The following is a 144,179-nucleotide window of genomic DNA, read 5'->3' as shown; positions in this document are numbered from 1 at the left end:
GAGAAGTCAAATTAAAGCAAAACATAATTAGATTGTAGCAAGTCTTAACTCAAATTATTCCTTGAATAATTGAAAACACTCACAAATGAGGGAACTATTGAAGGGGCAGTCATGAAAGGTTGTTGTATTGGTGACTGTGCTACAGCTGGCTTTAAATCCACTTTATTGCAGAATCACAAATCACCTCTTGCTCAGGTTAGTGAATTTGCTTTCAGTGATAAGAGTGGAACAGTTTGACCTGTGTTTAATTAACATAACCCCAGTATAATCGACCAATGTTGCCTGCAGTGGAGCCCTAGTGGATAAAGTCTATAAGTACTCCTGGTCATTCAGCCTCTAACTAACTGTTAATCAGATATTGCAGTTTTATAACACTACCTAATCCCTACCCTACTTCCACTATCAACATAACTATGGAATCTGGTGCTAAGGATATAATTTCTACATCTAAAAATTCTCCGGAACTTCTATCTAGAAGCTTTTTTCTGAGAGCCAAGTCCTTCTCACTTCTCTTGAAGATGTAGGCCTGATTGATTTCTTCTTAACTTCAGTTGGAGAATTACAGGAGGGTTACCAATATGCTGGTGCAATGTATGAACAATTAAATGCTAATGTGGTGACCCAGGCGGTACATGGAACCAGTGATATATGACAGCATTGTGCATTTCGATAGCTTTTGCTTTAAGCTGAAATGAGCTGTAATTTGCAGTTCCTTGGTATTAACATTGTGGTTATAATAGAGGCTCTTGTGTTCACAGACAAGGCTGACTTGTTGGTCCCTTCTACTGCTTGTGGAGAGTCTGGGGTGTCAATGCATGTGTGATTGGTAGAGGGTTGGTAGAGAAGCAATATGTGTGTGAGTAAATGTTGCTATACTGAGTATCAGCTGCCTGCAACTTGTGGTTCAATGTTTGCTCTCTGTTTGGCCTCTAACATTTTTACCTTGTAAGTCTACTCTTGGATCTTGTAGATCATTTTAACTTTAAGTTGGAACTTATTCCATTGAAGTGGCAAAGACACTAGACACATTTGCAGGCACTTCTTCACTACCTCTTAAAGGGAAACTCAATCAAAATTAAACTGTCATGATTCAGATAGAACATGCCATTTTAAACAACTTTCCAATTTACTTCCATTAACTAAATGTGCACGGTCTTTTTATATTTAAACTTTTAGAGTTATTAGCTCCTACTGAGCATGTGCAAGAATAAGTGTGTATGCATTTGTGAATGGCTGATAGCTGTCACATGGTACGTGTATGCATTTGTGATTGGCTGATGGCTGTCACATGGTACAGGGGGAGTGGAAAAAGACATAACTTTTAAAATTGTCAGAAAAAAAATCTACTACTCATGTGAAGTTCAGACTAAGTTCTATTGCATTGTCTTGTTATCTTGCATTTGTTGATTATGCAAATCTACTGTGTTGACTGGTCCTTTAAGCATCACTCAAAAAAACTGGTGTGAGACAAAAACTTAATTCCAATAGTAAACAGCTTGGTTTACTTTTTGTGTAAAAAACCCCAAAATATTCCTAAAGGGGCATGAAACCCCTTATTTGTCATGATTCAGACATACCAAGCAATTTTAAGATTTTTTTCCAATTTACCTCTGTTATTAAATTTATGTAGTATTCTTGGTATCCTTTGTTGAAAAGCGGGTAGGTAGTTCTAGAAGCGTCCACATTTCTGGAGCATTATATGGCAGTGGGTTTGCAGGAATGGTTTTAGCAATGTTATATACTGCTGCCATCTAGTGTTCACAATCATTTTTGCAAAACTGCTCTCATGAGATGAAAGTAATTTTAATAATATAAGTAAATTGAAAACTTTAAAAAATTGTATGCTCTATATTAATCATGAAACAAATCTAACATGTTGCTGGCATATTGCACAATGCTACATTACTCTTTGCATTATTATATAACTAGTCCTAAAGCCCGTTGACATTATTATATAACTAGTCCTAAAGCCCGTTAACCCGATCGAAAACAAGAACTGCTGGTGCAATGATAAATGCCGACAGCATATGCTGTCCGTTCGCACCATAGTAAATAGGCCCCAATATCTTTTATGGACATAATCACTGAATATCGCCAATGATAAACAAAATAAGGCTGCTCAATACAGGTAATTTATTCTCTATTATGTTATTGTTCTTCACTGTATGTGCAGAGACACAGTAAAATAAAAGTTAGTTACAATGTACAAATAAACAGATGTCAACATGTGCATAAACGTATTTCAATTTTAAATAGAAGCATTTTTGCGGTATACTTCTGTTAGCAAAAATGCTTCTAGTAAAAGTTATCGTTGTTGCACATATGCTACTTGTGAGTCAGGATCAGGATTCCAATAACTTGTCTGTCCAGTGAAGATGCTTTATGTCTACAGGTCACTGTTGACTCTCTTAGACGGTGTGGTGTTTGAAAGCTTGTGCACTGGGTACTCACATCATATGCGAGTATGACACTAAAAACCGTCATAACTTTAAATAGAAGCATTTTTGCTATTAGATATATATTGTAAAAAATGCTTCCAATTGAAATGCATTCATGCACATTTCAATAGTTACTGTTTATTTCTTTAAAGGGACATTACATTAAATGCACTTCAGGTATCCAAAGGTGAGTTGCTGTGCATGTGTAAACATGTCAGAACTGGAATGCAGTGAAAGCTAGATTTCAACATGGTGGCACCCATGACTCGAGTTAGGCAGAGGATAACCTCAATGCTATGCTTATAAAATGTATTTATTGTTAAATGTCCCTTTAAATGTAAAGTAAGAGGCACAAAACAAATCAAAGGTGTAAAACACAGAACAATTATATTTATTTAGAATTACAATGAGAGGTAAGTGTGTTTAATACCCTAGCATAATATTGCATATAATAAAAAAAAATCTTCAAGTAATAATGTTATCTGAAAATTATATGACTTCAGACCACCTATTTGAGAGGGATAGTCCCTGATTCTGAGCTCGTATCTTGCTGACCATCTGAGATAGTCTCTATTACAGAATTTCCCTTAGCCCCTCCCATGTAACACCCAGACATGCCACAAACCATCAGACACACCCACTGACCACCCAGACACATCCACACTCCCGCCCACTAACCACCAATGAACCCACCCCTCCCAACACAGCCCCACACACAAAATGATGACAGGCCCCTATCAACCTCCTGAGTCCCTGATACCCAGCCACATGGGAGGTATGTGACTTATCAGGATATAAAAGAGTGCTAGAATATACCTGCATAAAACCTAAGCAATTTTTTTGTAGATAAAAAAAGATTATTTATGTTCCTTGAATCTTAATTGACTTGATTTTTCAAAAGCTCTGCTCAATACATGATACTGAAATATAAATAATAACTAGTATATAAATACTTTTTGTGCCAATCATGCTTTATTTAGGTTTAGATAAGAAATGTCTTGCTGGATTATGCAATTACAAATCTTTTATATTGTCAGGCATTATTTATTAAATAATTCTATTAGGAGGTAATATGTACAATTATTTTTAATAAAGTGTTTGTAGCAAATGAATTAACTGATTTGATACAAAAATATGCATTTTGTGTTGAACAATAAAAACGATTTCTGTGCAAACTTTGTGGCCTGAGTATGGGGGTGGTGTTTAAGTCCAAAAATGTGCTTCTGTAATGTTAGTAAGCTGCGGTGAGCAGAGAAAGTAGAATCAGCACTTTAAAATTCTAAAACCTCTCTGTCGCCTATGATGAAGGTATATGGAGATAGCCTCAGGATTGTGCATGTGTCTTAAGCATATGTCTAAAATTGTACCAGACATTGTTGCAGTGCTACCATATAGTGCTCAAAAAAGTTTTGCACATATGCTCTGTCCTGACCCTACTTAGGTATGCTGTCATGGAAAGGAACTACAAAGGATACTACGATAGCAGCCTTAATTTTTTTATTTGTTTTTTAATAAAAAAATATACCCTTTATTGTTATTTTGGATAAAAAGGGACAGTCTAGTCCAAAATAGACTTTCATTATTTAGATAGGGCATGTAATGTTAAACAATTTTCCAATTTACTTTTATCACCAATTTTGCTTTGTTCTCTTGGTATTCTTAGTTGAAAGCTAAACCTAAGAGGTTCATATGCAAATTTCTTAGACATTGAAGGTTGCCTCTTTTCTAAATGCATTTTGACAGTTTTTCACCACTAGAGGGTGTTAGTTCATGTGTTTCATATAGATAACACTGTGCTCATGCATGTGGAGTTCCTAGGAGCAAGCACTGATTGGCTAAAGTGTAAGTCTGTCAAAAGAACTGAAATATGGGGGCAGTTTGCAGAGGCTTTGATACAAGGTAATCACAGAGGTAAAAAGTATATTAATATAACAGTGTTGTTTATGCAAAACTAGGGAATTGGTAATAAAGGTATTATCTATCTTTTAAAACAATAAAAATTCTGGTGTAGACTGTCTCTTTAATTTCCCTTTAAAGACTTTTATAGAAATTGTTTGGGCTTACACTTATTTCAATTTTTGATCTGAGTAAACCTTTCTATGTAGCGCCTAGCTAAGAATATAAACTGGCTCTGGAACTGAAATATCTCTTGCTATATCTGTAAATTGGCAATTTGTAAAAAAAAATCATAATTTTTGCTATTTCCTCTTCTCTATTCCAATGTTTCATCTCACTCTTTCCACTACAAATTCTCTCATCAGATCTATGAAAATATATTTATGGACATGACAGATAAAATTATAATGTCTCAGCATTTTTTTGGCTACATTAATACCTCAGGTTATGTTATGCTAATCATCTAAAAGAACAAAAATTATTTATTTAGCAGTTTCCTTATGATAGAAATTCAGATATATGAAGTACCACTTTCTTCATCTTTTTATTGCTCTTGGTCATTTATTCACCACAAACATCTTTATTGATCTAAAAATCCTGAGGAAGCAGCAATAAGATAGAAACATTGTGACGTCATGTTGGACTGTTATGCTGAGTAAAACTTCAGTGTGCTGGTGTTATTTTGAGGCAAGTGCTTCCTATAAATATCATTGCTCAGAGAACTACCTGACATTTTAGGGCTGAGCTTCCATTTTGAATGAAACTCTACTAAAATAATTTTAAAATATCTACGCTTAGAAAACCTATATGTGTAAAAATAGAGACAGCATCCTTGGTGGCCATATAAAAAAAAACACAAGAAAACCTTTTCAGCTTTGAAATAGCAAGACATGGACTGCAAGACCATTTACTTTTCAGGGACAATAGACTATGAATTCCACATGCTGGGCCTAGGTGTAGGTGAAAAATCAAAACCCACCATTTTAATTATATCTTGCGAGACTGCAAGAGCACAATAGCTGCTGGTGCAACCCCGCCCCCTGCAGACTCGTGGCCAATCGGCCGCCAGCAGAGAGGTGTCAATAAACCCGATCATACTCGATCGGGTTGAATTGTGGCGATTCCTGTCTGCCTCATCAGAGCAGGCGGACAGGGTTATGGAGCAGTGGTCTTTGGACCGCTGCTTCATAACTGCTGTTTCTGGCGAGTCTGAAGACTCGCTAGAAACACGGGCCCACAAGCTCCGTGCCTAATCTGTTTGAATGCAGAGTGTATAGCTTTTATGGTTTAAAAGTGTGATTTGAGCTATATTTTTAACTTTTCATTAAACCTGGAAACAAACGTCAAGTGAGCATGTGCAAAAACTGTAACACTGAAAAAAGCCTTGTAACAGCAAATATATGATGCTAGGTAAAAATGTGTTTTAAGCTTAATAAAAAAGAAGACGGGTTTGAAAAGTGTTTTCTGACGAATCAGAATACTGCTGACTTATTGTCTCATTGTAAAGTACTTTTGAACTTAAAGCAATGTAAACCCAGTGGAGAACTACAAAATAGCAGGACTTCCTTAGCTTTGGAATTTGAAACTCCCTTGCAAAAAGTCATACCAGACCACAATGTCTTTTTACTTAAAGGGACACTGAACTCAAATTTTTTCTTTTATGATTCAGATAGAGCAGGCCCTTTTAAGCAACTTTCTAATTTACTCCTATTATCAATTTTTCTTCGTTCTCTTGCTATCTTTATTTGTAAAAGAAGGCATCTAAGCTAAGGAGCCAGACGATTTTTGGTTCAGAGCCTGGACAGCAATTTTTTTATTGGTGGGTGAGTTTATCCACCAATCAGCAAGAACAACCAAGGTTGTTCCCCAAAAATGGTCCGGCATCTAAACTTACATTCTTGCTTTTCAAATAAAGATACCAAGAGAATGAATAAAATTTGATAATAGGAGTAAATTAGAAAGTTGCTTAAAATTGCATGCTCTATTTGAATCACAAAAAAGAAAAAAATTGGGTTCAGTGTCCCTTTAAACTTGATTATAAAGCTTTAAATAAAATAAATGAGTGTCTTTACAAGATTTTACACTCATTATCAAATTTTTTTACAAAAAAACATTAATTTATAAATGAATTAAATTAAAATAAATCCATCTTGCAGGAAGCTTGTTAGTCTTAATGCTTATCCTCTGATCGCATTCTAATATATCTAATTACACAAAGAAACAGTCCTTTACGGGAAAAGATGTGACTGAATCTTTGAAAAGTACTAGTTGTAAAATATTCACAACATCAATGCTGACCTTTATATGCAGTGAACGGAACTCAAAGTTTGGAAGAAGCAAGAAATTCTGCAATGAGGGTGTTTAAAAATGCATGTATTCAAGTTCATAGCAAATATGATGTCTAGAAATCTGCAGACTGAATTTAATCAATCTTTATAATTCTTTCAATTGTATTACACAGTTAAAGCTGTTTTACAATACACAATATAAATTCCAAAATGAAATAACCAATAATGTTAGAGCTTACCTTAATATGTTGTGTAGAATAATTAAATGCTTTTTTGAGCATCAGCATTGTATCCGTGTGGACTATATGCAGAATATGAGGCCCATTTATCAAGCTCCGTCTAAAGACCGCTGGTCCATAACCCTGTCCGCCTGCTCTGAGCAGGTGAACAGGAATCGCCACAATTTAACCCGATAGAGTACAATCAGGTTGATTGACACCTCCATGCTGGCGGCTGATTGGCCGCGAGTCTGCAGGGGGCAGCATTGCACCAGCAGCTCTTGTGAGCTGCTGGTGCAATGCTAAATACGGAGAGCGTATTGCTCTCCGCATTGAGCGAGGTCTTGAGGACCTGATCCGCACTGTCGGATTAGGTCCGCAAGACCTATGATAAATAGGCCTCTGAATGTCAATTGTAATTCATTATTAGCTTTTCATGTTCAACAATTATTACATTGTTTTTAAATGATTAATCCTATGTAAATTATATCATTGATAAATATTTGGATATTGATTACCTACTGCTTTGTATATTAACTGAAAACTTAAAGGGATATGAAACCCAACATTTTTCTTTCATGGTTCCGATAGAGCATATGATTTTAAACAACTTCCAAATTTACTTCTATTATCAATTTTCTTTGTTCTCTTGGTATATTTTGTTGAAAAGCAGGGCCATATGCTTAGGAGCCAGCCCATTTCTGGAACACTATATGACAGCAGTTTTTCAGGACTGCTATCCATTTGCAAGAACGCTAGATGTCAGCACTATTGTCTGTCATGTAGTGTTCCAGATATCTATCTAGGTATCTCTTCAACACAGAATATCATGGGAACAAAGCGAATTTAAAAATAGAGATATCTGTATGCTTGGTCTGAATCACAAAAGAACATTTCTGGGTTTCATATCCCTTTAAGGTATTGTCATCTGAGATAGTCACTTACAATTTTTATTTAATATTTCCTTTCAAATTCTTATGTATAATATGGTACAAGTTAACTTTTTCCCCAAAGTTTAATTTTTACTATCTTAAAAGTAGTAAGTTAGACAAAGCTTCTTTATTAATTTTGCATTATGTGTGGCATCATTATCAAATAATATACTTGACAAGTGACAATCTATTAGCACATCATCAATTAAAAGCAAGAACAATTTCTTAATTAATTATTAAGGCCACTTGAGTCAGAAAATAAGTCATTCTTATTTTATAGCATCTATTTCAGTTTTTTTTTTTTATTCTAGCCCTAACGACCCACTAGCAGGTCAGATTTAGAATGTCTAAACAGCACATGTGATATAATAAACTAATCACTAACTGTGCCTAATTAGCCTATTATCAGACCTGTTCTCCAAGGTTATCTTTACAATCTGGCCTGTAAGTGTGTCCTGAGAACTCAATTAACATATTTTGTATGTATATAGACTGAAAAGTTCCACTAGTCTAGTAACCCCTGACAAGTAAAAAATGTTCTTATATTTAACACTAGGCTAGTTATTTTTATGCTAACTAGTAACATTTTTCCAGCCTCTGTATATATACCATCAGCAGTGGTGGCTCTTTGCAACTGGGGCAGTTTGTACAACCCAGGTTTGGTTACCAGAGGGGTAAATCATTACGTAACATGTTAATGAGACCAGATTTTAAACCAAGCTACAGTCCAACAACATGGCTTGGCAACCCCAAACATGGCTGCTAAAGATGCAGTGGATGCACTACGTGCAATGGACTATCCCAAGGACAATATTTTTTCCCATCCATGGAAGAATCAGAGATATAATGTCAAATATAGATTAACATGTACCCCATGATTCATTGTATATATGTTACACTGCAGCAGTGGAAGATATTACATTGGAAAAACCAATGATGAACTGAGAACGTGAATGGCAAATCACTGATGTACCATTAGATCAGCTATAGATTCGGGGCATGCTGACCAACCAGGGGCAAAACACTTCTTAGTGCCAGACACTCAGTAGCTGAACTTATTTATATGATCATATAAACAGGGACAGATTACTTTTACAAAATTAGTCGAGGTGGATTCACACATTAGAGTCTCTGGTCCCAACATATGATTATTATTTTTCACCTAAATTACAAGTTTTGTGCTAAACCCGGTGTGTAAACGCTTAAAATTTAGCAGTACCAAACTTTGCATAGTGCTGCCATTACAAGTTACAAAAAAACCTTGTGTTGTGCGATATGGTACGTTAAGCACCATACCGCACAAAAGCCAAGTCCTGACTTGATGTGCTCATGCAAGTATTCCCTCATAGACATCAATGGAGAAACACCTGCGATTGCGGAATGGCGATGGATATAACGCATTCCCCATTGATGTCTATGGGGACAAGAAGGTTATGTAAAAACCTAACACCCTAACATAAACTCCTAGTCTAAGTACCTCTTATCCGCCACCCTCCAACATCGCCAACACTAAATAAAGCTATTAACCCCTAAACCACCACCCCCAACATCGCCAACACTACAATAAACCTATTAACCCCTAATGCGCTGCCCACCCGCATCTCCAACACTACAATAAACCCATTAACCCCTAATCCTCCATCCCCAGCATCACAAATACTCAACTATTAACCCCTAAACCACCAAACACCCACATCGCGACTACCTAAATAAACCTATTAACCCCTAGCCCCCACATCACGACAAACAAAATTAAACTATTAACCCCTAAACCTAACACCTGCTAACTCTAAATTAAACTTACAATATAACTACCTTCAAATAAATAAAAACTTACCTGTGAAATAAAAAAAACTAAGCTTAAACTATAAATAAACCTAACATAACTATTTAAAAAAAAAAAAAAAAAAATATATATATATATATCTATCTATCTATCTATATATATATATATATATATATATATATATATATATATATATATATATATATATATATATATATATATATATATATACCAAAAATAAAAATAAATAAATTACTAAATAAAAAAATCCTAACACTACGGAAAAAAAAACAAAAAAAAAATAACATTACAAAAAACCTTAAACCTAAAATTATGAAAAAAAATTAAAAATCTAAGATTACAAAAAATAATAAATTAAATTATCCAAAATAAAAAAATGAAACCTTATCCCTATAAAAACAAAAAAGCCACCCCAAAATAAAAAAACCCTAACAATAAACTACCAATAGCCCTTAAAAGGGCCTTTTGTAGGCCATTGCCCTAAAGAAATCAGCTTTTTTGCAAAAAGGGTCATTTGTATGGGCACTGCCCTTAAAAGGGCAATCAGTTATTTTGCTGCCCATTAAAAAAAGCCCTAATCTAAAAAAAACCCCACTTACCCCAAAACAATTAATCACCGTTCCTGAAATTCGGACATCTATCTTCTTCCAGGTGGAGCCATCTTCATCCATCGCGGGGACATCTTCTATCTTCTTTCTATAGGTGTGGAACGGTCTTCCGGCAGCGGCAGTCTTCAGTGACGTGAAGGTCCTCTTCATGCGATCGTCTGCCGCACACTGAAGAATTAATGCAAGGGACACTTGTACTCTGGCCCAATGTATTTTAAACACACACTATGCACCCACTATACACACAAACACATACACACAAGTATACACACTTCTTTACATACACACTACATGTGCATCATGAGTGCACACATATATACAGTTTTTACCATAAAAATACTTTGGAAATTCAGTGTCAAGAAACTTATGTTTAGTTTCCCAATCCAAGTTTAAAAGCACGTAAAATCTGAAATTTACCTCCAACACCCCAAATAATTTATTAATTTATTAATAAATATATATTTAACCAATATGTTAAAATTGCACAAAGACAAATTATCTGCTGCTGTTTATTTGTAAAACAGTATCTATCTATCTATCTATCTATCTATCTATCTATCTATCTATCTATCTATCTATCTATCTATCTATCTATCATCTATCTTCTGTCTGAAATTGGGTTGTTCACATTTCATACAATAATTCACAATTTGATCTCATTATCACAAATATTACTTTTCAACTGATTACAAAGTATATGAGTCAGTTAATTCTACTTGTTAGTTATGGTGCACTTTTTTTTATCTCATTTTGGCTTATAGAGTTTTCTAAATTTTTATGAAGAAATTATATATATATATATATATATATATATATATATATATATATATATATAGAAAGCAAAAAGATGCACTCTCAGGACTTTTCACAAAAAACCAATTTAATGAAATTAAATTGTGAAAAGTCATGAGAGTGCATCTTTTTGCTTTCTATTTCATGGTATATCATTGCACCCAGGCGAGTTGGCTACTGGTGGGCTGAACTGGAAATTGCTTACTATATATATATATATATATATATATATATGTATATACATTCGATAGTTATCATTTTTTGTATTATAATCACCATAAACTTAACCTGTCTAAAACACCTCCATGATTAATGAAGACTTAGACAAATACATTAAGCTACCATGTCTAGATTGTTCCAAAATGAAAAAATACAATACACAAGGTACTTACTTACAATCACAGCAGTGCCCACTAACAAGAGTTTAGGCCCTCAAATTTATAGATAAGCTATCTCCCCATCTACTATTGCTTGTCAGCACTTTGGATGAGGGTGCTGAGTTCACCCTACGGATGCAGGAAGCCAGTGTGGTTGTGATACCTAAATTGGACAATCCCCTTTATCAGGTGGGCTTTGTCCCATGATGGGAAGCAAGAGATAATACCTTGCTAGAAACTGTAACCTCCCCATGATACTGGTTTTCGTCAATGCAGATAAAGCATTTGTTAGGATATATTGTTTTTCTACAGCATACACTGAGGCATTTTAGACTTGGGGATTTATTGATTCAGAGAATCTTTAATTTATACAATCTACCCACAGAAAAGATGAAAGTTAACGGCCAGCTTTCATCCTCACTTCCTATATCTAATGGAACCCGACAGGTATGTCCCTTGTTCGCCTTGTTTTTTGAACTTGCTATTGAGATGTTAGCCTCTCACTTGTGCCTAAACTAAAATATATAAGGTATAGCTTTGGAGATAACCATTTTAAGGTTTCATTATATGCAGGCGACATACTGCTTACCCTCTCCTGATCTGTTACCTAGCTACATAGTGCAGGCCTAACCTTTGACACCTTCAGTACTTTGTCACAGTTTAAGGTCAACAAAAGTAAGAATGGGATTTTAAATAAAGCTTTGACTTTTCTCATCAAAATACAAAGGACTATTGACTCTTTTGTGTGCGGGCAGGTTATGTGTCGCCAGGGCCGCATTGTATAGATCATTAGATGAAATAGGCTTTGGAGTACCTCATATCCATATTCATAAGGTTGTAAAATATATAACAACAACAATTATGAATAACAATCAATTATCAGTGGCTGGCTATATTTTATACAGTGCACTTCTGTTGTCTATAACGTCACTAGTGTACTTCCCAGTGTTACATATATTGCAGTACGGTGTACCCCTCATCTAATTGAAACCATATTTATTATTGCAGTGGGGCACCAACTCCCAAAAAATCATTGTAGCTAATAATATATAATTATATTATTCTGTCATAAAACTTTAGGGCCAGATTACAAATGGTGTCCTAATGATAGCGCAGGCTTGATAAGCAATATAGCTGTACCTTGCTATCATTAGTGAGCGACTTGATTTTACAAATCCATTATAAAGCATGTTAACTATAAAATGGTTAGCTCGGCCACCTTTGCTTGAGCACAGATATCTCAACTGTGCTAACTTGTTCTGGTATTGTGCTGGTACAAGTTGAAAGTTAAAGTTTGTGCTCGAGGGAAAGCTGAAACTGTGCTACAATATTTAGCATGACTTCAGACCAAAAGTAAACGGTAAGGGTTAGGAAAAAGTTGCACAAAACACATCAAAAACATTAAAATAAAGTATTAGACACATAAAGTATATACACTTTTTAATAAAAATATATATATATCATATAATTATTATTAAAAATGTTATAAAAGGGATATGGTAAATGGAAAAGTGTTTGACTGGGAAGGGATTCAATGTATATATATATATATATGTCTAAATATGCGTATGTGTGTATGTATACATACAATATCTAAATGTCTATATATGTGTACTTATCTGCACATACAAACATATATACACATATAAAACACATATACACACACATTATATATATATATATATATATATATATATATATATATATATTTATATATATATATATATATATATATATATACACACACATATAAACAAAATAATCAGCACAACAGAGTCGGGTACTCACTTGTAAGTATACAGCATGATTAAAAGCAAAAATGGAAGAGTTGCATTTTGAAAACTATATATATATATATATATATATATATATATATATATATATATATATATATATATATATATATATATATATATATATATATATATATATATATATTGGGTTCAAAATTATCCCAAAATTAATGCTACCAGTACTAATTACTAGTGCACTACAAGTCCTGGAATCAATGTATGCTAAATTTAATACATTTTTACACTTTTTTTGAGTGAGTATAATAAAATGAATATCTTTATCCGAACTGCTAACGTAAAAATTAAAATAAAAGGATCACATAGATTTATTTATTATTTAGTGCTTTGTTAATTTGATCTGTTGCATTATTCTGTTAATCAAAATTAAACACAAAAGAACCAACATAAGTTAACATATAAATAGAGAACCTATACAAATTAAGCCTAAAACTGCTAACAATAGATTACCTAAACTATCCAAATAAACATTCCTACATATGTGCTATTGGCAATAGACATGTGCATGTCGAAAAAATTTGGTTCGGTTCAGTTTGGATCGATTCAGGTTTTTTCGAATTTCGGTTTGGATCGATTCGAAGTCGGAAAATTTTGAATCAATTCGTTTCGGATTCATTCGGATTCGAATAAATTTGGTTCAATTCGGTTCGATTTGGTTCGGTTCAGAAATTCGGAATTTCGGTAAGTATTAGGTGGAATGTGCTGTGTATTAGACTAGTATTATGTACTGTATATTAGGTGTAACCCATAGCAGAGTGATAAAACCTAATATTCTGTACAATACTAGTGTAATCCATGGCCATCCGAATCTACCGAATAAATCAGAATAAATCCAAACTAATTCGGATTTATTCGGTAGATTCGGCACTATTTTAATTCGGAAATTCGAATCGATCCGAATCCCGAATTTACCGAATTCGACCGAATTTCCGAAACGAATCGCACATTTCTAATTGGCAAAACTTTTAGCAAACTATTACAGTATATGAGTAGAACTGTGCACAGAAAGTGTTAACTTGGAGCACATTGCCATTAATGAGATACCTTATTCTTTGTTGCTGATAAAAAGGTGGTGGGAGTGGAAATCCCCCTACAGGGCCCATAGCACATACACACATAGAGCAAGGAAGAAGGGGAGTGAACTAATGCAAAACTTTCTGCCTTACAGGAAGCTCACTCCCCACCATTGTACAATGCATGCTGGGAATTAAAGTCCAGAACTACAGTGACACAATACTAAGATGTAAATAGTTAACTGCAAAATCCAAAATTCTATGTCATTTCTAGAATACTGTGCTTCTTCCTCTAAAAAGAGCTACATTCAGGGGAATTCAAAGAAAATAAAAAATAATCAACTTTCAATTTTATTTCCCTCTCTCTAGTTTGAACTCCAGGTGCAAAGTAAAATTAAAGGGCTTGCCCGGACCTGTGGATGCCTGTATTGTCATCAATATGAAAGTACAGATTTCAAACTTAGGCATTTTATTTTAAAATGTAAATGCCAACTAATATACCACTGGGCAAAGTAAGCATGAGCAGAATCAGCCAATAAGCATAAGCAGAAGCTACCTAACAACCAATAATCAATAACAGGAAGTATATTTTAACCTATGAGCATTTACTAGAAGTGCCTCAGCCATTGGACATTAGTAGGAAATACACAACTAGTATAGCAGTATTATTTAAAATTTTAATACATTTTTTTTTACATTATTTTCATGCAAAACAAGTTTAGCTGCTTTTTCTTCATACAAAATTTTGAGCACAGATTCTCTTTAAATAATTCAACCAAGCTATTATTAAGCTATTCTGTTTTTCCTATAAAGATATCTAAAATATTATATAGTTTCCTTATATTTCCGAAGAGATCCAGGGAAGATTTTTATTTAACATTTTGGATACTCAGGTTTAGTTCAGACTATGAGGACTTATGGCTCTTAGAGGAGGCAAATACTAAACATTAGGATATGATTAAAATACTTTTTTTTCCTCAACAAAGTTCCATAAGGAATAAATACTACAAACTCAGTAAAAGACCATTAATACAGATAGATTACTGTTGGCTCTGAAAAGAGATGGGTTATAAATATGATGCATTTCAAAAATATGTGCTTCTGCAAATCTCTTTTGCTGCACCTGCAACAAATAAAAAACTCAAGAGTTCCTGAAGAAACCTTATTTAGCAGACTTATTTTTAGCCTCCCCCTAGAAAGGCTAAACAAAATATGTAACCTAGGTTTGTAATGTGCTGTAACTTGACTAAACCAGTTTTTCTGTTTGCAGCATTTGAAGGTTAAATAATTTGCTTTTTGGCTTATCTAGGGAGGGCGGGAAAAGCACAATTTACAAAAAAATCAAGAATTGATAATGTCCTTTTAAGTCTATTTTCTTATTTTCCTAAGCCAATCTATTTGCTATGATTATTTTAAGATCATGAAAAACATAGTAAAGAGTAAATAATTATAAAATCTTTTTAAACCCTAAAAGTGAACTGTGAGAAAAACACAAAATTAAACTGAAATAGCCATTTTGCCTCTATCATACATCCTCTTTAGCACCTAAAACATCTAGTGCAAAATTTGTAAATATTAGACAATATATACATTATATAGCTGAGTCAGAGGGTAAAAGATTAAAGGGCCATGACACCCACTTGAAACACTTGAAAAGTGATGCAGCATAGCTGTGAAAAGCTGACTAGAAAATATAACCTGAACATCTCTATGTAAAAAAGAAATATATTTTACCCCAAAATGTCCTAAGTATTCACACCCCATTGTAAAGGACTTTTAAGCAGGAAATCAGTATGTCTGTCCCAGGGCAGTCAAGGGAGTGAGCTTTGTGCACACTCAACTTATTTCCCTATTCAGTTTAAGGAAGTGTACTATGAAATTTCATAAGAGTTACGTGAAATCTCATGAGATCACAGTAAAAGAGTTCTTGACCTCAGCACTGTTGATGCTGATTGGCTGCAGTTAATTTCTTTATTTTTTTTACCTGCAGCTGGACAGCAGCTGAAGTACAACTTTTTACACAGAACTTACTTTGCTGAGCTGAGGATATTGTGAGGTAAAATATCTTCCTTTTTTACATAGAGATTCTACAGGTGATATTTTCCTGTTAGCTTTTTACAGTTATACTGCATCAGTTTCAAGTGATTTAGCATATGAGTATTATGTCCCTTTAAAGTGTAGAAAGACAGAACCTTTGAACTGTTAAAAAGATATTCAGTGCAGAAGATAAATTGTGTGAGCTGTATTTACAGGTTAATTGCTAGGGCATCTAAAATGACATGAATCTTGATGGGATTGCAGGCATTACAATTCTAAAATACATAAAAGTGTGAAAGATATGAGCAAAAATAAATGGAGTAAAAACTTGGGAGATTGTTTTCAGGATAATAGGATGATAACAGTCAAATATTGTTTCATAAAGTAATATCCTAAAAAAGGCAGACTAGGACAGAAGCATTCCAGGTCCCTGCTCTGTACAAAGGTTAAAACAGTAACAGTACTGACAATAGAAGCAAAAGATGGGATTATCAAATGTAAATTGAAGGTGCATGGAACTTATTAAAATAAAGCACATTTTGAACAACTTTACATTTTACGCAAATTTGCTTAATTCTCTTGGAATCCTTTGTTGAAGGAGCAGGAATGCACTATTGGCAGCTATCTGAACACATTATGTGAGCCAATGACAACACATAGGTGTGTAGCCATCAATCACCAATCCGCAACCAGTGGGGCATTTCTGCTTCTGAGAATACCTAGTTATGCTTTCCAACAAAGGTTACAAGAGTACAAAATAACAAGAGTATTGCATTGAGCAATGATACTTTTTTATTGGACTAACTATATAACTATAACGATATATAACTATATAGTTAGTCCAATAAAAAAGCATCATTGCTCAATGCAATACTCTTGTTATTTTGTTATCTAAATCACTAGACTAACACTGCTACTCCAATCAATATATATATATATATATATATATATATATATATATATATATATATATATATATATATATATATATAAATATATCTTTACAATGGAAAATACATATTCTATTTCCTTTGAGTCTTCTGTTTAGCATTTCACCACTTACACTATAACAAAAATAAGTGATTTCTATATATATTTTAGAATAATGCTTCTCAATTACTGAAAACTATACTTTTGAATTGCTTCTTGTATTGTCAGATTTCAACAGAAATTCTATATTTATTATTCAGTATAGCAATGCAGTTTAAATATGCATGTTAGAGTTGAAAACACATTTATAAATATACAAATGGACAAGTGCATTAAGCATGAGCCAAAGGTCCTTAAATATCCTGTGCACCTGTCAGGCTCACTCAGACACCTGTGGACCTCAATCTCCATTATAAACAGCAGAACAAATATGGAAACTGTTGGCTAGCATATACATGTTCATTTAGGCTTCTCATGTTCATTTCCTGCTGCGCGCATGCTGTATAGTGACACATTTATGCATAGTATTAAATGATATATACTATGATACATAGAAGAAAATGCACAGTAAATGTTAGCTGAACTATTCTGCACTCTTGGGATTCTAATCAAAATGCTACATAAATAGAATTATAAATAATGTCAATAAAGGGAACCCGACATGTATCTTTCAGGATTCAGATATATCATCATTTATTAAACAACTTTCCAGTATATTTCTATTATTATGACATTTGCTTCATTTTCTGTGTTGAAGGAGCAACAATACACTACTGAGAACTAACTGAACTCACTGGGTTAGCCAACAAGAAGAGACATATATGTGCAGCCACCAATCAGTAGCTAGCTCCCAACAGTCAATTGCTACTCCTGAGCCTACCTAGGTATGCTTTTCAACATAGAATAACAAGAGAGTGAAGCAAATTAGGTCATAGAAATAAATGATTACAACACACCCTGCTACTTTTACTGTTCCTGTACCTGCAGCTCTCTTTAAAGCTATTATGCTATTTGAACCCATTACTGGAGGTAGTTTGCAAAGCTTCTTTTACTGGGCGCCACCATCTTGTAGTGTGCACATTGTTGTTTCCTGTGACAGAAGTAGGACAGTTTCACACATGAGAACCTTGCACTTTGGCTTAGTTTGAACAATAGAAAGAGCAGCTAAAGTGAAGTGGACAATAAGGGGCCGATTTACCATTGCCTGAATGGTGCCTTAAGACCGCTGCTCCTTAACTCGTACGCTTCCTCTAAGGCGGCGGACAACAATCCGTCTGATCAAATATGATTGGGTTGATTGACACCCCCTGCTAGCAGCCGATTGGCCGCAAATCTGCAGGGGGCAGCATTGCACAAGCAGTTCACCAGAACTGCTTGTGCAATGTTAAACGCTGACACCGTATGCTGTCGGCATTCAGCGATGTCGGGGGGACATGATTTGCTACAGCGATTCATGTCCGTCAGATAATAAATCGGCCCTAAGGCTTTTCAAGACGATAACAATAAATGATCTGTAAATGTTCTGTGGAGCGATGAAGCAAAACTGGAACTTTTCGGCCCGATGGATCAGCGGTATGTCTGGAGGAAGAAGAATGAAGCATATGTTGAAAAGAACATTCTGCCTACAGTTAAAGGGAACAAAAAATTGATAGTCGCACCACCAAGTTACCAAATTAAAGTGCTTTTATTGAGCCAAATACAAAAAAAAAATCAGCAACGTTTTTATATTTGGCTCAATAAAAGCACTTTAATTTGGTAACTTGGTGGTGCGACTATCAATTTTTTGTTACCTTTACTGGGGGTATGGTGCAGTGCCCCTTAGTTTGCACACTACATATATCCCAGGTGCTGGATCTTTGGAACTTTTTACAGTTAACCCCTTAACCCCTTAATGACCGAGGACGTGCAGGGTACGTCCTCTAAAAAAAGGCAGTTAACGCCTGAGGACGTACCCTGCACGTCCTCAGTCTGGAAAGCAGCTGGAAGCGATCCTGCTCGCTTCCAGCTGCTTTCCGGTTATTGCAGTGATGCCTCGACATCGAGGCATCCTGCAATAACACTTTCTGGCCATCCGATGCAGAGAGAGCCACTCTGTGGCCCTCTCTGCACCGGACATCGATGGCCGGTATCGTTGGTGGGTGGGAGCCGACTTGGGAGGCGGGTGGGCGGCCATCGGTGAGATCTGGAAGGAGGAGGGGGGCGGGATCGGGGGCGGAGCCTTCGGGGGCGCGCACGGGCGCGCGCGCGTGCACGGTGGGTGGCGGGCGGGCGCGTGCACGGGGCGGGAGCGGGTGGGAACCGCTACACTACAGAAAAAAAGTAAAGAGTAAAGTGTATAAAAAAATGAAATAAACATTTTTTAAAAAAAGCATTTAAGCGATCTGGAAGGGGTGGGGGGTTGGTATTGGGGGGGGGGAAGCTACACTACAGAAAAAGGAATTTTTTTTAATAAAAAAAACATATTTTCACTAAAATGGGTACTGGCAGACAGCTGCCAGTACCCAAGATGGCGCACATTAAGTCAGAGGGGGAGGGTTAGAGAGCTGTTGGGTGGGGGATCAGTGAGGTTGGGGGCTAAGGGGGATCCTACACAGAAGCATATGTAAATATGCTAAAACAAAATGCACAAAAATGCACAAATTTTCCTTTTATTTTAGTACTGGCAGAGTTTCTGCCAGTACTTAAGATGGCGGGGACATTTGTGGGGTAGGGGAGGGAAGAGAGATGTTTGGGAGGGATCAGGGGGTCTGATGTTTCAGGTGGGAGGCTGATCTCTACACTAAAGCTAAAATTAACCCTGCAAGCTCCCTACAAGCTACCTAATTAACCCCTTCACTGCTAGCCATAATACACGTGTGATGCACAGCGCCATTTAGCAGCATTCTAATTACCAAAAAGCAACGCCAAAGTCATATATGTCTGCTATTTCTGAACAAAGGGGATCCCAGAGAAGCATTTACAACCATTTGTGCCATAATTGCACAAGCTGTTTGTAAATGATTTCAGTGACAAACCTAAAATTGTGAAAAATGTAATGTTTTTTTTAATTTGATCGCATTTGGCGGTGAAATGGTGGCATGAAATATACCAAAATGGGCCTAGATCAATACTTGGGGTTGTCTACTACACTACACTAAAGCTAAAAATACCCCAAAAAGCTCCTTACATGCTCCCTAATTAACCCCTTCACTGCTGGGCATAATACACGTGTGGTGCGCAGTGGCATTTAGCGGCCTTCTAATTACCAAAAAGCAATGCAAAAGCCATATATGTCTGCTATTTCTGAACAAAGGGGATCCCAGAGAAGAATTTACAACCATTTATGCCATAATTGCACCAGCAGTTTGTAAATAATTTCAGTGAGAAACTGAAAGTTTGTGAAAAAATTTGTGAAAAAGTGAACAATTTTTTGTATTTGATCGCATTTGGCGGTGAAATGGTGGCATGAAATATACCAAAATGGGCCTAGATCAATACTTTGGGATGTCTTCTAAAAAAAAATATATATATGTCAATGGATATTCAGGGATTCCTGAAAGATATCAGTGTCCCAATGTAACTAGCGCTAATTTTGAAAAAAAAATGTTTTGAAAATAGCAAAGTGCTACTTGTATTTATGGCCCTATAAGTTACAAAAAAAGCAAAGAAGATGTAAACATTGGGTATTTCTAAACTCAGGACAAAATTTAGAAACTATTTAGCATGGGTGTTTTTTGGTGGTTGTAGATATGTAACAGATTTTGGGGTTCAAAGTTAGAAAAAGTGTTTTTTTTTCCATTTTTCCTCATATTTTATAATTTTTTTTATAGTAAATGATAAGATATGATGAAAATAATGGTATTTTTAGAAAGTCCATTTAATGGCGAGAAAAACGGTATATAATATGTGTGGGTACAGTAAATGAGTAAGAGGAAAATTTCAGCTAAACACAAACACTGCAGAAATGTGAAAATAGCCTTGGTCCCAAACGGACAGAAAATGGAAAAGTGCTCTGGTCACTAAGGGGTTAATGACCACAGCACTTTTCCATTTTCTGTCCGTTTGGGACCAAGGCTATTTTTACATTTTTGCGGTGTTTGTGTTTAGCTGTAATTTTCTTCTTACTCATTTACTGTACCCACACATATTATATACCGTTTTTCTCGCCACTAAATGGACTTTCTAAAGATACCATTATTTTCATCATATCTTATAATTTACTATAAAAAAAAATATAAAATATGAGGAAAAATTGAAAAAAACACACTTTTTCTAACTTTGACCCCCAAAATCTGTTACATATCTACAACCACCAAAAAACACCCATGCTAAATAGTTTCAAAATTTTGTCCTGAGTTTAGAAATACCCAATGTTTACATGTTCTTTGCTTTTTGTGCAAGTTATAGGGCCATAAATACAAGTAGCACTTTGCTATTTCCAAACCACTTTTTTCCAAAATTAGCGCTAGTTACATTAGAACACTAATATCTTTCAGGAATCCCTGAATATCCCTTGACATGTATATATTTTTTTTTAGTAGACATCCCAAAGTATTGATCTAGGACAATTTTGGTATATTTCATACCACCATTTCACCGCCAAATGCGATCAAATACAAAAAATCGTTCACTTTTTTACAAATTTTTTCACAAACTTTTGGTTTCTCACTGAAATTATTTACAAACAACTTGTGCAATTATGGCATACATGGTTGTAAATTCTTCTCTGGGATCCCCTTTGTTCAGAAATAGCAGACATATATGGCTTTGGCGTTGCTTTTTGGTAATTAGAAGGCCGCTAAATGCCACTGCGCACCACAAGTGTATTATGCCCAGCAGTTAAGGGGTTAATTAGGGAGCTTTTAGGGAGCTTGTAGGGTTAATTTTAGCTTTAGTGTAGTATAGTAGACAACCCCAAGTATTGATCTAGGCACATTTTGGTATATTTCATGCCACCATTTCACCGCCAAATGCGATCAAATTGAAAAAAAAGTTAAATTTTTCACAATTTTAGGTTTCTCACTGAAATAATTTACAAACAGCTTGTGCAATTATGGCACAAATGGTTGTAAATACTTGTCTGGGATCCCCTTTGTTCAGAAATAGCAGACATATATGACTTTGGCGTTGCTTTCTGGTAATTAGAAGGCCGCTAAATCCTGCTGCGCCTCACACGTGTATTATGGCTAGCAGTGAAGGGGTTAATTAGGGAGTTTGTAGGGAGCTTGCAGGGTTAATTTTAGCTTTAGTGTAGAGATCAGCCTCCCACCTGACACATCCCACCCCCTGATCCCTCCCAAACAGCTCCCTTCCCTCCCCCACCCCACAATTGTCCCCGCCATCTTAAGTACTGGCAGAAAGTCTGCCAGTACTAAAATAAAAGGGTTTTTTTAAAAAAATAAAAATTTTTTTTTAGCATATTTACATATGCTAGGGTGTAGGATCCCCCCCTTAGCCCCCAACCTCCCTGATCCCCCCCAAAACCGCTCTCTAACCCTCCCCTCTGCCTCATTGGGGGCCATCTTGGGTACTGGCAGCTGTCTGCCAGTACCCAGTTTGCAAAAAAAAGTGCTTTTTTTATTTTTTTGGGGCTTTTTTCTGTAGTGTAGCTTCCCCCCCCCCACACAGACAATCCCCCACCACCTTGCTGATCTTTTTTTTTTTTCCAGATTTCGATATTTATACATTTTTTATTAAATCATTTTCTGTAGTGTAGCGGTTCCCACCCGCTCCCTCCCCGTGCACGCGCCCGCCCCCGCCCTCCCGTGCACGCGCGCGCGTCCGTGCGCGCCCCTGCTCGTCCCCGCCCACGATCCCGCCCCCCCTGCACATAACCAGGGCCATCGATGGCCGCCACCCCGCCTCCCGGTCCGGCTCCCACCCACCAACGCAGGTAGCCACCGATCTCCGGTGCAGAGAGGGCCACAGAGTGGCTCTCTCTGCACCGGATGGCTACCAAAGGTTATTGCAGGATGCCTCCATATCGAGGCATCACTGCAATAACCGGAAAGCAGCTGGAAGCGAGCAGGATCGCTTCCAGCTGCTTTCCAAACCGAGGACGTGCAGGGTACGTTCTCAGGCATTAACTGCCTTTTTTTTGAGGACGTACCCTGCACGTCCTCGGTCGTTAAGGGGTTAAAGGGACACTGAACCCAAATTTTTTTCTTTCGTGATTCAGATAGGGCGTGCCATTTTAAGCAACTTTCTAATTTACTCCTATTATCAATTTTTCTTCGTTCTCTTGCCATCTTTTGTCCCTGTTTGTAGACTGCATAGATTGTATTCCTGGACTTCTGGTATACAGCTATATATACAAAATGTGATTGTGCCTACAATTCATTTTAATGAAGCAGAAGCAAGTGGTATTTGATAGTTAAAGTTATAATGAATACTGGAGTTCACTGGATAAAGGGAGGTGACATATTTGAAAACAAAAAGGATTGTAAAGAACTCTGACTTAACAGCCAGGAACTATATGTGCCTCATTATTTCTGATAATTTTACTACAGAAATAGATGTGCAAAACTTCACAAACATATCATGAGGTGTTATTGTGCAGGAATTGAAGTCTGTTTATCAGAAATGTCGTTAACAAGAGAACAAAAAAAAAAAAGGAAACATTTACAATTGCTTTTTGTAATATAACATTTTTTCCCTCTGGTTTAACACAGTTATAACACAGTTTTCCAAAAGCAGTACTAGATAAATTAAAACAAATCCACTAAAAACCTCTAGGCTTTTGGGCTATTTTAAACTTGATTTGTAGCATTCATATATTAAGTAAGTACTGCTTTTATACAATGAACAAAACCTGCAAAACAAATGTGGATGCATTTGGAAGTATATAGTTTAAACATTTATTCTCTATTAAAATTATATGTATACCTTCAGCGCACTCTAGTTTAAGGCAGACAGCCAAAATGGATTTATTTTTTTAATGCTTTATAAATAAGGTCACATTTACAACAAACTAAGTAACACTACTGAATTAATTATTTAACTAAAGCCATAAAATTGGAAAAAAGCATTTACAATACTAGAGAGGAGAAATAGTGCAAAGTACAGGGCACATGTATAGTTAATGTACTGATACAAGACAATTACATGCCATAGAGATAAAAAAAGAAGACGCAAGTATTGAGTGTTGCGATCAAAGTTTGAAAAAGTATTTTCTCATAGTAATCCAACAGCTCAAGTCATTTGGAAAAAGAAATGTGACTTTTTATTTGGCTTCACAGGTGCCTCTGATCAATTGCTAATTATCCTTTAACCATATCGACCTGCTTCCACTGTGTGTGTCATATAGATTAATGAATAACATTATAGGCAACACAATATTGCACACACAGTGGAATTATTTCATGTTTTATTCATTTCACAGAAATATATAAATTAAGAAAAAAAAAAAAAAAAAAAAGATTTAATAAAAAGCTAGAAAGAAAGAAGCAATATATTTATGTATAAAACAAGGTTAGAATTAATGCTGTAACCTGCTTTGTGTGTGAGTGGCCAGCAAAACAATTTATTTATAAAAAAGATTATTGATATTAGAGTAAATATATTGTTACTACCATTGCAATGTTTATATTGCATCCTTCTTTGTCTATTAAACCTACTCTGTGTTACCAATATTTTTAATAATGTGCCAGATTTTTCAGTAACTTAATTTGCAGGAAGTGTGTGTGCCACTGGTAGGGTTGCCACCACAGCCATGTTTTCTGGACACTTATGAGTTACACATGTTGCAGGGTGTGCAGGGAGGAACATGAATAATGCTGTCCAGGATCACTATTTTTGTGCTGTTCAGGGGTGCAATTCATGTTCCCCTCTGCACACCCTGCAGCATGTGTTATTCATAAGTGTCCAGAAAACATGGCTGAGGTGGCAATCCTAGCCACTGGACATGACATAGACCCATGTTGATGCATCAGGAAATAAATTACTAGCTTGCAAATAGGGTTCAGACTTCAGAGGCAATGATTCTGAATTGAGGTTCAGAGAAAGAATCAGTAGTTAAAGGGAAATTAAACCCCAAATTTTTCTTTCATGATTCAGTCAGAGAATGTACTTTTAAACAACTTTCTAATTTACTGCTACTATGACATTTTCTTAATTCTCTTGGTATCTTTTTTTGAAAAGCTGAGACGTATGCTTAGGAGCCGGCCCATTTCTGGAGCACTATATGGCAGTAGTTTTGCAAGAATGTTATCTATTGGCAAGAGCACAAGATGGCAGCACTATTTCCTGTCATGTAGTACTCCAGATGCCTACCTAGGTATCTCTTCAACACAGAATATTATGGGAACAAAGCAAATTTGATAAAAGAAGAAAATTGGAAACTTTTTTTGAAATTGTATGCTCTTTCTGAGTTACAAAAGAAAAATGTTGGGTTTTGTATCCCTTTAAAATTAAGCAGCATTGAAATAACACAGCATAATGTCAGGTAATTTAGATTGATAGTCAAGAATGAGGCCCAAGGTCATAGGAAAATAGGAGAGTATTAATAATAATTTGCTCAAAGCACGTGGTTTTGCAGTTGTTATCAGTTAAAGCCATTTAAGAAAAGATATGTTGCAGGGTTAGTCTTGAGAAGTGAGCAGGGTACATTTCAAGTACTTAGAAGAAGAAAATCTGTTTTTTAGAGCAAAATAACATGAAAAGGGGCAGAAAATAATGATAGTATATTACATAGTTGTTTAAACATAACTAAACATTTTATTTAAAAAAGATCAAGACATTTAGGGTTCCTTTAAAGGGACAGTCAACACGAGAATTTTTGTTGTTTAAAAAGATAGATAATCCCTTTATTACCCATTCCCCTGTTTTGTATAAACAACACAGTTATATTAATACACTTTTTACCTCTGTGATTACTTTGTATCTAAGCCTCTGCAAACTGCTCCCTTATTTCAGTTCTTTTGACAGACTTGCTTTTTAGCCAATCAGTGCTCACTCCAGGGTTTACATGCATGAGCTCAATGTTATCTATATGAAACACGTGAACTAATGCCCTCTAATGGTCAAAATGCATTCAGATTAGAGGCAATCTTCAAGGTCTATGACATTAGCATATGAACCTCATAGAATTAGATTTCAACTAAGAATACAAAGAGAACAAAGCAAATTTGGTGATAAAAGTAAATTGGAAAGTTGTTTAAAATTACATTCCCCATTTAAATCATGAAAGTTTTTTTTGGACTTGACTGTCCCTTTAAGGAAGGGAAGATTGAACTGTAGAGCTAATTTATTGGAACAGGCGTTATATTTATATATAATACGTTATTTGTGGCTTTTTTTGTGAATATTACTTTTTAAAAATATACAGAAAATGCAATCATCTACATTTAAAATGTAATATGACAAATTCCAGATTGTGTGACCTATTAAAATGAGATTAAACACTTCTTGCTTTTGTGTTTGATGTCTTTTTAACTCCTGAATCGCTGACAGAAGAATAGGAAGATGGGAGTGGCTAGATGTAGTTTTTTATTATTTGACACTGAAATAAAGTTAACTGTTCAATTCACTGCTGTTACAATTCCACAAACATACAGGGGTTAAGCACAATCCTTTAAAAACATTTATCTAATGAGTTTTCTAAAACAAAATCTCCTTTAAAGTCTATGAGGATTTTTGTAGTATTTTAATTTTGTAAAGGATTGTGATTGACCCAATACTCATATGTAGATGTAAATAGCTAATAAAAGTTATTTCATAGATAGTACCTTCAATGTATATTAGAGCATTTAATATGTTTTCATTCTAGGGTCAATATGGTGCATCACAATCTGTAAAGGGATACAAATACTTCGCAAACATTTCCCACCACACTGATGTTTTTTAGAGCAGAGATTTATGATGGGCTATTGGGCTTTTCTGAGCATTTGCAGAGTTGGATGTCAAGAATTTAGGACAAATTAGGCTTGAGATGTGAAATAGAGTGGAGATGTATTTATAAACTGTGTCTGTACTGAAGGAGTTTGTTAATGAACAGTTTCTACTTCAAATATTTCTACTAATATAGACATACGTAGTGCACATAAATGGTTAAAGCTATGCAAAATAAATCATAGTGCTGATTGGCATCCAATCCCCTTTCGTAGAACACAATGTATAGATCAATATTCAATTAATAAAATTTCTAGTATAGCCTCACTTTCACATTCAAAGAGTGTAAATTTACAATCTAGGACAATGAGATCTAAATGCATGTGAGACAGAAACACAGTATGGTTAGGATGACCATATTGCCGCTTTAAAAAGGGACACATATGAAAAATGCATATGTCAGGGTTTTTATACAAAACATTAATTTTAACAGTCCGGAAAACAGCACTGACATATGTATTTTTCATATGTGTCCATTTTTAATGCGGTAATATGGTCACCCTAAATATGGTGTACTATGTAACAGTAATTGAATCCTGCTTTAAAATAAAGCTGCTCATAAAAGTGTAGGATCAGCACAGCTATAGTAAGTTGCAAGCTGTATCCCCTGGGTCAACCACTACAGCAGATACCTACAAGTCTCCTTGGTCTTATCCCACAGCCCTGTGTGCTAAAGTTAAAGGGACATTCCTGTTATTATTTAATATATGCATCAGAAATTAATTCAGTATCTCTGCTTTCAAAATAAATGTTTTAGAACATCTAAATCAATCATTCAGTAAGCATAATTTGTCTTGTTTTGCAGTCCATGACACACAGTAAAAAGATTATTGAGTCTGTTTATTTGATCTCCTTTGATGCAGACTATATGCAACAAAGTATGTATATGAAAAATAACAAGTCAGTAGAGTTATTACAAATGTATGCTTATGGGAGGAATAAGCATCATTTAATGAAAGAAAAGATGCTTTTCGAGTGGTATCAAATTTTCATCCTCAGCATTTCTTTTTTTTTTTTAAATATTTATTTAATGAACACCAAATATTACAACACATCATAGTCATTACCCAGCAGATACAACAAAACATAGACAACCAATTTTCCAGCCCTCGTTGGCATAAGACTATTGATACAAGTAACCTAGATTCATCTCCACGGTGTACTTTTTTTGTTTACCAATTCACGTAAATCTACGTGATACAGAAAAAAGAAACCAAGAAAGAAGAAGGGGGAGAAAAAAAAAAAAGGGGAGAATCCCGGTTTAAACTATATTATCTTGTCTACTGTCAATCCACGAGGTAGGGAATAACCCTATTAGGACTAGTTCTACAAAACTAACAGATGAGAGGAACGGGAAGAGGATCTGTTTTTGTATGGGAAGGGAATAGGACTTAATGAACGGGGACCATGCTAAGAGAAAACTTCTGACCCTCCTGTCTGAAGCATCCTGCAATTGAGAGGATTCAAAAACTATCTGTTCTTGTATAACTTTCATGGCCTCATTAAACCCCAGAACTCTACTCGATATCCAATATTTTATTATAAGATGCCTAACTGCCAAAATAATAGTATTAACAATACATATCCAATGGTTGTCTCTAGTATCTAACAATGGGATTAAAAATACAATATCTTGCAGTTTTAGAGAGACGGAAATCTTAAGATGTATATTAAACCAATAAGTGATCTTTGACCAGAGTTGATTAATTTTGGGGCAGAACCAAAACATGTGCAAAAGATCAGCTCTAGCATGAGAACATTTGGGATAGCTACTTGATCTTGTAGGGTAAAATTTGGCACTTTTCAGCGCATGTAAATAAAAATTGTTAATAAACTTCATATGAGATTCTTTCCAGCCCACAGAAACTTTGCATTTCTTTAACATAGAAATCTCTGTTCAATGGTCTCATAATCTGTATCGGTTACCAGAAGGGACTAGAAGTTCAAATCTTATCTACGTATACTTGACTTTGTTTTGACAACATAATGTCGTAAATCAATGAAATTGATGTGTCCCGCCTAGCAAACTTCTGTATAATAACTCTGACCTCAGACCAAGCGACTGATAAAGGGAAAATCCAGCCTTGGGCAGAAATAAAATTCAGAATCTGGAAATACGCAAACAGATTAGACCTCGGAAGATCAAACAAATGAAAAAAAGATTCCACGTCTAACACTTGGTAATTACCATCAAAAAGCTGCTTTATCAGATTTAAGCCCCTTTCGGCCCAAAGTTTAAAAACTTTCTGGGAAATTCCAGGGATGAATTGCGGGTTACCCCTAATAGGTAAAAAATCTGAATATGTAGGATCTATGCCTAACATAATGCAGAACTTATGCCAGGCCAATACTATATTCTTAAATTATATAAGAGAAAAAACATTAGACGGCAACTGTCGTGGCTTGCAATGAAGAATTGCTTTTAAAGCAAAGGGATGTATTAAAAATTTCTCTTCCTCAACAGAGGAAACCATATTAGAATCTGCAATACAATCAAGAGCACATTTTATCAATGTAGCTATATTATATAGCTTGATGTCAGGCAGTGACAGACCCCCGGTGGAGAACTTCTGCATCAATCTTGTCAAAGCAATACGGGGTTAATAGAAATTTAGAGATATATCCATATAATTTCCTAATATCATTATTCATTATAAATACAGGTACATTTTGAAGTGGATAAAGAAGACGGGGAAAAAGAATAGTTTTAATTAAATTAACCCTCGCAGTAATAGCTAAAGGAAATGAGGCCCATAATTGTAGATCTAGTTTAATCTTTTGCAACAGTGTAGTGTAATTTGCCGAATACCACAGCTTGGGGTTTTTATGTAATACTAATCCAAGATATTTGATGGCATTAACCATTTTAAATGGAGTTTTAATTATTGAAGAGGCAGATTTACCTACAGACATTAGTTCACTTTTTTCGAGATTAACTTTATAGCCTGAAAATGAGCTAAACTCTTCAAGAAGTAGCAATAATGTTGGGATTGATTGATGAATATTCTCCATGAAGACCAAAATGTAATCAGAATATAACAATACTTTTAGCCTTTGGGATCCAAGAGGTATACCTGACAGACTGTGCCTTAACCTAATTGCAAAGGGTTCCAGAGCGACGTTGAACAATAATGGTGATAACGGGCAACCTTGTCTGGTGCCCTGTTGCAAGGCTATAGGTGGAGAACACGCTCCATTTATCAATAGATATGAGGTGGGTTTAACATAAATTCTATTAACAAACTGAACAAAATTCCCCTTAAACCCAAACTTATCAAGAGACCGAAATAAATGTTCCCAAATAATAGAGTCAAATGCTTTGACTGCATCTAAAGTAAGCACTGCCCTATCCGGTATACCCAGCCTCTTATCATTCTGGCTAGTATTCCATGAGTAGTCTAAAAAGGTGGTAACTTTATGAAAATTCTTTATTGGATTCCTGGAGGTCATGAACCCTGACTGATCAGGATGTATAAGATCCTGTAAACACCGAGATAATCTGGCCAATATAATTACCGCTAATATCTTGTAATCAGTGTTTAACACTGAAATTAGTCTGTAGGAGGCTGGATCCTCCGGGTCTTTACCTTTTTTAAGGATAAGGGAAATATTTGCTGCTGAAAAATAAGATGAAATTGGGTTGTCTATAGTGTAATAAATATTGAATACATTTTCTAATATACCAAGCAACTCTTCTTTAAAACATTTGTAGAATTCCGCCGGAAACCCATCAGGGCCTGCTGCTTTGTTCAATTTCAATTGACCAATCGCCTTACTAATCTCTGTACTTGTAATAGGATCATTCAGTAAAGTCAGTGAGTGCTTAATTCTGTGACAGTCACTCTGTTCCTATTATTTGTTGTAATCATATTTATTACCAGTGATACCTATCACCCATTAGTAGATGCAGTACCATATAGACTGCAGTCAATGTTTTGTAATATACCAAGTCTGGTGGAATCTTTATTTACATTGGCCAGCTTCGTCTATGTTACGTGTTAGAACTAAAGAACATATGGTAAAACCGCTATATATGATCCAACCCTTTGAGGGCTTCTATCATCGTAATTCTAATATAATTTGGGCCACAGCTCACTAGTAAACTAGGCTCACCGGCACTTGGGTTTACAAAGTACCCCTGGATTTGTATATCCTGTTTATAAATAAAAGTGCCATGAAATAGCATTAGTAATCTGAATACTAAACTCACTCCCGTGCAAGTTATTCCCTTTGATACCAATATATATAAACATTAACAAGTATTGTGAAACTAATGTGTGTATGTGAGGTGCATTGGTCACAAGTATAACACAAGTTCCTCAATCAACGTCGATAAAACCTAATACCTGTATGTACCACACTAATAGAGTGTTACATAACAAACTTAGCAATTGAGATTTAATAATTCATATCGTTCTCACAGTAACACGACAATCTACAATTACTATATTAATGTGTCAGTAGGCTTTAAGATATATTTCAATATTAGAACTGGTGATTACTTTATGTACAATTTGGTACATCATTATTGGTAATTTAATTTTTTAGTATTACTAAGTATCCACTTATGTTACTATACATCGCGGTGGATACTAGTGGTGTACTGTTTTATTAAAGTGCACTGTCTGCTATACTTTAGGAGCACCCCAGTTTATAATACCACTACTGCTTATATTGTGGGAGTTAACTGTTTTCCATACTCTCCATTTCACTGAATATTGCAGTAGTAAGCCTCTCAACTTAGAAGGCTATACTTTATCAGCCTTTCTGACATAAATAAAGTTTATCTGTTACAGAACCTTACCCAATACCTCTGGTTTTGCAAAAAGTGTTAGAATTGTTCATTTGTGTTACAATGTATCAGGTGGAAACTAGTGGGGTAGTGTTCCACTAGGTGCACAGTTAGTTACCCCAAGAGCTTTTCCGTTTAGAATAATAGTACCACCGCCTATATTGTGGGAGCGTATTACCATACTCCTGTCTTTTACTATCTATTGCTGTAGTTAACTATACAATTCCGTTGATTTAGCACACTTCATGGTGACCACACTTATTACTGACATACAGTTACTGAGCGTATATTTCAGGTATCAAGAGTGACACGACACTGTGTTTTTATTGTTTCATTATATATTTTATATTTAGTATCAATAAAAGTTAAGTTTTAACCCCGCCTTCTCACTCTCCTATCCTGATATACACGTTAAGACTATAAATGTTGTTGAGTGCTTTTTAAGTACACACTTTCCAGTTATCCACTGGTAATTTCTGTGTTATTTGTCTCTCCCTGTGTACAGCACCAGCCTGCCAACAATAATATATGATTTAGTCCATTATAAAGTAGTACTGGACTGACCTATAATCCTGGATATAGGCAACAACATATGTAGTGCCATCGTTTTTTGTCTCTTTTTGCGTCTGCATATAATGTATATATAAATACAATTTTATTGAAGAACAACACTATTTGAAATATTTATATTAAGAAAAAATTAAAAATTTGTCTTTAATGGATATGGTATATGTATGTGTATATATATATACTGTATATATATATATATATATACGTATATATATATATATACATATGTATATATAAATATATATATATATATGTGTGTGTGTAAAAGCTTAATAATTTATAATGTATTACAAGTGTTCAGTTATATTTTTATTGTAGACATAACACTTTACTTCAGGTCTCAAGTCTATCTAACTGTTTTAGAGCATAACTTTCAACTTGTAATATGAGCTATGTTTAGGTGCGCTATCCATTGAAAGTCTAAGGCAAGATAAAGAGATGTTGGCTGCACAAAACATTCTGTAGTAATTCTGTTTTACCATAAACTTCTAATATCAGATTACGTGCTTATCTAAGTGCTATTCTGCAATATTGATAGCGTACCCTACTCTATCAATAGCACTCAACTTGTGATCTAGGACAATATGGCGTTATGGTGGTTTAGGTGTTCATGACTGGGGTAGCAATTGGTGAAAAATGTATTTCTTTATTTTGGCGTAGCAGTTTATATAAATATATGTATATATATATATATATATATATATATATATATATATATATATATATATATATAAAGATACTGTATATATATATATATATATATATATATATATATATATATATATGAGTGTGTTTGAATTAAGGATTTTTTTCAGTTAAGATGGGTAAATTCATGGCACAGCACTTCTGAAAGAATCTGAGTTTGATTCAGATAACCTGGATGCATAAAAATGCAAATAACTAATTTAAAGATATGCGGCTAGATTACAGTTGTGTGTTAAGCTGAAAAAGCAGCGTTAACAGGTCCTAACGCTGCTTTTTTACTACCGCTGCTATTATGAGTCTTGCAGGTTTAGGGGCATAGGACACTTCTTTGGCCTTACCGCAAAACGACTTACGTAAACTTCGTAAACCCTTTTTTCTATGGGACTTCCATATCACTGGTATTATGAGTCTGTCCTGGGAGGCCAAAAAGTGAGCGGTACACCCTCTACCTCCAAGATCCGTAACGCATTCTAAAGTCAGTAGTTATGAGTTTTACACTACAACGCTGTTGCATAAAACTCATAACTAAAGTGCTAAAAAGTACACTAACACCCATAAACTACCTATTAACCCCTAAACCGAGGCCCTCCCACATCGCAAACATTATAATAAAATTTGTAACCCCTAATCTGCCGCTCCGGACATCGCCGCCACTAGAATAAACATATTAACCCCTAAACCACCGCACTCCCGCCTTCGCAAATGCTAGTTAAATATTATTAACCCCTAATCTGCCGCCCCTAACATCGCCACTACCTACATTATACTTATTAACCTCTAATCTGCCATCCCTAACATCGCCGCCACTATATTAAATGTATTAACCCCCTAAACCTAAATCTAACCCTAACCCTAACACCCCCTAACAAATATAATTTAAATAAATCTAAATAAAATTACTATCATTAACTACATTATTCCTATTTAAAACTAAATACTTACCTATAAAATAAACCCTAAGATAGCTACAATATAACAAATAGTTACATTGTATCTAGCTTAGGGTTTATTTTTATTTTACAGGCAAGTTTGTATTTATTTTAACTAGGTAGAATAGTTATTAAATAGTTATTAACTATTTAATAACTGCCTAGCTAAAATAAATACAAAGTTACCTGTAAAATAAAACCTAACCTAAGTTACAATAACACCTAACACTACACTACAATGAAATAAATTAACTAAATTAAAAACAATTAAATTAAATTAGTTAAATTACATAAAAAAACACAAACACTAAATTACAGAAAATAAAAAACAAATTACAGATCTTTAAACTAATTAACCTAATCTAATAGCCCTATCAAAATAAAAAAGCCCCCCCAAAATAAAAAAAACCCTAGCCTAAACAAAACAGGTCTTTTGCAGGGCATTGCCCCAAAGTAATCAGCTCTTTTACCTGTAAAAAAAAATAATACAAACAACCCACCAACAGTAAAACCCACCACCAACACAATCAACCCCCTAAATAAAATTCTAACTAAAAAAAGCTAAGCTCCCCATTGCCCTGAAAAGGGCATCTGGATGGGCATTGACCTTAAAAGGGCAGTTAGTTCTTTTGCGGCCCAAAGCCCTAACCTAAAAATAAAACACACCCAATACTCCCTTAAAAAACCTAACACTAACCCCCTGAAGATCGACTTTCTGTTCGGTAGACCGGACAGCCATCCTCAAGGAAGCGGCAGAAGTCTTCATCCAACCGGGCCGAAGTCCTCAACGAAGCTGGACGAAGTGGTCCTCCAGGTAAAAGAGCTGATTACTTTGGGGCAATGCCCCGCAAAAGGCCCTTTTAAGGGCTATTGATAGTTTAGTTTAGGGTAGGGTTTTATTTTTTTATTTTTTTATTTTTTTTTATTTTGATAGGGCTATTAGATTTGGTGTAATTAGTTTTAATATCTTGTAATTTGTTTATTATTTTCTGTAATTTAGTGTTTGTTTTTTTGTACTTTAGCTAATTATATTTAATTTAGGTCATTTATTTAATTGTAGTGTAGTGTTAGGTGTTAGTGTAACTTAGGTTAGGTTTTATTTTACAGGTACTTTTGTATTTATTTTAGCTAGGTAGTTATTAAATAGTTAATAACTATTTAGTTACTATTCTACCTAGTTAAAATAAATACAAACTTGCCTGTAAAATAAAAATACACCCTAAGATAGCTTCAATGTAACTATTAGTTATATTGTAGCTAGCTTAGGGTTTATTTTACAGGTAAGTATTTAGTTTTCAATTTGAATTATTTAGGTAACAATATTAATTTTTATTTAGATTTATTGTAATTATATTTAAGTTAGGGGGTGTTAGGGTTAGGGTTAGACTTAGGTTTAGGGGTTAATACATTTACTAATACATTTATAGTGGTGGCGACGTTGGGGGCGGCAGATTAGGGGTTAATAAATGTAGGTAGGTGGCGGCGATGTTAGGGACGGCAGATTAGGGTTTAATAATATTTAACTAATTTTTGCGAGGCAGGAGTGCAGCGGTTTAGGCGTTAATATGTTTATTATAATGGCAACGACTTTGGGGACGGCAGATTAGGGGTTAATAAATGTAGGTAGGTTGCGGCGACATTGGGGGAGATTAGTAAATATAATGTATCTGTCGACGATGTTGGGGGCAGCAGATTAGGGGTTAATAAGTATAATATAGGTGGCGGCGGTGTCCAGAGCGGCAGATTAGGGGTTAATAAGTATAATGTAGGTGTCTGCGATGTCGGGGGCGGCAGATTAGGGGGTAATAAGTGTAAGGTTAGGGGTGTTTAGACTCGGGGTTAATGTTAGGTGTAAGCATAACTTTTATTTTCCCATAGGAATCAATGGGGCTGCGTTACTGAGTTTTACGCTGCTTTTTTGCAGGTGCTAGACTTGTTCTCAGCCGGCTCTCCCCGTTGATTCCTATGGGGAAATTGTGCACTAGCACGTACAACCAGCTCACTGCTGACATAAGCAGCGCTGGTATTGAAGTGCGGTATGGAGCTCAATTTTGCTCAACGCTCACTTCTTGCCTTTTAACGCCAGGTTTGTAAAAACCCATAATACCAGCGCTGCATGTAAGTGAGCGGTGTGAAAAAACTGCTCGTTAGCACCGCATAGCTCCTAACGCAAAACTCTTAATCTGGCCGTTAGATATTTACTTACATTTTATCTAAGGATCATATACATACAGAAACCTATTGGGAAGAGATTTTTGTATCCAACTCTTATCTGAATGCTCATCTCTACTGGTGTCTCGTAAGGTGAAATGTGTATATGAATCAGAAATGGAAATTTGCTTTTGCTAAAACATAACTGGATTTGTAGTGTGATAAGTAAAGAGCATGATAGTATACTTTATGTACTTCTTAAAAATGATTTCTGCTGCCAATTTATTAAATTATTGCAGGGCATGTTGAGTTATTGTCTACTTGCTTATTTATCAAGGTTGAAGGTAGAGACTCTATCAGAATCATTTTTCCCCTATAAGACATCTACCACACTTGCAAAATTCAAATAATTGACAAGAAATCTATAATCATCTAAGATTTAAAACTCTATGTATCTTTGGTAAATATGGTGGTGTAATTGATCAGATATACCAATTTTTTAATTTTTCAGACTGCCATGGCTAAATGGCATGGCAGTCACCTACCTTATGCTTTTACGCTATGTGTTCTGTCTATTATATGCTCATTATGTTCATGTTGATGACATCTGGTGGTTTCATGTTGCAATTACAGCTTGGTTCCTCTCAAGAATAAAACAGGAAGTATTAATAAAGTTTGTTAATAGAAAGTTTATTTTCAGTTTCTCAGCAGCCATCTTAGCTTCAAGAAGCATGGAAATCAGCTCTTAATATTTGCCTCTAAACATACATATGCCTGTAAGTTATTGTTTGCCAAGAGTTCATTGTACATTTGAATTGCATTGCTATTTGCTGTAAGGATTAAATGTAAGCTCTCTGTATTAGAAACATGTATTATTTATTGTATGTATTGCAAGCACCACGTGTAACTACATATTGTAATTTCAACTTTTCTTATTGTATTGCAGTTTTACAAAATAACTATTCAGAAGTAAAATCAGTTTGGAATAAACACAAAGCTATTTCTGTCTGGTTTGTTAACTAGCTGTCTAGTTATCAGTTAATGAGGACAGTACAGTAAAAAAGCAGGCTATATCAGGGGAAGATACAGAGCTGCATTGTAAAGTAAAAAGCATGCTATATCAAGGGAAGATATAGGATCTGCATTGTAAAGTGAGAAGCAATAACAAGCAAGATACAAAGGCTGCATTTTAAAGTAAAAAGCAGTAAATAATAAGCAAACATACAAGACCTGCAATTTAAAGTGAAAGGCAGTAAAAATAATTTGCACAAGAACTGCATTTAAAATATTGCACTACTTTAACCTGATCACTATGAACCAAGATAAGAATATTAATATGACGCAGCAAACTTTAGAGACCAGATCCTATGCCTCTGCCTCTAAATATTCAATGCGCTCCAGCAGATCATCAGCCAGTTCTGCAGGACTCAGAGCCCGTGCTAAAACGCAAGCAGCCCAGGCACAAATTTCTTATGCTGAAAAAGAAGCAGACATGATAAAGCAAAAAGCATCATTAGAAGCAGAGGCAGCTAGGCGCAAAGCAGATATGGAAGCAGAGGCAGCTAGGTGCAAAGCAGAGACAGCAAGGTGTGAAGCTGAAACAGCGCAACACAAGGCAGAGTTAGAAGCTAATATGCATGTGCTAAAGATTCAAAGGGCAGCAGTTGCAGCATCTGCAGAAGCAGCAGTCTATGAAGCAGCAGCTGAACTAGATGAGGAACCACTCCAAGATTTTTCAGAAATAACTACCCATGATTCAGTACAAAGGACTCGTGAGTATGTACAGAACCATGCTCTAGACCAAGATAAAACAGAGCATGCTCCTATCCAACATATGTCCAGCATAATACCACAGTTTCCTGACTCAAATATTTACAGTCTACTCCAAGTATTCCTGACTTGCACCCTCCTTCCCAGACTGACACTGCAAATGTCTCTACACCAAGAGTGCGCTTTCAAGAAAGCAGAGGTTACGCTGATCCACAATATCCATCACATTATATGGACTCTCACATATCCCCTCTCAGAAATAACACATTAGGAACTTCAGAGACTACTGACCTAGCAAAGCACCTGATTCATCGAGAGTTAGTGAGTACAGGGCTACTAACATTTGATGATCGACCAGAGAACTACTGAGCATGGAAGACATCATTCCAAGGTCTCACCAGAGATCTTAATCTTACAGCCAGAGAGGAGCTAGAAATTTTGACTAAGTGGCTTGGACCAGAGTTATCTCAACAGGCAAAGAGACTCAGGTCAGTGCATGTTCATAACCCAATTGACGGAGTTAAAATGGTATGGCAGAGACTAGAAGAATGTTATGGCAGCCCTGAAGCTATTGAGAATGCACTGTTAAAGAAGCTAGAAAACTTCCCCAAAATCTCAAACAAAGACAACATAAAGTTAAGAGAACTTGGTGACATGTTGTTGGAGGTGAATGCAGCTAAGGCAGGAGGCTTTTTGCCAGGACTGGCATACCTAGACACAGCTCGTGGCATCAAACCAATTATTGAAAAACTGCCATATAGCCTGCAAGAAAAGTGGATTTTTCAAGGTTCCAAGTACAAAGAAGACCATCATGTCTCCTTTCCACCATTCAGTTTCTTCACCAGATTTATTGTCAACCAAGCAAAGACCAGAAATGATCCAAGCTTCATATTCTCAACATGCAGCAACCAATTTCCAGTAAATACAGAGAAGACAGGAACAAGGTACAGCAACAGACCAACGGTGTCAGTAAGAAAGACAGAGGTGTCAGCTACTAATGCAACTCCACAAATGAAAAGCCCTTCGTGGAAACCCATGGAATCAGACAGTCCATGTCCAATTCATAATAAACCACACCCACTGTCAAAGTGTCGTGGGTTCAGAAGCAAGCACATTGATGAACGTTAAGCTTACCTGAAGGAGAATTCTATCTGCTTTAGATGTTGTGCATCCACCAGACACATTGCCAAAGACTGCAAAAATAACATAAGATGCAGAGAATGCAACAGTGACCAGCATACTTCAGCTTTGCATCCAGGTCCAGCTCCCTGGGCAGTAGAGACTCCTTTACCAAAGGGAGAGCAAGGCGGGGAGCAAGAGGAAGCTACTCCACCCACTATTGTATCCAAGTGTACAGAGGTATGCGGGAAAGGGACAAGGCCCAGATCATGTTCCAAGATTTGTTTAGTGACTGTATATCCCTCTAACAAACTTGACTGTTCTGTAAAAATGTATGCAGTGTTAGATGATCAAAGTAACCATTCTTTAGCCAAATCAGAGTTTTTTGATGTGTTTAACATTAGTGGTGAAACATTTTCCTACACTCTAAGAACATGCTCAGGCATTACAGAGAAAACAGGGCGTAGGGTATCCAACTTCACTGTTCAGTCTATTGATGGGAAAACACACATACAACTCCCCACACTCATTGAATGTGACATGATACCTGATGACAGGTCAGAAATTCCAACACCTGAGATTACACAGCATTTCCCTCATCTGAAAACAGACAAGATCCCAGCACTTGACCCTAACGCACAAATACTTCTCTTGTTAGGAAGAGACATTCTGAAGGTGCACAAAGTATGTGAGCAGATAAATGGGCCTCACAACAGTCCTTATGCACAAAATTTAGACTTAGGTTGGGTCATAGTTGGGGAAGTAGGCATAGGAGGAGCTCATAGACCAGCAGATGTGAACTCTTTCAAGACAAATGTGTTGCCTAGTGGGTGCACTTCTCTGTTCAGCCCATGCACTAGCTATATACAGGTAAAAGAGACCTTTAATGCTTGTAAACAACAGTCATACACCCCCTCATTGTGTTATTTAGGAACTGCAACTCACAATGTGGGCAGTTTAGATGATAATGTGTTTGTTACTACTCCAAACGATGACAAACCTGCTATGTCTATTCAAGATGGTAAGTTCCTTGATGTAGTAGAAAAAGAGATGTTTATTGATGAAGCAAATTACTGGGACCCCTACCATTTCGCTCACCTCGACTTAGACTACCAAACAACTTAGAGCAAGCCCAGAAAAGACTACTTGCTCTACAGCATTCCTTTGTGAAAAAACCTGAAATGAAAGAACATTTTGTTAACTTTATGCAAAAGATCTTTGACCATGACCAAGCAGAACCTGCCCCACCATTGGAAGCAGGTGAGGAGTGTTGGTACCTACCAATCTTTGGTGTCTATCACCCTCAGAAGCCAGGACAGATCAGAGTAGTTTTTGACTCAAGTGCTCAGTTTGAAGGCATCTCACTCAATGACACACTCCTCAGTGGGCCTGATTTAAATAATACACTACTAGGTGTCCTTTAACATTTCCGCAAAGAGCAAGTTGCAATTACCACTAATGTACAACAAATGTTTTACTGTTTCATGGTTAGAGAAGATCACCATAACTATTTGAGATTTCTTTGGTTTCGTGACAATGACCTTAACAAAGAAATTACAGAGTTCAGGATGAAGGTACATGTCTTTGGGAACAGCCCTTCCCCAGCCATAGCCATTTATGGTCTAAGACAAATAGCAAAGCAAGGAAAGAGTGAGTATGGTGAAGATGTTGAACAGTTTATCTTGAGGAATTTCTATGTAGATGATGGACTCGCATCTGTGCCTACTGAAGCTGAAGCAGTCAGTCTCCTGCAGAGAGCTAAGGACATGCTCGCAGGATCAAATCTCTAGCTACACAAAGTGGCATCCAACAAAAGTCCAGTAATGGAAGCATTTCCTGCAGATGACAGAGCTAAAGATCTAAAGGACCTTGTTTTAGGTGTCGATCCTCTACCCCTCCAAAGGAGCTTAGGAGTAAGTTGGAACTTACAGACCGACAGTTTCACTTTTCAAGTGTCTAAAGAGGTAAAACCTTTCACACGGAGAGGTACCCTGGCTACAGTAAACAGTCTTTATGACCCACTTGGGTTTGCATCTCCAATCACTATGCAAGGTAAATCTTTAGTCAGAGAACTCTCAACAGACCAATGTGACTGGGATTCCCCACTCTCACCAGATAGAGAAGCTCAATGGAGAGCATGGACAGAAGACTTGATCCATCTTGAAGATCTCAGTATTCCTAGACCCTATGTGCCAGTGTCACTATCGTCCACAGTAAGAAAGGAGGTATGTGTTTTTTCTGATGTTTCTACTGTAGCGATAGCAGCTGTAGCTTATCTCAGAGTCATAGACATTAGCGGTCAATGTCATGTAGGCTTTATTATGGGCAAATCTAAACTAGCTCCAAGACCAGCCCATACAGTGGCACGTCTAGAATTATGTGCAGCTGTTTTGTCAGTTGAGCTAGCTGAACTTATTACTGAAGAAATGGACATTGAACTTTATGCAGTTAAATATTACACTGATAGCAAAATTGTGTTAGGTTATATTCACAATACTTGTAGGAGAGTTCATGTATATGTCTCAAACAGAATAATTCGTATTAGAAAATCTACTAACCCAGATCAGTGGCATTATATTAACACCAGTCAGAAACCAGCAGATCATGGTACTAGACCAATTCAAGCAGCTCACCTAAAACATACCAACTAGGTTATATTCACAATACTTGTAGGAGATTTCATGTATATGTCTCAAACAGAATAATTCGTATTAGAAAATCTACTAACCAAGATCAGTGGCATTATATTAACACCAGTCAGAATCCAGCAGATCATGGTACTAGACCAATTCAAGCAGCTCACCTAAAACATACCAACTGGTTCTCAGGCCCAGATTTCTTACATCAGGCAGATACAGGTGATCAATCTGAAACTAAAGTATTTGACCTCATTGAACCAGATTCTGACAGTGAGATCAGACCTGAAGTGACAACTTTAATAACTGAAGTATATGAACGCCAGTTAGACTCACATAGATTTCTCAGGTTCTCAAAGTGAGAGGTATAGCAACACTTATTCACATTGCCAAGTCATTTTCCAGCAGCTCTCAAAAGGAGTCATGTACAGGCTTGCATTGCTGCAAAGGGTTATGCCATTCATTAGATTTCTTGCAAGCTCAAACAGTGACTATGAAATGTATCCATACATGGAAATATAGAAAATGGAAAGAGAAACAAAACGTTCAAGAAGGAGATCTTGTATTGTTTAAAGACTCTCAAGTAAAGCGCAATGAATGGCCAATGGGTCTTATTATAAAAACCATTCCTAGTGGTGATGGTAAAATTCGCAAAGTAGAGGTCAAAATCATTAAACAAGGGACTGCTAAAGTATACCTCAGACCTGTGTCAGATTTGATTGTTCTTTTTCAAAGTAAAGAGTTATCTGGTTGAATTTAATAATAATTTATAGATCATGTAATAGTGGTATATGTTTATACCAGGTGGGGAGTGTTCTGTCTATTATATGCTCATTATGTTCATGTTGATGACATCTGGTGGTTTCATGTTGCAATTACAGCTTGGTTCCTATCAAGAATAAAACAGGAAGTGTTAATAAAGTTTGTTAATAGAAAGTTTACTTTCAGTTTCTCAGCAGCCATCTTAGCTTCAAGAAGCATGGAAATCAGTTCTTAATATTTGCCTCTAAACATACATATGCCTGTAAGTTATTGTTTGCCAAGAGTTCATTGTACATTTGAATTGCATTGCTATTTGCTGTAAGGATTAAATGTAAGCTCTCTGTGTTAGAAACATGTATAATTTATTGTATGTATTGCAAGCACCACGTGTAACTACATATTGTAATTTCAACTTTTCTTATTGTATTGCAGTTTTACAAAATAACTATTCAGAAGTAAAATCAGTTTGGAATAAACACAAAGCTATTTCTGTCTGGTTTGTTAACTAGCTGTCTAGTTATCAGTTAATGAGGACAGTACACTATGAGACAGTGAGCTGCTTTAGTATCTTTCTGAATTGCAAGCGATTGACTTAAACACATACAGCTAGATCAAGAAAAGGTTGACTACATGAGTGCACCCATATTTTGCTACAATATGCATCCATATGGGTCAAGCTATTCATTCATTGTCATGCTTATTCAAACAGAAGTGCAACAAAATAAACACAACCTTACAGGTTTTATTTAAGCTGGTTTCCATGATTTGGAATAGCAGTTCTCAGCATTTTTAAGCTTGATGTTGAACAGGGTTGATAATCTTGTTTGTTATATTTCTAGTTTCTCTTGCTGATATGTATTCAGTATAAAATCATCCAATGGAAGGTTGAGGCATTCTTTTGTTCCAGCCTTTGCATCATATACAGTATATCATTGATGTAAGGTTCTGAAAAATAATGTATAGTTTGTGGCAAAAATGTTTCAGATTAGAAACACAACACAAATAGTAACAACCTCAATCTTTTTTTCTGTAGGCATGGATAGAGATCACCAAATCCACTTTTTCATGCACAAGCAGCTACATTTTTTATTTGGCCACCAAGGTTCAAACAAAGATGGCATCTTGCGCTGTCTGACTTTCCCCTGATATGTTCTCCTTTAAACACTCCCTAAATACATTTTTGTTCAAGGAAGCCTAACACTCAACTCAATAAGAAATTAATTCCACTTCTCTAATAATTGCCTTTATCTAACTCTGTACTAACATCATTCTCACCTCCTGTTTCTGACCCTCCTACCCTTCTAGATTGAAAGTTCCCACTCAATTCATCCTGAATTTGCTTGATAAATGTTGTCCTGTCTCTTAAAACTATTGTATCATTGTTGTACTTTTAACTTTTGTACCCATAAACAACACTGCAGAATTTGTTGGCACTTTTTAAATAAAGTATAATATCAATAATAAAAATAATAATAACCTCAGATACTTCATAAATCCATAAAGATGACTGATGGGAAATAAAAGTTCACTCTCGGCTAGATTTAGAGTTTTGTCGGTAACGACCCACGTAGCTAACGCTGGCTTTTTTCTGGCCGCACCTTTTAAATAACTCTGGTATTGAGAGTTCACAGAATGGCTGCGTTAGGCTCCAAAAAAGGAGCGTAGAGCATATTTAACGCAACTTCAACTCTCGATACCAGAGTTGCTTACGGACGCGGCCAGCTTCAAAAACGTGCTCGTGCACGATTCCCCCATAGAAAACAATGGGGCTGTTTGAGCTGAAAAAAACCTAACACCTGCAAAAAAGCCGCGTTCAGCTCCTAACGCAGCCCCATTGTTTGCTATGGGGAAACATTTCCTACGTCTGCACCTAACACTCTAACATGTACCCCGAGTCTAAACACCCCTAACCTTACACTTATTAACCCCTAATCTGCCTCCCCCACTATTGCTGAACCCTGGGTATTTTTTTTTACCCCCTAATCTGCCGCTCCGTAAACCGCCGCTACTTACATTATCCCTATGTACCCCTAATCTGCTGCCCCTAACACCGCCGACCCCTATATTATATTTATTAACCCCTAATCTGCCCCCCACAATGTCGCCTCCACCTGCCTACACTTATTAACCCCTAATCTGCCGACCGTACCGCACCGCTATTATAATAAAGTTATTAACCCCTAATCCGTCTCACTCCCGCCTCAATAACCCTATAATAAATAGTATTAACCCCTAATCTGCCATCCCTAACATCGCCGACACCTAACTTCAAACATTAACCCCTAATCTGCCGACTGGAGCTCACCGCTATTCTAATAAATGTATTAACCCCTAAAGCTAAGTCTAACCCTAACGCTAACACCCCCCTAAGTTAAATATAATTTAAATCTAACGAAATAAATTAACTCTTATTAAATAAATTATTCCTATTTAAAGCTAAATACTTACCTGTAAAATAAATCCGAATATAGCTACAATATAAATTATAATTATATTATAGCTATTTTAGGATTTATATTTATTTTACAGGTAACTTTGTATTTATTTTAACCAGGTACAATAGCTATTAAATAGTTAATAACTATTTAATAGCTAAAATAGTTAAAATAATTACAAAATTACCTGTAAAATAAATCCTAACCTAAGTTACAATTAGACCTAACACTACACTATCAATAAATTAATTAAATAAAATACCAACAATTATCTACAATTAAACATAACACTACACTATCAATAAATTATTTAAATACACTATCTACAAATAAATACAATGAAATAAACTAACTAAAGTACAAAAAATAAAAAAGAACTAAGTTACAAAAAATAAAAAAATATTTACAAACATTAGAAAAATATTACAACAATTTTAAACTAATTACACCTACTCTAAGCCCCCTAATAAAATAACAAAGACCCCCAAAATAAAAAAATGCCCTACCCTATTCTAAATTAAAAAAGTTCAAATCTCTTTTACCTTACCAGCCCTGAACAGGGCCCTTTGCGGGGCATGTCCCAAAGAATTCAGCTCTTTTGCCTGTAAAAAAAAACATACAATACCCCCCCCCACATTACAACCCACCACCCACATACCCCTAATCTAACCCAAACCCCCCTTAAATAAACCTAACATTAAGCCCCTGAAGATCTTCCTACCTTATCTTCACCCTGCCAGGTTCACCGATCCGTCCTCGGAAGTCTTGATCCAAGCCTCGGAAGTGTTGATCCAAGCCCAAGCGGGGGGCTGAAGAGTGACGTCCATCCTCGGGCTGAAGTCTGGATCCAAGCGGCGACTGAAGAAATCCATCATCGGGCTGAAGTCGGAAGTCCATCATCGGGATGAAGTCTTCTATCAAGCCGCATCTTCAATCTTCTTTCTTCTGGAGCGGAGCGGAACCATCTTCTTCCAAGCCGACGCGGAACATCCTCTTCAACCGACGACTAGACGATGAATGACGGTTCCTTTAAATTACGTCATCCAAGATGGCGTCCCTCGAATTCCGATTGGCTGATAGGATTCTATCAGCCAATCGGAATTAAGGTAGGAATATTCTGATTGGCTGATGGAATCAGCCAATCAGAATCAAGTTCAATCTGATTGGCTGATCCAATCAGCCAATCAGATTGAGCTCGCATTCTATTGGCTGTTCCGATCTTTTTTAATTTAGAATAGGGTAGGGCATTTTTTATTTTGGGGGTCTTTGTTATTTTATTAGGGGGCTTAGAGTAGGTGTAATTAGTTTAAAATTGTTGTAATATTTTTCTAATGTTTGTAAATATTTTTTTATTTTTTGTAACTTAGTTCTTTTTTATTTTTTGTACTTTAGTTAGTTTATTTCATTGTAGTTATTTGTAGATATTTTATTTAAATAATTTATTGATAGTGTAGTGTTAGGTTTAATTGTAGATCATTGTAGGTAGTTTATTTAATTTATTTATTGATAGTGTAGTGTTAGGTTCAATTTTAGATAATTGTAGGTAGTTTATTTAATTTATTGATAGTGTAGTGTTAGGTTTAATTGTAACTTAGGTTAGGATTTATTTTACAGGTAATTTTGTAATTATTTTAACTATTTTAGCTATTGTACCTGGTTAAAATAATTACAAAGTTGCCTCTAAAGTAAATATTAATCCTAAAATAGCTACAATATAATTATTATTTATATTGTAGCTATATTAGGGTTTATTTTACAGGTAAGTATTTAGCTTTAAATAGGATTAATTTATATAATAAGAGTTAATTTATTTCGTTAGATTTAAATTATATTTAACTTAGGGGGGTGTTAGTGTTAGGGTTAGACTTAGATTTAGGGGTTAATAAATTTATTATAGTAGCGGCGAGATCCGGTCGGCAGATTAGGGGTTAATTATTGTAGGTAGGTGGAGGCGACGTTGTGGGGGGAAGATTAGGGGTTAATAAATATAATATAGGGGTCGGCGGTGTTAGGGGCAGCAGATTAGGGGTACATAGGTATAATGTAGGTAGCGGCGGTGTACGGAGCGGCAGATTAGGGGTTAAAAAAATATGCAGATGTCAGCGATAGCAGGGGCGGCAGATTAGAGGTTAATAAGTGTAAGGTTAGGGGTGTTTAGACTCGGTGTACATATTAGGGTGTTAGGTGCAGACGTAGGAAGTGTTTCCCCATAGAAAACAATGGGGCTGCGTTAGGAGCTTAACGCTGCTTTTTTGCAGGTGTTAGGTTTTTTTTTCAGCTCAAATGGCCCCATTGTTTTCTATGGGGGAATCGTGCACGAGCACGTTTTTGAAGCTGGCCGCGTCCGTAAGCACCGCTGGTATCGAGAGTTGCAGTGGCAGTAAATATGCTCTACGCTCCCTTTTTGGAGCCTAACGCAGCCATTCTGTGAACTCTAAATACCAGCGATATTTAAAAGGTGCAGGGAAAAAAAAGCTTAGTGTTAGGTTTATTTAAGGGGGGTTTGGGTTAGATTAGGGGTATGTGGGTGGTGGGTTGTAATGTTGTGGGGGGGTATTGTATGTGTTTTTTTTACAGGCAAAAGAGCTGAATTTCTTGGGGCATGCCCCGCAAAGGGCCCTGTTCAGGGCTGGTAAGGTAAAAGAGCTTTGAACTTTTTTAATTTAGAATAGGGTAGGGCATTTTTTATTTTGGGGGTCTTTGTTATTTTATTAGGGGGCTTAGAGTAGGTGTAATTAGTTTAAAATTGTTGTAATATTTTTCTAATGTTTGTAAATATTTTTTTATTTTTTGTAACTTAGTTCTTTTTTATTTTTTGTACTTTAGTTAGTTTATTTCATTGTAGTTATTTGTAGATATTTTATTTAAATAATTTATTGATAGTGTAGTGTTAGGTTTAATTGTAGATCATTGTAGGTAGTTTATTTAATTTATTTATTGATAGTGTAGTGTTAGGTTCAATTTTAGATAATTGTAGGTAGTTTATTTAATTTATTGATAGTGTAGTGTTAGGTTTAATTGTAACTTAGGTTAGGATTTATTTTACAGGTAATTTTGTAATTATTTTAACTATTTTAGCTATTGTACCTGGTTAAAATAATTACAAAGTTGCCTGTAAAGTAAATATTAATCCTAAAATAGCTACAATATAATTATTATTTATATTGTAGCTATATTAGGGTTTATTTTACAGGTAAGTATTTAGCTTTAAATAGGATTAATTTATATAATAAAAGTTAATTTATTTAGTTAGATTTAAATTATATTTAACTTAGGGGGGTTTTAGTGTTAGGGTTAGACTTAGCTTTAGGGGTTAATACATTTATTATAGTAGCGGCGAGATCCAGTCGGCAGATTAGGGGTTAATTATTGTAGGTATGTGGAGGCAACGTTGTGGGGGGAAGATTAGGGGATAATAAATATAATATAGGGGTCGGCGGTGTTAGGGGCAGCAGATTAGGGGTACATAGGTTTAATGTAGGTAGCGGCGGTGTACGGAGCGGCAGATTAGGGGTTAAAAAAATATGCAGATGTCAGCGATAGCACGGGCGGCAGATTAGAGGTTAATAAGTGTAAGGTTAGGGGTGTTTAGACTCGGGGTACATGTTAGGGTGTTAGGTGCAGACGTAGGAAGTGTTTCCCCATAGAAAACAATGGGGCTGCGTTAGGAGCTTAACGCTGCTTTTTTGCAGGTGTTAGGGTTTTTTTCAGCTCAAATGGCCCCATTGTTTTCTATGGGGGAATCGTGCACAAGCACGTTTTTGAAGCTGGCCGCGTCCGTAAGCACCGCTGGTATCGAGAGTTGCAGTGGCGGTAAATATGCTCTACGCTCCCTTTTTGGAGCCTAACACAGCCATTCTGTGAACTCTAAATACCAGCGGTATTTAAAAGGTGCAGGGGAAAAAAAGCTTAGCGTTAGGTTTATTTAAGGGGGGTTTGGGTTAGATTAGGGGTATGTGGGTGGTGGGTTGTAATGTTGGGGGGGGGGGGTATTGTATGTGTTTTTTTTACAGGCAAAAGAGCTGAATTTCTTGGGGCATGCCCCGCAAAGGGCCCTGTTCAGGGCTGGTAAGGTAAAAGAGCTTTGAACTTTTTTAATTTAGAATAGGGTAGGGCATTTTTTATTTTGGGGGTCTTTGTTATTTTATTAGGGGGCTTAGAGTAGGTGTAATTAGTTTAAAATTGTTGTAATATTTTTCTAATGTTTGTAAATATTTTTTTATTTTTTGTAACTTAGTTCTTTTTTATTTTTTGTACTTTAGTTAGTTTATTTCATTGTAGTTATTTGTAGATATTTTATTTAAATAATTTATTGATAGTGTAGTGTTAGGTTTAATTGTAGATAATTGTAGGTAGTTTATTTAATTTATTAATTGATAGTGTAGTGTTAGGTTCAATTTTAGATAATTGTAGGTAGTTTATTTAATTTATTGATAGTGTAGTGTTAGGTTTAATTGTAACTTAGGTTAGGATTTATTTTACAGGTAATTTTGTAATTATTTTAACTATTTTAGCTATTAAATAGTTATTAACTATTTAATAGCTATTGTACCTGGTTAAAATAAATACAAAGTTACCTGTAAAATAAATATAAATCCTAAAATAGCTATAATATAATTATAATTTATGTTGTAGCTATATTAGGGTTTATTTTACAGGTAAATATTTAGCTTTAAATAGGAATAATTTATTTAATAAGAATTAATTTATTTCGTTAGAATAAAATTATATTTAACTTAGGGGGGTGTTAGGGTTAGGGTTAAAATGAGCTTTAGGGGTTAAAAAATTTATTAGAGTAGCGGTGAGCTCCAATCGGCAGATTAGGGGTTAATACTTGAAGTTAGGTGTCGGCGATGTTAGGGAGGGCAGATTAGGGGTTAATACTATTTATTATAGGGTTATTGAGGTGGGATTGAGGCGGATTAGGGGTTAATAACTTTATTATAGTAGCGGTGAGATCCGCTCGGCAGATTAGGGGTTAATAAGTGTAGGCAGGTGGAGGCGACGTTGAGGGGGGCAGGTTAGGGGTTAATAAATATAATATAGGGGTCGGCGATGTTAGGGGCAGCAGATTAGGGGTATATAAGGATAACGTAAGTAGCGGCGCTTTGCGGTCAGCAGATTAGGGGTTAATTATTGTAGGTAGCTGGCGGCGACTTTGTGGGGGGCAGGTTAGGGGTTAATAAATATAATATAGGGGTCGGCGGTGTTAGGGGCAGCAGATTAGGGGTACATAAGTATAACGTAGGTGGCGGTCGGCAGATTAGGGGTTAAAAAAATGTAATCGAGTGGCGGCGATGTGGGGGACCTCGGTTTAGGGGTACATAGGTAGTTTATGGGTGTTATTGTACTTAAGAGCACAGTAGTTAAGAGCTTTATAAACCGGCGTTAGCCCAGAAAGCTCTTAACTACTGACTTTTTTCTGCGGCTGGAGTTTTGTCGTTAGATTTCTAACGCTCACTTCAGCCACGACTCTAAATACAGGAGTTAGAAAGATCCCATTGAAAAGATAGGATACGCAATTGACGTAAGGGGATCTGCGGTATGGAAAAGTCGCGGCTGAAAAGTGAGCATTAGACCCTTTCCTGACTGACTCCAAATACCGGCGGTAGACTAAAACCAGCGTTAGGAGCCTCTAACGCTGGTTTTCACGGCTACCGCCAAACTCTAAATCTAGGCCTCTGTGTTTTATAAAGCTACTAAACCCCTTTTAAAACAAAATGCATTTACTTCCAGCCCTCTTTACTGTGCTCTAAGATGTTTACCCTGTTTTACAGACATATATCTCACTGCAAATACATACTCGTAAGTTGATAGAAGCAAATTTTGACTTTAAGTGGGCTAAAAAATATATCAAATACTTGGGAGTTAACATAACAAACACACTAGAGGGACTCTATAAGGCAAACTATACTGAGATCTTTAAGACCGTAAGAAGAGATTTGGGTAGATGGAGGAGGGGGTGTTTCTCCTGTTATGGCAGATTATCGATTATAAAGATGAATATTCTACCGAGAATATTATATCTCTTCAGAGCATTACCAATCAAAGTACCGCAAAGAGAGCTAGAAGATCTCCAGATGGACCTAATTAGGTTCCTACGAGGACCCAAAACAGCTAGAATAGCCTCCCAACTATTAAAACAACACAAACAGCTAGCGGGAGTGGGGGTGCCCAATTTGTTAGACTGCTATCAGGCAGCTAGGTTGTCACAAATTACGCTGATAAGCAAAAACTGTCGAGAAATAACTTGGACTAGACTAGAGGCAGACTTAGCTGGGGTGAATGATCCAGCCACAGTTGTTTGGAACACCTCAAACACTACAAACAAAACACTATACAAACTCAAGGTGACAGAGGAGTCCAAACATATGTGGAAATACCTCACATCTTCTCTAGGCCTCATACCCAAGGGTACTAAGATAATACCACTGCACACTAACACCGACAGAGTTTCCGGTAGGAAGGCGGAGCAACAAGACTTGTGCTCCTAATCGGCGTCTTGGCCGACAGCTGCTATCTCAGCCTTCAATTTTTGCCCGTTGTACCTGTTTGGGCTAGGGCTTACAGCTTGACTTATCACCGCAAGCTAAAGGGAAACTTCGTGTTGCAGTACCTGCAGCGGTAAATCCGCATTCTTTTTTAACTGTCCCTGAACCTCCGAGGAGATTATTTTCACTTACCCTTCTTGGCTGTGGCATAGAGAGTTGCCGGACTCGCGGCCCCACGGCGGGGTTTGCGAGTGGTAGAGCGGAAGGTGAGAGGAGGTAAAGTGGGGCTCCGTGAGTGACGGGTGATTCAATCCTGCCCGTAAGCAGTCCCAGAGGGAGAACCCAGGAGAGACCGCCCCACTGCAGAGCAAGTAGTACCGGATGTAGAGGTGGGCTCTGTACCGGTGGTGAAGCGCCGCAAGGATATGAGTGTGAGTCCGCAGGGGTGCACTGCTCTGGGTTACGTGTTGGTGAGGCTGCAGTGATTTCCGGCTGAGCTGTAGCAGTTGGCGGTCTGTCGGATCAGGTATTCGGCACTGGGGTTCCACAATTCAACTTTCCTGTGGCTTGATTGCATCGCTCCTCCGGGTAGGAGTGCCCCCGGTTGGTTGTCAGTCTCCTCCAAGCGTAGCCTACATTCCTGGACACACTGTAAGTAATACAGGACTTTGACTTTTTATGCTATTTACTCCTCTTGGTCTCAAGGAGCACAGACCGGATTCTAAAGGACATAGTATTTCCCCCAGCCGGGCTTGCTAAGAATTTTAGAATTGAAGCTACTGAATTAGGAGCGAATGATATAAGGCCCCTAACATTAAAGGGCTCTCTGACTTGTTAAAGGACTCAGCTTGGGGTCTATCTAGACTGGGATTATTTCTCTTGTCTCTAGTCTCAACTTAACATTCTATACCCTATTTATCCTCCAGAGGACTTAGCAGGACAATGTACATCCACTTTCATGTGTATTTTTTTCTCTGCATGTTATTATAAGGGGTTGTTTTGGATCTTGTCCCGTAATTCTGATCTTTGCTTAGTCGCTCAAAGTAGAAAAATGCAAGCATTTGTGTAAGGGCTTTTCGCCAAAGTCACCTCACTTTCACAGATTACACAATTAATGTTTTCTTTTCTTTTTCAGGCTATTAATATGTAAAGGCTATATATTTTGGTGTTTTTTTTTCTTGTGTTAGCCTCCTTTGCATGGTATTATATACACCATATTCACGTTAGAGCACTATTGTTAGTATACACTTATAGGAGTAAGTAGGTAAGGGAGAGAGTAGGAACGAAAGGAAAGGAAAGAGAGGGAGAGGGAAGAAAGAAAGGGGTGGAGAAGGGAAGGGAAAGAAAGGGAAAGAAAAGAGGAAAGAGAGAAGGGAAAAAAAAAAAAAAAACAGAGTTAAACATATTTTGCTGTGGTTGTACCTCACGTATTGTGGTTTCACTATTTCTCCCCCATAACGGGGGCCAATTTTTTATTCACTCTGCATAGTATTTATCTATGTTATTACTTTGTTTTTTTCACTATTCATGGAAAAATTTATAACGCACGTTAATAATATTTCACCCAAAATGCCTGCTAAACCCAGGGATAAAAAAAATACCAAAGGAGGCGACACGAGTATAGATATATCCTCAGAAGGTGTATCTTCAGTAATTGATACCCAGGTGCTGATCACCCAACTAAAAGCAATTTTCTCTCCCCAGTTTGAGGGTATTAAAAGAGACCTGGGAGGTATTTCTACGGAATTAACCATACTTTCAGCTGAAGTCAAACAGTTTTCACAGAGAATTGGGGAAACAGAAAATAGAATTTCTACAGTAGAAGATAAGCTGACAGCCCAAGAGGCTACTATTCAGGCCCAGGAAGTTAAACTTAATAGTATGCAGTCGCGCCTGGAGGATCTTGAAGATCGCTCCAGGCGCAACAACATTAGGGTTATAGGTTTACCTGAAACACTAGAATTTGAGGACTTGGTTAAATTTACTTCCTCCACCCTCCCTCTTGCTATCGGGTTTCCATCTCAGCTTCTCCCCCTAGCAATCGAGAGAGCCCACAGAGTGGGTCCCAGAAGGGATTCAGCTGGTGCTCTGGGTAAACCTAGGATGTGTATTTTTAAGTTGTTGAAATTTCAGGATAAGCTTGAGATCCTGAAGTTGGCAAAGAAAGCTGGTGCACTAGAATTTGGGAACAGCAAGATCTTGCTGTTCCAGGACTTCTCGGCGGAAACTTCCGCTCGCAGAAGACTTATGGCACCGTATTGTTCACAGCTGATTTCTAAGGGGATTAAAGCTAGCCTATTCTACCCTGCTAAAATTATAGGGGAAAACAAGGGAGCCAAATTTATTTTTAACGAAGTCCGGGAGGTTAAAGATTTTCTGAGAACCTTAGAGTCCTAAATTTAAGTTCATTGTTAAGTCAGAGTTTCTCTTTTTTTTTTTTTTGTGAGAGTTTAGGTCCTGGTTTATTTTGTGATTTTATCGGTTTGGTTTATTTTGTGATTTTCATCTGCTGTTTTTATTTCTGCATTGTGTATCATGAATATTTTGATAATGTATGAGAAATATGCATATGTTAAAATGCGTCATGTAAAAATGGCTGAAACCCCATTGTGTTTCTTTTTTTGTTCTTTTCTTTTTTTTTTTCTCGCCTCCTCTCCCCCGTCCCTCCCCCACCCCTCGGATGTTACTGCCAGTTGTGTATCCCTTTTAGGGTTTAGGCGTGGTAATGAGAAGGGAGAATAACAGCAATGGGCTGTAGAATTCTTTCGTGGAATGTGGGGGGGATATCCTCTCCCGCTAAGCGCAAATTGGTTATTAAAACATTAGCTGTAGAAAAGCCAGATGTGGTTTTTCTGCAAGAGACTCATTTAGATGCAATAGAAGCGGCGAAGCTTAAAATGAGATGGGTCGGCGAGGTTTTGGCCTCATCTTCTCCATCCAAAAAGCGAGGAGTTGCGGTTCTTTTTCATAAAGATTTGGAGTATCAAGTTACGAAAGTCGAGTTTGATTCTTCTGCCCGGTATATGTTGTTACAGGTAGTGATAAAATCGGTTAAATATGTATTTTGTAATATTTATGCCCCCAATAAATTCTCAGTAAAATTTTGGGACCGGATCCGAAACATAATTTATCCCTTTATAAAGGAGAACTTAATTATCTGTGGAGACTTTAATGCCACCCTGAGTCCAGAGCTAGATCGTTTTTCAAGAAAGAACGACGCTAAATATAAGTATCACACCAACTACTTTAAAAAATTTTGTATTAAATTAACATTGACTGATATTTGGCGGTTGCAAAATCCTTTGATCAGAGCTTACACATGCGAATCTAAGTCATTCAGGACATTCTCGCGGATAGATTTTTTTCTAATCGCGGAAGCACTGACAGTTTTTCAGCTTAAAACGGGAATTGGGGAATTTTTGGTATCAGACCATGCTATAATCTCTTTATTTATTCTTGATACTTATGACGCACGTTCACACACACGGGTTTTTGGGTTCCCTCGTTTCTTATATGCCAACCCTAGTTTTTCTTCATGGATCAAATCTATCTGGCATGAGTATGTTATGTTTAACTCGAACTTTAGTCACAAGGAAGAGGTTTATTGGGAGGCGGCGAAGGCGGTGATTCGAGGTAAAATAATAGCCTACTTGAGTTTGCGTGCAAAAAAAATTAAGGAACAAGGGAGTTCCCTTGTTGCAAGATCCAGAGCCGCCTACAGGGACTTTCAGTAAGATCCCTCCCCATTAAACTGGGCAGTGTATCTTGAGGCCAGGAAGGAGAGGGAGATCTATATAAAGCAGAAATCGCTGGAGGAAGAAGCAAGAGTGAATCTCAAATATAGGAGCTTTCATGGGTGTTCGGCGAAACATCTGTCCCGCTTGACTAAGATCAGAAAAAAAAGAAATTTTATCGCTGTTATAAAAAATGGCGAGGACAGGTTTTTTAAGCCGGCAGAGATCTCCCAGGAATTTTTTAAGTATTATCAAGAACTATATTCGGCTGTTGCAGCCGACCACATTAACCAAAAGTCCTTTTGGTCGACCATAAGTATTCCTAAGATTCAAGCAGAAGAGTTGGCTGTGCTGAATCAGCCGATATCGCGTGAGGAGATTGGTACAGCTATTGATAATCTTAAGCTTAATAAGGCTGCTGGCCCTGATGGGCTCCCGGCCGAATTTTATAAATTGCTCAAGGAAGAATTGCTGCCCTCTTTAGAGGCTATATTCAATAATTATTATCTTTCTGAAAATGGGATCTCGGAAAATTTTGCTGCAGCCAATATTTCACTCATTGCGAAAAAAAACAAAAATCCAGAGAAGATGGCCTCATATAGGCCAATATCAGTGCTCAATACTGATTACAAGCTTCTGGCTGGTATTATTGCTTGTAGATTGAATCTCTGCCTACAGAATCTGATCCATCAGGATCAGACCGGATTTATGACCGCCAGAAACTCGTCGCGGAATATTCGAAGGGTCATTACGTTTTTGGACTACATGTCGAATTTGGAACCAGATCCTTGTAATGTCGGAATTCGTGATTCTGCAGTCTTAACCCTAGACACAGTCAAGGCTTTTGACTCCATTGTCTGGGAGCATTTATTTTCCTCATTACAGAAATTTGGCTTCTCTGGCAATTTTATTCTCTTTATTCATAAAATTTATTGTAAACCAATTTCGTTTCTCCTGGTGAATGGGATTCGCTCTCAGGGGATTGTTCTACATCGAGGTACTAGGCAGGGGTGTCCTTTATCTCCCCTTTTGTTTAATGTGGCTCTAGAACCCCTAGCGGTCAGATTTCGCAATGTATTGACAGGAATTTCATTGGGATCTCATCGTTTAAAAACCCTTCTTTATGCTGACGATATGCTGATTTTTGTAGATAAGCCCTTTCAATCGATTCCAATCATTCTCCAAATCCTCTCTCAGTTTAGTTCTTTTTCTGGCTACTTGGTGAATTTAGAAAAGAGTGAACTCATGTATATGGGCAATAACTCGTCTGGTCTGGAAAATTTTCCTTTTAAGGTTGTCAATACAATTAGTTATTTGGGACTCGAGTTGCATAAGAACCCGAAAGAATGGTATGTTTCGAATTTCGTTCCCCTCCTGAAAAAAATTAAAATAGACCTGCAGTTATGGGCTTCATTTCCGCTGTCAATTTCAGCAAAGGTAAACCTAATAAAAACGATTGTTTTTCCCCGTCTTCTCTATGTGCTACAGAATCTTCCTCTCTTTATTTCCAGTTCAGTTCATTAGAAAGCTATACAGTGATTTTTCTAAATTTATCTGGAAAGATAAGAGACCAAGGATTGCACTAGCTAAACTTATGCAAAGGACAGACCGTGCTGGGTTGGCGCTGCCTGATGTCAGGTTTTACAACACGGCTGCTCTGATGAAATTTGCCGTGGATTGGGTGGCGGAAACTAATAGGTTAGCAGTTAGTCAAGAGGAAGCCTTTTACATTCGGCCTTTCGCACTTGGTGCGCTGTTACATTGTAATATAAAACAGCTACCATCTAATATCAGTAAATTGATATCCTTTAAAAATGTTGTGATTGCGTGGCGGAAGTTTTGTACTTGCCTAGGTGTAGATCCCTCAGTCTCAGAATATCTACCTATTCAGGGAAACCCTAATTTTATCCCGGGTATTTATCAGAAGGTGTTCAAATCCTGGGGGGACAAGGGGCTGTTGTTTGTCAAGCAATTATTGGGGGCCGATAATCTGGTGCAGACTGCGGAGTCTCTGTTTCAAACTTATGATCTCCCCAGGTCTGATCTGTTCGCGTATTTCCAGATTCGCCATTTTATGTATGAGCAAAATTGGGAGAATAGTATGTTAGCGGAATGGTCTGTCATTAGAATGTTAATTAAGAAATTCAGTATGGGAAGTTCCTCTATCTCCTTAATATATGATATTATGCTTTCTAAACAAACTGATAAGCATCTGCACAGCATAAGTACTTGGTTGTTCCCGGCTATTAACGATATCACTGTGGAGAAGATCATTCAGAGTTGTAATATGGTCCATAAGTGCAGGGTTTCGGTGTCCTGGAAGGAATCGCATTGGAAGCTCCTGAATAATTTTTATCTGCACCCGCTTAAATTACAAAAATTTTCCGATTCTGGATTAAATAATTGTCCCAGGTGCTCAAACTCTAGGGCCGATTTATTCCATATGTTTTGGTTCTGTCCCAAAATCAACCAGTTATGGCATAAAGTGCTTCATTGGTTTAATTCGTTATTCGGGGCAAATTTTGTGCTTACACTTCAAGATGTGGTTCTACTTATAACAGAAGTACATAGAAACTCGGCAGCTATGACCTACACGTTGAATACGATTATTCTAGCAGTACGTCATCTTGTTTTATTAAATTTTAAAGCTAAGAGAGCACCGAGTCTAGAGAGGTCTTGTAAAGAAATCCAAGGCCAAATTGTATTTGAGTCATATCATCTCTCGGAAGCTTCTGAGAAGAGAACTAAGGAGTTTTTACAGGGATGGTTACCAATCATTTTGTCATATCCCCTTCAGATTCAAAAGCAGATTCTTGCCCCGGTCCGAACTACGGTCTCCTTTGCTGAATTAGTTGTATCAGGGGTATTCCCGGTATCCCGGGTAAACACGGTTGTATAATTTGGTAGCTGTCGGTAGTTCTGTTTTGGACGCATGGGCAGCGGTAAGGTATTATGTTGTTGAAGGGGTGGGGAGGGAGGGCGGGAGAGTTAGGGGGGCTCTTTTCTTTTTTTTTTTTTTTTTTTTTTACTATATCTAATCAATCACACGGAAATTTATAATGTAAAGGGCTGTTTTTGTTAGTATTGATATAGATCGAATATATGTCTGATACATCTTTGTTATGTCAATTTGGTCTAAAGAATCATATTATTTGTAGGCAGGTAGCCGTTTAGAACTATTTAGGCTGGATGAAGATTGGAATTAGTGTCTGTTAATTTCCATCATGTTAATGTATTATTTGTTTTGATGTAGACAGAGTTACTAGATATATAGCGACGTGGAGCTGTGTCTCCAGACAAGAAAAAAAAAAAAAAAAAAAAAAAAAGATAATACCACTGGGTGCTATACTTCCTGCAGAATTTCAAACACTAATATGTAAGTGGGAAAATAAGGGCCTCTACAGAGTTGCAGACTTTTTAGATAATGGTAAAATGCTCACATACACCCAACTGAAAGATAAACTTCAGCCGGACACCTTACATTGGTTCCTATATCTTCAGATATCCACCACAATATACAAATACAGACAAAACAAACCATTAAACCCATACACTACAACAGAACGCATTATTGCAACCCCAGGTAGAAATAAAAAACTAATATCACAACTGTACTTGGCAATACAAGATGCAAAAAAAAGGCTCCAAATTGCCGCTTCATGAGAATTGGGAAAGAGACTTAGGTGAAACATATGATGATGACAGATGGACACAAATACTTTCTAGGATTAGCAAGGGGCTGATATGCGCAGACCTTATAGAAAATTCTATTAAAACATCTTACAGGTGGTATCTTACACCCATATTGCAATAAACCTAATAAATGTATTAACCCCTAATCCTCCATTAACCCACATCACAATAAACCTAATAAATGTATTAACCCCTAATCCACCATTATCCCACATTGAAATAAACCTAATAAAACTATTAACCCCTAATCTGCCATTAACCCACAAAGCAATAAACCTAATACATTTATTAATCCCTAACCCGCCAAACCCACACAACCAATAATCCCAATAAATCTATTAAACCCTAATCCGACAAACCCCCACAATGCAAATAACTAATTAAATTACTAAGACCCTAAACCTAACACCCCCTAAATTAACCCCAATTACCTAAATATAAAGATACTAAGTTACAATTAAAATAAAAAAGCTAACATTACTTAAAATAAAAAAAAAATAAGAATACATTAATCTAAGATTAAAAAAAATAAAAAGTCTAACATTACATAAAATAATAAACCAAATTAAATTTTAAAAAAATTAAACCTAATACCTATGACCCCCCCAAAAATAAAAACACCTCCTAATCTAATACTAAACTAAAGGGCATTCAGTTATTTTACTGCCCATAAATCCCTAATCTAAACCCCCCAAAAAAAGCCTAAATAGGTATTCACCATTGCTGTAGTCCGGTGGAGAAGGTCCTCTTCCAAGCAGTGAAGTCTTCTTCCATTGCGGCGACGTCTTCTATATTCATCCAGGACCAAGCCGATGCAGAGTGGAGATGAGATGAGCGTGGAACAGAAGACCGGTGACCACAGAGCCATTGATTGTGGAGATCCTCTTTGCAAGATCATGGCCGCACACTGAGGATTGAATTCAAAGTACGCGTTTAAATATGGGGTACCTTGCATTCCTATTGGCTGATTTGATTCTTCAAATTTAAATCAGCCAATAGGATGAAAAGCTACTGAAGTCCTATTGGCTGTTTCGAACTAGATCTTGAATTTACTATTAAAGGGACAGTAAAGTCAAAACTAAACTTTCATGATTCAGATAGGGCATGCAATTTTAAACAACTTTCCAATTTACTTTTATCATCAAATTTGCTTTGTTTCCTTGGTGGTATTTTTGAAAAGCTAAACCTAGCTAGGCTCAAACTGATTTCTAAACAGTTGAAAACCGCCTCCTAGCTCAGAGCATTTTGAAAGTTTTTCACAGTTAGACTGTGCTAGTTCACATGTGTCATATAGATAACATTGTGCTCACTCCCTTGAAGTTATTTAGGAGTCTTCACTGATTGACTACACTGCATGTCTGTCAAAGGCACTTAGATAAGGAGGCTGTCTGCAAAGGCTTAGATACAAGGTAATCACAGAGGTAAAAAGTATATTAATATAACTGTGTTGGTTATGCAAAAACAGGGAATGGGTAATAAAGGGATTATCTATCTTTTTAAATAAGAACAATTTTGGTGTAGACTGTCCCTTTAAGTGTACGGTGGAGATCGTAGGATCCTCCACGCTCCATGGCTCCACCGTCGCCAGTCCTGCTCTGCGTCGGCTTGGTCCTGGATGAAGAAGGAAGAGATCCCCACTTAGAATAAGACTTCACCACCTGGAACAGTACCTTCTCCGCCGGACATCAGGAATGGTGAGTACCTATTTGGGGATTAGATTTAGGCTTTTTTTTTATCTTTATTTTTTTTATTTTTTTAGATTAGGGATTTATTGAGCTCTCTTAATAGAGCTGAATGCCCTTTTAAGGGCAGTGAAAGAGTTTAATGCCCATACAAATGCCCTTTTAGGGGCAATGGGTAGTTTAGGATATTTTAGTGTTAGTTTTTTTTATTTTGGGGGGTTTGGTGGGTGGGAGATTTTACTGTTAGAGGGGGGACTTAGTATTTTTTAAGGAAAAAGAGCTGTTTAACATAGGGCAATGCCCTACAAAAGGCCCTTTTAAGGGCTATTGGTAGTTTATTATTTGATTAGGGGGTGTTTTTATTTTGGGGGGGCTTTTTATTTTCATAGGGATTAGATTTAATTTTTTAATTTTTGATAATTTGGTTTATTATTTTATGTAATGTTAGACTTTTTTATTTTTTGTAATCTTAGGTTAATTTAATTTAAGGTTTTTTATTTTTAAGTAATGTTAGCTTTTTTATTTTAATTGTAACGTAGTATTTTTTAATTTAGGTAATTGGGGCTAATTTAGGGGGTGTTAGGTTAGGGGGCTTAGTAATTTAATTAGTTATTTGTGTTGTGGGGGTTTGGCGGATTAGGAGTTAATACATTTATTAGGTTTTTTTGTGATGTGGGTTTGGCGGATTAGAAGTTAAAAGATTTATGTTTTTTTGCGATGTGGGTTAATGACGGATTAGGGGTTAATAGTTTTAATATTGTACAAACAATGAAATGTACACAGCTCTTACATTTGTAACCTTGCTTACTATTGTACTGTCTTATTTTATCCTTACTAATAAAGCTGATTTAAAAACCAAAACAAAATAATAAAAAAAAAAAACAACAAAAAAACTGCTGACTTTATCAGCTTTTACTGATTTTAATTTAAACAAATCAAATAACAACTCCATCCCTTTATTTTACTACAGTATAAAAAAGCGAGTTCTTGTACAGTTGTCATATTTAGAGGTCCATTATGATCTCTTGCACACTTTAGTTGAAATAATCTTTATTGTCAGAAAGGAAGACAAGAGACATATCTAATACATCATGCTCCTAGTTCAGATAAACATATTTATATTCATTGTTACAGTCTCAGGACCTCTTATCATGTTCGATAAAGTTTTATAATTCCATATATCTGTCTCAAACAACATGAAAAAGAGTTGGAGGATGAAACAACTTCTCTCAGCAATTAGTATATCCATCCGGCTTTCCCAATGTATCTCCATCATTACTGAAATCTCTGAAAGTCCATAGAGTCCTAGGAAAAGCTCCCACCTACTGAAGTTGCCTTCAGGCGTAGGAAATGTATGAGGTCCTGTTTATTTTCCTGATGTAGGAACAAAATTATCTATAGTCTTCCTTCCCCTCCCTTTTCTAATGTGTTTTCCTTTTATTTTAATAATTATAAACATTAAACATAAACTTTTGAAACTGTAAAACAATAAACTCATAACTGTATAACCTTTCCCGTCGAGCAGAGAGAGAACCATCAAATTGTATCTAAGATGTATATAAATTCCCCATAAAAGACTTAGTGGCAATAAGTTTTGGAGAGATCCCCTATCGTGTTATAACTCTTGAAAGACTTAAATTTCCCTTATCTCACTTCTATCTCTGTTCATGATCCAGTGGACCCAAATCTTTTGGAAATGTGTTTTTGTATCCTGCAACCAAGAGGCAGATTCTGACATAGCATATATATTATCTAAACTGTCAATCACTTCTGACCATGTTGGTGAACCTGTTCTCCAGTGTTTGGCTATACATATCCTCGTGGTTGTACAAAGTATATTTATGAATATATTGGTAGCTAAGTTTAAGGATTCATCTGAAACATGCAAGAGGGCCTGCGCCGCCGTTAGCGTCATAGATTTATCTAATAAGATACTTATCAATTTAGAAAGTTTGTTCCAAATTTTTTTAATCTCCCCACATTCCCACCACATATGCATATAATTTCCAATTTCTGCACAGCCTCTGTAACAGAGTCTACTTTTCTGCAATGTATAATGTGCGTAAGATACCACCTGTAAGATGTTTTAATAGAATTTTCGATAAGGTCTGCGCATATCAGCCCCTTGCTAATCCTAGAAAGTATTTGTGTCCATCTGTCATCATCATATGTTTCACCTAAGTCTCTTTCCCAATTCTCATGAAGCGGCAATTTGGAGCCTTTTTTTTGCATCTGGGGTTGCAATAATGCGTTCTGTTGTAGTGTATGGGTTTAATGGTTTGTTTTGTCTGTATTTGTATATTGTGGTGGATATCTGAAGATATAGTACCAATGTAAGGTGTCCGGCTGAAGTTTATCTTTCAGTTGGGTGTATGTGAGCATTTTACCATTATCTAAAAAGTCTGCAACTCTGTAGAGGCCCTTATTTTCCCACTTACATATTAGTGTTTGAAATTCTGCAGGAAGTATAGCACCCAGTGGTATTATCTTAGTACCCTTGGGTATGAGGCCTAGAGAAGATGTGAGGTATTTCCACATATGTTTGGACTCCTCTGTCACCTTGAGTTTGTATAGTGTTTTGTTTGTAGTGTTTGAGGTGTTCCAAACAACTGTGGCTGGATCATTCACCCCAGCTAAGTCTGCCTCTAGTCTAGTCCAAGTTATTTCTCGACAGTTTTTGCTTATCAGCGTAATTTGTGACAACCTAGCTGCCTGATAGTAGTCTAACAAATTGGGCACCCCCACTCCCCCTAGCTGTTTGTGTTGTTTTAATAGTTGGGAGGCTATTCTAGCTGTTTTGGGTCCTCGTAGGAACCTAATTAGGTCCATCTGGAGATCTTCTAGCTCTCTTTGCGGTACTTTGATTGGTAATGCTCTGAAGAGATATAATATTCTCGGTAGAATATTCATCTTTATAATCGATAATCTGCCATAACAGGAGAAACACCCCCTCCTCCATCTACCCAAATCTCTTCTTACGGTCTTAAAGATCTCAGTATAGTTTGCCTTATAGAGTCCCTCTAGTGTGTTTTTTATGTTAACTCCCAAGTATTTGATATATTTTTTAGCCCACTTAAAGTCAAAATTCGCTTCTATCAACTTACGAGTATGTATTTGCAGTGAGATATATGTCTGTAAAACAGGGTAAACATCTTAGAGCACAGTAAAGAGGGCTGAAAGTAAATGCATTTTGTTTTAAAAGGGGTTTAGTAGCTTTATAAAACACAGAGGCCTAGATTTAGAGTTTGGCGGTAGCCGTGAAAACCAGCGTTAGAGGCTCCTAACGCTGGTTTTAGTCTACCGCCGGTATTTGGAGTCAGTCAGGAAAGGGTCTAACGCTCACTTTTCAGCCGCGACTTTTCCATACCGCAGATCCCCTTACGTCAATTGCGTATCCTATCTTTTCAATGGGATCTTTCTAACTCCTGTATTTAGAGTCGTGGCTGAAGTGAGCGTTAGAAATCTAACGACAAAACTCCAGCCGCAGAAAAAAGTCAGTAGTTAAGAGCTTTCTGGGCTAACGCCGGTTTATAAAGCTCTTAACTACTGTGCTCTTAAGTACAATAACACCCATAAACTACCTATGTACCCCTAAACCGAGGTCCCCCACATCGCCGCCACTCGATTACATTTTTTTAACCCCTAATCTGCCGACCGCCACCTACGTTATACTTATGTACCCCTAATCTGCTGCCCCTAACACCGCCGGTACTTTGATTGGTAATGCTCTGAAGAGATATAATATTCTCGGTAGAATATTCATCTTTATAATCGATAATTTGCCATACCAGGAGAAACACCCCCTCCTCCATCTACCCAAATCCCTTCTTACGGTCTTAAAGATCTCAGTATAGTTTGCCTTATAGAGTCCCTCTAGTGTGTTTGTTATGTTAACTCCCAAGTATTTGATATATTTTTTAGCCCACTTAAAGTCAAAATTCGCTTCTATCAACTTACGAGTATGTAGTGGTAGTGTCAGTGGTATAGCCTCACACTTATCTGAATTTATTTTGAAGCCTGAGATTTTTGAAAATTCATCAATGACTTGATATAGATGAGGGAGTGATCTTAAAGGTTTCGTCAATGTAAGCAAAATATCATCCGCAAATAAGGTGAGTTTATATTCTTCTTTGTTCATTTTTACTCCGGTAATGTCTTTTGCTCCCCTGATGTAGGCCGCTAAAGGTTCTATGCTTAGTGCAAATAATAGAGGAGCTAGCGGGCAGCCCTGATGTGTCCCATTTAATATTTTAATTGGCCTAGACTGATGGCCCGTTGCTCTGATAGTTGCTGTTGGGTCTGAATACAGGTTTTTAATAGCCGTCATGAATTGTCCTTTGAAACCCATGAATGTTAGTGTCTCAAACATATATTCCCAGTCGACCCTATCAAACTCCTTCTCTGCGTCCAGAGATAAGAGCAGAGAAGGCGTTTTTGTCCCCACCAAGTACTCCACCAGAGACACCGTTCGTCTCACATTATCTGGGGCTTCCCATTCTTTTATGAATCCTACCTGGTCGGGATGTATCAATGAGGGTAGATATAATTTGAGTCTATTTGCTAAAATTTTTGTAAAATTTTTTAAATCTTGGTTAATCAATGAGATCGGCCTATAGTTTTGGTATTTTTTGGGATTCCTTCCTGGTTTGGGTATAACCACTATTTTGGCCTGCAATATGTCCTGTGGGATACGGGTACCCTGCATGATGTCATTGCAGAATTTGTGCAAGTGGGGGACCAGACATTTTTTAAATACTTTATAATATTCACCTGAGAACCCATCAGGACCCGCCGCCTTGCCTATTTTAAGATCTTTTATTGCTAGGGCGATTTTGTTTATTGTTATTTCTCTGTTTAAGGCTTCCATGTCTGTAGCATTAAGTTTCGGGAGTTTAGCCTTTTGCAGAAAATGGTGTCTAAGTGTTTTCGTCTGAGTAGTATGTTGAACTTTTTTCCCGTCATAAAGAGATTCATAATATTGTGCAAAGCAGTCCGTTATGTCTTGAGGGTGATATATTAGTGTCCCGTCTTCTTTTTTTAGTTGTTGTATAGTTAGATTTTTCGTCCTTTCCCTTAGTTTGTGAGCTAGAAATCTATCTGGCTTATTAGCATATATAAAGTAATGTGCCTTCAACTTATGCATAGCTCTGAGGGAGTTCTCATTTAAAATCTTAGCTAGTGTTTGTCGCTTATGTGTTAGTTTATTGAAAATATCTGAGGTTAGTGTGCTTCTATGTTGGATTTCAAGCATTTCTATTTCCTTTTGGAGTATCTCTATGTGAGCCTTAACTTTTTTTGTGTATAGAGCTTTTCCCTTTATCGATAAACCTCTTATGAATGGTTTGTCAGTAGCCCACATGATCATTGGGGTGGTTTCTGGGGTTGTGTTTATCTTCCAGTATTCTGTCAAGTTATGCATAATTTTGCCATATAATTCAGGTTTTTTCAATCAATTTGGATCATAAGTCCATGACCTTTGTCTGTCCACATTGACCAGTCCCTCTAATTGTATCTGGATAATAGAATGGTCCGACCAGACACATGCATGAATTGTGGAGCTGTGTAAACTGGGGAGTAGAATCTGACTAATAAATATATAATCTAATTTGGTATAAATTTTGTGTGCTGGGGAGTAGTAAGTATGGTCATTCGTCTGCCCATATAACGTTACCCAGGTATCTATCACATTATGAGATTCTAAGATATTCTTAATATTTTTAGAGATGGAATTATGTCTGGTTTGTTTATTAGTGAGTTTGTGGGTGTACCTACTTTGTGTGTTTTCAGATTAATATTAAAGTCTCCGGCTAATATGATTTTTGATTGTGACCATTGTGTCAGTAGGTGTGACAAGTGGTGAAAAACGTTGTGCTGTTGTTCATTGGGTGCGTATATATTGCAAAGTGTAAGCGAGGTGTCTAGCATACGTCCTCTCACTATAAGATACCTGCCCTCTTTATCTGTCAGCACTTCTTCTTTGATAAAGTTAAGTGCATCATGTATAAGTATTGACACTCCTCTCTTTTTTTTGTCAGTCGTGGAGTGGTATTGTTGCGTGAAATATCTTCTCCAATATTTGGGTATTTGATTATTTGTAAAATGGGTTTCTTGCAAGAATATAATATTAGCATTTAGGTTGTGATACTGTGTAATTGCTGTTTTTCTTTTATTATCCGTATTTAACCCCCTTACATTATGTGAGATTATTCTTATCTTGAGAGTCATGAGTTAGTTCCCCTCCCCTTCTCTACCTGTAGCTGACCAATATCTCCACTTGCAATGTTATGAAGTCCTCTGCTCTCCTGTATAACTTTTCCTGATGGAGAAACTTTCGTCTCACCTGTTCGACGGTACATAAAATAAATTAAAATAAACAAAAAACAAACAACAATAAACATTTGAATCTTATAACATTGTTTTTCCCTGTAGCATATTTGCATAGTTCTAACCATAATGTTGGGATAGTAGTTTCTTAATATATAGAGTTACTAACAACTTAAATTTATTGAAAGTGGGAATTATATATATGGTCTAAGGAGCGGGTTGTAGTGGCATACGGCAAAGATATTGCCCAGATCTTATGTGAATGTTGGACTTAATCTGCTTATACTCCATCACAAGTAACCAATGACTATATATAACATACATTTTACATCTTTATGTCCATCAATATATCCCAAGCAAAGTTAGTTTTGTAGATTGACATTTATATACTCATCTGTATCCAGTATCCTCTGCCAATATTATGAGGGACACATGTAGGGTATAGTCCAAGAGATCAGGGAGTAGCGCTCTTCTAAGGATGCGCCAAAAGAAGGCAAAGAAAAAAAAAGCCTCGGTCACTGTCTACTCCATGATTCAGGGTCTTTGTTTTTTCTTTGGAACTTTAGACCACTTCTCTGTTTGAGAGATGCTTTGTTGTTATCCGCGTGGTCTTCTTCTGGTGTCTGGCTGACTTTCCCGCATTTCTGGACATTCTAATTTGAGAAGTTGGCAGGCCTCTGAGATATCCTCTTTTACTTTCACTGTTGTTGTTTTACCATCCTGGAATATATGAAGCGCGAAGGGGAATCCCCATCGATACGCTATTTGATTCTTCCGTAGCAATTGTGTTAGGGGACGTAGTGCTGAGCGTTTCTGTAAAGTTCTGAGACATAAGTCTTGGTAGAATTGTATTACAGATCCTTTGAATTTAAAAGTTGGATTCTTCCTAGCTGCCACCATTATCTCCTCCTTTTCTTGAAAGCGGGATAATTTAGATATTATATCTCTAAGAGCTCTATGAGCTCTTTCCATTTGAAATTTTCCGTCTTCAGATGTCCCTGTGATGGCTTGAAATAGATGTTTTAAATACTCATTTAGTTCTGTTGCAGTTATTGATTCTGGAACACCCTTTAGGTGTATGTTGCACCTCCTGCTTCTATTTTCTAAGTCTTCCATCTTTTTCAAGAATATCTTCTATATCCTGTTGTTGATCTGTCAGTTGATATGTAATGTTAGTGATATCTTCTTCTATGGATTCATCCTTTTCTTCTAGTGTTTCCACTCTTGTTCCAAGCTCCAATATATCTTGTTTAATTTCTGCAAGACTGCTTATTATTGTATTTTGAAATGAATCCATTTTTTCCCACATCTTATTAAAGTTTGCATTGATATCTTTTTTGGAGACTAGGAGCCTTAAGTCCCCTTTAGTAGCAGGAATGTCACCATCATGTTGCTGAGGTTCCAATTCATGTTCTAACTCCTCATCTTGTGCTCTTGCACACTTTAATAGTACTTAGCCCTCCCAGGATTCACACAGAATCCCAAATAAAATAGAGACTACAGGGTCCCTCCTCACAAAACTGACAGCACCACATGTCCTCAGCAGAGGAGGGTGGAAAATCATCTCAACAGGAGTATTTAGGGATCATAATCTCCATTTCAAATGACATCACAAATGTAACTAGACACCAGGTAACTTAATAATAGGGATGCTGTTTATGCCCGCCCCAATAGAACTCTAAGGATCACATGTAACCCCTGTACATTTTCATTTCTACCCCCAACTTTGAGACCCCACTTGACCCAAAGAATCAGGACATGTAACGGGGGTATATGCAGGAACAAGGTTTTTCCCACTGGACTCCTGGGACTGAAATAAACAAATAGGGCTGATGAAGGTAATCCTACTAGTCCAAATGTCCGCAAGAAAGTAATAAAGAAAGGAGAGAGTCCCCACTAAACCACAAGAAACCTTGCTAGAACCCTAAGGAATGGCATGTTCTCCATTAGACCCCAGTGAGACTGATCATGAGAAGAGCACCTATTTACCCATCAGGGAACAGGCCAAACATATTTGTGAATGTTTATGTTATCATCCTACTTTTATTATTAAATTAGCTTTATTCTTTTGGCATCTTTTGTTGAAGGAGCAGCAAAACACTATTGAGAGCTAGCTGAACACATTAGGTGAACCAATGTCAAGAAGAATATATGTGCAGCCACAAATCAGCAGTTTGCTCCCTGTAGTGCATTGATTCTTATGTTATTTATGAGGGAATATACCCTTTCAGTGGCAGTATTGGTTACCTGAAGATAGAAATGGAACGCTGATAACTTGATAAAACATTTGAGCAATAACATGGTTCTTGTGGAAGCAAATTCTTTCAACCCATCTTTGAGCTGGCAATGTTTTATATGCATCCCATACAAAAATGTGTTCCCCATCGCTGAATACGGCGAGCAATACGGTGAGCAATACGCTCGCCGTATTCAGCATTGCACCAGCAGTTCACAAGAGCTGCTGGTGCAACGCCACCCCCTGCAGACTCGCGGCCAATGGGCCACCAGCAGGGGGGTGTCAATCAACCCGATCGTACTCGATTGGGTTGAATTGCGGCGATGTCTGTCCGCATGCTCAGAGCAGGCGGACAGGTTATGGAGCAGCGGTCTTTGTGACCGCTGCTTCATAACTGCTTGATGCCCCGTGTTTCTGGTGAGCCTGCAGGCTCGCTTGATACATATGCCCCCATATATGTAAGTAATCTCCCTTGCATCTACAAAAATTAGGTGAATCATTTTTGCTAAAGAGTGAGATTTTGTATAGTGTCAAGTGCCATCTATGCATTATCTTGAAATGTAATTCTCTCAAATTAATACATCTCACCCATTTACTCACTTGTGCATAGTTTTTGATCAATTCTCTTGAGTTTATCTCTCACTTTAGATCCTTTTCCCATTTAATTCTAGTGGATTTTCAATGTGTGTGATGTCCTGAAGGAAATTATTACACCTAGACGTGATGTTTTTTAGATCTTTTTTGTCTAATAACATTCCCAACTTACGGATTAATTGGGTCTTCTTATCATTTACTAGGGGTCATATTTATCAAGCTCTGTATGGAGCTTGATGCCCTGTGTTTCTAAAGACCGCTGCTCCATAACCTTTACACCTGCTCTGAGGCTGTGGACAGAAATCAACCCGATTGAATATGATCGGGTTGATTGACACCCCCTACTAGCGGCTGATTGGCCGTGAATCTGCAGGGGGTGGCATTGCACCAGCAGTTACCAAGAACTGCTAGTGCAATGATAAATGCCAACAGCGTATGCTGTCAGCATTTATCGATGTGCAGCGGATATGATCCGCAATATCGGATCATGTCCACTGGCACCATAATAAATAGGCCCCTAGGTGTCTTTCTAGAAACCATTTAATTCTTAATTATATAAATACTTCTCTAGGCAGCAGACTAGGTTCTATCTGGCTTAGGTATATTCAGAAGAGCATATATGAGAGATATAGTGTGTTTTGGCTTACTGGAACTACACAATATTTCAAAGGCAGTGTTTGTGTGGGTTACTTGGGACCTATATCTATGTGTTGAAAAGACTCTTTGTGTATTTTTATTAAATGCCATGGTGGGAATGTGTAAAAATATTATGAGAAATATGAAATTTATCTATATATTTATAATTATTAACCCCTATCATAGGAGTCACAGTCTAACACATATATATTTAGCAATATATATATATCAATAATATTTCCAAAGGCACTTTATAAATCCTTTAAAAAATGAAATATGAAGTAAGTTAGTAAACCCCAGAGTAAGAGTAACAATCTAACACAGTGTATCAAATTAATATTTGCAAAGGCTTTTTAGAGATTCTTTCAAAATTTTTAAAAGACGTTATCAACCCCTATAGTAGGAGCCACAGTCTATAATGTTACAATAAATAAATATTCCCAAATTGCCAGAAAAATAATGCAAAAATCTTGGGAGTCTTTGGTCTGCTACCCTGATGTCATGGATGATAGCTGGTCTCACTTGCACTGCAGGCAGAGAGACAGGGTTGGCCCGCAAATAGGCCTTTTTAACTGGTGATAGCAATTATCTGTTGTAGGGACTGTGATCAAACTAGCTGCTACAAAAGGCTTTGACCAAAAGAATAGCTGCTTTCACTGTACCAAAAAACTATCTGCTGCAGAGACTGACACTGAGACACACTACCTGAGAACTAAGCTCAAAATTACTGTGGGTGGGAAACACAAAGGAGTAGAGATCTCTCTTACTGCCGGCTCTTCCTTTGATAATGTCATTGGCTGCTGAAAAAAATTAGGGACAGATTTCCTAAATTTGGGATTGTACCTAAAAACTAGTGATGCCTGGTCCCCTTATTTTTAGGGAAACAGATGGAATGAGAGACAGCCAAATCATGAATCAAGAAAAATGCCATTTTGCTTCAAACACTAAAGGAGATCACTCTCACTTAGGGTTGTCACCTTGGTCATGTTTGCCTTGACAGCTAAGAATTACACATGCTGCAGAGTGTATCGAAGATTTTAAGCTGGACAGAACTCTCACTCTAAAGAAGAGCTGATACTTGACTAGAGGCTTGGAAGAAGAGCCGTCAATCTGAAATTTGTCAATAGAGTTGATCCTGATGAACTTGACAGAAGAGCTGACATGGTGAAGCTTAGTAGAAGAGATGTCATTCTTAAACATGGCATAAGAGCTGACACTCCAAAACGTAGCAATAACAGTCTGATGGTCTGAAATGTGGAAGAAGAGTTGAAACTCAGAAAAGCTTGGCAGATGAGCAGACACTTGGAACAAAAGCTGAAACTTTACAGCAGAGATCAAACTGTAAAGCTTGGCAGAAGAACTGTCATTCTTAAATATGGCAGAAAAACTGACACACTAAAATCTGGCAGAATACCTGACACTCCAAAACTTTGCAAAAGCGCTATCACTTCCTGACATTGGGCTCCATTTACTATGTCTGCAGGACATTACTGCAAGCTGACAGCATACGCTGTTCACTTGTGAAATGCTTGTGCAATATTAAAGCGAAGTTTGTGCATTGCCACCCCTTGCCAATCATCCAGATCGTATTGTATTGGGCTGATTTTTGGCGGAGAGGTTAAGGAGAAGTGGTCTTAAGACCGATGCTACTTAACTATAGTTTCAGGCTTACCTGAAATAATGGGCCTCCTAAGCAGCAATCTTTGCTTGGTAAATGAAGCCCATTGATTAAGAGTTGACACATAAACTCTGGCAGAAGAGCTGACACTCTGAAGCTTGGTTAATGAAATAACCACAAAATAAACAAAAAAGTATGGAAGAGATGCAGACAGGATCCTGGGGGCTGTTGGAACAGACAGTTTAAGATCAGGTGCATACTTGTGCTACCTGAGAACACTACCTGGAACTATTGGTTGCCCAACACTGTGCAATTTTTTGTGCTAGAATATTTAGCGCTAGATTACAACTGGAGCGATAAATATCACTTGCGTGCAAGCAATATTAGCCCTCTACTTTGTAGTACCAATGCACGATAATGTCAGAGATGACATCAGAACATCACGCAGCGAAGGGGGAAAGTAGCGCAACGATGGACAGCATTTTTAAATATATATGTATATGATTATATACATATATATTTATGTGTTAATATGTGTATAAATATAAATATATATAATCATATACAGGGAGTGCAGAAATATTAGGCAAATTAGTATTTTGACCACATCATCCTCTTTATGCATGTTGTCTTACTCCAAGCTGTATAGGCTCGAAAGCCTACTACCAATTAAGCATATTAGGTGATGTGCATCTCTGTAATGAGAAGGGGTGTGGTCTAATGACATCAACACCCTATATCAGGTGTGCATAATTATTAGGCAACTTCCTTTCCTTAGGCAAAATGGGTCAAAAGAAGGACTTGACAGGCTCAGAAAAGTCAAAAATAGTGCGATATCTTGCAGAGGGATGCAGCACTCTTAAAATTGCAAAGCTTCTGAAGCGTGATCATCGAACAATCAAGCGTTTCATTCAAAATAGTCAACAGGGTCGCAAGAAGCGTGTGGAAAAACCAAGGCGCAAAATAACTGCCCATGAACTGAGAAAAGTCAAGCGTGCAGCTGCCAAGATGCCACTTGCCACCAGCTTGGCCATATTTCAGAGCTGCAACATCACTGGAGTGCCCAAAAGCACAAGGTGTGCAATACTCAGAGAGATGGCCAAGGTAAGGAAGGCTGAAAGACGACCACCACTGAACAAGACACACAAGCTGAAACGTCAAGACTTGGCCAAGAAATATCTCAAGACTGATTTTTCTAAGGTTTTATGGACTGATGAAATGAGAGTGTGTCTTGATGGGCCAGATGGATGGGCCCGTGGCTGGATTGGTAAAGGGCAGAGAGCTCCAGTCCGACTCAGATGCCAGCAAGGTGGAGGTGGAGTACTGGTTTGGGCTGGTATCATCAAAGATGAGCTTGTGGGGCCTTTTCGGGTTGAGGATGGAGTCAAGCTCAACTCCCAGTCCTACTGTCCGTTTCTGGAAGACACCTTCTTCAAGCAGTGGTACAGGAAGAAGTCTGCATCCTTCAAGAAAAACATGATTTTCATGCAGGACAATGCTCCATCACACGCGCCCAAGTACTCCACAGCGTGGCTGGCAAGAAAGGGTATAAAAGAAGAAAATCTAATGACATGGCCTCCTTGTTCACCTGATCTGAACCCCATTGAGAACCTGTGGTCCATCATCAAATGTGAGATTTACAAGGAGGGAAAACAGTACACCTCTCTGAACAGTGTCTGGGAGGCTGTGGTTGCTGCTGCACGCAATGTTGATGGTGAACAGATCAAAACACTGACAGAATCCATGGATGGCAGGCTTTTGAGTGTCCTTGCAAAGAAAGGTGGCTATTTTGGTCACTGATTTGTTTTTGTTTTGTTTTTGAATGTCAGAAATGTATTTGTGAATGTTGAGATGTCATATTGGTTTCACTGGTAAAAATAAATAATTGAAATGGGTATATATTTGTTTTTTGTTAAGTTGCCTAATAATTGTGCACAGTAATAGTCACCTGCACACACAGATATCCCCCTAAAATAGCTAAAACTAAAAACAAACTAAAAACTACTTCCAAAAATATTCATTTTTTATATTAATGAGTTTTTTGGGTTCATTGAGAACATGGTTGTTGTTCAATAATAAAATGAATCCTCAAAAATACAACTTGCCTAATAATTCTGCACTCCCTGTACATATATATTTACATTATGGTCTATGGGAACACACAGTTCCCATAGACCACAATGTGAAGGCACTTTTCACACCCCACTCCCACCAAATTTAAAGCCCCAAAACTGCCTAGCGCAGTTTTTTTCATTAAAAAAAATGGTAGGTTTTTTAAAATAAAAACTATAATGCCCCCCATTTTGAGGGGATTTGGGGCGCTTTTAGAAAATTAACCAGAGTTTGGATCTCTGTTTAATTCTTAGAGCACTAATTGCTACCGCGAGGTCACGGTAGCAATAACCAGCCACTTGTAATAGCGTAAGCACTCCACTTGTAATCTTGCCCTTAGTGTAAATATTTTTGAGAAAAAGCAATGTTTTCAGTAAACATTAACAATTAGAAAGATATAGCCTGCCCTGGAGAAATGCCTATTTCAAAAGGGCATTTGACCCCAGAGCAGGGCAAGTTAGAGAACCAATTAGGTGGGAGGTGGGTGGGTCCTCAGGGGAGTCCTTAAAGGACGGTGAGCAGGAAGTACGCTCATCTTCTGTCCGGACCTGACGGTGAAAGAAGCTCCCTCCCTCCCTCCCTCCCTGGATTTACGGTGCCAGGCAGGGGAGGTTTATTTCGGTTCCGGAGGGGACCTGTGGAACGGAGAGACATTGGGTTACATGGCAAGCCCCGTGAGGGTTTTACAGTTAAGTTATGATTGGGTTATTTATGGGTTTTTACTTATATGTTAAGAGGTTGTTAATAAACAAGCTGTGGCCTTTTTACCCCAACAATTTGAGTGTGTGTGTCTTATTTGTAGATAACGTAGTCCCTAAATAGGGGGTCATATGAATTCATCCCGATTAACATTGTTTTCATTTATTTGTTTATATTTAAGTCTGTGGTATGATGTAAACGGTTTAATATTGGAGTTATGGGCATCTGCATAACATTTTCAAGGGTGAGAAGATAAGAAAAAATTAATACACCCAACTAAATAATATAACTGTCATCAGGCAGCAAACGAAAGCTGCCTGTTGTTCATATGAACTGCACATAAAATGGTGGCTTAGTGTAAAAGTGATAGAGGCCTTATACTTGAATAAAAAAGGCAGAAGTAAAATTGATTTTATGCTTTTGTCTGTCTTTCACCTTTGTTGTGTTTATATACAGTTATAAATATTAATGGTATCAGAATGCTTAAAATATTTAGGGCCTTCTTTTTAAATTTTTTTAATTGTAGGTTTTGCTTAATTTAAAACAAGATACAATCTTCAAAGCAAGCATGTATTTATTTTTTAGTCAATGTATTGCATAATATCTACTGAATATGATCCATACATAAAGTACAGAATTTGTGTATTTTCTCTCGATATATAACACTATATGGTCAAATGGACATCAGGCACTTAGAGTGTTAAGCTTTTTTTTATTTGGATAAAAAATTAAATATATTCTAAATAAAGATATAATACACCAAGACTGATCAAACCCAGTACTCCATTTCTGGTTTTAGGATTATCTCAGCTAGAGAAGAAACTGCATGAGTAATGCATTACTCATTAAAATGTATACCTGTATCTACTGTATTTTGCAATATATGTTTTCTTTTTCTAATAAAATAATCCCCTTAAGATAGTGCCGTTCTAATTTGTGTAGAAGATTTATATAATATATCACCTATATATCTTACAGAAAGTAAAGCTAATTTTCCTGCAGTTAATGGTTTTATTAGTCAAAGTAATAAATCATTCTAAATAATAAAGAGGTTAATAGGGTATATATCCATTTCACTTGAAGTAAAATAGTTTATTGGGTGGTTTGTTTATCAATATTAGACAATTTTTTATTTTAATAGTCAATTAAAAACAAGAACACAATTCGCCAGTTGTTGACTAGATAGTTTTACTATATTGACTTGATGCAGTTAACTCTTGCACCTTCCCACAAATGTATTTGTAATAGAATGGGAATGCAAAATTAACCTTCAATTGTATTACATTATTGGTAACACTAAAATTTATACTATCTTAACTATTGTGTTTTTAAAATGTATATGCAATATCACCCAGACAGATCTAAACAGAAGATAATATTGTATAAAATAAAACCCTATTGCATTAAACTATATTGCATTTTTAAAGAGCCTCTAACCCTATTTTAGAAACTTATGATATAGGAGCTAAGCTATAATTCCTATAATATTAATGAGATGATATAGCAAGCGGAACAGGGGTCAACATCCTATGGAGCACATGTTGGAGTGCTGCACAGAGAGGTTACATAAATTTTAATATTAAGCTCTGCACATTTCTGCCTGGCTGCAAGGCAGTGTTATAGCCAGGCCATGTGTTTCTTTTTCTTCACTATCTGTTCAAATGGCAGACAACAGCTGGATGGCCCAGTGAATATTAAAGTAAGAGGCTGACATAGGGGCCAGAAATCAGTCTGAGGCCTTATGTGAGTAAGTTGGGTGCAAGGCCTGGTGTCTAATCTGAGGACGGATTTAGCTTTAAATCTATGGCTGGTGTTAATGGTAGGGCTAGAGCACTGGGTTTTAAACCTGTCCTCAGGCCTCCATAACAGGACAGATTTTCAAGGTTACCTTGGGTGACAGCAGCTATAATAACCATGTTTATTAATCAGCTGATTATTTCATGTGTGCTCTACCTACCTCTACCAGATATCCTCAAAATCTGTTCTAATAGGGAGGCTTGAGGACAGGTTTGAAAACCAGTGGGCTAGAGTTAAGTCTATTGCTATTGATTATGTTAGTGCTAGGGCTGGTATTAATGATAGGGCTAGGTTTAAAGCTAGGGCTAGTATTTATATTAGGACTGTAGAGGGCTACAAAGCAGGTAAGAGGAAGACCCTAAAAATGTTATGGTTATCCCTATAAATGCATTGCAGCCCTTTCTGGCATCCAAAGTGATATCTAGAATTTGCACACAGGATGTACTGTTTTGCTTGCACAATTAGCATTGTTTCAGTGATATTGTGGTCATTTTAATATTATGGCGGTGTCTTAGTGACTGCCACAATATTGCTGTCTCAGCGAGAAATATTTTGGAACCCTACTATAGCAGTGTATTTTATGGTCTGTAATGATTTGCTCCATTTTTTTAGTATTGGTATTTTAAGTATTTTTAAGTAATTTTAAATCATCTAAGGTATGATTGCCAATTTCTCGTACTATATCAACCTCTGAATAAATTAAACTATTAATCTATTCACATAAGAAGGAAAAAGGCTCTTTAGGAGGTTCTAAGCCATTTGTTCTTATATTGACCATTGTAATTTCAGCACTATTTGTATCTGGATATTTTGTATGTAGGAATAGAAAAAACAAATGGTTAAGAAAATATTAGTAGTGTTCCACTTGTAATCTGGGTCTCAGTATGCCAAGATTTATTGTAATATGCACTTTTTCAAATGCATATACATTTTGTAAAGAAATTACCTTATTAAGAAGATGTGGTCATGGTGCTCAGTGTCACCCCATAAGTACTTGAGTGAAGCCTGGATGCAAAGAGATGAGTAATAACAGAAGAATAAAAAAAAAATTGCCATGGGAGGGAAGTATAGGAATTGGGGATAGGGAATTTTTAAATTGTTCTCCTATTATGCATAAAGAAAGAAAACAGGGTTGCTTTATTATATTTATCATAGGAACTATCTGCATCCTACTAGAAGTGTGTAGAGACTGAGAGAAAAAATAGACTCTAAGAAATTTCAGCTTGCGATATAAATTTAGAATTTTTTTATTTGGTAATTTTACTTTTTGTGTTTAATATAATGGTGGGTAATATGCAATGTAATATCATTTTATAAAGTATATAAATGGGGTTGTCAATAGGGTTGCTAGCTGTTATCTCCATAATTAATGGATAGCCAGTGGGTGATCTCAAATGAAGCTGCACTTCAGATCCACTGCCCAGAAACCTTTGTTAGTTGCATGCCCAAACAATCATGCCCACTGCTCTGAAGCTCCTATCAACTAATTGCCTGCATCTAAGGTCATATCAGAGCCAATGCCCTACAGGCAGTAAGTCATAAACCTTCATTAGCCCTCCAATTATTTATTTTTACATATATGTTACTAGACATTCCATTGCAATACTGAAATGTCCAATTAAATATTGGATACCTAGCAACCCTGTCGATAGTATGGCACCTGTAAGCTAAGATGTTTCTCAAGGTCCTATTTATGATGATTAATCTTCAGACTACAAAATATTTACATTTTACCAGTTACCTAAAGGTAAATCCCCAGTACCCTATCTACCATTATTAATATAAAGATACATGATCTCTTATTTTCATAGCCCACAAAATGGAAAGCAAAAACTGCATTAATTTCATAGATATTTTATTAATTTTATTTTTTCACAGCAGTATCAATATTATAGTAGCAGATAACCACAAAAAACATTTTGAGTTCCCAAACAAAGAAATAGCAGTAAGTGGTAAAAATTGTGTAGGGACATCATTTAAAGAAGATGTCTCTGGGCAATCTCGATCTTGGCTTTACATTTTCTCAAAGGATAAGAATGAGAGATCAAAGATTATAACATTTCATAACATTTTATCATGTTTCAACTGAAGGTGAGATTGAATTGCGATTAAACTATATACATGTATGGTATTTGTATTTAGAGAATGATTGTATTCTCTACAAACATGAATAAGTGATAAGTACTTTTGCAAGGGAAGTGTTTAAAGAAGCTATATTTTCATTGTTCTTTTCAAATAAAGACTTTTGAAAAATAACCCAACAAGGCATATTTTATGTTTATTATATTACTTTTGTATGAATAGAATGGGACAACATTCGTTGCACTGGGCAACATCCAAAGAAATACATAAAAATAAGTTTAGTAGATGTGTGTAGAATTTATTTAATAGAGGTTTCACAACCCATAGTCGTATTCATGTATATTTATTTAACAATTTGTAGTGTTGTTTTTGTTTTATGAAAACACATCCTCAGGGGAGAATATGGGATGTTTTAGGGGTGCAACTAATGATTGTTTTCATAATCGATTAATCAGCCGATTATTTTTTCGATTAATCGACTAATCAGATAAAAAATAATCAATATTTGTTTCCTATATTTGAAATAAAATCCACATACTGAGTGTTACAAATATAAACGTCTGTGTTTACATTAAGACAAGGGTTTGTCCTGTAAGCAGCAGAACACTTTTATAATTAAGCAAAACAAAACCACAAACTGTTTAGGAAGAGGTAGAACTAGAAAGAGGTAAACTTTCACTGTTTATAACATTGTGTTATTTTGTAAACTATTTTGCCTGCAGCAGAGAAGAGGCACTCAGATGGTGTTGAGGTGTCTGAGATGCATAATTAGGGTTTTGACAATTTAGCCAAAGTGAGCCAAAGTGAGATATTTATCTTTGTTAGCTTTTCCAATGCAAAGTCTTTTCCTCCTTGGCAAGGGGCCTCTCAATATAGTAAACCTGGACTTCATTCTAACATAAAACATATCTTGAATATCTATATGCAATGGTAAATAACCAGCTATAAAGTTAGGGGAAAATATCCAGTCTGCTCTAAAATTAACAGATATATACTTATAGAGGTTGAATCTGGTACATATTATCACAATTTATTAAAAATGTTAAAAAAAAAAAAAAAAAGTCAAAAGCACTAAGGACTTTATATCAATAACAGGACCAAGCCTTACACATTTATCTATACAATACATATAATTAGCAAAAGCAAGAGATCCGCTAATAATTGTGCAAACAGATAATAGTGCACATCAATTCAAATGACAAATCCCATCAATCTAGGGTTAGGTGTAAATAACAAGCTCGGCACTATATCTTGCAAAGCAAATTTTTACTTTTATGATTCGGATAGATCTAGGGATGGGCGAATGTTTCTAAAAATTCGAAATTTAAAATGAATTTTGATACATTTGTTCGTTCAAATCGAATTTCAAATGTTTATATAACATTCTAACATTCTATTTTCTAATTTTCGTTTTTGAATTTTTCAATAAAATTTGTAAATATTCGTTCGAATAATAGAATGTTTAGCTATGCATTCATTCAATTTCGAAATGTAATATTCAAATTCGAATGTGACATTCGAATTCGAATGTGACATTCAAATTTGAAATAGTATTTCTAGTCTACAACTGTGTTTAATAAATGTAATATTCAAATTCGAATGCTACATTCGAATTCGAATGTCACATTTGAATTTGAAATGGTATTTCAAGTCTAATACTGTGTTTTAAATGTGATATTCGATTCAAATGTGATATTCGATTTGAATGTGACATTCGAATTCGAAATAGTATTTCTAGTCTAATACTGTGTTTTATAAATGTAATATTCGAATTCGAATGTGACATTAGATTAGAATGTGATATTCGATTCAAATGTGACATTCGAAATAGTGTTTCTAGTCTACAATTGTGTTTTATAAATGTAATATTCGAATTCAAATGTGATATTCGAATGTAACATTCAAATTCAAATGTGACATTCGAATTCGAATGTGACATTCGAATTCGAATGTGACATTCGAAAACTGTAAATAACATTCGAAAATTGAATTTTTAAGAATATTCGTTCTTATCAACATTCTATTATGTAAATCGAATTTCTACAATAACCTTCGTTCTAACATTCGAATTCGGATATAAACACATTCGCCCATCCCTAGATAGAGCATGCAATTTTTAGTAACTTTCTAATTTACTCCTGTTATCATTTTTTTCCTTCTCTTGGTATCTTTATTTGAAAAAGCAGGAATAAAAACTTAGAAGCCGCCCATTTTAGGTCCAGAACCTGGGTTACGCTTGCTTATTGGTGGCTAAATGTCAGCCAGCAATAATCAGGCACTATCCAGGGTGCTGAACTTAAAATGGGCCGGCTCCTAAGCTTTTATTCCTGCTTTTTCAAATAAAGATACTAACAGAACAAAGAAAAAAATTGATAATAGGAGTAAATTAGAAAGTTGCTTAAAATCGCATGCTGTATCCGAATCATAAAGGAAAACTTTTGGGTTTAGTATCCCTTTAAAATAGCTATTGTATTTATATCTCACTATACACTTCTGTCAAAAATTGTCATATTTCCATGACTTGTTTCTTTAAATTTTGCTTATGCAGATGGTGTGAAGACCTAGATGTTGTGGCTAAGCAATAATGTAAGTCTAAAAATTCAGTGATAAATGCTGTCTTTCCAAAGCCTTATAGCTTTTTAAAGGTGTTCTTGTTTAAAAAACAAACAAACAAACAAAAAAACAACAAATAAAAACCACTAGCCCACTTTTACCTTTTTGGAAACGTTTGTCATACCTACAGCTGGAGTTAATGATTAGTGACAACATTGTACACTACTTTACCACAACTAACACAATTTTCATATAATTGATGATAAATAGAAATGGCCTTCTCTGTAGTCTTGAAAGTAAGCCTCAATTAAAACAGAAGTGAAATTCCATAGGGTAATATTGCTTTAAGAACATGAACTATGGATTGTTAGCAGTAATAATCCATACTAGATTCTCCCAAATGATTAGTAAACCCATGGTTCAATTAGGGGGTTACACTTTATATTTTTCGAGTATGAAATAAAAACAGCATAAATGTTATAACAATAACTCTGGGGTTAATATAAAACACATAGGGCCAGATTACAAATGGAGCGATAAGGGGTTTATTGGGGGTGCTGCCAGGCATCAGGTTTACTGCTGGTATTACAAGTTGAAAGTAAACGACATTGCTTAAGTGCAATCACTATTTGCACTAGAATTATTACTGTGTCCTCAGTGCTCTGGTTAACTGTTTTGCAAAACAAAAAAGTATCACAAAACACATTAAAAATACATAACAAAGTACACTTAGGGGTCAATTTATTAAGCAGTAGATGCTGCATCAAAGCTCAGAAACGCTTGTGCAATGTTAAATGCTGACAGCGCATGCTCTACCCCTTACACTCATAATAACACCATCTAATAAAAATGATTCTAAAATAAAATATTGCACACAAAAGTTATAAAGGCTCAAAGATATGAGGTCTAAGGTGTTAGAAAAAAGGCAGCCAAAGGGATTTAACATAGAGATACATATATATATACATGTCTAAAGATGGATATATAAAGATATATATATATATATATATATATATATATATATATATATATATATATATATATATATATATATATGCATTGGAGCCCTTTGCAGTTAAGTTGATGAAAACATGTAAAACCACATTTATGCCATATTCATATTTTATAAAGTGAATAAATGATCTGCACACAGGGCTGTATGTTGTATGCATTTCTAAATAGCTATTCTTATATATATCTGTATATTTCTATACCTTTATATAATCATGTATATATATATATATATATATATATATATATATGTATAGATATATACGTTGCAAGAAGAGTAAAGAGTCCAGTTCCGTAAAACATCAAAGTTTATTGGACAACATTAAAATTTCCAAATGGAGGAAACAACAGCATACAAAGTTCAGAGAAGTGTTCACCAGGTGGCTTACGCATTTCGGCTCCCAGCCGTAATCATAGCCTGGCTGAGAGCCGAGGACAGATGAGAGCAGAGGGAAACGCCGAAGGAAGACACCACAAGAGGTGAGAACGCCACAGTCTGATATTACCCGGCGTAGAAAGGCAGATCTATCCAGCTCTATTGTCGTCAAAAGGAGGGTATGAGCATAGCTCGTGGTGTATTGAGGATCGAGGTATTGTCTTCTTTTTTTCACTTGCATCTACATCTGAGGGGTGGGTCTGTCCCATTTGGTGATCACTGTGTGTGATATATTGATGCACTGGAGGTGCATGTGTGGCGGTACTGGACTTTCTCTTTTGTTAGATATATACATTACCAGAAAAACTATCAGATATATGTAGAAACATATATTTATGAATTAATAGACCATATTATGCTATGTGAAGAACATTGGAATGCAAACTATTCATATTTTCATGTCAGGTTAACGCACGTGAGAATATGCGATCAGGTTTGAGCGTGAGTAGAATGTTAGGGTTTTTTCCACTTTTTTTGCTCCTTTGACTTCTATGGGGGAATATGTGAAATCATCAGCTTATCTTACTGAGTATTATATTTCAAAGTGTCTCTCCATAACATTAAGCATATTAGTTAACTCCCCTTAACAAGAGACACAGTTTCAAAGGTAAAAATTGCCTTTTAAACAATTGCTGAGGGGCATTGTACTACTAATAAGTAGGGATGGGCGAATGTGTAAATTTTTGAATTTCGAATGTAGAACGAATGTTATTACCGAAATTCGAATTATAAATCTGAATGTTGATAAGAACAAATATTCTTAAAAATTCTATATTCAAATGTTATTTACAGTTTTCGAATGTCACTTTCGAATTTGAATGTTTATAATTATATCGAATGTCCACATTCGGAATTTCAAATTTAACATTCTATTTAACAAATACTATTCAGAAGTTCAATAGTTCATGTGGTAGGGAGGGAATCTAGTAAATTGATACATAATATATACAAATATATCATTTTGAATGTTTCTATATAGAATATTGCATAATTTGAATATTACATTTAAAGAGAGCATTAGAAATACTATTACAAACATATAAAGTCGAATTTTTCAAATTCGAATATTGCATAATTCGAATTCGAATATTACATTTAAAGAAAAAGCATTAGAAATACTACTACAATCTAAATTCGAATTTTTCGAAAAGAATATTTTCGAATGTAATAATAAAATTCGAAACCGAACATTCGAAAATCGAATGTTAGAATGTTATGTATACATTCGAAATTCAATTCGAATGAACGAATGTGTTAAAATTCGTGCCGTTTTTCGAATGTTGAGAAACATTTGCCCATCCCTACTAATGAGGCATCTTATAGAATCTTGTCTGACTAACTTCAGTGTCTATGCTGTATCAACAGGAACAGTGATATGACAATCAGTAGTTCTTATAAACACAGCCTAGACACTAAGGGCCCGATTCTCTAAAACTCTCTGGTGTGGTGAGTTTCCATTAGAAAATATTAAAAAAGATCAATGCAAATAGCCTTGATATGTTTTGTTAAAAAGGCTAAGACAAAAAAGTCCAAATATCATGACCTTATTTGCTTGAAAGGTGTTTTATGATAGACTGAAATAATGTCAAAATATTAAATATCAAAATATCAAAAGATATTTTGCACTATCCCATAACAGGGCTCTTTTATCAAGCGTTTATGTTAAAGGGACACTGAACCCAAATTTTTTCTTTTGTGATTCAGATAGAGCGTGCAATTTTAAGCAACTTTCTAATTTACTCCTATTATCATTTTTTTCTTCATTCTCTTGCTATCTTTATTTGAAACAGAAGGCATCTAAGCTTTTTTTTTTCTTCAGAACTCTGGACAGCACTTTTTTATTGGTGGATGAATTTATCTACCAATCAGCAAGAGGATAACCCAGGTTGTTCACCAAAAATGGGCCGGCATCTAAACTTACATTCTTGCATTTCAAATAAAGATACCAAGAGAATGAAGAAAATTTGATAATAGGAGTAAATTAGAAAGTTGCTTATAATGTAATGCTCTATCTGAATCAGGAAAGAAACAATTTGGGTTCAGTGTCCCTTTAACTGTTTAAGCTGGAGACCCAGTGTAATATGTGTAAAAAAAGTAATGGGCTTATGTGCTTGTTCAAAGCCAAATAAAGAGGTTAATTACAAAAAGATTATATAATGGTTGTGCTAAAAAATTCACTTTTTTTTAAGTCCATTGGGATTTCTACAGATAAGCTTTTGTTAAGCTTTTTAAAGGGTTGGGATCAACGTAAAGATGTCTTATTAAACAACAAAAATACTAAACCCATTAAATGTATTGCAAGCTACAGCAAAGCATGCAGAAATTTTAAGAACCAATGATTAGCACCAAAGTTTTTCTGCTACTTCCAGAAATTATAATTTTTTGGTGTTTTGCATAAAATGTTTGTGTCCTGCCATAAAAATAATGAATTTACATTAATTAATACTGCTTAAGAAGTAGATAGATTGACAGACAGACAGATAGATAGAAACAATGGATAGATACGAGGAGAGAAAGAGATAGATGATAGATACGATTGGTAGATGCAATGGATAGATGCGATGAGTGAAAAATAGATAGAGATGATAGATAGATAGATAGATAGATAGATAGATAGATATAAAGATAGTTAGATAAACAGACATACACAAAAGATACATACAATGAAAGACAGACAGACAGTCAGACAGTAAGACAGACAGATAGATTATAGATATGATTGGCAGATACAATGGATAGATGTGATGAGTGAAAGATAGATAGAGATGATAGACAGACAGACACAATAGACAGATACAATGAATTATAGATGGATATAATAGATAGATATGATGAACGATATATACAATAGATAGATACAATGATAGATACGATAGATATGAAGATTGATATATGATAGATTGATATATGAGATATGAAGATTGATGATGATAGATAGATAAATAGATAGATAGATAGATAGATAAATAGATAGATAGGAAGATAGATATGAAGATAGATGATGCGAAGATAGATAGATAGATATATTTAGATAGATACAATGGATGGATAGCTTAGATGGATAGATATGCAACTGATTTATATTTAAGATTTTAATAATTTATTTCAAACCAAAACATAAATCATGGGAACTATTCTGATATTAATAAAAAACATTTTTTTTAAAAAAAAAAGACATTGGGTTTTATGGCCTTTATAGGTTTAACATATTCTGGAAAATAACAAAGAAGTAATTTAAACAAACATGGTTTCATTTATTGCCTTAGCATTTACTAGTTACTGCCACATGTAGATTCATGACAAGGAGTGTTAATAATGATTAATGCATGTTTTACCTTGTAAAATGTGTATTTCATGTTTTATTGAACCGCACATACAAACATATGTTTATTTATTAGACTCAAGTGTACGGTTCTCAGTTTATTGTCACTTTTCTCTATTTTACAGGCTAATAAAAATTGTGATTGGTATTGCAATTTTGCACACACAGTTTTGTTCCAAGAAAACGAATGCCAGGCTTTTATATAATTATGCTCAAAAGTACAAAGTAATTTGAATTTAATTCTCCATATCTTCCTATATAATTAACCCTTGAATTTATACCCTGGAGCATTTGCTTTTTTTAATTGCACACAGTTACATCAGGAATGTAGCTATAATTCCCGCAAACTTAATTTTCATTCTACCTCTTGTGACTCAAGGCTTAATGTAGGCAGCCTTGGGAATCTGGATCTGCAAGTTGTGAGGATACCATGCTTGATCTTTGGTAGGTAATCTACTCTGTGCACAAGCAGGAAAAAACGTTAGTATGCCACATAAACGCTGCTCAAAGAAAACTTTTAAAGCTGGTGGGTTAACACAAGTATTACAAGTTGAAAGTAAATTTGTCGCCCACAAGCACTAACTTAAGGACTTTAGCTATCATTCAAGAGCAAACTTTTTCTCTCATTGACTTCTATGGGGTGTGTTAAAAATTATTGCGTGTGCGGTAACCCTACAACGCACTAGACCAACAGCGCTAAACCCGAAGGTAGTTATAAATACATTAAATTCCAATGTTTTTCACGTTTTTTTTTCATTTAAATATATATATATATATATATATATATGATTATTTTAAAAAAAATGTATATATATACCTATATATTTATACGAATATATACAGATATAGATATATACATAGATGTATACTGTATATTTAGGGCTAGATTACAAGTGGAGCACTAATTAACTGCACTAGAAATAAGCTTTTTGCACTTGTCGAGTTACGCTCCTATTATGAGCTGAAAGTAAACTGTTTTTGCTCTAACACTAACCCAATGAACACAAAAAGATGATAGGATTTAAGCACTCTATCCTATTGGTAGCTTAGTTTTTTTTTAGACTTAGGTTTTTTATTTTGGGGGTTGGTTGGGTGGGGGGGGTTACTTTTAGGGAGGATGTTGTAATGATTAACCCTTAAACCGCCGCCCCCCCTACATTGCTACTACTAAAAACTATTAATCCCTAAACCACCGGCCCCCCACATCGCATATCACTAAATTAAACTATTAACCCCTAAACCTAACACCCCCCTAACTTTAAATTAAATTTACAATATAACTATCTTAAAATAAATAAAAACTTACCTGTCAAATAAAAAAAACTAAGATTAAACTATAAATAAACCTAACATAACTATTTTAATAAAATAAAATAAATGAAAAATAAAAAAAATCTAAATTACCAAAATTAAAAAAATCTAACACTGCGAAAAAAATTTAAAAATCTAAACTTACAAAAAATAATAACCACTAAATTACGAAAAATAAAAGACACTAAGCTTACAAAAAATAATAAATAGAAATGATCAAAAATAAAACCAATTAACCTAATCTAATAGCCCTATAAAAATAAAAAAGCCCCCCCAAAATAAAAACACCCCCTAGCCTACAATAAACTACCAATAGCCCTTAAAAGGGCCTTTTGTAGGGCGTTGCCCTAAGTTAAACAGTTCTTTTACCTGTAAAAAAATACAAAGTCCCCCCAACAGTAAAACCCACCACCCAACCAACCCCCCAAAATAAAAAAAAACTAACCCTAAAAAAACCCTAAGCTACCCATTGCCCCTAAAGGGGCATTTGTATGGGTATTGCCCTTAAAAGGACATTAAGCTCTTTTTCATTGCCCTTAAAAGGGCATTCAGCTCTTTTTCATTGCCCTTAAAAGGGCATTCAAATCTTTTAAAAAAGCCCAAAGCCCTAATCTAAAAAAAAAAACACCCAAAAAAATGGAAACCCCCCCCTAACACTAACCCCAGAATATCTACTCATGGTTCCTGAAGTCCGGACATCCATCTCCATCCCGGCGGTGGGAAGTCTTCATCCAGGCAGCAATATCTTCATTCAGTCTCGGGGGCATCTTCTATCTTCATCCCAGCCATCCTGGAAGCCGAAGACATCCTGCGCGGAGCGTCCTCTTCATACGGTCCCCGCCGTACACTGAAGTTTAATGCAAGGTAGCCATTTCAAAATGGTGTACCTTGCATTCCTATTGGCTGATTTGATTCTTCAAATTCAAATCAGTCAATAGGATGAGAGCTTCTGAAATCCTATTGACTGTTCAAATCAGCCAATAGGATGAGAGCTACTGAAATCCTATTGTCTGTTCAAATCAGCCAATAGGATTTCAGTAGCTCTCATCCTATTGGCTGATTTGAGCAGTCAATAGGATTTCAGAAGCTCTCATCCTATTGGCTGTTTTGAACAGCCAAAAGGATTTCAGAAGCTCCCATCCTATTGGCCTATTTTGAAACGGCTACCTTGCATTCAACTTCAGTGTACGGCGGGGACCGCATGAAGAGGACGCTCCACGCCGGATGTCTTCGGCTTCCAGGATGGCTCCTCACGGCCGGGATGAAGATAGAAGACGCCCCCGGGATGGATGAAGATATCGCCGTCTGGATGATGACTTCTCGCCGCCTGGATGGAGATGGATGTCCGGACTTCAGGAACCATGAGTAGATATTCTGGGGTTAGTGTTAGGGTTTTTTTTAATTTTTTGGGGTGCTTTTTTTTTAGATTAGGTCTTTGGGCTTTTTTAAAAGAGCTGAATGCCCTTTTAAGGGCAATGCCCATACAATTCCCCATTTAGGGGCAATGGGTAACTTAATTTTTTTTATTTTGTGGGGTTGGTTGGGTGGTGGGTTTTACTGTTGGGGGGACTTTGGTAGTTTATTGTAGGCTGGGAGGGTTATTTTGAGGGGCTTTTTTTTACTTTTATAGGGCTATTAGATTAGGTGTAATTGATATTAGTTTTGATAATTTTATTTATTATTTTTTGTAATTTAGTGTTTATTATTTTTTGTAATTTTAGATTTTTTAATTTTTTTCTTAGTGTTAGGTGTTTTTAAATTTGTAATTTAGATTTTTTAATTGGTATTTTTTTTTAAATTTTATTTGAATAGTTATGTTAGGTTAATTTATAGTTTAAACTTTTTTTTAATTTCTCAGGTAAGTTTTTATTTATTTTAAGATAGTTATATTTTAATTTAAAGTTAGGAGGGTGTTAGATTTCGGGGGTTAATAGTTTAATTTAGTGTTTTGCGATATGGGGGCCCGGAGGTTTAGGGGTTAATAGATTTATTTAGTGGCGGCAATGTGGGATGCAGGAGGTTTAGGGGTTAATAACTTTATTATAGTGGAGGCGATGTGGGAGGCCAGAGGTTTAGGGGTTAATAACTTTATTATAGTGGTTGCGATGTCGGGGAGCGGCGGTTTAGGGGTAAATATGTTTATATAGTGTCGGCGATGTCGGGGGGACGGCAAATTAGGGGTTATTAGTTTTATTTAATAGTCGCAATGTGGGTGGGCGGCAGATTAATGGTTAATAACTAGTTTTAAATAATATATATATACCATAAAGTGTGACCGCACCACCCTTTCTAGTTAGTGTGCTCAGGCACGGGATAAAGTCCGGTCAAAGACTGAATAATAATACAAAATTTCAAAAATCCCAGCCACTGAGTCTTAGAGTCAAAAAGTTTTATTCTTCAACAAAAGATATGATCAAAATTGATCTTTCACAAAAAGCAATCATGAGTATCAAGGAAACATCAGGTGTAAGTTCACTCAAATCCACACATACCCCATAAATAAATTTGGTGGATGGGGTATGTGTGGATTTGAGTGAACTTACACCTGATGTTTCCTTGATACTCATGATTGCTTTTTGTGAAAGATCAATTTTGATCATATCTTTTGTTGAAGAATAAAACTTTTTGACTCTAAGACTCAGTGGCTGGGATTTTTGAAATTTTGTAGTTTTAAATAATGTTTGCAATGCGGGAGGGTGGCGGTTTAGGGGTTAATAGGTAGTTTATGGGTGTTAGTGTACTTTGTAACAGTTTAGTTATGAGTTTTGTGAAACATTTTTGTTGTGCAAAACTCATAACTACTGCTCTCAGATGGCAGTGTGGATCGTGCCGGTATATGCTGTAACGCAAGCATTTTAGCCGGACCGCACAGCCTGTAATACCAGCGCTATGAAAAACCAATGCAAAAACCGTAACTTTTTAAGTGCTGTATGGACGTTGGGTTACAGGCTAAAATGCTTGCGGTATAGCAATATCGACACGACTCGTAATATGCGTTACTGGCCATTACGCTGGCATTGCCATTTTTTCAGCGTTAAAAGCCATAATGCAAAACTCGTAATCTACCTGAGAGTGACAGAATAATGCTTTCCTCCCTTGCATCAATGCTTTCTGTGTTCTATCCAGTTATTTATCCATGAGCTAATATTTTAAGCTAATTCCCAGTTCCTTAATTTTGCACATTAATCTCTCATGTGGCACTGTATAAAACACCTTTGCAAAATCCAAGTATATCACATCAACTGATTCCCCTTTATCTATATTTTTACTTCCTTCCTCATATAATCTAATTAGACTAGTTTGACATGATCTATTTCTCATAAAATCACGCTAATATGAACTCAAGAATATACTCATCAATATAATCCCCTATAATTCCTTCAAGTATCTTCCCCACAACTGATGTCAGACTAACTAGTCTACAGCTTCCTGGATCAGCCCTGCTTCCCATTTAAAAGAGTGGCACCACATCAGCTTTATGCCAGTCCTGGGGTACTACGTCTGAGGATAATGAGTCTTGAAAAATTAAGAGTAGAGGTTTATCTATAACAGAGCAAAATTCCTGTAAATCCCTTGGGTGTATTCCTTCAGGGCCTGAAGTTTTATTTACCTTAATATTATACAGTATTTTCCTGATATCCTCTAGCGATAACCCAGTTAATGGTATGGGCTTGTATGTTCTAGTTTGTTTCAAAGTATCTCCCATGGGTTCCTCTCTATTGTATACTGAAGTAAAGAACTGGTTTAGCACCTTAGCCTTGTCCATGTCACTGTAAATCATGCTGCCCTCCACACATTTTAATGTACCTATATTGTCCTTATATTTTTTGCCATTTATATACCTAAAAAACCTTTTAGATTATATATAGGTATAGATATATCTAGATGAATATAGGAAGGTCTATTTAAAAATACTTAGAACATAGTCTTCTATATGCAGAACATTGAAATGTGAAATATTTACAGTAAATTCACAGTATAAAACTTTATTAAAAATTAATATTGCATAAATACTCTTTTACATGTTTTCATCTACTTAAAGTTATAGTAAATCCTAGCATTTTTGAAACTCTAGGATTTACCAGTGCAACAAATAAAGGGGAGTTTCAGTCATGAAGTATAAAATACTTCATGCTGAAAGTTCCTTTATTTGTCTGCAGCGTTTGCCACACTGAGCCCCTTAGGCAGCCCACAGCAGAAAGTTATTTTGCAGTGAGGGGATCTTAGCCAATAGCGTGCTAGCTTTAGTAACCTCACTGAAAAACAGCATTCTGCTGTGGGTGGCCTGAGGTGCTCAATGCAGTGAACGCTTCAGACAAATAAAGAAAATTTCAGTATGAAATATTTTCTACTTCATGACTAAAAGTCCCCTTAATTTGTTTCACTGGTAAATCCTAGTATTTCACAAATGCTAGGATTTACTATCACTTTACCTGCAAATGGCTCCAATGCACTACAGAGAGTGCAGAATTATTAGGCAAGTTGTATTTTTGAGGATTAATTTTATTATTGAACAACAACCATGTTCTCAATGAACCCAAAAAACTCATTAATATCAAAGCTGAATAGTTTTGGAAGTAGTTTTTAGTTTGTTTTTAGTTACAGCTATTTTAGGGGGATATCTGTGTGTGCAGGTGACTATTACTGTGCATAATTATTAGGCAACTTAACAAAAAACAAATATATACCCATTTCAATTATTTATTTTTACCAGTGAAACCAATATAACATTTCAACATTCACAAATATACATTTCTGACATTCAAAAACAAAACAAAAACAAATCAGTGACCAAGATGATACCAGCCCAAACCAGTACTCCACCTTCACCTTGCTGGCGTCTGAGTCGGACTGGAACCCTCTGCCCTTTACCAATCCAGCCACGGGCCCATCCATCTGGCCCATCAAGACTCACTCTCATTTCATCAGTCCATAAAACCTTAGAAAAATCAGTCTTGAGATATTTCTTGGCCCAGTCTTGACGTTTCAGCTTGTGTGTCTTGTTCAGTGGTGGTCGTCTTTCAGCCTTTCTTACCTTGGCCATGTCTCTGAGTATTGCACACCTTGTGCTTTTGGGCACTCCAGTGATGTTGCAGCTCTGAAATATGGCCAAACTGGTGGCAAGTGGCATCTTGGCAGCTGCACGCTTGACTTTTCTCAGTTCATGGGCAGTTATTTTGCGCCTTGGTTTTTCCACACGCTTCTTGCGACCCTGTTGACTATTTTGAATGAAACGCTTGATTGTTCGATGATCACGCTTCAGAAGCTTTGCAATTTTAAGAGTTCTGCATCCCTCTGCAAGATATCTCACTATTTTTGACTTTTCTGATCCTGTCAAGTCCTTCTTTTGACCCATTTTGCCAAAGGAAAGGAAGTTGCCTAATAATTATGCACACCTGATATAGGGTGTTGATGTCATTAGACCACACACCTTCTTATTACAGAGATGCACATCACCTAATATGCTTAATTGGTAGTAGGCTTTCGAGCCTATACAGCTTGGAGTAAGACAACATGCATAAAGAGGATGATGTGGTCAAAATACTCATTTGCCTAATAATTCTGCACTCCCTGTATATATGTCTATATATGTGTACCAGGGATAGGCACAGACCAAGACTGTGGCAGACATTTTCCAAAGTACAGACCTTAGTGAAGGACACCAAGGTACATTTCAAATTAAAAACATCACAAAACACTCTCTTTACTGAGAGGGTAGTGGATGCACAGTGGAAAAGCCATCCAGCAGAAGTGGTAGAGACAGTGAAGAAATGTAAAAATACATGGGATAGGCATAAGGCTATGCTAGGTATAAGATAAGGCCAGGAACATATAAAAGTATTCAGACTAGATGGGCCAAATGGTTCCTATCTGCCAACACATTCTAAGTTTCTATAAGTCAGGAGAGCGGCACTTTGCTGTCAAATGGGCTGCTTGTTGGTTGCCCCTGGTCTAGTTCCACAAGTACAAATTAGTCATCTAATCAAACAAGTTTAAAATAACATTTATATAAAGACTGCTTGTGGTATAGTAGTATAAAATGTTTTCAAAATTCTAACCTTTCTTTTTTTTTTTTTTTTTTTTTGTATTGAGAGTCTGCAACTCCTAACCAAACTCACCCACCTTGATATTAATCGCATGATCACCATGGTTGGTTACCTATTTGGTTAGGTAAGGTTTATCAGAGTAGGCGGCGGTCTTCTACACACAGACACCAGCATCACGCTGCCGCACAGATCAAGGAATCGGGACGGGTCACTGGTGGTTGACACAGGCTGCACTGCAGGCAGCTTGCTTCTTCCCTCTCTCTCACTCACTTTCCCACTACTAGGCGGCGTTCCTTGGGTGTGGCCCCAACCCTGCAAAACATGGTGCCGCCTGTGTCAAAAAGGAGTCAGGACCAAAATTCATCTGTCCTACTCCTCCCTGCCCCCTGCAAAATGGGTGGCGGACACTGCAAGGGCCAGTCACGGACACCAGTGTCCGTGTACGGACACCTTGCCTATCCCTGATGTGTACATATGTATTTGTGTTTATATGTGCATATATGTCTTTAAAAACATATATACACATATAAATACATATGTATACATATATTGACAATATATATATATATATATATATATATATATATATATATATGTTGATTGGAGTAGCCGTGTTAGTCCAGAGATTTAGATATCAAAATAACAAGAGTATTGCATTGGTCAGTATTGCTTCAGACTTGATAAAGGAAGGAACTCTTCCGAAAGCTTGTCAACTTATAAATATATAGTTAGTCCAATAAAAAAGTATCATTGCTCAATGCAATACTCTTGTTATTTTGAGATATATACAGGTGGCCCTCGTTTTACAACGGTTCAATTTACACCGTTTCAGAATAACAACCTTTTTTTCCAGTCATGTGACTGCTATTGAAAAACATTGAGAAGCAGTGCATTTATTAAAATAGCCAGTAGGTGGAGCTATCCGCTTGTGTTGCAGCAAAGCCAAGCAAGCTGAAATTATTATTTTTAACCAGACCTGAGCTATCGAGCAGATTTCAAAGGAACAAGATCTTCCTGTCTATAAATCAGTCCAGATTGGAATGCATAGAAAGAACTGTTTGCAGAAAAATGCAAGTGAAGTCTGTGTTGTGTGGTTATTTTATTAGGTTTATAATGCTGTTTAGCATTTAAAGTCTTCATTTCAAAGCTTTAAAAATAATGTATTTGGTGTTACTTATGACAATTTTGAGAGGGACCTGGAACCTATCTCCCTCGCTTCCCATTGACTTACATTATAAAATGGGTTTCAATTTACAACGGTTTTGATTAACAACCATTCCTTCTGGAACCTAACCCCGGCATAGAAAATACAGAACTTATCTCAGCTGTGCCCCTGCTTTGCAAAAAGCCTGATTTTAAACATATCTACGCAAGCCTTGCAAGAAAATACAGAACATATCTCAGCTGTGCCCCTGCTTTGCAAAAAGCCTGATTTTTAAACATATCTCCACATGCTTTGCAAGAAAATACAGAACTTATCTCAGCTGTGCCCCTGCTTTGCAAAAAGCCTGATTTTTAAATATATCTACCCAAGCCTTGCAAGAAAATACAGAACTTATCTCAGCTGTGCCCCTGCTTTGCAAAAAGCCTGATTTTTAAACATATCTACCCAAGCCTTGCAAGAAAATACAGAACTTATCTCAGCTGTGCCCCTGCTTTGCAAAAAGCCTGATTTTTAAACATATCTACCCAAGCCTTGCAAGAAAATACAGAACTTATCTCAGCTATGCCCCTGCTTTGCAAAAAGCCTGATTTTTAAACATATCTACCCAAGCCTTGCAAGAAAATATAGAACTTATCTCAGCTGTGCCCCTGCTTTGCAAAAAGCCTGATTTTTAAACATATCTACCCAAGCCTTGCAAGAAAATACAGAACTTATCTCAGCTGTGCCCCTGCTTTGCAAAAAGCCTGATTTTTAAACATATCTACCCAAGCCTTGCAAGAAAATACAGAACTTATCTCAGCTGTGCCCCTGCTTTGCAAAAAGCCTGATTTTTAAACATATCTACCCAAGCCTTGCAAGAAAATACAGAACTTATCTCAGCTGTGCCCCTGCTTTGCAAAAAGCCTGATTTTTAAACATATCTACCCAAGCCTTGCAAGAAAATACAGAACTTATCTCAGCTGTGCCCCTGCTTTGCAAAAAGCCTGATTTTTAAACATATCTACCCAAGCCTTGCAAGAAAATACAGAACTTATCTCAGCTGTGCCCCTGCTTTGCAAAAAGCCTGATTTTTAAACATATCTACCCAAGCCTTGCAAGAAAATACAGAACTTATCTCAGCTGTGCCCCTGCTTTGCAAAAAGGTAGATCCTGCAAGATAGTTATATCATTATATTTAACCTACCATGTTATTTTCTGATGTGTGTATTGTTATATGTATTGGCTATTTTTTGTTTTGTTTTTATGATTTAAAATGCATATTTTATTACCATTATGTCTGACCATTATGTTAAAAGTTAGTTTAATCAGCTAAGGCCATGTATCTTTTTTTGTACTTTAATGGTTTTATTCCCCTACATGAATACCTCTGTGTTATCTCTGTAATTTTAACTTTCCACTGTGTTTTTGCTTTTATGACCCTTAGCTCAAATGTTCATAGATATTCCCTCCCCATTCCTCTAAATGTTTGCAGCCCAATCTGACGCTAATTTATCTCTCTCCTTTAGCCTGATTTTTAAACATATCTACCCAAGCCTTGCAAGAAAATACAGAACTTATCTCAGCTGTGCCCCTGCTTTGCAAAAAAGTAGATCCTGCAAGATAGTTTCCCACCCACCCCAGGCTCATTTCTTCCTTTATAGATAGTCTCCCACACTTCTTTCATTCTCCTTAAATGACAGCTGCAACCACTGATCAGCACATCCTTCCTTCTACTTAACCCTATAGAATAAATACCCTCTCTTCCTACATATAGCTATATATCACACATCAATAGTGTATATACTTTTCATTTTTATTTTTTATCAACACACCTCATACCACTAACATGAATCCAAATATATCCATACTGTTATTCATGATAACCCTTTTCTCACTCCAATTTGGTTCACATAATAACCGCCATAAGCACACACCTCAAACTGGAAAACAAATTATCATACATCATGGCCTGCTCTGTTGCTGTAACTTATCTGCTGAGTGCCGGTGGTGGGTTATAAAAAATAACCCTCCTACCCCCACCTCACAAAATTATAAAGTATCACATTCACTATATGGCCAATCAAAAATGATTTCCAAATTCCTATTCCTTATGTTACTTGCCCTTGCAAATGACGTAGAGTCTAACCCTGGTCCCCTAACAAATTCCATTCCTAGCCTTCCAGCTAAGAAAGGCCTCTCCTTTGTGCACTGTAATATCCACAGCTTACTACCGAAAATTGATGCACTGCAAGCTTGGTGTTTACAATACAAACCCAAAATCATTGTGATCTCTGAATCGTGGCTAACCACAAAAATACCTGACTCTGCCATTGCAATACATGGATATTCATGCCATAGAAATGATAGAGCAAAGAGAGGAGGCGGCATTGTAATTTATGTTGACAATTCCACAAAGTTCACCCCCTTACAAAAATCTAGCTCTCCTGCCACCTTTGATTTCCTTTCTGGCAAAATTGAAATCCCATGCAGTAAATTAATAATTGTTGCAGGGATCTACTGCCCACCTAGCTCCCCTGTACATTCCCTTTCTGACATAGCACATCTCCTTAGTGAAACCATAGCTCAAAACCCAAAAAGTGAAATTTTGGTTTTTGGAGATTTTAATATTGATTGGCTGAATCTAAAAATAATAGTTGTTGCTCACTGTTTAAATCTTTGCAGCTAACGCAATTAATCTCCTCCCCAACTCGCATAAACATCAAAAGCCATAATCACACCCTGCTTGACTGGATTCTCTCCACTTCTCCCAACCGAATCCAGGAGGCAGGTGTTCTCCCTAACAATTTCAGTGACCACTGCCTAGTGTACTGCGTGCGCAAAATAAAGGCAACTAAATCCTCTCCCAAGGTTAAAATCACCAGGTCCTTCAAAAAATTTAATCTTCACTCATTTCTAAATGACATTAAGAACCTCCCCTGGCACAGATTAAACCTAATCCCAGATCTAGATTCCGCAGTAGAATTCTTCCAGTCTGAACTCCTACAAGTTTGGAATATGCATGCCCCGCTGCGTAAGGTGAGAGTAAAAGGAGCACACTTAAATTGGATCACAGCTGACCTCATTCAAATGTACCAGTTTCGGGATTCATTGTGGTCAAAGTTCAAGCATACAGGCTCTATGAACGATCACTGTGTATATAGACAATGGCGAAATATATGCACTAAACAAACAAAATTGGCCAAGGCCCAATATTTCTGTGAAAATCTGAACAATAACATATCAAACCCTAGAAAGTTTTGGAAACTCATAAACAACTTACAAAATCCACCAATCCACTCCCAACCCCGCACTGTCAATGTGGACAACCAAACCCTGCAACTCCCCTTAGAAGTAGCAAATGCCTTTAATAGTTATTTTGTCGGATGCTCCACCACCCTGATTGACAAACTAATAAATGACGCGCATCCTGAAACTACAAATGTGGATCAGGCCCCACTAAATCAGCAAAGATCCAATATACAGAAGTTCAATTTTAGACCTGTACCCATCAATGTAATTAAGAAACACCTTAATAATCTAAAAATGAAAAACCAGTCTGGACCTGATCAAATCCCAGCAATGCTGTTGAAGATCAGTGCGCCGGCAATTGCTAAACCCATCACAACCCTAATTAACAAATCCTTGGTGTCTGGATACATACCCAAACTTTGGAAAACTGCAAGAGTAGTGCCTATCCATAAAAGTGGGGAGTTAACCTTGGTTTCTAATTATCGTCCCATATCTTTGCTCCCAGTATTGTCAAAAATTTTAGAAAAATGCGTCCATACGCAACTTTGTGAGTATTACCAACAATCTAACTATCTGACCCCTGATCAATCAGGTTTTTGCCCGAATCACTCCACTACAACTGCCCTCCTAAAAGTTTGCAACGACATCCAAACTGGCATGGAACAAGGAGACCTAACTGGAGCTATTTTCCTTGACTTTGCAAAGGCCTTTGACACAGTAGACCACGATATACTACTGCTCAAACTAAAAAACTCAGGTATTGGTGATCGTCCGCTAACCTGGTTTCAATCATATGTATCGGATCGATCACAATATGTCTCCATTTCTGACAGTGACTCCCTCCCTCTCCCGGTCACATGTGGTGTTCCCCAAGGATCCATTCTCGGCCCCCTGCTATTCACATTATTTATAAATGATCTGCCTAATGTCTGCAAATCCTCAACTGTACACATGTACGCAGACGACACAGTAATCTATGTAAACAATTCCGATCTGCCGCAGCTTGAAGCAGTGCTCCAAGACCAATTCACAGAGGTAGAAAAGTGGATATCAAAAAACAAACTCTTCCTAAACACTGACAAAACTGTCACAATGATCTTTGGAACAGGGCCTAAATTACACAAATTACAAAATTCCCATCTACGCATCAAAACAAAATCCAATTGCACACTGACTGCAGTCCACTCTTTCAAATACTTGGGTATGTTGTTAGACCCCAATCTATCTTTTGGCCTCCACATAGAAAAACTTGCATCTAAACTTTATCCAAAACTAGGTGCCCTGTACAGAAACAAATCTTGCCTCAGCCCTACAGTAAAGGAAAAGATTGTACAGCAAATGCTGATGCCTATCATGGATTACGGGGACGTAGTATATGCACCTGCACCGCAAACTCACCTTAATAAACTAAATACGTTATATAACTCGTTCTGCCGCTTTGTGCTACAATGTAACTACAGGACCCACCATTGTGACATGCTAAAAGAACTAAACTGGCTGTCGCTGGAATCCAGACGCTCCCTCCATCTTTCTTGCCTTGTGTTTAAGAGCATTTCTGGGAAGCTCCCACCCTACCTGAGCAGAATGCTCTCCCCGGCTATTCCCACCTCCTATAACCTCCGATCCAATACCAGCACATTATTTAGCTTGCCTCAATACAAAAAGAAAGCAGCTCGATCCTCCTTTTCCTACAGAGCACCACAATTATGGAACAACCTCCCGCACGCTTTCAAACCTTCCCCAAGCCTAATATCCTTTAAGAGATCCCTCTCTACATATCTCAAAACAGAATGCATCTGTCATGGTTGATTAAATACCTGTTCTATGTTAATTTTTTTTTTTTTTGCATATATTGTGTATTATTATTGTTTTTTTGTATTTTATTGTACCCTATGTTATCAATGCAATGTCTTGTGGACCCAGGACATACTTGAAAACGAGAGAAATCTCAATGTATCCTTCCTGGTAAAATATTTTATAAATAAAATAAACTGAGGGCTACCTGTATATATTTTTCACCATTTTAACTGGTTGCCGGTGTGATTTCTATATTATCAGCACCTGTTAATTGATACAGGTGAGTTAAATTACAAATTACAGGAGCATCACAAACTTGGAATTATTTCTTACAATTTTGAGAAGTTGCCAATATCGTTGTCCAGTCCATTTTTGGAGTTTTGAGTGGAATGTGTCAGATTATTTTCTCAACTTTTGTGTGTCATAACAATACAAACAAAAGAAATAAACACAAGAATGCCTAAACATTTGTAATTGCAACAATTTTCTGGGCGAAGTGGTGCATTATCTGACAGAAATGCAGGGGTGGTAATCTTTTTGGCCATGACTATATATATATATATATATATATATATATATATATATATGAATAAGATGAAATTCATCATTATTCATTTGGTGTTTTTTTTTAATTAATTTTAGTGGTTAATGCTTACCTTTTGCATGCTGGAGAGCTACGCTATCCATGTCCTGTTCTAAAAAACAAACAAACAAACAAACAAATATATATATATATATATATATATATATATATATATATATATATATATATATATATATATATATATATATATATATACACACACACACACACACACACACAGTACTGTGCAAAAGTCTTAGGCTACCATTAGATCTGTTGTTTTAACAATGGTGTTGTGACAATATATAATTATTTCTCAGTCTCTTTATTAGAATACAAACAGGATATTTGTATGCAATATAAAAAAAACTTAAGAAAAATCAGAAAAACCCCTAGCTTCTATAGCCAGACATGGAAAGTACATAGTGTGACCCATTCTTACACTTGTGCAATAGAAGGAACCTGGCTCTCATAAACCTAAATGAAATGGAACCCTCATTATTTGTCCTACTATTTCATGTCAAAATGACTGCTGTGAAAAAGGTCTATTACACCAGGTTTGTGCAAGACATGCTTGAGCATTACATACACATGTGGTATGAGTTTAATTCATTGGAAGCTTGCTGATAAGACCAACTTTAAATCACATCATTCCATTCAAAATGCCAAAGATCACAGAATTTGATAGACATAAAATCATACTTTTGCATGAGCAAGGCCACACTCAAAGGGTAATCAGCAAACAAACTGGATACTTGCGATGTGGAATAAAAGCTGTTATAAAGAAATGTGAAGAATCAGGAGAGGTTAAGGACAAAAAAAGGACTGGATGGTCAAGAAAACTTTCAAAATCTGATGAGAAGTTTCTAAGAGTTTTTTCTTTGAGAGACCGGAAGAAGTCCAGCAAGGACCTTACTCCGCATCTGGCAGCAGCTTCATCTGGATGCCATGTTGACCCTTCTACAGTCCGAAGATGCTTCATCAGGAATGGTCTCTGTGGAAGGGTAGCAGCCAAGAAACCACTTTTTAGGATGGGGAACTGGGTGAAATGACTAAGATGTGCTAAAACTCACAAAGATTGGAATAAAGATCAGTAGAAAAGAGTATTATGGAGTGACGAATCCAAGTTTTAAATTGTGGGTCCAATCGTCAACAATAAGTGAGAAGAAGAGTTGGAGAGAGGTGGAAGAATGAGTGTTTGAGGCCTTCAATGTTACATGGTGGAGGGTCTGTCCTGGTTTGGGGCTGCATTTCTGCCAGTGGTGTTGACAATATTGTCCAAATTTTTGTGATCATGAATGCTGAAAAGTACAGAAAGATTTTAATTCATCATGCCATTCCTTCTGGAAAGCGCCTGATTGGGAATTGTTTTATTTTTCAGCATGATAACGATTCCCAAGCACACTGCTAATGCAGTGAAATCATATTTGGAGAGACCAACAGCTGATAAAACAGTCATGGACTGGCCTCCACAAAGTCCAGACCTAAATATTATAGAGGCAGTATGTGATCACCTGAACAGAGAAATAAATAAAAGACAACCTAAATCTAAAGAAGAACTCTGGAAAGTGCTGGAAGAAGCCTGGTATAATATACCAGAAGACTATTTCAGAAAATGTCAGGACAGTGTCCTGAAAATAGTTCCATATGTGCTTAGTGCCAAGGGAGGTCACACTAAATAATGAATTTTGCCTAAAGATAAGAAGCCATTTTGTTCTGAATTTTTTTTATTTTATATTTTGTGTACATATTCCCTGTATTTTCTGTTTGTATCTTAAAAAAGAGATCAAAAAATAAATATGAATACTCATTAAAACTTTATATATATATAAAATAATTTGGACTGGAGTCCTAGAGGTATTTATTACCTTTCATGTGCCAAAATTGGTCTGGTTTATCAGTACATATCTTATACGATATTTGAGTTATACTTTTTTTTAATGTAGATGTCCATGATAGGCCTCATACATGCTTAAAGGGTACTTTCACGATTCTGATAAGGCATGCAATTTTAAACAAATTTCCCATTTTTTTTATCATCAAATTTGCTTTATTTTCTTAATATTCTGCAATATATTAAAATAATACAAATATATTAATATATATATATATATATATATATATATATATATATATATATATATATATATATATATATACACCCATACACATTTCCATTGAAATAAATTGTCATATACCATATACCTTTTAAAGCTTATAAAAAAATATATGAATATTTATATATAAATATTTTTAGCAGATAGTGTATATATGTAACAGTTTATTTAATGTATAATGGTTCCAATAAGAGATTGAATGGGAAGTTAAATATATATTGAAAAAGCCAAGAAAGGTGAAACACGTATCAATCCTGGGCCAAGTGAAGGGACATTTGGGTAATAAAACATATTGTTTTTGTCCTCAAAATATTTTTGAGGATTGTGATAGTATATATTTACCATTTGTTACCTGTAAGGGAGTTGGTGTTATTATATCAAAATAAATATATTTGAAGATACACTGGAGGTGTGGCTGGTTGTGTGCCTAACATAACATTGCTCCAATACGATAGGGCTCGGTAAAAGCTCAGAACCACGTGAGTAATGAAAAACTGAATTTTGCAGTTAGTTCTCCTAATAGGATTACACTATTGTCTCGTTCTGTTTCTTCTTTCTGAGGTGTTTTGTTGGAAACATAAGAAGAACTCAAGGAGAAATCTGGGACAGTGGTTCCATTTACATATAAATATTTTCACTAAATTCATAAAGTTCACTTTTTATTTTAAATGTATCACATGCTTTAATGTTTGAAACATTAGTTAAAGAAAGAAAGCCATTAATTAAAGACAGAAAAGTGTTAGGACTATAACTGTTTAAAATGTATTTGCAACATGTAAAGAAATTTTAATAAAATATATGTAAAATATACAGTATACAGGTATGACCAGCTGTGATGTTCGTACTCGAATATGAGAGCATTTGGGCTATATTAAGAACAATATTGATTGCTCAGAATTAGCCAGACATTTCATTACCGTACATGAGGGTGATGTGCGCAACTTTGAATGGAATGCAATAGAGACCATATATAGACCCCCCCCTAGGGGAGGAGATAAATGGTCCATCCTTGCTAGACAAGAGGTCTATTGGATCAACAAGCTGCGCACATTAACCCCTTATGGATTTAATTTAGAAAATTATATCATCAATTTTTGGGAATAGAATGTTATTCAGTAAGAACTTATTGTTTGGTAGAGCCCTCTGATGTGCCTTCATTTGTTGTTTCATTTTTATATACACCTTATGGTAATATGCTGGCGTTATATCTTTAATTACGAGGAGGTTTATATCCCCTGTTTTATGTAATTTATTATTACTATCTTTTTGATCAGTTTATCTAGGGTGTAATAAACTTGAATTTAAACTATATTCTCCCTACTGATGATAATATTTGAGTTCTAATGTATTTATGTATATATTTTATGTCATTCTGATGTAGACATAAGCATCAACTAGCTATTCTCATATTAGGTCCTGCTTTAAGTCTTTATTTCTGGAGTATTAAAAGATAGGGCAGTATTAAGTACATGTATTCTTATTCATGAGCTAACAAATATCTAAGTATTAAATTACAGTCTTTTTGACATGGTATAGTGTAAATTCATCTAATTCTTAAAGCTTTAACTTGCAGCATTTATTAAGGTTTGTAAATCAATTTAACCCAGCTGTTATTAAGTTGCTTTTTCTTTTTCTTGATGAACCTCACTGTATGTATGCTTTATAAATTGCTCTGATGTTAATATTTTATGCAAATTTGTTGCCCACATCTATATACCCCTTCTTAGGTATATATATATATATATATATATATATATATATATATATATATATATATATATATATATATATATATATATATATATATATATATATATATATATATATATATTCTTCTCTTATTTTGATTTAAGCCTGTATTTTTTCTTTTTTGCTATTTAATATAGTCCAACATTTCTTTAGTGCAAAGGGTTAATAACCTGTGTTCTCTGGTAAGGGAGGGAAGGGTAAGGGTGTGTTATGTTTTAACCAATGGGGAACATTGTATCTGTGTAAATAAGGGTGACACCTGCATGAATGTATGTCTATGATTACGGCTATACCTTGCAGAAACATGTAAGACTTATTCATCTCTCCTATCATCCCTTGATGTTACCTCCATATACTTTTTATGTAACTGGATTTGGATCCTGAATAAAGATTGGATTTTATTCATTTAAAGTGGCGACTTTCTGGACTTATTTTTTTTCATTACTTATAGGAGGGTAAGGAGCCCTCCTGTCTTTATTGTGCCCTGCAGCCACGGGTTGTTGTACCTCACATGGGTTGTATATTGTGGAGGATGGTAGTCTGGCGGCGTTTGCAGTACAGAGCTGACGTCGGATTACGCCAACAGGAAATGCCAATGCGCATAGCAGTGCAGCCTCGCGGAGGTGAAGGCACGGAACGCAGTACAGGCTAACTGGTAACACTGGAGCTATCCGATTGTGAGCACTTGGAGTAAGACCGGCTGAATGCTGTGGTTCCCCTGTCGAGCGGGTGAGTCTGCTGTCCTGTGAGTAGCGAGTTCCACAACCTTTTCAGCGTTAACACACAGCTACCGCTAAGTTTACCTCCACATATAGAGACTTTTCACTCCCCAGGGTTTGTTTCAAATATACATATACAACGTTACTTTCTATACCCGGCACTGTCATTAATCTACTGGAGTATCCTGTACGCTTGTACTTTTTCTTTCATGGAACTTTTCTCCTTTCTCCGGTACTAACAGTGATATTGTGCTTAGGCTGGACTATTGAACTTTATTTTTATTTTTATTATGTCAGATATGGAGGTACCTAGAGAACAGAGGAATTACTTTTCCTTTGCTGAAGTTAATGATTTGGACTTGGCAGGTCTTGAATTAGAGGAGTTTTTTACACTGGACATTGCTAACACTAAATTGAGTGATTTATTTTACAATATGGAACAATTACGTACCAAAGAATTGAGACTTAAGTTGGACACCTCGATAATGAATAAATATGTGTCTCAAAATATGATCCCTCGTGGTCTAAGGGTAAAAAAGTTCCCTACATTTGAAATATCAGACCCTGATCTCAGAATGTTCCATACGCCTTATGCTTATGCTGATCAAGTATAAAAGTGACCAACTATGTGTTATTAGAAATGAAATTGTTTCTTTACAGGCAGAACTAAATAAGTATCAGCTGAGTGAGGGGTATGGTGAGTTTGATAAAATGTTACAAGATGTTATTGAAAATCTTAAGAAGGATATTATCCAAGTTAAACATGTACAATTTCTTAGAGACCAGAAAGACTATTCTACTGGTCAAATCTTTATCTGGCAAAAAATACACAGACGTAGGTCACCTTGGTATAATCGTGATAATGAGAATGGTGATGATAATAATCAAAATGTGCTAGCAATAACTGGGAGCAACCGCAGGAGAAGGAGAAGGAGGAATAGAGGAAAAAGGGTCACCTTTAAGAATGATAATGAAAGTACTGATGATGATTCCCTTTCCAACTTCTCCACCTCCTACGATGAGGGTTCAAATTCTGAGAATGAAGTTGTACAAACTGATAAGGGCAGAGATAAGACCCCTATTAATATAGGTCAGAATTTGGCAGCTAATAGCACACCTTCACATGTACCTTTGAATCAATATAGTGAAGTCAATACTCAAGTTGTGTGCTCTAATGACCAAAGCAAAAGCTTACCTACAGGTAATGGTCAAATTATACATCAAGGAGCTATTGCTAAGAATACTGGTTCAGTGGGCAATACATTAAGTGGAATTCTACCCCTAGAGGGACAAGGTACCTCAAATATGACTCAAATTGCCAATCAGGTTTTTCGGTCAGCTCTAAAGACAAAAGGAGGAGGGGGGACAGATGTAGCCGCCAATATAAGAGGGGCAAACAGGTATTCCCTCAGAGGAACAACCAAGAAGTAATGGAAAATTTGGTGATAAATATTTCTCACTATAATCTGAATGAGGCTGAAATTAGAGTTTTAAATTTAGGTCTGGGCTTTTGTCCAACTAGAAAATTCGACATTTTTCAAACTATCCTAGATTTGAACAAATTTGTGCGAAATTTAACCTTGCGCAGGCACTTCAAAAATGAGAGTTTGCCTAGGGAGGATGCTCCTAATTCTGAATTTGATGATGCTGGTAATCAGGTTTCACTTCTGAACTTTAGAGAGATGTGTGATTTGACTACACTCCAATCTTTGGACAATGAACAGTGCCCTGACTTTGATATGGTACACACACAGACTCCCAAGTTCAGAAGTAAGTCTAAAATTTATCCTGTGCAGTCTAGGAGTAAAGCTTTGGAGAGCTTTCACAAAAGGGTTCTTGAAGATCTACATACCCTAGACAGAAACACGACTGTGGACCACTCAAATTTAAGCAGACAAGAAAGAGAGGCTATTGTATCTCTTCAAAATAATCTGTCAATAGTGGTCAAAGAGGCGGACAAGGGTGGCAATATTGTGGTAATGGATAGGGATATGTATGTGAATGAAGCTAAGCGTCAATTAAGTGATGTTTCTTCATATAAAGCCCTAAGCTTTAATCCCACTAGACTGTATCAGAGTAGATTGCGTTCTATCTTGGATGATGCCCTGTATTTGGATATCATCAATCAGGACACTTTTGATTTTTTGTATGTTTCTGATCCTGTGGTACCCATTTTCCACCACCTGCCCAAAATCCACAAGAGTTTGGAGGATGTTAAGGGACGACCAATTGTTGCTGGAATTGGGTCTTTGTTTGAGCATCTATCAGAGTGGATAGATAGTATCCTGCAACCATTATAGATAGCATCCTGCAACCATTGGTCATGTCCCTTCCCAGCTTTTTACGGGATACTACACATATACTCAACCTTGTGGATGCTGTGCAGGTGGTGGAAGGTATGACGTGGCTTACGGTGGATGTCATAGCCTTGTATACGTCGATACCACACTCTCTAGGTTTAGAGGCTCTGAGATTCTTTTTTAATTTACTCACACATTACTCTGATGAAACCAAAGAATTTATTCTTCTGGCGACAAGATTTTTGCTTGAGCATAATTATTTTCGCTTTGAGGGGGTTCACTATTTCCAGCTAAAAGGCACAGCTATGGGGGCGAAATTCGCCCCCTCATATGCTAATCTATTTATGGGCTGGCTGGAGTACAAATATTTGCTAGGACATATGAACTCCTTCTCTGCAGGGATACTATATTACAAGAGATTTATTGATGACTTGATTTTCATTGGTACCTTTTCTGAATATGAAACTAAATGTTTTGTGGGGTACATTAATTCTTGTATTCCTGATATTCAGTTTACTTATGAGTGGCAGCCCTATACAATAAATTTTTTGGATGTGGAACTGAGTTTCAATATGTGTACAAAGAGGATAGATACTAACATCTATCGCAAACCCATTGCTGGAAATTCCATATTGCATTCCTCGAGTTCCCATCCCAGGCATGTGTTTAGGGGGATTGCCATGGGACAGTTTTTGAGAACTAGGAGGATTAGTGAAGTGATGCTTCATTTCAGTCTGAATCTCAGTCTCTACGAAAAAGACTTGAGAATCGAGGTTATCAAGCTCAGATCATTGATTATGCAATGAAGGAGACCCATAGGATGGAGCGCTCTAGTCTTTTAAAGTATAACAGTCATAATAGGCACTCCAGAAGACAAACTGATGAGAAACCATTGTTTATCACCAAATATTCTATGCAATACTACCAAATCTGCAACATCATTAAAAAATATATCTCCCCATATTATATGGGGATGACTCTTTCAAAGATGTTGTTAGTGATGGCTGCAGGTTTGTGTATAAAAGGAACCTCACACTTGGCAATATGGTGTCCCCAAGTCAACTACGAACCCCTAAAAATCAGACATAATGGTACTTATAGGTGTGGAAAAAACTGTAAGGCTTGTGATGTTATCAAAGTAGGACCCAGTTTTTCATCCTATGTCACCGGAGAAGAATTTAACACTAAAGGATGTGTCAATTGTTCGACTACCTTTGTGGTTTATATAATTGGGTGTACCAGCCATAAATTACAGTATACAGGTATGACCAGCCGTGATGTTCGTACTCGAATACGAGAGCATTTGGGCTATATTAAGAACAATATTTATTGCTCAGAATTAGCCAGACATTTCATTACCGTACATGAGGGTGATGTGCACAACTTTGAATGGAATGCAATAGAGACCATATATAGACCCCCTAGGGGAGGAGATAAATGGTCCATCCTTGCTAGACAAGAGGTCTATTGGATCAACAAACTGCGCACATTAACCCCTTATGGATTTAATTCAGAAAATGATATCATCAATTTTTGGGAATAGAATATTATTCAGTAAGAACTTATTGTTTGGTAGAGCCCTCTGATGTGCCTTCATTTGCCGTTTCATTTTTATATACACCGTATGGTAATATGCTGGCGTTATATCTTTAATTACGAGGAGGTTTATATCCCCTGTTTTATGTAATTTATTATTACTATCTTTTTGATCAGTTTATCTAGGGTGTAATAAACTTGAATTTAAACTATATTCTCCCTACTGATGATAATATTTGAGTTCTAATGTATTTATGTATATATTTTACGTCATTCTGATGTAGACATAAGCATCAACTAGCTATTCTCATATTAGGTCCTGTTTTAAGTCTTTATTTCTGGAGTATTAAAAGATAGGGCAGTATTAAGTACATGTATTCTTATTCATGAGCTAACAAATATCTAAGTATTAAACTACAGTCTTTTTGACATGGTATAGTGTAAATTCATCTAATTCTTAAAGCTTTAACTTGCAGCATTTATTAAGGTTTGTAAATCAATTTAACCCAGCTGTTATTAAGTTGCTTTTTCTTTTTCTTGATGAACCTCACTGTATGTATGCTTTATAAATTGCTCTGATGTTAATATTTTATGCAAATTTGTCGCCCACATCTATATACCCCTTCTTATGTATATATATATATATATATATATATATATATATATATATATATATATATATATATATATATATATATATATATATTCTTCTCTAATTTTGATTTAAGCCTGTATTTTGTCTTTTTTGCTATTTATTATAGTCCAACATTTCTTTAGTGTAAAGGGTTAATAACCTGTGTTCTCTGGTAAGGGAGGGAAGGGTAAGGGTGTGTTATGTTTTAACCAATGGGGAACATTGTACCTGTGTAAATAAGGGTGACACCTGTATGAATTTATGTCTATGATTACGGCTATACCTTGCCGAAACATGTAAGACTTATTCATCTCTCCTATCATCCCTTGATGTTACCTCCATATACTTTTTATGTAACTGGATTTAGATCCTGAATAAAGATTGGATTTTATTCATTTAAAGTGGCAACTTTCTGGACTTATTTTTTTTCATGTAAACTATAAACACAGGAATCATGTCAAATTTATTAAGACTTGTAGATGAAGAATATGATGGCACCAAAATACTGTCAAATTTTTTAATTAAGATATTTAAATCAGATGAATGCATAAGTTTCACGTCAAATCTTTTTCAGAACACATTTGAATAAAGAAGATGACACAAGATTAATTTCAAATGTTTATATTCATATGATGTTTAATGTAATATATGAATATTATTAAAGAGACATTATGGTAAATGCATTAAAAAAGTTATTGTACATTAAATATTAACATGCTAATATAATTGCAAATAATTTATCCTAATAATATAGTACATCAGGGAAAATGATAATTATGTGAACAAATATAGCAAGTGCATGCTTATGTTTAAATTATACCTTGGTATTTAAGAGTTATTGCCTCATATAAGACATTTCCTCAACTAATAACTAAGGTTAACTTTGTTGCATCACAGTTCTGTAATTGTAATACTAATCCATATTGCATAAAACACATGGAATTAAAAAGTACAGTCTATTTAATAATAATAATGAGTGCAAGTCAATTGTACTTGCTCCAATAAATGCACATAATAATAAAAAAATAAAAATATGTGCATACCACCAGCACCACATATATAATTGTAGTAATACATATATTACATAGTAAATGTAAGATTCAGAGGGACTCCAGACTCACAAAAGGAAGCTAACATGTGAACACCACCATTAAATAACACCATACATTTGATCATAGATTAATTATTTTGAATCATAACAATTAATTAACATGTTACCATCACCATACAAAGAGAAAAGAAAAGTAGTGCTGCTAACATGTAGTCATAAGCAACCACCCTCTCACAAAGATACACACTGTATAGCCATTAGTCAGGACTATCAATACTCTCCGGTGTAAACAAGTATTTCCCCTTAGCAAAGTGGGAATGCTACAAATTGTGAACCCCAAGAAACCCTGTGTGTATTGTCAACTTTGTTGATAAACCCAACAGTACTTATATTAAGGTTCAAAGTCGGGCTGGCTAAACCATAAATGTCATTTTACCTCAGACTTGTAATATCAAGTTGCACACTAATAATCGTACAGTCAAGCAATACCACTTATCACAAAAATGCTATCATTAACACACCACTTGTAATCCAGCTCATAGTGGGCCAGATTACCAGGTCCCTATGGTTCTTTTCTACTGTCTATTGGCCAGGTTACAAGTGGTGCGCTATTTTAGTATCACTTGTGAGCACTAACTGTGCTCTAAGTAAAAAAATTAGCAAGGCCAGATTATCCCTCGTATTAAAATTCGAAAGTTGAGGGCGTGGCTAGGAAGCGGCCATGATTGGTCGCAATTTATGAAGCTCCTTGAGCAATTCTAATAATCAACTGGTTACTCTGGAAAATATTTCTCATCACATCTCACACTTACTACATTAAGCTTCCCCACAACTTGCTGATTTGAGCCATACCGAGCTTACTTTACTTGAGCTCTGAGGACCTGATCTAGTCCGTTGTGATCTGGGCTGGGCTGCGCTGCTCTTGTTCTGCTACTACTAGTTAGTAACTTTCTCAAACAGTCCTCTATCACATTAGTGCAACATGGAGGAACTATATCCAGAATTGCGAGAGCTGCTTGATCAACTAGAACGTAAGATGGATGGGGGATATAACAGCCTTCTAATGTCATTGAGAGCTCCATATTTGGAGGAAGCATCCTGTGAACCCACCACAACATAGGAGACGGATTCACATGTGCACCACATTTCCTCAAAGCTGATTCTAAGAGTGAGCTCCACTGCGACAGGCCCAGCTAGCTACATAGAAGCCTTGCGTGAGAAAGAGAAATCTCTACCCACACATCTTATCCAGCCGAGGAGGATACGGACGATCCTTCAGAGCGGAGAGGGGAAGTGCAGAGTGTAGAGCAGTGGACTCAGCCGGAGCAGGATATATTCATCTGGTCCTCAGCTATTTTGGAATCTCGAATAGCTGGCATAGAACCACATACCGCTACTACTTCCCAACCTGGCAGTATTGGAATAGATATCACTTTATATGGCATCACAGCCTTCATTGCTACCCTGTACACAAGGCAGGTCTTGAAGTCCTCCCAGTTTGGATTGTTCAGATTTGGAATAGGCTAAATTATCATAAGTCTGCAGATGTGAGAAAACTATTAAATCTTATGACGCACTGTCATACTTCCTCATGACATAACTTTCTATGTAATATGAGAACCCCACAAGATGTCTCACAGGGATTGCCCAATCATTGCACATATAAACAGTGTCACTACTTAAGGCTCAACACCATGCTAATGACCCTGTTTAGAAACCCCATTGCTAATCACAGCCTACTACTTCATTGTCCCTTTTATAAATCACCAGATCTGCAACTAGATGTACTATCATCCTTGGGACCCACTCTCCCTATCTTCACTACAACTAGTATATTGGCTATTACTGAGTTCTTTGTTTAGATTCTATCTATAGATGACCTTTAGCTAAAATAAATATATCAATATACTATCTATTTTACTGCAGGTTCTTGAAGAATATGGATGTGCAGCGGCTAATATGATCTCAATATTGAACTAGCAGTAGTGTAACATCATATGTTCACATCTCTTAAGTGAACATTTATAAGTGAGACATTAACAATTGGGCAAAAGAATTACACAAGAATTGAAAAAGCATTGGGCAAGGGATAACGCAAGTCCTGCTGTAAGTGAAGTTTAAGTCAAGAGAATTTCCCAGAGGAGGAATTTTATGACTGGAAAGAATGTACTTTTATAGCACTTCTAAGACCCCTTAAATATAAAACATCATACTAGAGAAACCATGAGGTCGGGGTAGGTAAAGATAAATAAAACTTAACTTTTATTGTAATATATGTTCAATAAAAATACTGTGTGTATTTATTAAATAAATATGTGTGTATTTATTAAAACCACAGAAACTCGAAGTTGCATTCATTCTAATATCTATTGGGTATTGGTTATACAACTATAGCGGAGAAATTAACACTGTGTGGGGATAAAGGACAGGTTAGCTGAGTAATACGAATTTACCAGTATTTGCTTGAAATTTGAAGTTGTATCTAATTATTACTTTAAAAAAGTAAATTGAGAGATTGGTTGGTATGCTCAACTGGTTCGATTTGACTTGAGAAATTATTTTTATTATTTTTACTCATAACTACAAAATGGACATTTATTTAAATTCTATTTCATGTACATTGTAGAGTAATATTATGTGCTAGTATATCTGTGTCCTTTGGTATAACACAATTTTTTATATATAAAAAAGTGTTGTCACAATATTGTGGCAGTTGGTGTGCCCAAATGGTTCAATTTTGCTAACTGAGTTGTTTGTATTATCTCATAACTTTGAATTTCTACTGTATTTAAACTATGCTCATATGATTTAAATTATTCTAAGCGTTATAAACAGGTCGGATATATATTTTTGATTATTGTTTTTACAAAACTTTAATCTTGATATTTGGTGTATTAGTGTACCCAATCAATTTGATTCTATGAGGCCGAATTATCCAATGTCTTTAGACCGCTGCTTTATAACTGCTGTTTCTGGCGAGTCTGAAGACTCGCCAGAAACACGGGCCCACAGACTCCATTTGGAGCTTGATAAATAGGCCTCAATGTCTTGAGTCAGTTAGCTCATAAATTACTATTCTGACACATGAGTGAAATATTTCTGCTGAGGATTAGGAATACTTGGTGTACAGATAAACTTGATTACTACGGCACAATTTGGTTAGATCCTCTTTATGTTCTAACAGATATTAGTTACTTAGGATTATAGACAGCATAAAATGGTCATTACAGCATGCTTTATGGTTTTAAATAGGGTTTCCTTTACAGCTGATATAAAATGGCAGGCTAAGCAGTCTGGTGTGGACTGAATGTTTTACCGTTACCCTAATCATTAGTGTACTGATAAATGTCAAGCTAGGCAGTGTAGTATATGCTGAATGTTTTGACGTTTAATCTAATTGTTGGTACAGTGCTAACTGAGTAACAGACTACACAGTCAGTATAAGCTGAATATTTTACTGTATTAATATTAGTGTACCCAACCAATTTGATTCAATGTCTTGAGTCAGTTAGCTCATAAATTGCTATTCTGACACATCAGTAGAATATTTCTGTTTAGGATTAAGAATACTTGATGTACAGATATACTTGGTTATTACGGTACAATTTGGTTAGATCCTCTTTATGTTCCAACAGATATTAGTTACTTAAGATTATAGACGGCCTAAAATGGCCTAAAATGGTCATTACAGCATACTATGTTGTTTTAAATAGCTGTCGGCTAGATTACAAGTTTTGCGGTATGAGCAAAAAATCAGCGTTAAGGCTCATAACGCTGCTTTTTCACTACCGCTGGTATTACAAGCCTTGCAGGTTTAGGGGCACCGCACACTTTTTTGGCCGTACCGCAAATTAACTTAATTTGCGTAAAGTCTTTTTTCAATGGGACTTCCATAGCGCCGATATTACAAGCTTTTTCTGTGAGGCCAAAAAGTGAGCGGTACAGCCTATACCGCAAGATTCGTAACGCATTCTAAAGTCAGTAGTTATGAGTTTTACGCTACAAAACTGTAACATAAAACTCATAACTAAAGTGCTAAAAAGTACACTAACTCCCATAAACTACCTATTAACCCCTAACCCGAGGCCCTCCCGCATTGCAAACACTAAAATAAAATTATTAACCCCTAATCTGCCGCTCCCGACATCGCCGCCACTAGAATAAACATATTAAACCCTAAACCGCCGCACTCCTATATCGTAAATACAAGTTAAATATTATTAACCCCTAATCTGCCGCCCCTAAATCGCCGCCACCTACCTACAGTTATGAACCCCTAATCTGCCGCCCCCAACGTCGCCGCCACTATACTAAATTTATTAACCCCTAAACCTAAGTCTAACCCTAACCCTAACACCCACTAACTTAAATATAATTAAAATAAATCTAAATAAAAATTACTATCATTACCTAAATAATTCCTATTTAAAACTTAATACATACCTATAAAATAAACCCTAAGCTAGCTACAATATAACTAATAGTTACATAGCATCTAGCTTAGGGTTTATTTTTATTTTACAGGCAAGTTTGTATTTATTTTAACTAGGTAGAATAGTTACTAAATAGTTATTAACTATTTACTAACTACCTAGCTAAAATAAATTCAAATTTACCTGTAAAATAAAACCTAACCTGAGTTACACTAACACCTAACCTTACACTACAATTAAATAAATTACCTAAATTAAATAAAATTACCTAAATTACAAAAACAAACAAACACTAAATTACACAAAATAAAAAAAGACATTATCAGATATTTAAACTAATTACACCTAATCTAATAGCCCTATCAAAATAAAAAAAAAGCCCCCCAAAATAAAAAAAACCCTAGCCTAAACTAAACTACCGATAGCCCTTAAAAGTGCCTTTTGCTGGGCATTGCACCAAAGAAATCAGCTCTTTTACCTGTTAAAAAAATACGAACAACCCCCCAACAGTAAAACCCATAACCCACACAACCAGCCCCCCAAATAAAATCCTAACTAAAAAAACCTAAGCTCCCCATTGCCCTGAAAAGGGCATTTGGATGGGCATTGCCTTTAAAAGGGCATTTAGCTCTATTGCTGCCCAAACCCTAACCTAAAAATAAAACCCACCCAGTAAACCCTTAAAAGAACCTAACACTAACCCCCGAAGATCCCCTTACAGTTTTGAAGACCGGACATCCATCCTCAACAAAGCCAGGAGAAGTCCTCAACAAAGTGGCAAGAAGTCTTCAATGAAGCCGGGAGAAGTCTTCATCCAAGCCGGCAGAAGTGATCCTCCAGACAGGTAGAAGTCTTCATCCAGATGGCATCTTCTATCTTCATCCATCCAGCGTGGAGCGGGTCCATCTTCAAGACATCTGGCGCGGAGCATCCTCTTCAAACAAAGTCTTCTTCCCGAATGAATGTTTCTTTAAGTGACGTCATCCAAGATGGCGTCCCTTGAATTCCGATTGGCTTATAGAATTCTATCAGCCAATTGGAATTACAGGTGAAAAAATCCTATTGAATGCAAGCTCAATCCTATTGGCTCGGATCAGCCAATAGGATTGAAGCTCAATCCTACTGTGATTGAATCAGCCAATAGGAAATTTTTTCACCTTTAATTCTGATTTCTATCAGCCAATCTTGGATGATGTCACTTAAAGAAACATTCATTTGGGAAGAAGACTTTGTTTGAAGAGGATGCTCCGTGCCGGATGCTTGAAGATGGACCCGCTCCGCGCCGGATGGATAAAGATAGAAGATGAAGACTTCTGCCTGTCTGGAGGACCACTTCTGCCAGCTTGGATGAAGACTTCTCCCGGCTTCGTTGAGGACTTCTTGCCGCTTTGTTGAGGACTTCTCCTGGCTTCGTTGAGGATGGATGTCCGGTCTTCAAAACTGTAAGTGGATCTTCAGGGGTTAGTGTTTTTTTTTTAAGGGTTTATTGGGTGGGTTTTATTTTTAGGTTAGGGTTTGGACAGCAATAGAGATAAATGCCCTTTTAAGGGCAATGCCCATCCAAATTCCCTTTTGAGGGCAATGGGGAGCTTAGGTTTTTATAGTTAGGATTTTATTTGGGGGTTGGTCGTGTGGGTGGTGGGTTTTACTGTTGGGGGGTTGTTTGTATTTTTTTTACAGGTAAAAGAGCTGATTTCTTTGGGGCAATGCCCCGCTAAAGGCCCTTTTAAGGGCTATTGGTAGTTTAGTTTAGAATAGGGTTTTTTTTATTTGGGGGGGGGGGGGGCTTTTTTATTTTGATAGGGCTATTAGATTAGGTGTAATTAGTTTAAATATCTGATAATTTGTTTTTTATTTTGTGTAATTTAGTGTTTGTTTGTTTTTTGTAATTTAGGTAATTGTATTTAATTTATGTAATTTATTTAATTGTTGTGTAATGTTAGGTGTTAGTGTAACTCAGGTTAGGTTTTATTTTACAGATAAATTTATATTTATTTTAGCTAGGTAGTTAGTAAATAGTTAATAACTATTTAGTAACTATTCTACCTAGTTTAAATAATTACAAACTTGCCTGTAAAATAAAAATAAACCCTAAGCTAGATACAATGTAACTATTAGTTATATTGTAGCTAGCTTAGGGTTTATTTTATAGGTAAGTATTTAGTTTTAAATATGAATTATTTAGTTATTAATAGTAGGTTTTATTTAGATTTATTTGAATTATATTTAAGTTAGGGGGTGTTAGGGTTAGACTTAGGTTTAGGGGTTAATAAATTTAGTATAGTGGTGGCGACGTTGTGGGTGGCAGATTTGGGGTTAATAAGTGTAGGTAGGTTGCGGCGACATTGGGGGCGGGAGATTAGGGGTTAATAAATATAATGTAGGTGTTGGCGATGTTGGGGGCAGCAGATTAGGGGTTAATAAGTATAATGCAGGTGTCAGTGATGTCTGGAGTGGCAGATTAGGGGTTAATAAATATAATGTAGGTGTCGGCGATGTCGGGGGCGGCAGATTAGGGGTTAATAAGTGTAAGATTAGGGGTCTTTAGACTCGGGGTTCATGTTAGGGTGTTAGGTGTAAACATAAACTTAGTTTCCCCATAGGAATCAATGGGGCTGTGTTACGGAGCTTTACGCTGCTTTTTTGCAGGTGTTAGGCTTTTTTTTCAGCCGGCTCTCTCCATTGATGTCTATGGGGAAATCGTGCACTTGCACGTAAAACCAGCGCTGGTATTGGAGTGCGGTATGGAGCTCAATTTTGCTCTATGCTCTCTTCTTGCCTGTTAACGCTGGGTTTAGGAAAACCTGTAATACCAGTGCTGTAGGTAAGTGAGCGGTGACAATAATGTGCAAGTTAGCACTGCATCTTATACTTAAACTTGTAATCTAGCCATCTATATTGTAATTTAAGAGGTTGTGGCACTCAAAAAAATGTTTTTGGAATAATCTATTGTAAGTGCAATGTGCATGCAGCCACTAGTAATAATATATACACATGAAAAAGAAAAGACTAATTATACAAACTCAAAAGTCAAAGAATGGCAAGGCCGCACCAATGCATATTGTAACCAATCTTGTATTTATTGTGAGAGCAAAAAAGTAACACTTAATGCCATTTTTATGACTAATAAATACAAAGTATTGCATCACATAGAATACATGGAGTGAATAAATTCAGATATAATCAAATTATTGACAGTCCATATTGCAGGGAGCACTTAGTGCATACAGCTTCGTCAGATAGCTGTCATTGAGCCTGAATGGCTCTTTTATGTCTTCCATTCAATTGTTTCATGTGCTTTCTTAAAGCTATACAACAAACTTTTGGTGATACAGACTTATTAACAAAGTGTAAATGTATCAGGCTGGTTACTTAAAAAGAAGCAACTACTTGGTAATAATATAAATTTGAATAAATTCATTTCTCTACTCATACTGCTAAAATCATCATAGCTTATACTAAGCATATTAGTGGAACACAGAGAGGAGAAAACAACAAACCATAAACAAAATTATACATTCGTTCAATGCCACGGTTCGTTCAAATACATGGTTCAAATATACATAAATTAATAATTTATTATAGGAAACAGGCATATTCAATTTTTTCATTTAACCCCTTAGGGGCTAAACTTTGCAATCTATACATCCATTTTGATTCTTGTTGGAGACGAATTTGGTCATAATTCCCTCCTCTTCTCTTTATTTTAGGATGTTCAATGCCAATAACTTTTAAACAGGAGTAGCTAGCATCATGACATAAACGAAGTGCCTAGAAACTGGACTATCAACAACCTTATGCTTGATGTCATTTCTATGCTCGATAACTCTGTCTTTTAGCTCCCTCCCATTTTTCCCAATGTAAAATTTGGGACAGGAGCAGGACAATAGATAGATGAAGCCTGATGTGCTCTTTTGGCAGTTAATAATAGATAAGGGGAAAGGAAATTCTGTAATGATTTATCAGTATGCAAAATATGCCAATGTTTACGCATTATGTGCTATAACTTCCCCCAGTGACAATTATAGGGGTAATCAAATGCACCATTTCAGCTTCATCACTTTTTTTGCATTTTGTTCCATAGAGCATATTCTGTCTATCAGATAGACGTGCTCTAACCCAGGCTATTCTAATGCTTCTATTTGAATATCCTCTAGCTTTAAAACGTCCATCAAGTTTTTCTGCCTGTCTTTCAAAAGTGGCTTCAGTGGAGCAGTTTCTTTTCAAATGTAGAAACTGCCCACTGGGATGCCATCTTTTAGATTGTTCAAATGATGACTAGTGGCGTGGAGCAAACTATTTGTGGCAGTGCCTTTGCGGAATACCTCAGTGTGTATCACCCCATTGTGTTTTGTGATTTCTAAATCTAAAAAGGTAATTTTTTCACTACTCACATGGTGGCTCAAATAAATATTGTAAGGATTTTGATTTAACTTTGTCAAAAAAGTCTCCACTTCCTCAACAGTTCCATCCCACAAGATGAGGATGTCATCAACATAGCGTAACCATAGGAGCACATGTGCGTCCACCCATTCTGACAAACCGTGAAAAACATCTTGCAGTTCCCAGAGGCCAAGATGTAAACAGGCATAGGTGGGTGCACATGTAGCTCCCATGGCCGTGCCCCTAATCTCCTTGAAAAATCTACCATCAAATGTGAATATGTTGTTTGCAAGAACAAAGTCAAGAAATGTATTAAACTAATTCAGTATGTTGTTGTACTTCTTTTCCCCTCAACTCCAAAAAATTTCTGGCAGCCGCCAGACCAACATTATGTGGAATTGAAGAATAAAGAGATTCAACATCTAAGGCCACAAAGAGAACATTGTCACTAATTTTCACATTGTAGAGCTTACGTAAGACCTAATTCGTGTCTTGTACGTAAGAACTCAAAGTGGGTAAAAATGGTTTCAAAAAATTATCTACATATTGACTAAGGCCTTCTGTTGGACCCCCATCCCGGAAAGACTATATATAAATGCCACTTGGTTGGCTGTTGTTATAATTATAGATTCCTTTACAGCTGATATAAAATGGCAAGCTAAGCAGTCTGGTGCAGACTGAATGTTTTACCGTTACCCTAATCGTTAGTGTGCTGATAAATGACAAGCTAAGCAGACTAGTATATGCTGAATATTTTGCCGTTTAATCTAATCGTTGGTACAATGCTAACTGGGTAACCGGCTCCACAGTCAGTATAAGCTGGATATTTTACCATTAAACCTAATCGTGGGTATACTACTGAATAAAAGACAGACTGAACATTCTAATGTAGATGAAATATTTAACCGTTTAACCTAATCATACAAATATGTTAATAGGTAATAGGCTCAACAGACTGGTTTAACGTTATTACCAGAGTTCAGCTGTCTTAATGTTTAGCTGAGAATGCGGTTTCTAGTTTCAGAGGCAGGTGCGCTTTTACTGAGTGCTGTGTGAAAAAATAGTAATGTAGAGAGTTTTGATTCTAAATTTACATTCAATAGCCTACTACAAGTTACAAGCTAACAGTGTATTCATTCCGTTATTAAGTCTTGTCCCATTAATAGTGCAAATCAAGTTTCAATGATTTTTTAAAAACTAACTGGGTATTAAGGAATACCCTCCCTTAACATGTTTCGCCGATTTTGTTTCAGCTTTTTCAAAAGGTGATGCACGCTGGCGTCTGTGGGTATTTGTTCACCTAACTCCTCCCATTTGGGCTTCTCGACCAATTGGAGACTTGCACAGTTAGATTAGGTCACTGAGTGGGGCGGAGATCTATTTCAGAGACGCACAATAGATGTGAACAAAATCTGACATGTTTCTATAATGTATCATTATCTTATTACAAATGATACTATCTTATTTGTCCGTATAACTATCTTACACAGACTGTAAGATGACAGTTAATAATAGTGTCGTATTATGGATGTTTCTAGAATTGGTAATACTGCCATCACCCCAGATCTTGGTGTTTAGTACCATACAATTCTAGGTAAATCAAATGATGAAGCCAGACATGCTCACTCGCATTTACTAAGAGATTGACATTAATGTATATATTCTGTAGTTTTCTTAATTACATATTATGATTTACACTATATAGGTAAATATCACATATTAAATAATCTAGGTGATGAATATGAGTGGAATGATGCAAATTTGGAGTGATGTGTGATTTATTATACAGCCAAAATAGTGTTGGGAAAAAGAGTCAGTGAACTGCTTGTAATACAAAAGTGTATATAGTGAATCATCTCAAGTGTAGAAATCGGTTAATTACATTTTTGGAATTGAAATTATAAATTTGACTGATGCTCATAGCTCTATCTTTAATCTAGCAAATGTCTAATAAATCCACCTGTAAATGAAATATATAAATTTGCATTTGCTTTGAGCTTGGTGTGATGGTCTATGTTATTCTAATTTACATTATTACTTATAATATGGTATATTATAACCTTTATATAGGTAAGTATCAAGTGTTCCAACATTTAAGAGAAAAAAATATAAGTGCTATATTGCAAAGAGAAAGGGATAAAGTGTTATGTTGAAAAAGTAATTTTGGAGAAAAAAAATGTGACAACTAACTGGTTGGTCAAACTGGTGAGTAAAATTCAAGTGTGGTGACATAAAAGTGATGGTAGCATTGAAAGAGGATTCATTAATATGACCTTGTTCAAAATAATAAGATAAAATTGGTAAATATCTAAAATCGTGAAAAGAATAATGATGATGTGTAAAGTGGAATATTCCTAGTGCTAATTGTGATCTTCTACAGTGACGGATACACCTATTGGATTAAATATAGGGCTGATCGCTAATGATACTAGTAATAGGGATATAAGAAGCTATCTTTTTAGTTGATCTGTTGAATTGATAAATTACAAGTTTAACAATCTGAATTGGATTCTGACCAGATATAATGCTTGTTCACCCTATCAGTTAATTGTAACTTAATCTCAGAGTTAACCTTTCAATATTCTAGTCTAGAGTACAATTGGATATAATTTATTCATAGAAACATTGAGTAGTTGTTTTGTTCGTTTAATCCTTTGAGATATATACTGTCCATCAGGTATATCCACCTTGTATCTGCTTTAAGTAAAGTTCTTTCAAGGTCACCGCCTCTTATTCCCAGTGATACTTTTTGAATTCAAGGAGAAAAATCTATGTATAGAATGGGAAGAGGCATTAAGTGAATGCTCTAAAAAACTGATGAAAGTTTTCATCAAACATGACTCTTCTGAATATGAAAGACTTGAAACCCTAATTAAAACTCAAAATGAGCAACTCAAACAATTTGAGAATATACAAGAATTTGAAAATTTATACAAGAAATATCAAAAAGAGCTGGACAAATATGAGAATGAAATAAAAATAACTAAAAAGGGCAAACTACAGAGAGACATACAAGATTTTAGCTCTAATAGAGTATATAAGTGGAAAAATAGAATGCATACTTCCAATTTAAGATCACAAAAAAGAATCAACATAGTGGAAACTGATGTCTCTGATACTGATAATGAAGATGTAGAGAATAATGGAACAGAAAGAACAGTTGAACCTTTCACCTCAAGCTCAATTATAGTTGAAAATAGAAAGAGAAAGTCTTTTTTAGAAGTGGATACCAGCACAGATTCAGAGCCACCAGGAGAGGTGGGTGAAAAGAACAAAATGCAAACTAGGAACAAGAAGAGTCAGGAGGAGAAACCTCAAACTTCAAAACTGCACAAAAGAAATCCCAGCCCATTCTCACAAATGATGATGAAAAACTAATGGTCATCAACTTATCCGATATAATCTTAACAAGACATCATATAAGTGTTTTATCTAAAGGCCTATCATTTTGTCCCAATTCTCCAACTGATACATTTGAAGCAATAAAAGATGTGCAATTATTTCTACGAAAACTGCTCCTGAAGAAATATTTTGCCAGTAAAGAACCAGATGACCCACCTATCTCTTGGTCAGATGAAGAACTTGAATCACTTTAAATATTGGAAGACTTATTGTCTACACAAGAACAATCTGAAGGACTTGATTGGTGAAAGACCTTGAAGATAAAATCCAAATTTGTTCCTGCAAACCATACTTGTACAAATATTGATGTTTTTAATCAAATTATATGCAACAGCATCAATAAATTAGACATCAAATTCAAATCTCAAAATTTATCCAAAAAGGAAAGAGAAGCACTATTAGATATGGAATCCTGGGATAATGTTATAATCAGAAATGCCGATAAATGTGGAAATATTGTCATCTGGCTACAAGACATGTATCTTAAAGAAGTTATTTCATAATTCAAAAATAAAAAATGCTACAAGGAACTGTGGGGGAACCCAACCACAGAATTCCACTCCCAATATAACAGACTAATTGAGGATGCCAGTAAGAATGGGCTCATAAATACTAAAAGAAATTCCTTACAGTGTTACATCCAAAAACGGCAACTTTTTATTTAATCCCTAAAGTCCACAAAAATAGTGAACAACCACCTGGTAGACTAATTGTGTCAGGAAATGAAAATCGGACAGAAAGGGCCAGCCAATACTTGGATCAACGTTTAAGACCATTTTTAACACAATTATCATCTTACGTGAAAGACACAATGGAAGTTCTGCAAATATTTAGAGAAATCCACATTTCAGAAACCACGAGGCTTGTCACTTCAGATGTGGAATCCTTGTACACTAGCATTAACCACAACCTGGGATTGAATGCTGTGAAATACTTCTTAAACATGTCATCAGATGAGAGTCCAGAACATAACCAATGGATATTAGATCTACTGAAATTTGTCCTTAGTAAGAATTTCTTTTTGTTCAATAACAAATATTACTTAAAAACACAAGGCACAGCAATGGGCACTGCATGTGCACCGACATATGCCAATTTATTTCTCGGCTGGTGGGAGGAAACAATTGTCTTTTCGGACGATAATGATCAATATTCCAATAAGATCCCTCTGTGGATCAGATATATCGATGACATTTTGTTCTTGTGGGAAGGCACCGAGACAGATCTGGATATTTTTCTACAAAAACTAAATAATAATAAACTTAACATCAGGTTAACATACCAAAACGTTTAACTGACATTGCCTTCTTAGACCTCTCAATACATAAAGAAACGGATGGTTCATTAAGTACAGATCTATTCCGAAAAGAAACAGCCACAAACAATGTTCTCTTCGCCACAAGTGCACATGCACCAAATACTGCTAAATCCTTGCCCATTGGTGAGTTTCTCAGATTATGGAGGTACCGCTCAGAAGAAATAACCTTTAAAAGGAGAGCTCAAGAATTCGAGAACAGATTACTCCAAAGAGGGTATAGTAAAAGATCGATCCTAAAGTCTAAGAAAAGAGCTATAAAAACCAAAAGATCAGAATTGTTAAAAGTAAAAAACAAAAAGCCAAACAACAATACTCGACTTGTCTTGACGTACAGCCAACATACACAACAAACTGTGAATATAATTAAACAGAATTGGCATATATTACAAGCAGATCCTTGCCTTAAAGACATGATTGGAGCTAGAGTACAAATCAGCTACAGGAGGAGCAGGAATCTAAAACAGATCCTAAGTCCCAGCCATTATGTAAACAAAGCCAACAAAACAAAACAACCAGAACTGGGATCCTTCTCCTGTGGTAGCTGTTCCTCATGTAGTAATATGATAAAAAAGAAAACCATCACTGACAGATTTGGACGACAAAATCAAATCAGCTGTAACACCACTTGCGTAATTTATGATTTACAATGTAAGTGTCCAGCTGTCTACATTGGGAAGACAACAAGAAAATTACACACTAGGGTCATGGAACACCTCAGAAACATTCAAAACGCTCCCAAAGATTTGTCTAAAAACAAGAAAATTACATCTGTAGCTGCTCACTTTTTCAAACATCACCAATCGAAAACTTCAGAGTTAAAATAATTTGTACTTGCTATAAAAGTCCTGCTGTAACACTGTGTTTTATTCACTGTTTGCTTAGTTTGTTATAATGCTCAATTTCTTCACATTCCTTTTTGGTACCTTTTGTCTCTATAACAAACTACTTTATTCTATTACACCTTCCCCCTCACCACCTGCACTGTTCATCAGCCCATCTCTCTTAACCTCACCTTAATTTTGTATTCATAAACTTCACACATTTATAAAGAATCTCTCTCCCCCTTGCACTTCAGCCCAAAAACAGTCTAATTACTGCAAATCTGCATCTCATGTCACTCTCCCTCTTGCTTATACTAGCTGCTGGTGACATCTCCCCTAATCCTGGTCCCACACAACTTCCTAGCCTTGCACATCCATGTGTGCCTTTCAATAGACTTTAAAAACAAAACTCTGGTAACCTTAATCTCATTCCTCTTGAATCTAAAACCACCACCCCCTTCACTTGTGCACTCTGGAACTCTCGCTCTGTTAGCAACAAGCTCACTTCTATGATCTCTTTATCTCCCACTCTCTTAACCTTCTGGCTCTTACAGAAACCCGGCTCTCTGCATTAAACACAGCATCTACTGATGCACTGTCACATGGGGGTCTCAATTTCAGCCACACTCCTATGTCTGGCAATAGACAAGGAGGTAATGATGGCATTTGTCTTTCCTCTTGTTGCACCTTTCAACAAATACAGCCCTCCTCTTCCCTCACATTTTCTTCATTTGAAGCACACATGATTCATTTATTTTCTCCCCTCTCTATACGTGTTGCAGTCATATACCACTCCCCTGGCTCCCCAACTAAATTTTTAGTTCACTTTGCTGCCTGGCTTCCTTATCTCTTTTCCTCGGACACCCCTGCCCTAATTCTTGGTGACTTCAACATCCCTCTTGACAATCTCACTGCCTCCTCTACAAAACAAAACAACTTCTGCAACTCACTTCCTCTTTCGGCCTGTCACAATGGACTGACTCTCCCATTCACAAAGATGGTCACTCCGTTAATCTGATTTTCAGCTATCGATGCACTATCTCAAATTTCACAAACTCCCCTTTTCCTCTTTCTGACCATCATCTCATAACTTGCAACATCACTTCCCTCCCTACACCCCCCCTTCCTCTATCCCTCACACCAAACTTCACAGAAGCACTAAGTCATTAGATCAGCAACAGCTCGCTAGCTCTCTCAAACCTCTCCTCTCTTCCATCACCTCCTTTTCCTGCCCTGACCAATCTATCTGCCACTATAACTCCACCCTTACATCGGTTATGGACAATCTAGCCCCTTCTACCATAGCTCAGAAACCACACTCTCATTCTCAGCCCTGGCATACTCCTCTGACATGGTACCTATGCAGATGTTCCCATACTGCTGAGCGACACTGGAGGAAATCTCGGAGTTCAGCTGACTTTCTTCACTACAAGTTCATCCTGAACTTCTACTATTCTGCCCTTAATCTTTATAAGCAACAATACTTTTCTAATCTCATCTCTACTCTTTCCTCTAACCCAAAACATCTGTTTTCCACATTCAATACTCTTCTCCGCCCACCCCCACCTCCTAATACAACTTCTCTGTCAGCTCAAGATTTTGCCAGCCACTTCAATAACAAAATTTACTCCATCAGAAATTAAATCAGCTCTCAACATACTATCAATCTCCCACCCCCTCAAAAGCTCACAATAATCCAAAGCCCAAATACCCATACATTTTGCTCTTTTGCCCCTGTTACCAAGGAAGAAGTTTCTGCCCTTATACTGTTCTTCCACCTTACTACCTGTCCCCTCAACCCCATCCCCTCACAGCTACTCCACTCCCTCTCTTCTACCCTCACCCCCATACTCACACACATTTTCAACCACTCCCTCAGCACTGGTATATTTCCCTCATCTCTAAAACATGCACTGGTCACACCTATCCTCAAAAAACCTTCCCTCAATCCAACCTCCCCATCCAACTACCGTCCTATTTCCCTACTCCCTCTTGCCTCAAAGCTCCTTGAAAAGCTAGTATATGCACGTCTATCCCATTTCCTTACACTAAACTCTCTTCTTGGCCCACTGCAATCTGGATTTCATCCCCATCACTCCCCAGAGACAGCAATTGTCAAGGTTACCAACAATCTAATTAAAGCAAAATCCGAAGGCCCTCTTTTGCTCCAAACCCTTCAATACTTTGGCATCTGCGACACAGCTCTCTTGTGGTTCTCTTCCTATCTATCTAACCGTACCTTTAGTGTAGCCTTCTCTGGAGCATCCTCTGCCCCGTTACAACTTTCTATTGGGGTACCTCAAGGCTCTGTCCTCGGTCCCCTTCTCTTTTTAATCTACACATCCTCATTAGGTTCCTTAATAAAGTCCCACGGGTGTCAATATCATTTGTATGCCTATGACACCCAAATCTACCTCTCTGCACCAGACCTACCTCCTTCCTTACTAACCCGTGTCATTAACTGTCTTTCTCATATCTCATCTTGGATGTCCTCTCACTACCTTAAGCTAAATCTCTCCAAAACTGAACTCCTTATTTTTACTCCTTCTTCCAAAATCTCCAGCCCCCAATTTTCTATAACTGTTGATAATTCCATCATTACCCCTACCCCGCATGTTCGATGTCTTGGGGTCACACTTGACTCAGACCTTTCCATCACTCCTCACATTCAGTCCTTGGCTAAAGCCTGCCGCTTCCACCTTAAAAACATCTCTAAAATTAGACATTTCCTTACACAAGACACAACTAAAATTTTAATCCACTCTCTCATCCTTTCCCATCTCGACTACTGCAACTCTGTCCTCTCTGGTCTACCTAGCTGCCACCTAGCTCCTTTACAATCCATAATGAATGCCTCTGCCAGGCTCATCTTCCTTACACGTCGCTCTTCATCTGTTGCACCTCTCTGCCAATCTCTTCACTGGCTTCCTCTTGCCTCCAGGATTAAACACAAAATCCTCACTATGACATACAAAGCCATTAACTGCACTGCTCCCCCCTAAATTTCAGACCTTGTCTCCAGATAATCTCCCTTCCATCCCCTTCACTCTGCTCACGATCTCCTCTCCTCCTCTCTTGTTACTTCCTCACATTCCTGTTTACAGGACTTCTCCAGACTGGCCCCCATCTTGTGGAACTCCCTGACTCACTCCACAAGACTATCCCCTAGTTTTAACAGCTTTAAGCCCTCCCTAAAGACTCTACTATTCAGGGATGCATACAACCAACCCTAACCTTTCCTAACTCCATTGCTTTCCCCTTGAACCCCTTAGAATGTAAGCCTATGAGTCCAGCTGTTTGCAGATCGCCTTCATAAGAGCCGACTACAACAGTGCAACTTTCGGCAGGGTACTCTACCCATTTGATCTCTATAAATGTTTTCCTGTATAACAACTATGCTTTTAGTGCTGCAGAATCTGTTGGCACTCTACAAATATCTGTTAATAACTAAAACTAATTTGTCCCAGGATTTGGGTCGCACATTTATATGCTCTTTACTGCAGGGTATACTCCTCAAAGAGTTTCACCTCCAGCTGATGACAGTATGTATATGGCTCCCAATAATCAGGGACACTTGTGTTTGATTTGGGATGACCTCTACCCAAGTCTAGCCACAGAGAGTTCATATTAGAGTTATATTATCCACCATTTTATGTGTGGCAACTATAGCCACCCTGTGTTGCTAGGTCAGCCCTCCTGACTTAATCCCTCCTTACATACACCATTTGATTTATTGGAATATAAGCATAAGGATAGAGAACTGTTATACATTAGCTATATATTATGTCCCTGTTTTATTCTCATAATAGTCTTGTTACCTTGTTATATTCAGCTCTGATGGATTGCTCCTTTTATAATTTCTCAAAAATGGAAGGAAAATATTCCAAGAAGTCAGTTTTTAAGAATTCGAAAAAACTGTTCCAGAATAGAGGATTTTGACATACAAGCCAATAGTCTACAATTTAAGTTTGAACAAAGGGGCTATAATTAAAGTATAATCTCTGAAGCAAAATTAACAACCAAAAAAATGGATAGGAGTGGTTTATTAATAGACAAAAGTAGGAATGTACAAAAACCAAATAAAAAGGGTCTAGAAATACCATTTATAACTGAATACACATACATCATGATACTATTAGATTAATAGTAAACAGACACTGGCATTTACTACAGAGAGACCCAATCATTAGGGATTAGGGAACAATTAGAGGATAAACCAAAGATTGTTTTTAAAAAGGCCAGAAATTTAAAAAACATTTTATCACCTAGCGTTATGAAAAAAGAAAGAAAAAATTGCATTTTAGACCTGGAAAAAAAAAAGTACATGGATTTTTTCCATGTATTAATTGCAAAGCCTGCAAATATAGCATGAAAAGCAAAACAGTGAAATGATGTACCACACAAAAAGATTATGAAATCAAAGATATCATCAGGCGTACCGATAAAAATGTGGTTTATCTTATACAGTGTCCTTGTAATAGGCAGTATTTGGGAGAAACATCATGCCCCCTTAAAGATAGAATACGAGAGCATCTGTTAAACGTTGAACATTGTTTTAAGGGTCACTTACTCTCCAGACACTTTAAGGAAGAACATAATCAAAATGCAAAGGTTATGAAATACTGGGGGGGTTAAGAAGATTTTTAGTGACTGGAGAGGAGGCGATATAAACAAACAGTTACTGAGAGCTGAGGCTGAGATTATTTACAAATTTAAACCATTGGGTCTAAATGTAGATCTAGATCTAAACTCACTACTATAACTACACAAGATTCACGTTTTTACTTAATTATTTATATATTTAATTATTAATATTTGTAATTTTTTATTTATTAATTAATTAATTTATTCACGATTATGTTGTAAATAATCATCAAAAGAAGAAGGCAATTTATTATATTATATAGACACATTATTTACACAAAATAAATACACAACACTTTCTACATTAGAATATAATTTAGTCTTATTAAGATTCATAAATACCAAAATGAAATAAATGACTATATGTAAATAAGTAAATATCTGTAGGTCATTGCTGTTTCTAGAATCAATTTATGTGTTTATAAAATGAAATATCCTTTTAAATTTTGGAATAAACTTAAATAACCGTATGTTAATATTTGGTTGTTATAATGAATATTTGTATGTTATGAATTATAAACATATTTGCCATATTTACAACAAAGTGCAAGAACACGTAACCCCCGCACGAAATAACAAAAAACCTAACCGTCCGTACGAAATAATAAATAAACCTAACCGCCCGAAGTATTAACAAAAAAAACCTAACCGCCCGTACAAAGTATTAACAAAAAACCCCTAAGCGCCCGCCAGAAATATTAACAAACACCTAAACCGCCAACCCCCACATTGCAAAATAATAAAGTAATTAACCCCTAATCCGCAAATTAAACAACGCAAATAACATAATTAAAATATTAACACCTAAACCGCCAACCCCCCACATCTCAATAAACTTAAGTAACCTATTAACCCCTAAACCGCCAACTCTCACATCACAATAAACCTAATTAACATATTAACCCCTAAACTGCCAACCCCCACATTGCAATAAACCTCATTAATCTATTAACCCTTAAACCGCCAAACCCCCACATCGCAATAAACCTAATTAACCTATTAACTCCTAAACCGCCAACCCCCCACAACGCAAATAACTATTTTAATTACTAAGCCCCATAACCTAACAACACCCTTTAATATAAAAAATCCTAACGTTAATTTAAAAATAAAACATTAAATTACACAAAATGTATCTAAAATTACAAAAAATAAAAAAGTCTAAAATTACAGAAAAAAATAAACAAAATTAACAAAAATTAAAAAAATTAAACCTAATCTAATACTCCTATGAAAATAAAAAAGCCTCCCAAAATAAAAACACCCCTAATCTAAACTACTATTAGCCCTTAAAAGGGCCTTAAGTTAAACAGCTCTTTTACATGTAAAAAATACTAAGTCCCCACTAACAGTAAAACCCCCACAGCCACCAAACCCCACAAAATTTAAAAAAAACTAACACTAAAAAAACCTAGACTACCCATTGCCCCTAAAGGGGCATTTGTATGGGCATTGCCCTTAAAAGGGCATTCAGCTCTTTTACTGCCCTTAAAAGGGAAATCAGATCTTTTACAGCCCAAAAAAACATAATCTAAACCCCCCCCCAAAAAAAAAAAACCTAGACTAAGCCCCAATTCGGTACTCACCGTTCCTGAAGTCCGGTGGAGAAGGTCTTCTTCCAGGCAGCTTCATCATCTTCTATCTTCATCCGGAGCAAGGCGGCGTGGAGCGGTCTTCCCCGATGCGCGGATCCGGAGGTGGTTCTCAGCGGCGGTTCTCATTGGTGGTCTTCAGCGGTGGCGATCCTCAGCAGCATGGAGGCTCCTCTTCATCCGATCTCCATCGTACACTAAAAATTGAATGGAAGGTACCGCATTTAATTTGGGGTACCTTGCATTCCTAGATGTGAGAAGGAGGGGATCTAGTAGAGCACAAATGTCAAAGATATCAAACTCCTTACAAATGAATAGATCCTTCGTTCTATTCAGAAACAAGTGTACAAGTGTGAATTAAGTAAGGGCACTAAGAGAGCTAAAGATATCTGAAATATAGGGCTCCATGTACTAAGCAGTCAGCGAGCTACCCGCAACAAATCTCGCGTCAAAACTCGCAAACTGATATGTACAAAGTCGTCAACTATGTTCAAACTCGCACCTTTAAAATTGCGAGCGTACTTATCCGCCAAACCTCGCTACCTCTCCATTTTTCACTGTAATTAGACACATTTGACCACCAACTCGCCAAAAACGAATGTACTAAAAAATCTATTTGTCCGCTCGCTACAATTTCCTCTCCCACCTCGTTATTTTTGCCTCGCCACCTTTTAGGTGGCGGGCAAGGTACAAAACAATAGGAAAGTCAATCTAGACGCCAGTCTAGACATATATAAAAGGCAGTAATATCAGCATTGTACAGCATAACTTGCGTCTAATTTGTCTCTCATTTCCATGTACATAAATTGCGCCAAATTTGTCGACTGTAATTAAAGAGTAATCTATATTTTAAATTTGTATTGTATAGTTGTCAATCTTTATAATTATTTTTATATTAATATTTATATATTATCAGATCCAGATAAAGCCATATCCAAATTGTAAATAAATATTACAAAAATAACGCTCTGTTATCACTCTTCAAAAAATTTAGAACAATAATAAAGTTGTTTAGATAAGTTGAACTTTTATAGGAGCAAAATTCTATTCCCGCGACTACTATGATGTTCGTGACACCTTGCATGTCACGTGTTAATAATTGGCCAGACAATTCAACTGAAAGTTAAAAGTACATCAGCTTAGTCGCTGCGAGCGAGACGTCAAATTTATCAATAATCCGCCACTGCTCGCGGCGGGCTAGACTTGTCTATTTATTGGGGGATTATTAGTACATAGTGACAGCGGACACCATTTCGCCCGCGGCGAGTAACGGCGAGTTTATCCGCGTCTAAAATGACGGATGAATTGACGGCTTAGTACATGGAGCCCATAATAGCTGAGGGGTACATACAAGAGAAATTATACAGTATTCTAACTGAAAAGTGGATACAAATTATAATCTGAGGAGATCATATAGTAAAATTCATTTAGTAAAATTAATTTGCTACTATAAAATTAATTTTACTGTATGATCTCCTCAGATTATAATTTTTATCCACTTTTCAGTTAGAATACTGTATAATTTCTCTTGTATGTAGCCCTCAGCTATTATATTTCAGATATCTTTAGCTCTCTTAGCGCCCTTACTTAATCCACACTTGTACCTTGCATTCCTATTGGCTGACATTTTGAAATCAGCCAATAGGATTAGAGTTACTGAAATCCTATTGGCTGTTTAAATCAGCCAAATAATTCAATCTTCAGTGTGCGGCTGACGATCGCAGGAAGAGAAGCCTCCACCCTGCTGAGGACCACTGCTGCCGCTGAGGACCGCCTCTCTGGATCCACGCATCGGGGAAGCCAGCTCCGCACCTCCGCTCCAGATGAAGATATAAGATGATGGAGCCACCAGGAAGAAGACTTTCTCCGTCGGACTTCAGGAATGGTGAGTACCTATTTGGGGCTTAGTCTTAGGTTTTTTTGTTTTTTTTTGGGGGTGTTTTTTTTTATAGATTAGTGTTTTTTAGGCTGTAAAAGAACTGATTTCCCATACATATGGACCCTTTAGGGGCAATGGGTAGTTTAGGTTTTTTTAGTGTTAGGTTTTTTTTATTTTGTGGGGTTTGGTGGGTGTGGGGGTTTTATTATTAGGGGGTAACCTAGTATTTTTTACATGTAAAAGAGCTGTTTAACTTAGGGAAATGCCCTACAAAAGGCCCTTTTAAGGGCTATTGGTGTTTTTATTTTGGGGGGGCTTTTTATTTTCATAGGGTTATTAGATTAGCTTTAATTTTTTTTTACTTTTGATAATTTTGTTTATTTATTTTATTTTTAAATTAATATTAGGATATTTTTATTTTAAAGGGGGTTATTGGTTAGGGGGCTTAGTAATTAATTTAGTTATTTGCGTTCTGGGGGTTGGCGGTTTAGGAGTAAATAGGAGTTAATAGGTTAATTAGGTTTATTGTGATGTGGGGGCTTGGCAGTTTAGGGGTTATTAGGTTAATTAGATTTATTGCAATGTGGGGGGTTGACAGTTTAGGGGTTAATAGGTTAATTAGTCGTATTGTGATGTGGGGGGTTGGCGGTTTAGAGGTTAATATTTTAATTATCTTATTTGCATTCTTTAATTTGTTGATTAGGGGTTAATTACTTTATTATTTTGCGATGTGGGGGTTGATGGTTTAGGTGTTTGTTAATATTTCTTGCAGGAGCTTAGATTGTTTTTGTTAATACTTCGTACGGGCGGTTAGATTTTTTTTTGTTAGTACTTCGTTAGGGCGGTTAGGTTTTTTATTATTTCTATTCGGCCGGTTAGGTTTATTTATTATTTTGTGCGGGCGGATAGGTTTTTTGTTATTTCGTGAAGTCAGTTACGTGTTTTTTTGTTATTTTGTGCGGGTGGTTGTGTGTTTTTTTTCTTAATGCTTTGTTTGCCTATGCTGCACCCAGGTGGATTCTTTTGGCTGCCTCGCGCAGCCAACATTCCTTTGAGGATGCGTGCGCAGGGATGTCACTCCACACTTGCATTGTGTGCAGCATTTCATTACACATTGTACCAATACCCTAGCATGTAGGATGTGATAGGACAGATTCCCCTACTTCGCACAGATTTTTTCTTCTTTTTCAAATAGACAGTTTGCTTTCTCTTTTTTTCACCAATGAAAGACAACACTATTTACCACACTCCTAGTCAACTAGCTAATTTAATAACTGCATGTCTTCCATCCCCTCTCAAAATTTCCCATATAGGACCATATTACAAGTGACATGCTAAATGTGTTTTTGGCTTGTGTGCTGTTGTATAAAAATATTGGGATCGGGTAAGTGCATATATTATTTAGTTGAAAGTAAAAAGTTTGTGCGTGAGTAAAAGGACTTAAGATATCGCAACTGAGCTAACTTCTTCTCCCCTTAGACTTCAATGGATGTGTGCTAAAAAAAAGAAAATTTTAGTTATTGTTCACTCACTAACCCGACAGTGCGCTAAACTCGAAGGTGCATTTCTAAATAGGTTCAAGTTCTTCAATTATCCATCAATCAAAACATATTTTCAGATGAAAAAAATATCCTTTTATTAAATCACAGAGTTTTTAATGTTTCATCCCCAACTTGGGCCTTTCTCAAAGTAACTCATAAATCCCCACAACCCCTTTACATAAACCAACAACAGACAACAAGTATAGGATTTATTGCCAGAGTGGCTCTCACCCATTTGAATAAAAACCCTTTGCAACGTCATGTGAATATACTGTATGTCCATCTAGTGGGCACTAAAGATTGCAATTTAGCTTCTATTTTCACTTCTATTTCACTGAAATAATTAATAAAAATAAAACATATTTTGTATGGAATAATTAAGGATTTAGCATAATGATTTGCAAAAAGCAAGATAGAGATAAATAAGTATTCAGCCCCCTAGGATAAACAGTGTCCAACTCAAATATCCATTGTGCTTCTTTTTGCAATCATTTTTTTTTTTCCTATCACCCACTCGGGTGATCAAGGGCAAAATCTGATCAACCGAACAGCATCTCAAGCTAGATACTTGATGCTTTATGTTCCAAAAATGTTTTGCTATTAATGGCTGATTGGTTGTATCACTAGCTATTGCTTGTCTAACAGATTTCCTGTGCCTGGCCATGCATTCTTTTAGAATAAACTCTGTTTTACCAATATACATTTCCCCAAACTGGCATTTAATCATTTAAAAACAACAAACTTTGATTCACAATTTATGGCATGCTTAATGTTCATGGTAAAATGAATCTCCCAAAATAAAATTGACACAAGTGACACATCCATGACATTGGTAAACAACTTGTTTTCTAGATAAGAAGTGTGTTATATTCTATTCATATTTATCTATCAGATCAGCCTATACCAATTTGTCCTTCCTATTCTATAGTAGAAAATAGGAAATTCTTTTACAAAAGTTCTAATTCTTTTTAGTCTCAAAAAAAATAAAATATATATATATATATGCTGTATGTATATATATATATATATATATATATATATATATATATATATATATATATATATATATATATATATATATAACTAAATAGTGTGGATGGAAAAACTGCTAACTTAGTACAGGTGGCCCTCGGTTTACAACGGTTCAATTTGCACCGTTTCAGAATAACAACCTTTTTTTAAAGTCATGTGACTGCTATTGAAAAACATTGAGAAGCAGTGCATTGATTAAAATAGCCAGTAGGTGGAGCTGTCCGTTTGTGTTGCAGCAAAGCCAAGCAAGAGAAGTGAGTGTTGTGTGATTATTTTATTAGGTTTATAATGCTGTTTAGCAAATGTTTTTGTTCACTTAACTTAGTTTCATTATATATTGTGTTGTGTAATTATTTTATTAGGTTTATAATGCTGTTTAGCATTTAAAGTCTTCATTTCAAAGCTTTAAAAATAATGTATTAGGTGTTACTTATGACAATTTTGAGAGGGGCCTGGAACCTAACTCCCTCACTTCCCACTGACTTACATTATAAACTGGGTTTCAATTTACAACAGTTTCAATTTACAACCATTCCTTCTGGAACCTAACCCCGGCGTAAACTGAAGGCTACCTGTATAGTGTTGCAGGTGTATATTTAGCTTCCTAGATGCACACAGGGATACCAACTCATATATAAAAGAATTTTGAGAAGGTCAACATATAGTTAATATGATGCAGACCCATTAGAAATTTATCAAACAAACGTCAAGAAGAGAAAGAGGTTTATAATAAAACCTCGTCAAAGACTGGGAATTCAGCACTCTTTGAAAGAGTGCTTGAATTCCCAGTCTTTGATGAGGTTTTATTATAAACCTCTTTCTCTTCTTGACGTTTGTTTGATATATATATATATATATATAGATAGATATTTACAAACATACGGCTAGATTACGAGTTTTGCGGTATGGGTGATAAAGCAGCGTTAAGGCTCATAACGCTGCTTTTTCACTACCGCTGGACACTTTTTTAGCCGTAAAGCAAATTAACTTACGCAATTTGCGTAAAGTCTTTTTTCCATAGCGCCGATATTACAAGTTTTTTCTGGGAGGCCAAAAAGTGAGTCCCGAAAGATTTGTAACGCAATCTAAAGTCAGTAGATATGAGTTTTACGCTACAAAGCTGTAGCATAAAACTCATAACTAAAGTGTTAAAAAGTACACTAACACCCATAAACTACCTATTAACCCCTAAACCGAGGTCCTCCCACATCGCAAACACTAAAATAAAATTATTAACCCCTAATCTGCCGCTCCAGACATCACCGCCACTATAATAAACATATTAACCCCCTAAACCGCCGCACTCCTGCATCGAAAACACTAGTTAAATATTATTAACCCCTAATCTGCCACCCTAACATCGACACCACCTACCTACATTTATTAACCCCTAATCTGCAGCTCCGGACATCGCCGCCACTAGAATAAACATATTAACCCTAAACCTAAGTCTAACCCTAACACCCCCTAACTTAAATATAATTAAAATAAATCTAACTAAAAATTCCTATCATTAACTAAATAATTCCTATTTAAAACTAAATACCTATAAAATAAACCATAAGCTTGCTACAATATAACTAATAGTTACATTGTATCTATCTTAGGGTTTATTTTTATTTTACAGGCAAGTTTGTATTTATTTTAACTAGGTAGACTAGTTAGTAAATAGTTATTAACTATTTACTAACTACTTAGCTAAAATAAATAAATTACACAAAATAAAAAAAAGAAATGATCAGAAATTTAAACTAATTACACCTAATCTAATAGCCCTATCAAAATAAAAAAAGACCCCCAAAAATAAAAAAACCCTAGCCTAAACTAAACTACCAATAGCCCTTAAAAGGGCCTTTTGCGGGGCATTGCCCCAAATAAATCAGCTCTTTTACCTGTAAAAAAAAATACAAACAACCCCCCAACAGTAAAACCCACCACCCACACAACCAATCCCCCAAATAAAAACCTAACTAAAAAAACCTAAGCTCCTCATTGCCCTGAAAAGGGCATTTGGATGGGCATTGCCCTTAAAAGGGCATTTAGCTCTTTTTAAAAAGCCCAAACCCTAATCTAAAAATAAAACCCACCCAATAAACCCTTAAAAAAAACCTAACACTAACCCCTGAAGATCCACTTACAGTTTTGAAGACCTGACATCCATCCTCAACTAAACCTGGAGAAGTCTTCATCCAAGCAGCAAGAAGTCCTTAACCCCTTAATGACCGAGGACGTGCAGGGTACGTCCTCAAAAAAAGGCAGTTAACGCCTGAGGACGTACCCTGCACGTCCTCGGTGTAGAAAGCAGCTGGAAGCGATCCTGCTCGCTTCCAGCTGCTTTCCGGTTATTGCAGTGATGCCTCGATATGGAGGCATCCTGCAATAACACTGTCTGGCCATCCGATGCAGAGAGAGCCACTCTGTGGCCCTCTCTGCACCGGACATCGATGGCCGGTATCGTTGGTGGGTGGGAGCCGACTTGGGAGGCGGGTGGGCGGCCATCGATGGGCCGGGTAATGTAGAGGGGGGCGGGATCGGGGGCAGGGCTGATGGGGGCGCGCACGGGCACGCGCGCGTGCACGGGGGGCGGCGGGCGGGCGCGTGCACGGGGCGGGAGCGGGTGGGAACGCTACACTACAGAAACTATAACTTATAAAAAGTTTGAGAAATGCTGTATTAAAATTATAATATATATAAATCGGAGGTATCTAGGAGGGGGTGGGGGGTTGGTCTTTGGTGGGGCAGGGAGCTACACTACAGAAAAGGGGAAAAAATAAAAAATATCAGTCATTTTATTCTAAACTGGGTACTGGCAGACAGCTGCCAGTACCCAAGATGGCGGCCATTAAGGCAGAGGGGGAGAGTTAGAGAGCTGTTTGGTGGGGGATCAGTCAGGTTGGGGGCTAAAGGGGGGTCCTACAGAGCAGCATATGTAAATATGCCTTTTCTTAAAAAAAAAAAGCCCAAATATAGCTTTTATTTTAGTACTGGCAGAGTTTCTGCCAGTACTTAAGATGGCGGGGACAATTGTGGGGTGGGGGAGGGAAGAGAGCTGTTTGGGAGGGATCAGGGGGTCTGATGTTTCAGGTGGGAGGCTAAGCTCTACACTAAAGCTAAAATTAACCCTGCAAGCTCCCTACAAGCTACCTAATTAACCCCTTCACTGCTAGCCATAATACGCGTGATGCGCATTTAGCGGCCTAAGTACCAAAAAGCAACGCCAAAGCCATATGTGTCTGCTATTTCTGAACAAAGGGGATAACAGAGAAAAATTTACAACCATTTATGCCATAATTGCACAAGCTGTTTGTAAATAATTTCAGTGAGAAACAAAAAGTTTGTGAAAAAGGGAACTTTTTTTTTTTATTTGATCGCATTTGGCGGTGAAATGGTGGCATGCAATATACCGAAATGGGCCTAGATCAATACTTTGGGTTGTCTGCTACACTACACTAAAGCTAAAATTAACCCTACAAGCTCCCTACAAGCTCCCTAATTAACCCCTGCACTGCTGGGCATAATACACGTGTGGTGCACAGCGGCATTTAGCGGCCTTCTATTTACCAAAAAGCAATGCCAAAGCCATATATGTCTGCTATTTCTGAACAATGGGGATCCCAGAGAAAAATTTACAACCATTTATGCCATAATTGCACAAGCTGTTTGTAAATAATTTCAGTGAGAAACCGAAAGTTTGTGAAAAAGTGAACGATTTTTTGTATTTGATCGCATTTGGCGGTGAAATGGCGGCATGAAATATACCAAAATTGGCCTAGATCAATACTTTGGGATGTCTTCTAAAAAAAAATATATACATGTCAAGGGATATTCAGGGATTCCTGAAAGATATCAGTGTCCCAATGTAACTAGCGCTAATCTTGAATAAAATGGTTTGGAAATAGCAAAGTGCTACTTGTATTTATGGCCCTATAACTTGCAAAAAAAGCAAAGAACATGTAAACATTGGGTATTTCTAAACTCAGGACAAAATTTAGAAACTATTTAGCATGGGTGTTTTTTGGTGGTTGTAGATGTGTTACAGATTTTGGGGGTCAAAGTTAGAAAAAGTGTTTTTTTTCCATTTTTTTCTCATATTTTATAATTTTTTTTACAATAAATTATAAGATATGATGAAAATAATGGTATCTCTGGAAAGTCCATTTAATGGCGAGAAAAACGGTATATAATATGTGTGGGTACAGTAAATGAGCAAGAGGAAAATTACAGCTAAACACAAACACCACAAAAATGTAAAAATAGCCTTGGTCCCAAACGGACAGAAAATGGAAAAGTGCTATGGTCATTAAGGGGTTAACAAAGTCGGGAGAAGTCTTCATCCAAGCCAGCAGAAGTGGTCCTCCAGACGGGCAGAAGTCTTCATCCAGACTGAATCTTCTATCTTCATCCATCCGGCACGGAGCAGCTCCATCTTCAAGACATCCGGCGCAGAGCATCCTCTTACATCTAAGTCTTCTTCCCGAATGAAGGTTCCTTTAAATGACGTCATCCAAGATGGCGTCCCTTGAATTCTGATTGGCTGATAGAATTCTATCAGCCAATTGGAATTAAAGGTGAAAAACTCCTATTGGGGGGTTTGGTTGTGTGGGTGGTGGGTTTTATTGTTGGGGGGTTGTTTGTAATTTTTTTTTACAGGTAAAATAGCTGATTTCTTTGGGGCAATGGCCCGAAATAGGCCCTTTTAAAGGCAATTGGTAGTTTATTTTAGGCTAGGGTTTTTTATTTAGTTTTTTTTGTTTTTTTATTTTGATAAGGCTATTAGATTAGGTGTAATTAGTTTAAATATCTGATAATTTCTTTTTTTATTTTGTGCAATTTAGTGGGTTTTTTTGTAATTTAGGTAATTGTATTTAATTTAGGTAATTTATTTAATTGCAGTGTAAGGTTAGGTGTTAGTGTAAGACAGGTTAGGTTTTATTTTACAGGTAAATGTTTATTTATTTTAGCTAGGTAGTTAGTAAATAGTTAATAACTATTTAATAACTATTCTACCTAGGTAAAATAAATACAAACTTGCCTGTAAAATAAAAATTAACCCTAAGATAGATACAATGTAACTATTAGTTATATTGTAGCAAGCTTAGGGTTTATTTTATAGGTAAGTATTTAGTTTTAAATAGGAATTATTTAGGTAATGATAGTTAGATTTATTTTAATTATATTTAAGTTAGGGGGTGTTAGGGTTAGGGTTAGACTTAGGTTTAGGGGTTAATTACTTTAGTATAGTGGCGGCGACATTGGGGCAGTAGATTAGGGGTTAATAACTGTAATATAGGTTGCGGCAATGTTAGGGACAGCAGATTAGGGGTTAATAATATTTAACTAACACATCAGAAACAAGTGAAAGGGAACTGAATTTCCTAGACATAACCCTGAAAAAAGAAGGTTTGAAAATAGTGACTGAGAATTATCGAAAGAAAAATGCCACTAATAGTATTCTCCATGCTAATAGTAGCCACCCTAATCATTTGAAAAGAGGAATACCATATGGGCAGTTCCTTCGCCTAAGAAGGAACTGCTCCTCACTTTCAAAATTTGACATTCATGCCCAGCAAATGAAGGAGAGATTCCTTCAAAGGGGATATTCAAACAAATGTCTTAAGAAATCCCTTTGGAAGGCTAGAAAAATGTCGAGGGATGATTTACTGTATGAAGAAAAGATAAAAACTGAGGGAAATCAGATTAGATTTATCTCAATGTATAATGATCAATGGAACAATATTAGATTGGCTATGAAAAGGAATTGGCACATTCTCACCTTGGATGAGAAAGTGAGACAGGCTATAGGAGATATACCTCAAATGGCAGCCAGAAAGGCACAGAGCCTACGAGATAAGCTGGTAAAAAGTCAGTTTGTCAGAGGACCTTCTGATGCTGACTGGTTACGAAAAGATAAGGGAATAAAAGGTAGCTATCCATGTGGGCACTGTGTATACTGTGCCCACATGGATAGCACTAAACAATTCTCGGTGCAAGAAAATAAAGTTTTTGATATAAGATTTTTTTTCAATTGCAAGTCTGAGGGGGTGGTCTATCTCTTACGGCGTTCGTGCCCGGTCTTTTACGTTGGAAAAACTAAGAGGATGGTAAAGGACCGGGTACAAGAGCACAGAGATGACATCCTCCACTCTAGAGACACAAATGTTGCTAGACATTTCTGTGATATGCACAATAGCAACATAGATTCCTTAAAATTCATAATCATTGACAAAGGGATTACGAATGGACGAGGTGGTATCAACGATAAAGTCCTTTTACAGAAAGAGACCAAATGGATATATAGGCTGGGGACAAGATTACCAGTAGGTCTAAATGATAAATTGGAATATATAAGCTTTCTATAAGAAAGCAAAACAAATCTGACAGGATGTTTGCCATTTATTTTGGAGTAATTTCTATGTGCAAATAGAGCTAAGACGTTACCTAGGAATGAGGGTGAAAGTTTAAAATGTTTGCTCCATAATGAAGATTTTTCATTCCTTGCACAATTTGAAAGTAGAATTTAAAATAAATGTTGTAATCTATTTGTATGTAAATATCCCTTTAAGGGCCCCTGGCTATTCAAAGGATACAGTTCTCTAAACGAAATGTGGGCGAGACTGTGTATGAGAATCACCTGTGAGTAATCAGGTATGCCCTATAAAGAGGATGTCCGGTATGGATTCAGTATGCCCTGATGAACCCCTGAGACACATGCTCTGGAGGGGGGTGAAACGTGCGTTGGCACTATGTGTATTATACCTTGGATAAGTTAAATACTGTCTGAGGTATCTGTGGTGATACATAAAAGCGGAAGTCTCAATCCAGCACTTAATAAAGCCTATACTGCTGTCTTTGGAAGTATCCTAATAAACAGAACAAGCCTGGGAGTTGTGAATCTGCGCTGAAACAATAGCGCATGGATGTTGTATCTGTGAACTGATTTTAGGAATCGACTTTTGGAGCCTGAGGACAGCTTATAAAAAGCGGTGCTTTATTTCCCAAGTACTTTCACTTGTCAACAAGAAAGCTTGATACCCATCGTGGGTGTCCTGACAAGGAGATACAGAGTTGCGGTTGGTCTATTCTCCTTTGGTTTCTCCTGGACCAATGGATACAGATTCAGGTACTAGGAACCAATTGGAGTTGCAGTGACGAGTTGACCACCCCCATTGGGGATTACGTCACACGCCGAGGAATCACGGATCAGCAAGGAAAAGCACCATCGCAACTATACTTTGGAAGATAAGTACTGTCTTAAAATTATACAAGTTGTGGATCGGTTTTTTTGACCTAGTGTGCAGCAGATCTTGTTGCGGTCTATTACCTACCGACACATACTGTGTATTTTCAGTATATGGCTTTCATATATACACCAAACAGTGGGAAAATGAACTGTTAAGTTGTTTTTGTTCATTTTCAATATGGTATGCTGTGAGTCTGACATTTTAGGATAATTTAGTAGTGTCTGCATTTAGACATTGTGTGCATGATTTTCACATATGTTATCCTATAGTCTTGTATTTCTTTAGTCTGCATACGTATGCATAGGGATTGAGATTTTTTGATAGCTTTATGTACTTTTGTATTTTAAATTGTAAGAAGTTCCTCTAACTACTGCAGCCCGGAGGAACAGATTGAACACTGAATGTGAAGTGGGACAGTTAAACAAAGAAATTGGATTGTTTCAAAATAACTTTTCGTGTGCTTTTTTTATCCCTTGCTTTTTTGGGACATTTACAGATGCCCCAATATTTGTCTATCTTTTTTGTTGTTTAAAAATATTTAACTAATGTTTGTGATGCGGTAGTGCGGCAGTTTAGGGGTTAACATGTTTATTTTAGTTGCGGCGATGTCCGGAGCGGCAGATTAGGGGTTAATAAATGTAGGTAGGTGGCGGCGATGTTAGGGACAGCAGATTAGGGTTTAATAATATTTAACTAGTGTTTGCGATGCAAGAGTGTGACAGTTTAGGGGTTAATAAGTATAATATAGGTGTCGGCGATGTCGGGGGCGGCAGATTAGGGGTTAATAAGTGTAAGATTAGGAGTGTTTAGACTTGGGGTTCATGTTAAGGTGTTAGGTGTAAACATAAATTTAGTTTCCCCATAGGAATCAATGGGGCTGCGTTACGGAGCTTTACGCTGCTTTTCTGCAGGTGTTAGACTTTTTTTCAGCCGGCTCTCCGCATTGATATCTATGGGGAAATCGTGCCCGAGCACATAAAACCAGCTCACCGCGGCTTTCAGCAGCGCTGGTATTGGAGTGCGGTATAGAGCTAAATTTTGCTCTATGCTCACTTATTGCCTAATAACGCAGGGTTTATGAAAACCTGTAATACCAGCGATGTAGGGAAGTTAGCGGTGACAATAACTTGCAAGTTAGCACCGCACCCGTCATAACGCAAAACTCGTAATCTAGCCGATATTTATTTAAAAATGAAAGGAACATATTTTTTAATGTGAAGAACGTATAAATTTAAACTATTTCTATTTAAAACATAAAACAACCTTTTTCCACGTATTTGACTGTGAAGGGTTCAAAAGTGTTTATATATATATGTGTATAAATGTGTATATGTGTGTGTATGTGTGCATATACATATTTATACCTTTAAACACATAAATACACACATCTATATATATATATATATATATATATATATATATATATATATATATATATATATATATATATATATATAAACATACCTTTAAACACATAAATACATATATATATATATAAACATAATTGGAGCCAAACACTTTGCTATATACCATATCCCTTTAAAAATATTTTTTATCAGTATCAAAATTATATATATTTTTTATTAGAAGTATATATACAAATCTAATATTTTATTTTAATGTGGTTTTGATGTGTTTTTGAAAAAAACAAACAAACAAACATGTTTTAACCCTTACACTTTACTTTATTGGGTAGATTTATCAAATGTCGGGTGGACATGATCCACTGTAGCGTATGCTAACGGCATTTATC

Source organism: Bombina bombina, chromosome 4, assembly GCF_027579735.1.
Source record: "Bombina bombina isolate aBomBom1 chromosome 4, aBomBom1.pri, whole genome shotgun sequence".
Taxonomy (NCBI): Eukaryota; Metazoa; Chordata; class Amphibia; order Anura; family Bombinatoridae; genus Bombina; species Bombina bombina.
The sequence above is the reverse complement of the archived record's forward strand: the minus strand, read 5'-3'. Positions refer to the sequence as shown.